The sequence below is a fragment of the Passer domesticus genome, chromosome 8 (assembly GCF_036417665.1).
Source record: "Passer domesticus isolate bPasDom1 chromosome 8, bPasDom1.hap1, whole genome shotgun sequence".
NCBI classification, from domain to species: domain Eukaryota; kingdom Metazoa; phylum Chordata; class Aves; order Passeriformes; family Passeridae; genus Passer; species Passer domesticus.
Window position 1 is genome coordinate 34399257 of NC_087481.1, and position 113482 is coordinate 34512738.

The 113482-nt window shown below is 42.0% G+C and overlaps 4 protein-coding genes and 1 long non-coding RNA gene across 7 annotated transcripts; 1 reads left to right on the plus strand and 4 right to left on the minus strand.

Moving 5' to 3' along the window:
* Nucleotides 1–22127: 22127 nt before the first annotated feature.
* Nucleotides 22128–44382, minus strand: BMS1 (BMS1 ribosome biogenesis factor). Of its 3 annotated transcripts, none has more exons than XM_064430311.1 (23): nt 44258–44382; nt 43662–43899; nt 43089–43279; nt 42630–42709; nt 41020–41208; nt 40386–40528; nt 39049–39170; nt 38243–38439; nt 37402–37538; nt 36078–36916; nt 35197–35298; nt 34121–34278; nt 33548–33629; nt 32540–32616; nt 31320–31505; nt 29734–29922; nt 28951–29131; nt 28400–28458; nt 26245–26367; nt 25085–25232; nt 24020–24195; nt 23361–23522; nt 22128–22652 (listed from the first exon to the last, which is right to left on the minus strand). In XM_064430311.1, exons 2-23 carry the CDS (start codon nt 43835–43837, stop codon nt 22416–22418), a joined length of 3954 nt encoding a protein of 1317 aa, XP_064286381.1. In that variant the 5' UTR covers nt 43838–43899; nt 44258–44382; the 3' UTR covers nt 22128–22415. The 3 variants fall into 3 exon arrangements, with proteins under 3 accessions (XP_064286381.1, XP_064286382.1, XP_064286380.1); XM_064430312.1 differs by having other exon boundaries at nt 44262–44364; XM_064430310.1 differs by lacking the exon at nt 44258–44382 and adding an exon at nt 44128–44243.
* A 2248-nt stretch (nt 44383–46630) lies between these two features.
* LOC135305596 (SKI family transcriptional corepressor 1-like) lies at nt 46631–53064 on the minus strand. The gene is made up of 3 exons (XM_064429333.1): nt 53019–53064; nt 48102–48625; nt 46631–48011 (listed from the first exon to the last, which is right to left on the minus strand). Exons 1-3 carry the CDS (start codon nt 53062–53064, stop codon nt 47073–47075), a joined length of 1509 nt encoding a protein of 502 aa, XP_064285403.1. The 3' UTR covers nt 46631–47072.
* Nucleotides 53065–58175: 5111 nt separating this feature from the next.
* Nucleotides 58176–59846, minus strand: LOC135306420 (uncharacterized). The gene is made up of 2 exons (XR_010367226.1): nt 59592–59846; nt 58176–59170 (listed from the first exon to the last, which is right to left on the minus strand). It is a non-coding gene; the product is annotated as an uncharacterized LOC135306420 (long non-coding RNA).
* Nucleotides 59131–66505, plus strand: TMEM254 (transmembrane protein 254). Its single transcript, XM_064430314.1, has 4 exons — nt 59131–60095; nt 61573–61676; nt 62845–62904; nt 64977–66505. The coding sequence occupies exons 1-4, from the start codon at nt 59316–59318 to the stop codon at nt 65095–65097; spliced, it is 1065 nt and encodes a 354-aa protein (XP_064286384.1). The 5' UTR covers nt 59131–59315; the 3' UTR covers nt 65098–66505.
* Nucleotides 66506–73502: 6997 nt separating this feature from the next.
* LOC135305597 (L-threonine ammonia-lyase-like) lies at nt 73503–103740 on the minus strand. Its single transcript, XM_064429334.1, has 13 exons — nt 103718–103740; nt 102870–102992; nt 98263–98289; nt 94736–95078; nt 90583–90699; nt 89446–89687; nt 85259–85424; nt 84712–84808; nt 83763–83838; nt 82997–83122; nt 81640–81807; nt 81268–81325; nt 73503–73774 (listed from the first exon to the last, which is right to left on the minus strand). Exons 1-13 carry the CDS (start codon nt 103738–103740, stop codon nt 73676–73678), a joined length of 1665 nt encoding a protein of 554 aa, XP_064285404.1. The 3' UTR covers nt 73503–73675.
* Nucleotides 103741–113482: the final 9742 nt, after the last annotated feature.

Below are 113482 nucleotides of genomic sequence, written 5' to 3' on the forward strand. Positions count from 1 at the left end.
GCCCTCTGAGGTAGGCGAGACAAAGGTTAAGAGACAGAGCACACCAATGAAGAGACAACCGAGACTGCCAAATTTCCTGTTCCAGCAAACACTGGCAGTGCTCCTGGAACAGAGGGAATAGCAGCCTGTTAAAGTACTGTTGTATCCCATAGCTCAAACATCTGCAGAAATGGAGGGATTTACTCTTCTTTCCCCGCTCCTTTCTCCCAGCTTCTTGGACATTTACACTTGCAATGCCTTGTGGACTCCATACCAGAACACTGACTTAAATCTCACAGCACAGAGACACACTGTAATTTTATTTAGCTCACAACACTAAGCTTCTGTAACAGCTTTTCAGAGCATTATATGGAGAACTCTTAAAAAAAATGAAACATTTTTTGATCCCAAGGAGCAAGGAAAAGCATCCACATGATATTTTATTACGTGTGACTTTTTTTCAGTATTGAAATTAAAGCTTTGGAGAAGGTTACAGAATACAAAATCAAAGTCCCAAGAATCAAGCTGAATATATCTAACACTGATTTCTATTGAAAGTTTCATTATATGTAATTGAGTACACTAAGAGTCTTTTCTATATTTGCATAACTAATACATTAAACTGGAAAAAGATTTATTTTTAAGCTTTAAAAATACTGTTTTAAAAACATGAGTAAGACTTCATCCAGAAACATACAGGATTTATCTTTTGTGAACAACAACATATGCTGAAACAACTTCTCAACTCTCTCCAGAATGATTTCTTGAAGAATTGGAAGCATGGAAGTAAATTCAGATAATGAAACTCTGAATAGTTCTAAACCAGTGCAGTATCTGAAGAGAGACATAAGGGTAATCTTGCTTGTTACCAAATAGCATCTAGCCCATGTTCTGAGCACCCTTATTGTAGTGAGATGTTTACTCTCTTCTGAGAGCACATACACCTCCCTTTCTTAGCCATTAGGACTAAAATTAGTATTTGAGTTGGAACAACATGGCATGTGAAAAGGTTAGTCCTCATATGGCATTAATTTAATTAGATCAAGAATGAATATCTGCCTAAAAATATACATTGAGCCACATATGATATGCTCAATGAAGAAAACACAGGATGAAGTTCTGCATCAGGGACCATAACAGTCCCTGCTGTCCTCCAAATCTATTCCTCAAAAATTAAAAATAAACAACAAAAAGATCCCCCAAAAAAACACCACCCCAGAAAAATAAGAAACACACAAACAAAAATATCACCAAACCTTCACACACTCCCCACACCTGACTCATTTTCCTATTCTGTAGTTCCATTAGAAGAGTTGGTGGGCTTAGGAGGTGATGTGAATATCATCTTGGTTATAATAAAATGAGTTTTCATCTTGGAGAACTTTTAAAGCACATTATCTACAGCATTCAGACATTAAAACTGTCTAGCACACATGCCCTGACTGTATTAGATGTGCTTTCCAAGCTTAGATAGAAGAGTTTAGTCCCCTCCTTGTTTCTCAGGTCAGAAAGGGCTAACAGTACTTCAAAAGGCAGCACATACTCTCAGCTGGGTAAGTTTTCCACTGTGGGGGGAATTACAGTCCCAAAGGAAGCTCCTTTCTTCTATTAAAAGGAGAAATTTTGGCTGCTGAGGGAGGCAGAGCTGTGGGAGAAGGTTTTTAATGAACTCAAGTAGAAATCGTGTGAATTAACAGCTGCGTCACTGGATCAGGAGTCAGGAAATATGTGCTCTATTTCTGGCTTTGTGACCTCAGGCAGATCAGTTTTACTTAATAATTACTGCACTACAAGTAATTGGCAGCCCAAAAAACCATTGAATGCAATACTCAGAGTACTGTTAGCCATTTTATGTTGCATTCAGTTTAGCAACAAATGAAACAGGAGGTGTCTCAGCCCTTCTGAAGAGATAAAGTCCAAATGCAGGACCTGGCTTGCTGAGTGCCATATACTTGTGCAGTGGGGAGCAAAGACTGAATGGGTAGACAACAAGTGAGAAAGACATCCAAAAAGTATGATTGCCCTAGATGTACTGGCCAAGCACAGAGTAACATCCAGGCAGCAATCACCATTCCCTCTGACTTGGTCTTTTTGAAAACAGTCATCAGTACTACATTAAAAAATGAAAGAGTTACATATCCTTAAAAAAAACCCAAAAACTTTGACATCATCAAGCATTTTAACACACAAGCCCGATAAAGTTACAGGATTGTCTAAGACTTTGCTGGTCACAATGTCAAGCATATTTAAGGAAACCAGTGAAATGGAAGAGATTATACAACAGGTCACATCACAGTTTCTGAAAGCAACGTAGATGGCTTAAAGTTTGGAAGGGTGGGAGGATTATTAATCTCTAAACACTCTTTTATTACAAGACCATCGATCACTTAGCTATGTATTATAAAATAAGGACTATATCCCAAAGCCTAATACAATTTAGAAAGGCATTATGCATCCTTTTCCCTTGTGGTTTTGCAGAGTCTTTCCCCATTTGATATTAACCCAGACAACCTGTCTCTTCACATTAGCTTCAAGCTGCCTCTAAACTTTCAGTGCACCCTGGGTATGAGATTTCTGTTCTCAATCTGCACCTTAACCAGTAAAATTTCTAGTTATACTGTCAATATTTTCCCTGGGTCAGGTCAATATTTGATCTCTTGGCTTTTTTCATAAATGAAATTAATACTGCAGCAAGAAAAAAGCCCTCTGAGTTTTATCAGTTTTGAAACATAAGCTCAAAAAGGAAACCTCAGGTGTCTTTTGAAAATGGAAGGAAAATATCCCAGCTATGAACTTTAGACAATGACTGTAGTTTTTTATTATCTACTTGTACTTTCAAATAAAAAAAAATTGTATCTATTATTCTTCAGAAAGCCCTCCTAAATATTAGGATACATTAATCTAATCTGCTGCAAATTAAAAAAATTATGCTACATGTTTATGCTTTCCTTCCTCTTTCTACAAAAATCTGTGCGGCTATAGAGCTCAATAACCCAAAAGTTTGTTACAGCATAAATTCATCAGAAGAACTACCCCAAAGCAGCATTCCCTGGTGCAGCTGAACTCCAGCTGCATTAACAGGTGTTTACTGCAGTGCTCATGTACAGTGTCCAGTTTGCCATAGCAAAAATAAAAATGTACAACAAAAAGTCCACACAGCATTTTTCACCTCTTTGATATGCAGAAAAAGGTGACATGTCCTGCTGTGGGGTAAGAGAGCCATGCAGCTCGTCCTCAGAGGGCAGGAATGGCCTCAGACATGCTGGGCTGTGACTCGGCAAGCACAGCTCAAAGCTGAGTGTCTCAGCACTGTGACAGCACAGTCGTCACAGCGGGCCCTGGCCGGGGCATAATTAGCACTGACTCCATGATTCACAGCGGGCTGATCAACCTCTATCTGTATTAAAAAACCTATTGCTCTCATAGACAGTTAGGATACAGGTTGACCTAATTGGTCCTTTAATTAAAACACCATCACCATTGGCTAATTAAGAAACCACCCTTTGGTAAACAAATCTCCATAACACATTCCACATGTTCACAATACCAGGTGCAGTAAGTTAAGAATTGTTTCTCATTCTTTCTCTGATCTTCTCACAGCCTTTCCCCAGCACGATGCCTGGGAAAGTTGCCTGTTGCTCTCTGTGGCCAGAGAGCTGCTGCCACAGCACACAAACACAGAACAGCTTGGCTCCGTACATCCCAGGATAAAAGGCAAAAGCCTCACAGACTGAAGCCCTCTTCTCTAAAAACACATAATCAGCTTCAGCACCTATGAAATATTAGCTTAAATCCAGCAGCACGAGGAGAATACCTTTGTATTCTGTTATGAACTGCTTCCAGTCCACTAAAATGAGATTGCTCAGCTAAATTAAAAGCTGGATTTTGTTATGCCATTCAGGAACAATTACACTTACATTATACTCAAACTGTGAATTTGAAACCTCATATTTGGTTGCTAGTGTAAGCACATTTTTTTTCCATTCCTTTTGTAATATTTATCACCAACACACAACCATATGCCATACAAAATTATTGAAAAATTGTGAGAGCCAAGATTATGTTTAGAAGAGATACATTTTATTTCTGCAATCAAGTAACATTATAATGGACTTTCTAAAGACTGAAATATTTCCATTATTATTTGGTGGCAATGAATGTAAAGTGTTTTGCACTTGTCCTATATTTCCTGCCTATATTTGCATTAATTTTGTTGAAAGAAACCAGTCTTGTCTTTTCTAACAAGCTAGAAAGGTTAAATTCCTATCCCAATATGAAAATAAACATATTAAGGAAATGCTAGAACTGAGAGATCATTTGTGCTTTCTACTATCTAGAGTAACACCAGCAGGTTTCAGAAAACAGAAATTCTCCAATCCCATATTACTCCAGCAATATCTGCAAGAATTACGTAAATCTCTACCACTTCTCCAGTAACATGGTCAAATGAACAATACATAACCAGTAAAACACAGCAGCCTGGTACAGTGACAGCAAACATCACCACCAGGTGGATGCCAGGTACAGCCAGGAAAGTTCCACACCAAAGGGTTTGCCTGTGGCATAAGCCAGGCTCAGCTGCCTCTGACCATTCTTCACACCCACCATATGTCATTTCATGAGTTTCCTTCCCAGAGCACAGAATAAAAAGATTACCCCTGTTGGCCCCTTCTGCACTTAAATCCCACAGACCAGGGACACACTGGCAGGAAGATATTCTGAGTTTATTATTGCTGCTCTTTGTTTTGTGTGCTTGTGAAACATGAAACCAATGTTCAGTTACACATCATGGAATAAAAACACCTGGCTCAAGTGCTGCTCAAATATTATTCAAAATGTAAATTACTAGTATAGAACCTCTGCAAAGAGTATCAGAGTACTTCTAGATCTAATTCCTAGTGCCCAGCAGGCAACAAGACACTTTCCACAGAAAGAAGTCAGCCTAACTTCTCTTGTTCCTTTGAGGAAGTCAAAGGAACTGGATCACAGGACAAGGCAAGAGCAGCCACAGAAAGACCCATAACAGTCTGCCTGCTGCAGGCAAGGGCTGCAGTCTTGCTGAGGACTGAGCAGCAGAAGCCAGCCTCTCTAGACAGCACCCCATGTACAGTGGTGGCTGAGGAGCCTCTGGGCATCCTGGGCTGCCAGCAGCTCCTGCTGCAGGATGGGCAGCCTGGACTGTGCCTCCTCGGGCACCAGAGAAGGAAAGTTCCCATTACAGCAGGATCTAGGGCAAGAAATAGTCTGCTTAAGTGTGTGCAAACCCAATTTCCTTCCTGATGTCCTGTCCTTCCCTCCCTTCAATAAGGCACTGCTTTATTATGTTACTTGGCAAAGAGCAGTTTGTTCAGTACAAGGGCAATTAGTTTAAATTTTCTGTGTAGGAGCTTAAACCAGTATTTGTAAGTGACCTCTAAAGGGTCCTTGTTGCTGTCAACAGCACCTGACAGCAAGTTAGATGTTCAGTGCAGTAATAAGCAAACCAATACTGTGTGCTTACTTACTGTATACATGTCTAGTAACCAGATAGTGACTGCTCCCAGTTGCAGGGTAGCAGGGGAAAAACTTGGATTTTCAGCTGCCAATTCAAGAAAAACAACTGAAATGTATCAACAAAATTCCTTCCCCCCCCCTTTCTTAACACAGAAGGGAGAAAAGGGGCACTCTTCCCTGTCACAGCACTCCTCCTCTCTGTCCTCAGATCAAGAAAACAGTCTGGGATTACAGTGAGACTAGCAATTACTGAACTACTGCTCTGGAAAATGCAGGCCCTTTGCCTCTAGGGGCCCTGTTCTTGCACTTGCAACAGAAGACTTCCTACAAGAGAAGTTCTGACATCTTCATTTCTTTCCATTAATTAAATACTGCTAGGGGTAAACACCTTTTAACAGAAGTTATCTGTTATCACCAGCATGAGTGAGTATCATTAAAAAAGCCTAATATTGTATTATGTAACAAGCCATGGGCTTTAGCTCTATCACATGTATTTGTGCTAACTTGTAATGGAGATAATTTAGGAAGAGAGAGGATTTAAAACAATTTGCACTGAAATCTAGCAAAGTGACAATCTGTAATAACCCAGCTCTCAAGATTTTTCAAGGCAATGTGTAAAACCAGTTGAGGCTTTCAGTCTATTACACAGAAAAAGACTCTCCAGGCAAGGCCAGATGCTTAACCAGAGCTTTTCTCAAAAGCCAGAGAACAAAACAGGAGGTCACTGAAGATGGGAGCACATAGAAGCAAACTGCTTCCATGCAGCTGCATGGGGAAAAAAAACCACAACAGAGACAATGGTGTTGAACTAAAAAAAAAATGGTTTACAACAGTCATCAATTGAAAAAAAAACATTTTAGCAAACCTTTACTGCCCCATCTAAATACAAGTAACTTGTTAAACAGAGACAGCTCATAGCATGGTGGGGCTCAACAATGTGAACCTGCTCAGCCAAAACCAATCACTGAAGTCAGAGTTATTTCTGCAAGTATTTGACAAAACCACTTCTCTTCCGCTCACCTGGGCAGCTGGCTGACTCTGGAGGCCCTGACTTGGCTCTGCTGTCACACTTCTTAACCCATTCAGGGACTGAGTCTCCAGGCCAGCCACGGCTCTGCAAACACCATTTCCCAAGAGACAACAAATAAGCATAAGCTGGCCTGTTTCCACCTCAGATTTATTGCACTCTAGGGAGAATAAATCTTAATATCTAAGGGAAAACAATCAATGTAAACTTATTACAAACGCACAGTTTATTAACTTATTTTTAAAAGTTATTCAAAGTAGCATGGTTTTTTCTTCATTAAGTTTTCCTTCCTTTTTTTTTTTACCCCTATTACTTGACTAACAGGAAGTCAGAGAAGACAGTTAAAGTTAGTTTCAAAAGTACCTCCTTCTTCCTGTCTTAAAAGCAAAGTATTCCCTGGATATTGAAAAAAAACCCCAGTATTATTTTATACCAAGACAAAAGAGTTATATTTGCCTGCTATTTATTACTAATAACATTTACTCCAAATACTCAGGAACTTGGACACACAGATGAAATTGCAATATGGGTACTGAGGGAAGAACAAAAATAAGCCATGTCTTTTCCTTTATAGTATAAAGGAAAAGTATAGTACAGTATATCCTTTACATACCACATCAGGCATCATTCCTGCCTCAACACCCAGGCAAGAAGAACAGCCACCCCATGCTGCTGCTCAGGCACCACCAGAGTTTTAGTGGGGGAAAAGGGACCTCAACCAGATAAAGAAGAGAGCAGAAAGCCACAGATATTTGAGGTCTGTCTGCCCTTACCTCTCTGGGACGGCCAGGTCACCTCACATTTCACAACTCTGACAACAGTTACTGCTCCTGGCCCCACCATTCTAGATTTTCTTCCTAATAAGCATCCCTTTGCCATCCATTTACCTAAAACAAGTGCGGCAAATTCTGCACCACAAGTTGCTTCAGAGCTGCATCGTATATTGTAAATGTCAAGGATGAGTATTTATTTTTTCTCTGTTTTACAAATATCTCAACATTGTATTATACCAAAACAAGAGGCTTGGAGAGGTGCCAATGTGTATCTTTCTGTTGGTAGAATTTATTTTATTCAGTGCTCAGCATTTTCTACAGCTGCAGCACCATATTCTGCAGGAAGAAATGCAATAAAAGTATTCTTAACCTCCAAGGAAGCTGAGGTTAAAGAGCCCTCTACTGAAAGTTGTGTTTTCTCATGAGTTTGCTGCACTTCACAACCTCTTTTTCTCCTCCACATGGCTCAGAACACTTGCACTGATCACTCAAGCAATAACAGCATAACCTCCCTCCACAGCCAATACTTTCAAACAGTCAAATCCTGGAGATATCCACCAAGTTTATTAAAAATGCTTTCTCATTCCACTGATAGCAATAGTGCTCACTAAGCCTGAACTTTTAGTTGCCCAATATAACTAGAGAACAGTCTTCAAGGCCTACATTTAGCTAACTAAAGTTTACAAATTTGCATGTACCCAGGTGTTCTGCAGGCAACGAAGAAGAATATGCAGTTCTTCCTCCCAAACGTGTACAGCATAACTTTTTAATCACTTTATTTGGGGGGGAAAAAAAACTATGGAGTAAACAGAAGAGTGTTGATGGTTTCAAGTTTTAAAGAATATTAATTAAATTCCTTTTCAGTACAAAACTCAATGTAGAAAGAAAAAAATATGAGAGATTGTAAATAAATTACAGCAAACTTTCCGCAGATGGCAACTGGGGGATAAAACACACAGTTATCTGACAGAGAGAAGGTTAAGAGGACAAAAGAATGAATTTGGTGGACATGAAAAATTGAAGGAAAGACAAATTCGGAACTGATGTCAGGCACACATTTTAATTGCGGAACTGAATGCCAGACATTAACACAGAGCTGGGGTCATCCAGAGAACGATCAAAGGGCACTCGGGGGACATTGGGCACTGGGGTGCAGAAACTTTCTACAGAAAATCTTACTGGTCTTTACTTCTGCTGTAGCTGTGTTACATGAAATAGTTAACATAAACTGGGGTGCTCCTTCAATACAAAGGAAAAAACCACAGAAAGAAAGAAAGAAAGTAGCCATACCACTGAAATTGTCAATCATCAGCAAAAGAAAACTACAGCCATTCAAAATAAACTGCCCCTTCGGAGCTGAGGTCACCTTGTCAATATCAATCTTCTCATTTTGATGCACATTAAGAGCTATTGGAGTGTCCCCTTTCATCCTATGACTGTGAATTGACCTTACTGACACTACTGAATACAATATGGTCATTTAGGGATGTGGTAATTATTGGTAACTGCACTAACAAAGTTAGTAGCATACAGGACATCATTGCTCTGGCTTGTATTGCCACCTGGCCTTTATTTTAAGAGATTTATTCTCATTTCTTATGCCTTGACACAAATTGCATACACATCAGTCCCCTATTTACAGTTATTTTTCATGGGATTTCCATGACAGTTTCTACTAAAAAAAGAGTATTTTCACCTGGAAAAAAAAAAAGGTAAAACAAAGCTGTTACTTAAAAAGTCTGAATTAAGCCTATAAAAAGTCACACAACACAAATAGTCCTACCATCTTGTCATAGTTCCACCCTGTATTCCCTATCTTCTCTAAAAATACAACACAGCCGGGTCAAGAGTGGGACCACCTGCCAGGTGTTGCAGCCTGTCACTGCAGAGGTGACAACACACAGCCCCAACACCTCTGATAAGCACCAGCCCATCAGAAGCAAACCCCAGCAAACTGCACCTCCCTCTCACCGAGATTATACTCTGCTTCCAAAATGAATCAAAAGGTACAACTGTCTCCAAGACTCGAGATGGGAAGAGCAGGTGCCTCAGTCCTGCACCCATGCTCCTTTCTGCACAGCTCCTGAGCAGCTGCAGCCTTGTGAGCCCCAGAGGTGGCCGTGCTGGGGCAGCAGTGGCCAGCCCGGGCACACAGCCCAGCTGCTGCACTGCTGCCAGAGATAAGCCACAGGGCTTCTTCCTCAGGCAGCAGCTTCCTTCGGCCTGAAATTGCCTTTACTGATTTACTGACGAAGATATATAATGTGATCACTGCAGAGATGACTTTTTGTTAAAAGGAAAGAGAAATAATCAATAGTAGCTTGGGCTGGAAAGGAACCTTGGAATTGATTTGGAGATGACATGCTGGGCTTAGGCCCAAAGCAGAGATCCTGGCCAAGAAGAGTCTAATGCTTTTAGACTTCATTTAAAGATGACCCGAAATTAAATTTCCAATTGTAGGGGTCTAATTCACTCCAGATTGTTTAGAAACACTGCTAAGAAGAAAGAAAAATCCCAACACAAATACCCTTCAGAGGTTTTGGAGTTCAACTTCATAAATCTTTAAGCAGACCTTGTATTTTATCCCCTATTTGTTCACTTTTGTTGCTATAGGTTGTCACATTCTGCCAACCCGGAAGACCAATCAGAGGCAAGTTTCTCCGACAGCTTGCAAACATGACTGTTTTCTTCACACTGTTTCAATTCAGTGCTACTTCTGCCATAGACAGACCTACATTTTTAAATCTATTTATTTTCCCCTGAAATAGTATAAAAATGTAGTAGCAAGAAGGCACAATACTCCACCTATTTAGCACTCGAAAATATTTCACCTCATTTTGCCATATCACAAGCAAGACTTCAGAAGTTACCTGGCTTTAGAGATTGCCACATATTCATCCCTCCAGACTGCAGCAGTCCCATCACATCAGATACATCTGCAGTGCAGTCTTACCTGCCAACTGTGCCAGCAGCATTTGCTTCACAACTGAGAGAAAAGCGAGAATAAACCCCATGGTGATGACCCAGCAAAAGGTCACTGAATCTCACTCTGCTGTGAAATGCCACTGAAGACATCCAGAAAAAGATCCAGAGCACCAGAAATGCAGCAGTGACAGAAAATCTGTCATCTGTTACTCAGAGTATTTCAGTAGCTCCAGCAGCCTGAGCAGTACCTTTGCAGTGCTCTCTATGCCAAAGCCCCAGTGCTTTCCCCTAAAGAAAGCATCACCCTGTAAAGACAAGGGAGATAGGGATGAACGTGGCAGAAAGAAGAGGGGAAATAGAGGTGAAAAGCACTTCTTTCAAGTGAGTCATAACTCACTTTGACTGTTTCTTCAGCTGTGTCTTGACAAACAATTAATGGTAGATTTTCACACTACCACTCATTTGGCAGGAGATATTTAAGTCAATACAAAACACAGATCGGATTTCAAATTAGCAAGATCACCAATGAATTATATGACGAGAACGATAGCAAGCCTGTGCTGGCATCAGGCTTCAGCTTGCCACCTGGTATTCCAGATTGCACTGATCCCAGTCTGTGCTGGTCCCCACCACCTGGTGCATTGCAAAATGCCTCTTCTGCAGTACTGCAAGGCTTTCTGAGCAGCCCTCTTGGAAGGAGGGCCCTTCTGTTTCCAAGGTCACCCATACTTCCAAGAAACAGCCTTGCAGAAAGGCTGCTCGGCTCCACCACATCTTTATGTGCACCTCAGCACCATAACAATCATAAACCACTTCAGCCTGCTGACTGACCAGTGATCCTATCACTGCACTCCCTCTCATGACCAGGACTACTTTCTCATGCCCATTTTGCTCATTGAAGGCAGCTGTACTCCTCCCTGACACGATCCACAGCGAGCACCCCCACTCCAAAAGGGAGTGTATGCTTCCACCCAAATCAGCTTCCCCTTGCTGCCAGAACTTTATGGACCAGCTCTTTTTCTCTCCCTTTGAGCCAGTTTGATAACAGCTCATACCCATGGTCACAGCTGGGGCCAGACCATGAAGTGAAGCAGGCCCAGGTGTGCCCAGAGCAGCCCTCAGAAAGCCCTGCTGTTTCTGGGTAGGGGACATAGTGTGCTGTATCATTTGACCAGGCAGAAGAACTTCCTAAATGTAAGCAGACAAATTCCCTATTCCATAAACTATATGGGGAAAGAGCTGCTGCTCTTTGCTATCTATTTGCAACTTTTGCTATCTGTTGCTATCTATTTAGCAACAGATAATTTTGTGAGTCCAAGCAATAGTGAAATAATCAACCATAGAGCAGGAGAGGTCACGTGCCTAATCTACATTGATGAGCAGAGAGAAGTCATGCCAGGGTCCAGACCAGGTTCCCCCGTGAAACCTCACTTCTGCCAGGAGTAAGCCACCACTAGTGCTGCACACAGACAGCTCTGCATTGCTATTTATCTTCTTTAAAACTAACAGCAAAAAACTCCAGGGGTGAGGCCTGAAGAAAAATTGGCAGAGACTGCAAGCCTTGGCCAGGGCCTCTCTAGGAGTGCTCACAAGGACACAGAATGCAGTACCTGGTGCTCTGTCCATTGCCACCCCCAGGGACACAGCAGCTCGAGCCCATGCCAGAACACAATGATCAGAAAGCAGCACAATCCAAAAAACATCAGCCCAGCCAGCCCCTTGCCCTACATGTAGGAAGTAACAGGACTGACAGAAAATTCAGAAAAAACAGCAGCACACTTGGCTTAGAAAGACATTTTCTTACATTAGTCAGGGGCTTCCAAGGAGATTTCCAGCAATGCCAAGGAATCAGTAGTGCAGCAGATCCTTCCTTCTTACCTGGTTCCACCTTCTTCTAAGCACAGCAGCCTTTACATGGCCCAACTTCAGCCACCTGGCACTGCAGATTTAATGCTGAAACACCTGCAAAGCAAGGTGCAGCAGATCAGTTGCCACCCACCTTAATCAGAAAAGCCTGTGTCTTATCTGCTACATCACAGAACCCTAGCAAATTTTCTGAGATCCAGCTAGCAGACCAGCGGGGAGGGAAGCCAAGGGATTGACATACAGAGCCTGCCTGGGGGAGGTGCAGTGCTGGGGCTACACCTGAGTTCCTGGGGGAAAACAAGTACAGGAGAGCTAGGGATGGACTTCACAGAATATTCTGAGTTGGAAGGGACCCTCAAGGATCACCAAGTCCAACTCTCTTAAGTAAATGGCCCACACAGGGATTAAACCCGTCACCTTGGCACTGTTAGCATCATGTTCTGACATTGAGCCAATAAAAGTTTGGTGGAAGATCTGGCTGCATATTGAGGGGAAGGAAAAGATACATGACCTAGAATAAAACCTGTCAAAATTAAGTAAAATCATTATTATTTTTTTTTAATATCCCCTATTTTTACTTCCAGGATAAAGATATATGAAACTACTGCTTTGTGACTCACAGCTGCAATGCTCTAAATCCAGCACCAGGAACACTAAAGGACATCTGCCATGCCATTGCTCTGTTTCCCACATTGGCAAAAGCAGATAATTTATGATCTCTCTGCTATGAGAGTAGCTTAGAGGCTTGAGTACAGAGTTTTTCCATGAGTAAAAACCGCTGAGACTATTACAGTGGATGTAAAATAAAAATGCAAAATATATCTACTATATAACTCTCCATATTAGCTATAGCTGGAAGGAAAATAGGAGGCTCAGCAGATTAACTGCTTTACTCATTCTGGCAAATTATCCATTCCAAAAGGCAACTTGTGGCATGAAAATAATATGTGTATGTTAAAGGACATTAGCAGAGGGGTAAGATTTCCACTAACAGTGCTACTTTATGCTTTTATCTTTACAACAAGTTAGCCATACATTACAAAAGCTTCTCAACAGCTCTCTCAGTAGAAATTAAACCTTGAGCTCACAAATACTGACATCTCTGTCTTTTCATAATAGCATCCCTTAAATGAGATAAATTGATATTTTTCTGCAGTGATTAGGGAAAAATCCACTGATTCAAACCTTGCAAGAGTAGCCTCAAAGGCAAAAGTCCACTTATCCTTTCCTCCCCTAATATATGCTAATTTGTGCCAGTGAGGACATTAACATTTAAGAGCAGGCAGGTCTGCTTCACCCGCTCCAGTGCAGCAGAGGCTGCTTTGGAGTGACAGCTGAAAGCCTGGTGGCACAGGCTGCCTTCAGGGGGACACGCTGTGGGCACACCCCAGCCCCCAGCACGGGTGCAGGACCAGGGCCCCGGTCCTGCCAGCAAGGGGAGAGAAGGGGAGGCCCTCAGAGAATGTCTTATGGGCAGGCTGGAATGCAGTAAGGCACTGGGACCGTGGAAATAAAGAGAAATCTCTTCCAGGCTGGGAGAGCAAGAGCCTAGGTTGGGTTCTGCTTTACATCATTAAGCACAGTTGAATGAAAGGAACATTTCCCTACTGAGCCCTTTTACCCCAACAACAACAGGATAAATTATGTCCACTATATATATCCATTCTTCATTTCTTGAGAAGACAAAATCTTTTAGTTTTCCAGAAGTGAAAGGCTGGATCTCTATCTTTCCCGCTTGCAAGCCTCAGGGACTAAAAGGCATCACTCCATCTGGGAGACAAAAATCTGCCCTTCCAGCTGAGACCATAGCCCAAGAGTATTGATCAAACGTCCACCTCCCTTCCACATAATAGAATTTCCCAGTGAGCTAATTGTTCTTTTCTTCTTTCATCTCCATAAATGAGGTCAATGGCAAGGGCAAAGAGAGAGAATTAGCTCTAAGTGTTCTTGGCTTCAAAGCAAGAGGAGACAGAGCTTCCAGATTTTGGAGAGTGCTCTACAGGATTTATAAAGTACCATGGGACCTTACAAATATCTGAATTTAGAATTGCTTCAGCTTAGGAGAAGGCTTGCTGCACTGCCCAAAGATTTATGTTTTTCTACACTTACTGTTACAGTTTGGCAATGCCACTTGTAGGTCACCAATGGTCTTCATGCTGTCTCTGCAACAGTGAGTGACCAGCTCCCATCTACAGCTCCTAAAGCATTTTACAAAAATGCATAAAGCTTCCCAACAGATGTGGGAGCCGGCACATAGCACAGTGCATCTCTGTGCCTTGTTCTCATTCCCTTCTGCCTGCAGTGGCACAGCTGAGCAGCACCTCCTGCCCTGCAGCCCCGTGTTGGGAGTGCAAGTGGGGCAAAGCAGAGTCATGACAATGCAGGTTTAGATATACACCCACATCATGCTTACAGAAAGGAAAACTCAACCACCAGCAAAGGGGCCAGGGACAGAATTAAAACCCAATGCTTGTGAGAAAAGCAGGTACTTGGGCTTTATCTTCCAAAACAGCAATGATTCTCTGAGGTCTGGCCATCAGCCCTTCTCTCTTTCCCCCCCCCCCCCCCCCAAAACATGGGCATTCCCTTGTGCAGTATAAAAGCCCTACAGGACTCATTAGTATCTCAGGCAGAATTAATAACAAGAGTCATGAATGATGGTCAGGGACAGGCAGCTGCAGACTACTGCTTCTATGGGTAGGGAAGCAATTAATTTGCTGCTGAACTCTTCACAAAATGTTTTCCCATATTTTGAGGGCAGTTAGTAGTTAAAAGTTACACTGATAATATAAACAGCAAGTTCTCCACCAGAAAGATTTAAAAAAATTCAACCCACCTCCACAAGTCCATTCTGTACTTTTTCATGTCTGAGTCCCAGCACTATCAGACTAACAGCCTCAATGCTGGTTGTGTGTGGTGAAGCTTTGTGCACACTCGGGGCTATTGCAGCACCTGCTTTACAACCCTCAGGCTTCCACAGAGTCAAAACTGTCCAAGTGCAAGACAAGAGGGCACAGCCAGAGCAGGGATGAGGCTGTACAGGGTGACAGGACAGCTATGGCCTCACCAGACCTTGCTCCTCACAGCCACCCCATTTGCAGCACAGGTGGTGATGCCTTAAGTTCTACCTTTCATATTTTCCAGATTCTGTACTGCAATAGTGTGTAACTCTGAACTTCATATAAAGTGTTAGCAAGATCTCCTCACAGTTTAGTTGGACAAAACAATCCTTTTCCACCCTCAGAACCAGAGACACCATTGCAGCTTCAGGCCCAAAAAGTTCAAACAACACTGAATTGAGGAGAGCAATCTGGAGGATGGGACTGCATAACCTGAAGCTGTAATTGGACAATTAACCCAAATATGTGAATGGAAAAAACTTACCAAAGTGTGAAAATGTGTGACCCCTCATCCGTCTTGGCTGGAGCCACTGCTGGGGTCTTGTGCTGCCCAAGGTGCATCCTTTGAAGGCCTTTTAATAAATCCCCGCTTTATTCCTTTAACACTGTCTAGCTCCTAACACTACCTCTGTTCCAGGTAGCCTCCCCAGGGATGAGTGGGAGGAGGGCTCTCATCTGCTGGGCAGCCAACCAAAGAGTTCCCAGCCAGGTGGGAACAGTTTTATGCTCCCCCAATCAAGGCAAAGCACACCTCAGTGGTGAGATTCCCAGGTGTTTGCTGTTCCCTCGTTAACACTGGGGCTGAAGCTGTAGAAAACAGTTTTGCATTTTGGAAAGATACCTTTAAACCAAGCTCTGAGTTTTGTGGGGTTTGCAGAGACCACCTCTCAAGAGGCAGAACAAACCAAGCAGATGTTACTGGTCTCAAAGCAGACGAGGTACCCTGTCCTGAGGGACCAGCTCTCATTAACCAAAAGCTACAACACAAGTAAGGTCAACAGTAACACCATGTCCAACATTTGTAAATGGAATTCTGCAAAGCAAAATGTTTATTGGAACATTCCTGACACATTTACATATGCTTTCACCACACTTTTGCCAGAAAGGACACCTTATAGAAGAGAAAACCTGCCAAAAACATACGCAGCTCAACTCTGGGAATAATTTTTGAAAGTCTGTTCCTTCCTGGATGTGAGCAAAGGTTATTATGTGTCTAGAATAGATCCAGTCCAGACAGATGGAGCATCATGGGGGGAGGAGGACTGAACTCATGGTCTGTTTGTTTCCTGAAGTGCCTTTAGTAATGAACTTTGTAAAAAGACTTTTTGTAAATCCAAGTGAATTAGATTGCTTTATACAGCACTGGAATAAACAACCTATTGACAATTAGATTTTTTTTTTAATTGCTTAAGCAATGAATCTTCGAAACAGAAGAACAAGGAGGAAAAACGGGATAAAATAATTTTAAAATGCACACTTACAGTCAATAGGCTGGAAATTAAACCTCTTCCAAAAAAGAGTTTCTCATTTAAATCATACAAGCAATCCCATCAAAAGTCAGGAGTTTGTTATTTTCAGGAATAAAGATCTCTATCGTTCTTTTCAAGCTCTGACCAGTCTCAGATCACAGAATCATCTATCAAGATCCTCAATAATAAATCCTGTTCCCTGTGTTGTTACTATCTGTAATGAACAATGTGCCCTAGAAACTATAACATGATCTGAAGACCTCTGAATCTTTAACAGTATGCAGTCTTGTAAGATTTGCAGCCTCTCCTGATAATTTTTGAAAGGGCAAAAAACACTGCAAACACATGCTGAAAATTTGAGCATAAAAGAGAAATTTTATAACATAGTGGTGGTTTTCTTTAGCATCAGATATATATTACCCAAAAAACCCAAGAAACACAAAAAAGCAGAACCAAAACAAGGAAATTATGATCTTAAGCCAAAACTGAGAAAGAGACCTGAGACAATCTTAGCAGGCCTCATGAGACTGAAGTGATTTTCAGCTACAGCTAATGTAATTTTAACCTATTTTTGCTTGTGACATTTAACCCTGTTGTGGTCCAAATCTTGCTCTTACTGAGGTCCTGAAATGCCAGGTTTGGTGCAAATCCCAGAGGGAAGACATGAGCACATTTCAGTTCAGTCCCAACTATGATCCACCCCCTTCCCAGCTTCAACTCCAGCACAGTGCTTTTACTCCTTTTCCCATTCCTGCAGAAGGGGCAATACAGAGTAAAGGGTTCCTGATTATTCTTAATCTCTTTACCACAACATGGTGGTGGGCACTTCTGTCTCCAGGTCCTACTGACTGCTCCTCTCATGGGAAAACAAGACAAATATTTGTTCAGGCAATTCAAAGTAAAAACCTACTGCAAATATACAATTTGTGTTTAAGTGAACTTGTGAGTAAGCCAGTCTTTACCTGGTTTTGCTCACATTCAGGCTACGGTCTTCTACTACTAAAAAAAAACCCTTGAGAACTTCTTCACAGATATTATCCACAGATAATTTAAAATGAGGCTTAAATGGCAACCTGTTTATACCACAAAAGATGAAATTAGTAAATGGATGATACTGTAAAAATCCAACTAGCTTTTAATATTGAATTTCTATGGATCATAGGTTTTTTTCATAGCTCGATGAAACTTGCCCTTAAGAGTAAATGAAAAATAATTACAATAGCATTTTTCAAACATGTTTCAAGCATGTTTCAATCATGACTGCTAGTGCAAGAGGGGCTACAGCAGAAAAGGTGGGAAAAGCAAAAACTGGCTCAAGACTTTTCCCCCTCTTCTGCCCCCACATGAGATTTTGCCAAAGCAGATGACGCACCAAACTGTCTACATGGCAAACTGGAGCAGAGAATTCATCTGAGTCAAAAGTACCTCCTCTCTTTTCTTTCTTTAGACACCACTGATAAGGGAAATTGGCAACATTCACTTAGGATCACTATCCAAATGCCCACATCCTTAGGCCATAATCTGAAACCCTGATTTTTCACTCATGAAACCTGGCATTTAGCAACAGAATTTCAAAGCCAAAGAGCCAGTTGCTCCAGACTGCATCATCACAGATGACCTACCTCAGGTTCACTGCTAAGTTATTTTGGTGCCAAATAACTTTTCAACACAACAATCTTCCAGCACAGGAATTTAAGAACCTCCAAAAGAGGGAAATATAAGCCAGAAGGAAAATTTAAAATTAAAAAAAAAAGTGAAGACAAATTCAAGTATACCCAGCAATGTCCTGGGAAAAAGAAATTAATGAAGGAAAAAGTTGTGGATAGCTCTTTATCTGATTTTATACAGTCAGCATAAAATGCTTTATCATCATTTACAATATAAGCAACACAACATTTTTAGTACTGTATAGAAGCACATATCTTTTTTGTACTAAAGAGAGTTAATTTTCATCTATTTCCTCTACTTCCTCCATTCAGGCAACTACTTAATACATTGATCTTTGTTGCATTTCCATTTTCTCCACCAATACACTTCTTATAATTGGAATGAGCTGCTCTATTAAGCTTCTTAATAGATTCTATGTTCTCAAAACCCAATAACTTCAGGACAATACATTAAAATAGACAACAAATTAAGCTTGGTGTTTGCAAATTTGAGACCCCATCAACAGTGACCTTTAAAGTTACTACAAGGACACTGTTTAGAATTGGTTGCAGAGAAACCAGTATCTGATACGTGTAATTGCATTAGTTTGTGCCAATGCTAAACACCCTGAGACTCTTCTGATGGCCAGGAACAAATTACAGCTGTGATGTGAAGCAGCAGTGCACACATGTGCAGATGTCAATGAATTCACTTAGAGCTGTAGGTGCACAGTGCTTGTGGAATGAACAGGACCTCTGCATCACCCAGCACAGACATAGCCTGGTTTGAGTGATGGAGTCTGGGCTTAGGTTTGGATATGCAAGCAGTGTTGAGCGTTACACACAGCACAGAAGTATTTTGACAGTCTAACATATTTATTTTAATTATACCAATTTTATCCAATAGCTATGCCACAATATCACATTAACTTAGTTTGAAATACCATGTGAACAGATTTTTTATTTGCAAACCATTACAAAGATGTAATTCCATTTAAAAATAGCAAGCAGTGTAAAATAATTCTCTCAAAGCTGGTTAGTCCTGGTATGATTTCTACCTCTACTAATAGCTACCTTCACATGCATTTAACCCAATAGTCAGAGGGGTTTTCTGCCACAGCTGAAGAACAGGGTGACCTGACAATGTGGAGGGTGAACACCTGAAACACACCGAGCAGCTGGAGCCAGGGGAGGGCATGCCTGCCAGACACGCTGCAAAATGCTGGTGTGGGTATGTGCCAGGTACCCGTGCCACAGCCCAGCCTCTGGCACAGGGCAGGAGATCACATTTGCTCCAGCAGGTGTATCAACAACTCCAGCCTGAGATCAGACTGGAACAACACTTAGAGTTAGGAGGAAGGAGGCCTGGTAAAGTGAATCTGGGTAGAAGATTGTCTTCATCGAGCTTTATGCTTCCCGGGAAATGTTTTATGTAGAAGTGAGCCCCCAGCTGCCCTTCACCCGGCATTAGCCTTTGCTAGCCACTTCCACAAACAGCTCCATGGGTAACATCAGCAGCACAGCTGCCCTCCTGGCTGCCAATCGACCCCTCACACCTCTATTTCTTTTTGATTCCCATGCCTGTTTCCTTGCAATTTCAGTTTGCAGCCTCGCAGGGTGAACTGTTGCTGTTGAAATCCCCCTGCTCACAGGCAATTAGTGAGGATACACTTCCATGTGAAATACTTTGGCATGCAGTTCATCTTGTATTACCCCGCCTGGATGACCTGTATGGCACCTTCTACCAGCACATTACTTTTTTTTTTAGCACGGAAATCATTGTACAAACGACTTTGCTTTTGTTACAGTTTTTCACATTTGCCTCAGGCTTAATCACGAGCACAACTGCTAATTATTTGCGCCTCCCACAGCGCTGGCCGGGCTTATCCGAGATAAGAACAGCTCAGCCCCTCCTTCCCCACCTGCCAGCCCAGGCCTGCTGCCAGCGATCCCTCCGATAACCCAGCAGCTGAGGGGGAGCAGTCAACATTGTTTATTTTCCTAGGGCAGTTTTCCTTGGAGGCTGTGGCGAGGGATGTGCGGATGGGCGGGGGCACTGCTGAAACAATCCCTGCTAAAAGCGGGCCAAAAGCACTGGGAGAGATTGCTGCTACCACTAAAACCAAGATGTATTTCGTGTTTGGGGACAAAACCCAAGTGCCTTTGGAGCTGGCATGTGGCAGTATTGCCATCTCTCCGGCCACGCAGGGGCTGTAGCTCTTTCCAGGCTAGCAGAAAAGCCGGGGCAGGGCTCCCTGGAGCCTTCCTCAGGGCTGGAAGTCGGGAGCAGCCGCAGCCGGCGGGGAAGGCCCGGCCCGGGCCCTGTGCCAGCGCCTTTCTCGCGGCAGGGCCCACCACACACACCAGCTCCACCTGCTAAACTTGTCTGCATTTCAAACAAATCTGGTCAATTTCCAGCGTCTTCTCTCCCACTGAAGAAGGCTGCCTGAAGAAAACAAGTGTAATCCAAACCAAGTAGCATACTGTCTTCCCAGGTGTAACCTCTTCACGCTCACTTGGCTCTCCGGGTGCTTCTCTCCACAATGAAAAGAAGACTGAAGCCCACCGTTTTTGTCTCTGGCAGAGCTATTATGGATAAACCAGATCTAAGTCATTTTTCATGACATGCAAATAGCAAATGTGAAAACCTCAAGTCAAATGTTGTGGCGCTGACTTCCCAGGCAAGTGCTTGTCACGTGTGAACGCATGGAAGATGCAAACAACAGCACCCAAGATGGAACTTTGCTCACATCAGCACAAAAACAGGGTCGATAGGAAACACTTCCTTGATGGCTTGATTAGAGCTAGCCTAGCACAGCTGGACAGAAGCAGAAAGAACCCAGCAGAAAAAAAGCCATGGCCAACCATCCTGTACTACTGCGTGGGGCAAAATGCCAACAATTTCCTTGTAAGTCTCTGAAGGCAGCAGTTGTCTATTCAGCAGAGACTCTTCAATTATTCAAACATAAACCATGTTTTCATATTCACGTGACCTCATCTGAATCTCACAAGGGAAAAAAAAAATTACTGACAAATTAATTTGAGTCAGGTGTCAGCCAAGTATCATATAGACAAAAGACGGATGCATTAGCATTTCAATATCAGTAAACAGAACATTATGAGATTAATTAAGAAATTCCCAAAATACTAAATGTTAAAAAAAAAATCTACAGACCCATTCAACCAAAGGTTTTTGTGTGAGGCAGCCTGATCCCACATGGGATCTCACATCTGAGATAGCAAATATTACTACAGTGCAATAATAATGAATTTCAGCTTGACGACAAAGAGTAAACTTTTTCAGAAATGAGACCAAGAAATTACTGATATTATCTGCCCCACTGCCTGTTTGAGGATGAAGTATTAAAAATAGGTATATCATAGTAACTACTTTTTTATGCCATAAATGGCATAAAAAATAAATTCTGCTGCTCTTCCAACAAAATTATTGTTCAAAGTCTTCTGTCATACAGAGAAAGGCTTCAACTGTCAGTTAATTCAACGGGATTGAAACCATCTACAACCTCTTCTCTCCATTCATCATAAGCCTAACAGTGTACCATGAAACCAAGCTGGCTGGACACAGGAAGATCTACCCAAAGGAAGCAAGTTACCCTGTCAGTGCTTACCCCACAGAAAATCACAGAGTAGCTACACACATTTGGGAAAGGTCTGATACTGTTTGCCCAGAAAGCTGCAGTGAGGGAGGGACCTACTGACAGCCTCAGGGTGCCCAAACTGGCCAAGTAATACAAGATCTAGATGCAACACTATTTTGAAGATCTGCTTAATAACCTAGTGAGAGATGGAAAAAACTGAGATGCTTCCATGCAGGGGGAAATGCTCTAAGTACAGGAGTGAGCTACTCTGATCAAAGATAAAGAATTTCCCAAACTCCTACCCACAAACTGTTGATCTTCACACCTTTTAATAAGAGATTTGCCAAGGGCAAAATTTAGGTAATAGCTCAAAGCAAGGGACATATTTGGAGACATTATGGGGAGTTTTCTTCCACAGAAGTCACTAGGACAAAACACAAAGAAGCAATATTCTGTAATTGATTAAAATACTTTATTGGCTAGACAGAAATATGCAGTATGCATAGAAATATACTGAAATACAAAGTCCTCCAGAATATTCCTGTATAAAAACCACAATTCATACTTCTACATCTTATTTATATACAATACCAAATGTTTTCAAGAGTGTGAGGTCATATTTGCATTTTTCTTCTTCTCTTGAAAGTACATCTGTGTAGTCCAAGGCCTTTTTGTTTCTTCAAGAGATAATTGCACAGCTACCCTATTTCCTCATTTGGCCTGAAATCTGATGAAATTTCACATACTCTTCTCTCCCTTACTAGATCCTTTCAAGCTTGACTTCTGCCTCTTTTTCTCCCTTTGTCCCAGGATGCGATAGACTTTTTTCTTAGCCTCCTTTTGCCTCTTGAATTTCTGTTCATCCTCCTTCTGCTTAACTTTGAGATACTCTTTAAGCTGTTCCCGATGCTTTACTTTGGCTTTATTTATCTTGTAATTATTCACTGTACTCAAAGCACTGAGCAGAGCTGATATCTAGAACAGAAAATAGACAATCAATATACATGCAGCTCAGTTTTGGTGAGCAAGAAACAGTGTAACCAGCAGACACACATAATGAATCACAGATTCAAGGCAAGTTTCTAATTATCTCTGCACCTGTTACCCAATTTCTAAAATGGTTTAATTATTTATCCTGTTAGGAAGTTAATCAAAGCTTTAATTTTTGTGAACTCTGATTTTGGTTAGATAGCTTTTAAAAGGCTATGCCTAATTGCTACTATAGAACACTTAAACTGCAGTTTGGATCTTCTTGCCTCTGCAAGCACTCTAATTCTCAATTTTGGAAGCAGAGTATTTGCTTCAAATCCTGTCTGTGTTAATAATGCATGGCAATGACAAGTCAAATAAAAAACTGCAGCTGCCAATTTAAGTCACCCATAATATGAGAGCACTAAATCCAAGTGAAATACCTTGCAAGTGCTGTGACAAGGACAAAAGTCGTATTTAGGCTTCAGGTGCCCTACTAGTCTAAAAAATAGACACCATCCACTCAGTGACAGTTCCATATACATACTGTGTGCCAAACAGGAACAAAACAAATTGCAAGTGGTCGTTTTCCACTAGGAACATATATATCTTCAGCATTAGCAGTAGATTCAAATGCCAAAACAATAGTTAGAAAAGCTTTAAACAACACATTTACCCTTCAGGAGTCCTTGTTTCAGAGTAAGTGATAATTACCTTCTTTTCATGAGGCTCCCTGATAACAGCTGGTCTCCACTGGTCTTTTGGAGTTTTGCCTTTCTTCTCAAGATTCTTAGGCTTGTTCTTAAAAGGCAGTGCCTTCTGCAGTGCTTTAGGAATGTGGAGCTTATTGAAGTGCCTCTTCTCCCTCACAATAGGCTAAAAGAATAAATACAGAACATATGTATAACACCCATGATCTTAAAAAGCTTTTATTTAATTTTTCATCTTTCAGCAGGGAAAATACCCCACAAAGCACCACAAACCAAAATACAAATGCATACCCCTCAAAAAACCCCAAACCAAACAAACCACAAAAAACACAAACCAAAAGTTAAAAAATTAACATCTTCTGACATCCTTGGACTGAAATGTAAATTATATGTTCAGCCCAATTACTACAGCAGAAGTCTCTGTAAGCTTCTGGAGAAGACTTCTACCCTGCAGATTACTTTATAAACTTAAATTGACCCATAACAATCTACTCTCAACTGTTTTATTTCCATCTCATGCCAGGACTGTGCCTTGTAGATAAAAATTTGAAGTCACACATGCATGTGTATGAACATGTATTTATACTGCTCTCAGTTTGCACAGGTATGAGACACACTGCAAATTTGACTGGTTTTAAAAAACAAAACAAAACAGAAACATACCTTATAGAGAGAATCCTTGTTTTGTTTCAGTTTGATGCCTCGCTCATACCTCAGCTGGCCTGTTGTCTTCATTCCACTCCAGCTATCTTTCTCACCTGCTGGTTTCAGCAGGGATGTTACGGGGTTATAAAACGTTGGGATAGAAACAGGATACCAAGTCCTCACAAAAACAATATCTGAAAGAAAAGGGAACGTTACTTGGCTCTAGAAATATGAAATGTAGAGTTCATCACATCCACACTAAGCAAAGATTGCCTGAACAGAACAGATACTACACCACATGCTAGCATTGTGTTTGGTATATAGACCACATGTCTTCTGAGCTGAATTGTGGTAAAAGCAATGCAAAATTCCCTAAAGGCATGAACAGCAGACATTCCTGAAAAGTAGGCAGCTAAATACCATCCTGTTCATCATTCATATTCAAGAACAAGCAAGAGAATTCATATATGTAGATGTACCTGCATAATTACTGACAAAGCCAATTTTCTTTTCCTTTGCCTATATTTATAAAAGAACTAACTTGCTTTTATTTTGTACTAGCTGTGATTTTGGTGTGTTTAGGAAACTAGGTCATATAAACCCAAGTAAGTATAAACTCATATTCTCAATATCACAGTGACACTCAGCAAACACAGGAGATCCTCTGCACAGTTTCCCCAAAAGGTTACAGAAAAAAAGTTTACTGGAGTTACAATACCAGTCCTTGGACTTCTCAGAAAAGTGTCCTTCTAGCACTTGTACCACTAAATTCAACTCATCATGTTCAAGGAGAAAGGCTGTGTAAAACACTAAAACCATGCTGTGAAAGCATTAAAACACTTGAAGATGCATGTCGTCAACTCAAGCCTTTTCATCTGCATTCTGTATGACTTCTGAGTATAAGTGAAAGAAATCCAACATAAAATATACATCTTTTGAATTTCACTCTGCATCTCACAAGGTATTTCTTACTCTAAGAATTCACATCTCAATTATCAGATCTCGGAATTCTGAGACACAGCTTTACAATCTGTGAAGAAGGATGAAAGTTGTGTGATAACTTACATGCAGTGTGCAACTTACCACTCATCAGCAGCTTGTCTTCAAATGTTGCCCTGAAAGCACCCACGGGAGCTCGGAGGGCCTTTTTGATCTGTCCTCGGATGCCGCTCACGCTACGGATCGCTGCACCCTCAAATTTAGCCACTTCCAACTGAGAGTTAAACATTCCCTGAAAATGTGAATTACCCACCGTCATTCAAGACGCCAAGTCTCTCTCCGTGACCCAGGCCACAAAACCAGAATTCCCACAAGCATATCTTATAAAGAAACAGGAGCATAGCACTGTCTTTAGACTAAGAGTGCTGATCATGCCAAAAACCCACTGAGCTGACTTAGGTGAGCTACTGAAAGCAATCTACTTAGTCACCTATCACAGGCAAGTTGCTAACCATTAAATATATATATTTAAAATTTCAAAACAGAACATATTTACAGAAGCTTTACAGTTCTCCTTTAAAGTAATTTGCTGGAACACAGAATACCTAAAAAGCAAGCAAACTGCCCTAAGTTGCTAGTTCTGAGATTCTAATATGATACTGTTCTTGAAGGTTTGTGCTTCTTGCATGTATCACAAGAAAAACACGAAAAAAAAAAATCTATCTAAGCCTAGTGCAAATACTTGAGTGCTTAATTGCTGGGATCACTGCTTAGCTGCTTGGTGCTCAAATGCAGAACAACCTAAGCTCTCCCTGAGCCTGAAAGGCCAGCTAAGCACAGTGGGAAGGTCAGTGAACATTCACTTCTGCAGCACTTCCTACCCCAAACATTTTTTAACTGTAACTGAGAAGCCTTAAGCACTGGTAGAAGTCTCCTTTGTGTCCAGAGCTGAAATTTAGTGGGATCAGACTTGTACCAAGCACAGGTTTACATCCTCCAAAGGTGTCTGCCACTGCTAATCAGTGGGTTTTAGGAAAAAAGCAGGGGGTGGGATCACACTGAATGTGAATCAGGAGACTGTTCCAGAATTTTTTGTCTGGTTAACAATTATTCGTATTTTTGGTAATAACCAGTACCTTTAGATCACATGCAACGGAGCTCAAAAAACCACAGGCAGCTCCTGAGATCCAGAACAGCATTCAACAATAACTGAGAACTTATGCCTCAGGAAAAACAAGCCCAGGTTGTATTCCTTCCTAACATCAGTACATCTGGTTTTACAGTATACATACCTATGAACTTACCTTAATAAAACAAGTGTTCTTGAAAATTTTGAATGGAAAACCGGTTAGCTTTAATTTCTTTACAATAGTTATGGATTTATCTAAATCAAGCACAACTCCTGTGGCAGCAATCCGGAAGTCAGGCTGAAACATCAGACATGAAAGACACTACTGAATGTGTATTTCTCAGTGAAGACACCATTTAGAAGCATACAATCATAAAATAGTTGGATTGGAAGGTCATCTAGATGACTTCTAAAGGTTATTTAGTCCCACCCCCCTGAAGTGAGCAGGGACACCTTTCCAATAGATCAGGTTGCTCAGAGCCCCATCCAGTCTGACTTTGAATATTTCTAGGGATAGGGCATCCACAACCTCTCTCATCAAGCTGTTAAGTGTTTGACCACCCTTGTTGTAAAAAACTTTCTTCTCATATCTGGTCTAAATCAACTCTTTTAATTTAAAATCATGCCCCCTTATCCTGTCACGGCAGGCCCTGCTAAGTTTATCCCCATATTTAAGCCCCCCTTATGTACTGAAAGGCTGCAATGAGGTCTCCCCAGAGCTCTCTCTTCTCCATGATGAACCCCAACTCTCTCACAGCCTTTCCTCCTGGGAGAGGTGCTCCATCCCTCCAATAATCTTTGTGACTGTCCTCTGGACCTGCTCCCACAGGTCCCTGTGTTTCCTGTGCTGAGGGCCCCAAGGCTGGCCGTGGTACTGCAGCTGGGTCTCACCAGGGCAGAGCAAAGGGGCAGAATCCCCTCCCTTGCTCTGCTGCTGGCACTGCTCTTGCTGCAGCCCAGGATGTGATTTGCTCTCTGGGCTGCAAGTCCACATGACCACAGCACGTCCAGCCTCTCGCCCACCAGAATCCCCACGTCCCTCCCAGCAGGGGCTGCTCTCAATCCCTTCACTGCACAATCTGCACTGCACTGCGGGTTGCCCCAGGTCTGGTGCAGGACCTTGCACTTGGCCTTGTTGAACGTTATGGGCCTCCCTCAGGACCACTTCTCAAGGTTCTTCTGGACTGCATTCCATTCCTCAGGCACGCCAACCACTCAGCTTGGTGGTGCCTGCAAACTCCTGTGCCACTGATGGTCAGTGCTGATCAAACAGTGCTGGTCCCAGTACAGACTGCTGAGGGACACCACCTGTCACCACTGCACATCAGGACACTGCGCTGTTTACCACCACCCTCCAGATTTGGCCATTCAACCTCCTCCACTGAACAGTCCACCCATTGAAGGAATATCTTTCCAATTTAGAGAGAAGGATGTTGTGGGGCACCTGCACTCCACATTTCACTTTTAAGATTCAGAATTTCTAACCTTTACAGAAGTAATGCAGCATGAAAAATGCAGATTGACTAGTACAGACTAGTTGAGGTGCTGCTGACATAACATTCCTACCATTCACTAATGAGATTTCCAGAACTGCCATTTTAATTACCTTGGAAACCATCTGAAAGTCCTTGTGATCTACCTCACCGTGTTCTCTTTATGAAACGGAATCTTACTCAGACAGAAAGTCTCAAAGGAGAAATGCTTTGTGCACTGCTCTAAGACACTGTACTATGCGAGGGACACATGATGAAAACAGACTTTTAAAACATGTAAAAAGACAACTGTGCAATAGTACTTGGAGGCATATTTTAGGAAGGAGATAATCACCACTCTGATTACTGACAAGCTCATCACAATGCCATGCAAAGCTTTTGTTACCAATTGTCTGCAAACATGAACCTACCTTTGATTAATATATATCTAATAAAGATATCTGATAAATACTGCTTTAACACTATTTAAATTGGAATTGCTTGGTTTTGAAGGGACCTCAAAGATCATCTCATTCCAACACCTCTGCCATGGGCACCTTCCAGTAGACCAGGCTGCTCATGGCCCCATGCAACCTGTGCCAGAGCCTCATCACCCTCACAATACACAATTTCTTCCTGAAATTTGTTAAAAAAACCCAAACAAACCAACAAAAAAAATCTTCTCCATACAGTTTCCCACCTCAACATAACACACCTTTCAAAAACTTGAGTCCAGCTACTTTCATAGTTCCTACAACTGCTGTTTTATCATAATGTAAACCTTCTTCCCAAAAAACATATATTTTGCCCAAATATCCATAGAAAGCATTAATAAACATTCTGTAGTAACAAACCTACCGTCGTGCCACTGACAGACTGCACTGCCAAAAATCCTGTCCCCTGAGGAGTGATGGGCCCTAAAAGAAAATTACATGTAAAAATTTCTGAGAAGTTTTACTACACAATATCTAGCCCCTATTTAAATTCCAAAAGCTTAAAAATACATGACAAATATACTCAATTGAGAAAACCAAAGTTTAAAGAACTCAAACTATTGCTCACATTTAAAGCCCCATAAAGGAATGGTAACCAAGAAGTTACTCATGCAAGGGCTGGACCCATAAGGTGTGCAAAGTCTGTCTGAACACAAATCAGGCTCCTCGTCAATATGCTACAACTCAGCAGAATGCTGAGAATTTGTTTAAAAGCCAAGCAATTGACAGATCATTTAAATAATGCACAAATATTAGTGAACTGCCTATTTTCCCACACTACTTGGTGTTATTTTTTGTTCCACGGGGAAGTTTCAAGAGCTGCACTCCTCATTGCAGGAGCTGCATTCCCTGGTACAGCCCGCAAAGCCCGAGAGCTGCAGGTGCAGAAGTGAGGGGCACAGGAGCTCAGCTCACCCCAGAAGGCTGCCCCGCAGTGCATGTGCTGCGGGGTGTACTTCAGCAGCCGGTGCCGCCCGTTGTGGTCCTCGATGTAGAACATGGGGATGGTCTGGAAGCGCCTCCAGCCCAGAGACAGGATCAGGGGATCGCGCGTCTTCAGGATCTTCTTGTACCACCGGTGCTTCTTCAGGCGCAGCTGATGAGGAGAGAGGGTGAGAGTGCTACTACAGGGTGGCAGCAGTGATTCTGACATTCAAGCCTTAGTTTTTCAGGAATGATTGAAAACAATTTCTATCTACACTAGAATTTTTTATACATTAGGTTTTATCTTTGTTTATCTTCAATAACATTAGGTTGACTGGGAAGATCAATCAGTATTTCACTCACTCTGAAGCCATGTGTGTATGCATACAAGCAAGTATTATATTAAAAATACATTTATATATGTGCTAGTAGCTTTTCTGTAGTAACTTGTATATAGATCATGAAGGTCAGAGTACAATTAATGTTTGCAATTTAGCAATCACAGTATCAGACCTTAGTCCTGAAACACTTCTGCAGCTGAACATCAAACAACAGTAACCTTTTCCAGTTATCCAATTAAGCCTGTAAAGATCCAGAATCTGCTGCTGTAGAATTACACTGTGTGTCTAAAGCAAATCCCCTATTCAGGAGACAAGGATGGAAGTTTCTCTGTGTTTACTGTATTTTAAGTACACAGAAAGCAGTAACTGCTTTCAGACACCCTGAAGCACACCTGCACTGAGATAAAACACACTCAGCCCTTTGGCTCCGTACCTGCACATAGCCGACATTTCCCTCGCTGTTGCCGAGACCACCCAGGATGATGGGATAATGAGGATCAAAGTTCAGGACAAATTCACACGGCACATTCTCAATCTCTATTCGAACATACATGCCAGGCCTGAATCCCTCATACTGCACTCTGGTCTCATCATCCTGGTCTTCAAATTCTGCTCGATTAAGCTATGTGACAAAGACATAATTCACAAAATTCAAGTATTACCAACTTGTTCAGGAAGGGATGGTTCTATTTAAAACATTCTAACATTTATATAAATCTTTTTGAGAGAGATCTAACAGGTTTTGTGACTTTCTCTTCAGAGGAAGATCTCTACCACCACAAAGCCCTTCCAATTTAGGATCCCAGGTGGGCCTGCTAGTCTGCTTGAAAGACAGTACCCAAGAGAAGCAAATGGCCAAGTGACTTCTGATACACTTTTCACTATGGTGGCCTTGGATTTTAAAGATACAACTGTCCAAAGTACATTTTTTGATTTAGGAGCCCAAGTATTACCTTTTAAAGTTAATGTCCTGATCTTTAAGGTGTCACTTCATGACATCATGTTGCAACTCAGCAACTTCAAATTATTTTTGTGCATCCTCACATTGTACATCATCAAAAGCTCTTCTGTACCATGGGACAAGAAAGCAGATACTGTACAAATATTTAAAAAGATCTCCTCATGAATAACAGGAGCCTCACTCTCCTGTTCTAGCTCCTGATGTTCAGCTACCCATAAGACACTGATTCTTTTACTGGAATGTCCTTCTTAACCCTTTAAGTGCTCTCAGTGCATCAGCATACCAGAGTTCATATTATCCTTTGTGACAGAGGGTAATACAAGCAGGTAAGGATTAACTTAACAACTACTCAGGGCAAAATTTTGTCAGAAGACAAGACAGTGAAGTTATTAACATTATTGAAGTTATTAATGTAAGGCAGTGTTCTCCCAAGTCAGTCAAAGAAGGAAGCTACTTTTAAGCTTACAAGTTCTCATGTAAATAAACAAAGGCCTGGAACAAAACCAACACCTCACATTCTGGATACAGTTACACTGAAGACTTCTACCACATGTACAGAGCAATAGTCATTAATTATTTTTTCCTCAAAATAACTTCACAGTTGGATGAAAAAGAGTATGTACTTATCCATTAATAACAGTGCAAAAAATCACACTAAAAATACTACCAGGAAAATATATGGCAGAAATTAATATGAGGAGAATTTTCACCTTCCTACACATAAAAGGATGCCTTTTTATTTAGAAACTTTTTACGCAGTTGAAGTTTAGATGATACATCCTGGCTTATTCAGTGATTTAAAGTATGGTTAAATACTGCACTCAGTTTAAAGTAAGTTTTCATTTGTTTGGCTTGTTTGCTTGTTTTCCTTTCCAGATAACAGAATCAAAACGTTCAAGCATAAAAAAAAGCACAAGCATGTATTTCTTTGTGTGCACTTTCTGAAATACCTCCTGAGCATCACCTGTGTCTCCAGGAAAAAACCTCTGGGAGACAAACTCTGTGGAGCATTTTGGAAGACAAGTAGCTAGATAAATTGTCAAACTAGCAGATTGTACCTGTGCTTGTTTATGCATTTCTTCTTTAAGATCATCAAAGTATGTGGCATCCCCTTCATCATATTCTGCATCAAACATTTCTTTAAGTTTCCTTTTCTTATCCATGCGCTCCTTTTTCTTTTCTTCCTCCTCAGGTTCTGGTTTGGACATTTTTTCATCTTCCTCCTCCTCTTCTTCACTTCCAGACTAATCAACAATAAGTTGTCAAACATGTAAAATGGTTCACTGAAAATGACCTATTCTGATCAACAGTTTGATAAATATTATTAAACAAAACTTTTATAGATATGATTAAACAGTAATTTCTTATAGTGACAATTATTAGACATTTGAAAAACATTTCCATTTTAGACAGAAATTAGTAAGCTATTCATACGAGGAGACAACTTCAGCAAGGACCAAAAGATCTCATGATCTAATCATATCCCTTTTCACTGACAAAACTTTTTTGACTAAAGATCACTTTAATGTAAGGGAACAGACCCTAGAACTGACCTACCTCTTATTCTAGAGCTAATATAAGCATTTATAATACAGGAGGAAAAGAAAGTAATTGTTGACAGCATTGAGCAAGCTGGAAGCACTCTGGAGACCAGGGAGAAGGAAGTTTGTTCACAGACCATTTAAAAACTGCCAAAATTATGCCATTACCCTCAATTTTGTAATGAATGCAAAACCATCAAGTTGCTCAGTCCAAAAAGAAATTGATTTTTCAGTTTGTACTGTCACAGACAACTACAGTTCTGTTACTGGAAGATATCCAAGCCGCAGTATAAAATTGCTTCCACCAACCTCCTTTATGCAGATAAGAGGAATGAACTAGGAAACTGTGTCAAGTTCCCATTATTTGTTGTGTTTAAACAGAGTGCTATAATCTTCTGCATCAGATGAGATGACATAGTACAAACAGTTATGATTACATTTGGTTTTAAAATACTTCTGTCCTGCCTCCAGATCCTCCAGCTCTTGATTAAGCCTGACACCTACTGTTAAATAAGTGAGATGACTTCTATATAATTAACTATAAACAAAAATTCAGGCTCAGGCTAAAAACATGCCACTCTAGATAAAGTCAGTAATAAACATAAATTTTCTTTCCTGCTTCCACTGATTTCCTTCCTATTGATTCTATGAACACCAAATTTATTAAATAGGATGCCTATCACTTGATAAGAAACACACACTTATGTTGCTAAAGAACATAAAAATGCAGATCAGACCTGCTCTCCTCCAGTAGCAGCCTTTCCTTTGTGCACAACCCCAGTTTCCAGATCTTCAAAATCTCCATACAGCTCTTCTGCAACAGTGAGCACCCAAGACAAGTGAGCATTAGTAAACCATTCTGCTGTATTGCTCCACACCATCTCCCATGTGTTCAGCACTATGCATTTCTCTGTGCTGCTGTGGAGATTAGTCTCAGCCCAAATATTTTTGATTCCCATCAAGTTTTATATGTTTCTTCTGACCCCTGTAGAGCTTCAGCTGGAAATTCCCAGCTAATCTCAACGTGGCTCCTCCTTTACCCTTTCAACACTTACGATTTAAAAAATGTAAATGGAAGTTTAGATCACCCCCAAATGACTCCCAATACATTAGTTTGACACAAGACACCAGCAGAGCAATTGAGCTCCTATGTTTAATTAAAAAAAAAATATAGCTGATAGTCTTTAGGTTAAAAACATAGAAGCCTGTTAAAGCACAATCATGATGCATGTAAGATACAGCCACATTATCAATTTTTTTAAGTATTTCCTAATTTAAAAAAAAAAGCCAAACAAACAAAAACAGCACCTCCAAAACATCTGACAATAGATCTCACTTTTCAGCCAAATGTGAAAGGCAAATTTGTCTTCCCAATAAAGAATAGTTTCTGTTTATTTCTAACATGGCTATCCAAAAGATAAACCATATATGACAAATAGATGAACTCAGACACATAATTCAAAGCTGGCATGTCCAAGTGTTGAGACTAAGGACTCAATTTTGTAATTTAAATTACATACTCTATTTTTTGGAAAGCAAATTTCCAGAATGTGGTATGTGCCTACGGTTTCTACAGAGATTGAAAGCAATTATGTTAATATCTATATAATAATTTATATAATAATTTGAAAAAAAAACCCTGCAAGTGTTGCACTAAGATACAATATTCTACACACATAACTAAAAAGTCATACTTTTCTTAAAAACCCTGTATACAGGAATAATTTTAGAAGTGTTACACATACCATCTTCCTCCAACAGCTTTGCTGCATCTTTATCATCCTCCCACTTTCCAGTAACAAAGCAGTCTCGAATACTGCTCATAACCTGCAAAATAAATGTCATTGCCTTGCACAGGTGCACTTATCATCAACAGAAACGTCCCCCAAGACATTCCCCACTCCCCCATCAGACACATCACCTCAGAGACAATTCTCACATGCAGCTCCACATCAAGACAGGATTGTGAACACAGTTTAATTCTTGCCCAAAGGTTTTTGTACTACCAAAATCTCTACGCTACATTGTATTTTCACTTGGGTCTCCCCTGCTTTTTACTTTTTGGTAAATAAAGAAGAAACTATCATCCACCAAATTTCAAGTGAGACAAGCATTAAATTGATTTAATGTAACTTGCCATTCTTGTAAGAACAAACTTTGGAATCTGTTACTCACAGTGACAGCAAGTGGCAGAATCTGAGACACTGTGGCCATAGCTCACACAGGTCTGTTTCAATGACAACTCAGTCATGCTTTATGAGACACAGCCAGGACAGAACCAGGCAGGACATGCAGAAGCAATTATCCAATGGCATTACCTCTTCTAAATCCCAATCTTGCAGCTTTTCTACCAGAAATTTGGAGCAGTCAAGAGCATTAGCCTTCTGTTTGGACGCTTTGTCTGGACGGCTGACACGAAACAAACCTCCAAGTTCATCATCTGCATCCTCGCTCTCCTGGTCCTCATCTTCCACAGCTAAACCAAACACAGAGGCTGTGATGATTTCCCCCACAGTAAAAGCATGAAATTCATTAACCACCTCCCTCCTTATGTTTCCCAACAGCTACAGCAGTTTGAGGAAATAAAAGAACCAAATTGGAACCATTTTAAATGTAAAAGCCTGAAGAAAAGGTACACTGATCCAGTTGTTTTCATAACTGGAATTATATTAAAAAAACATTGCCCAATAAGTAAACAGAGGATGCCTGTTCAATATCACAATCAGAACAATAGCAAAATTATCTGTGAAAAGGAAGGAACAGGAATTAAGCTTGCATGTAAATCAAGAATACCAGACTGGACAATCTGTCAGAAAGTCTCCCCACACCTGCACTGTAGAAGGTTTACAAAGGCCAAATTCTCATCATGTTCTACAAAGGTCCTGCACAGTGAGATTGGCACACTCAGACAACCACTGTAAAAGTTGTGAATTAAAACAGGACAAGTTACATAAATAGCAATTTTCTATTCCTTTTAAGCCAGCTATTTTTCCCTTGGCAAATACCTGATATTAAGTCATGTCACTGTGAGACAGAAATTTCTGAAACCAGCCAACAGACAACATCCCTTTATGAAACACAATTACCACAATGGGTTTGCATAATATGTATCAGATCATTACAAACCTTAAACGTTTGGAAGAAATAACTGTATCAGAAAACATGAGTAACAACTGAGTAGTCTGGAAAATGAACTCAAAATGCTTTTAATGGGAAAAGTAAAAACTGTCTTCTCATTACAATTATTAGTGAAAATGAGCATCAGCAATTAAAAAGTCAATTAACTCTCCTCAAGCCTCTCACCAGAAGACCATGCTCAAATATTCAGACTTGAAAGCTTGGTAACAGCTAAAAGCCAGCATACATTGAGACAAGTTTCCAAAGAGATCTGTACCTGTTCCATACACGAGTTTACGAAGATTGGGAGTTGATCGCTGCTGTCTTAGAAAGGCCTCAGCTGCCTTCTGTGTGAGGTCCTCTTTCCATTTAAGTGCACCTGAAAAGGGGAAAAAATTGCAAAAAAGAACAAGAATCAGCAACTACAAAAATAAATAAGGACATGACAAGAGGCTTAAGAAGTGCAGACACAACCCACAGTTCCTTTTTCTCACACTCCATATATACACAGAAACAAACTGTGGATAACAAATTATACCACTGGTTTGTTTTTTTTAGGATAAAATCTTAAAAATTTATTAACAACAGGAACAGATTTGATCATGTTCAGGATGATACGTGTCTTCTTCACAGACTCTCAAAATGGCTGAGGTTAGGAGAGACTTCTCAAGTCTCTGTGTCCAGCCCCACTGCTCAAGCAGCTGCACCTAAGACAAGCTGCTCAGCACCATGTCAGGTTGGCTTTTGAACATTTCCAAAGATGGAGATTCCTGTTCCAATGCTCAGTGAGCAGCTAATGCATTTTTGTAACATTCCTCCAAACATGTTTTAGTCTTTCTAGATGTAATAGAGCATCATAATTTGTTTTACACACACAGCTATAAAGATTAAAGAGAAGTATATGCAAAATCAATGAAGTTTTGTTTACAAAATGAATCACCTCTGTTTTAGAGGAAGGAAACCTGACACAGCATACTACAATGTAAATGAAAGGCTTAATAGCAAGTATTTCAAGCTTTCCTAATTTGAAGTTTTGCTACTTAAGAATTATATATAAATACACATTTATATATATATGACAGGCAACGTTATGGATTATATCCTTTAACAATTAATAGAATTCAAGTAGACAGTAAAAATTAAAAAGATATAGTCTACCTGTTGTGTCAGCAGAAAGATCTATTTTTTCTTCATACTCCTCTTCCTCTCTCAGCAGGTTCTCCACATCATCATCCTCAGTATCTACACTTTTAACTTTGGTGTGTCTACCACTATCAGCGTTCTTTGCTTTACTGTGCTGAAATTCATTCCTATTTGACTCTTCAGCTTCTAATTCCTCATTTGATGCTCCTTCATCATCACCCTCTTCAAGGGAAGAGTTCTCATCCTCAGACTCTGATGCCTCTTCCGCAGTGCAGTTTCCTGAATCTGTAGTGAGCACTGCTTTTCTTTTGGGACTGTGCTCTGAGATTTGTGGTTTTGTTTCTGTACGTTCACTGTCCATATCATACTGCTTAGATTCAGCTCTTTTACCTGAAGTCTCAAATTCACCACCTGAGCTTTCATCTTCGCAAGTCCTTTGTACATCCCCCTCCTCCTCCTCCTCCTCCTCCTCCTCCTCTTCCTCCATCTCACTGTCTTCAGGGGCAGTTTCTCCTTCTTCTTCAGAGCTCATCTCCAGATCATCATCGCTGTCAGCAAATGCTGGTAGCTCATTCACAGCTTCTTCCTGAGCCACCTCTGTTTTGAGACGCTTGGCTCTCCTAACAGCCATCCCTTCCCGCAAGAGCACTCTCTCACTTTCTTCCTCAGCATCATTTTCATCATCACCATCACTTCCATCTTCAGACACTGCTTCTTCATCTTCTTCTTCTTGGTCGTCTTCCTCATCACTTGCTACATCATCATTTTCCTTCTCATCATCTTCAAACACAGTCTTCCGACGAACTCTTCCAGTCTTCAAATCCACCTGCCTCTCTTCTTTCGGCATCACAAACCTGTTTTCCCAAAGACCACATTTGGGGTAAGATGGGAAAGTACAAGAAAATTTTAATGAAAGAATGAAGCCTCATGTTAATATTGTTAAACAGTTCTACAAATTTCTTTCAAAGAAAGTGAAATTATGTAGACCATTAGAAAGGCACTGGCATCCTTTAATGTTTCTTTACTCTAGACTATTGAATGTTATAGCCAAAAATAATTCCAACAAATTTCTTCATTTTCCATGGCCTGTATTAAAACAGAAATATTATTTGTATCAGCAAGAAATTCCTGGAAGGCAGGACTACACTGCTTGCAAAACTTTCTAGCACCAATTACTTCTATCCTAAAATACAGTGTGGCATATGAGTAATCTCAGAAGAGGAAGAAACACACAATATGTCATTTTACTAGCTGTACTCTATTCAGAATTTTTCCTAAATCAGAGCCTGAAATTAGCGATTCATTCATGCTCAAACACTGCTCAGCATTCAAAACTTACTCTTGTCCTACATCTTCTGAACCCAAGGGTGCAGAGTCCATGAAGAGAGAGACCTTGCTTGATGCCATCTTAACATCAATGGCTGAGTGTGTGGAGATGAGGCTCTGAACAAGTTCCTGATTTGGCCTCACTTCCTCCTGGAAAGACAAGAGTTTTTACTTTTCAATTAAGTTGAATAAACAAATGTCTAAAGACAGCTATCAATCTAAACCAGCAGAAATATGCATATGCAAGAAAAAAACTGCAGAGCATTTTAAAGAAATATTTTCTCAGAATAGAATAGCAAGGTCTCCCCTCCCCTCTTCATATTTCAAGAGTATCTACAATATCAACCCAAAAAAAATTGAAAAGGGACTCCTTCACAATATGCAACCACTACAGTAAATAGCAGCAAACACACCATCACAGACCCAAAGGTATTTAACATTTAGCACAGTACAGAGAAAAAAAAAAGGTAATTAAATTTGTTTGTAGATAATTTTTTTTCTCCCTTTGACCAGTCAAATCCTTGAATTTTTCTCCCAACAATCACCATGTCCTGCAAAATAAAAATAGTAATGGTCCAGCACCAGGAGATTTCATAAATCTTAGGTCAGTATTTGGAAAGTTATTACACAAACTTTAGGTATTTAATATTAAGTGATCTTCCAATGTTTTGTACAATAACAGATAATAGAAATATCCCTTCTCTGAAATCCCTGAAAGAGAAAAGAACTAATTACCCACTATGAATAGATAAGGATTGATTATTTTAAAGTTTATTTTTAAACACTTATTTTGGCTTTAAGGATAAAAACTCTATTTTCCAAGAGAATTCAAACCACCAGCAGCATTCTTTTACCTCCTCTTTTTCATGAGCATGGCTTCCACCAAGGTCAATGTAAACAGCATCTTTATCATACACAATACCCCCCACTCCTGAGAGAGGGGCATAGACAAGCTTCTCCTTCTCATTCAAGGAACGCTTCTTCTGCTGCTCAGGGAGAGCACAGGGGTCTGGCAGGAAACTCACATCACTTACAGTGAAGTCTCCAACACCTGAGGGGACAGACAGTGATTCATCAACAGGAAGCTCTGTACCACACATCCAATTCCTCCTCCTTACCACTGAACTCAAGAAATATACATGAATTCACCAGAATCCTGCAAAGCTTTGTTTGTGTTTTGGCTTGTTTTCAAATGACAAAAACAGCAACTCACTTTTCTGAGCAGGTTTGTAAATTTATTATTACAGTATTTCTTAATTTAAACTTTTTAATCATTCACTTAAAATAGTAAATTATTCAATTCTGACCTTAATAAATATATTACATATTAAATGATTCACATCATTTAAATTAAATTTTCATTATTAGGACTGATATGTTTTACATTTTAAGCACTTTCTAAAGTGATACACTTTTAAAAAATTTTAAATACTGTCAATGACGTGTTTATCAGTGCAACAAAATTGCACAATTAAAAGCAAAACTATTTACAAGATTTATTTTCACAAAAATGTGCATTACGAAAAAAATTTCAAAAACATAACAGGTATTTAGAAAACTGGAAAATCTGTTGTATAACATACTTTAAAGATACAAATAATTTCAGCTATGCTGTTTTTCACAGATCAATAAAGAAAGAATTCTAAGACTGATAAATTACCTGGCATATGAATTTGACTTTTGTTTTTTAGGTGTGCTCCTCTCAGGTATCCATACAGTGATATCTTCCTGTCACATTTGGGATTGATTCTAACATCTTCTGGGTTTGTCAGCTCTTCCATTCTACTCAACATTTAAAATAACAGTTAAAAATATCCAGAGTCTCAATGGTAACTTTTGAGAAAAGGTAATTTATGAGAAGAGAACATCACTGCTCCCACTGCATGATCTACTGACTCTAATAATCAAAACTGAATTATCATAAGAAAGAAAAAATATTTTAAAAACATTTTAGAATTGTATTTTAAAATGTGTATAATTATGTTCAACAAATGTCCAGAAGGTTTACTGACACTTCACTGAACAGGTATTGCTTTCTTAGCACATTTTAACTACTCTTTATCGGCTTTGCACACACAACCCTCCTCTAATCAATGTCACCCTTAGAGGGCAAACAGCAGCATGTCACATTCCCTGCAGCCACACAACACCTTCTTCTCCCTAAGAATGGGGGAGAGCAACACAAAAGCTGCCAGGGAAAAGAGCGGCTCTCTGCAGACAGGAGGGGGAAACTCCTTTCCACTCTGCACAGGGGAGGCAGCACACAGAGCCCGGGAGGAGAATGGGGGACACAACCCAGCTGCAAAGCTCACCCAACAACCATGACACTGCAACACTTACAGCAACCTAAAACAATGTTACTGAAAAGTTACAGAATGTGGGGTTTGCATTTTCCCTCTCTCTGCTTTATGTGTTTTGCAGGACTTTGCACAGTGCTTATCTACTTCTCTGACAATTTTTGCTGAAGAATTAGAGCTAAAGAAGGGGCTCATTCAAGGCACCTTGGATTATTGTGGGAATTTAGTCATAACTGTAAGCACTCTGGTAATAAAATATGAAAGATGAGGTAATTTCTTAAGCAGGCACAGCTGCCATCAAGATTACTTTCATGTTCCAAAGACACTGTGAATCAAATGCTATACTGGGAGAAGAGCAGAAGGGATATTCCAGGGAACTCAGAGGACTAATTCACCAGCTGTTGTTTAATCACTAGAATGCTGTTTCTCTTCTACACAAATTCAGTATACTCATCAACCAAGCAGGATTATTTCAACTATCCTGTCTTTCAAAAGTATTTACATATACCAGAGGCATGTACATGATCTGACACAAGTGAAAACTGAACAGCACAAACCTGGAGAGGCACCTTCCCTTCCCAAAGCCACTCAGGGAGCACCAAACACCCATTCACACACAGAGCTGAGGGCTAACAGCACAGCTTTTCAAACAACAAGGTGCTGTCTAGGCTGAGAATAAGAAAGAGAGAAAAACACACACCTGTCTGCAAGAACATACGGGTGAGACGTTTGCCAAGTGAGAGGCCGGAATTTCATAACCGAGATAAAACGCCCCAAATTGTGAATTTCCTGCTTTTGATATTCTCCATGAACCATCCCAGACAAATAGAACAACTTGGCACCCTAAACACATTAAAAAACATATTAAAAAGACATAAAAACATTAAAAATTATGATTAATACCCATAAAACTAACAAAAAAAGATAACAGAATTATAATTTGCAAATCTTAACTGAAAATTACATTACAACTGGTTCTGAAAGGCCAAACTAACCAGTTTACTTCAACATGAAAATTGTCCCTTAAATCTTAATGGGAAACTCTTCACATCCTCAAGACCTCAAACAGACCTACAAGCAGATCCTCCTAGCACAGCACCTGCATAACAGACCTAGTAACAAATTAAGCAGCTTATCACACTGGGATAGAGAATAACCACACACAAGTATTTTAGCAAACAGAAGAAAGATTAACCAATCTGACACAGTATCAACATTGTTCACTTACCTATTTAAAATATGCAAGAATATAATAAACACTTAAGTATTGACTCACTTTTAATTTAGCTTCCATAAAGCAAAATAAATTAAAAAATTAATGTTAAATGTCATACCGGATACACTTCAGTCCAGAATCTGTGCTTTAACTTCTTTTTAGTCTTCTTCAATTGTTTGTTGTTCTTGAATGTGTCCAAGTGGGTTAGAACTCCCATAATTTTGGGAAAGCCATGTACCTGGCAAATGTTCAGGAACTCAAATGTCTCCATCTCAAATCCAAAGCTGGCATCAATGAGCATGAGAACCTGTAAACAGAATATCCACATTTCACTACAGCAATACCAAAGTGCCCACATGAGCTTATTTCAAAGATCACAGGTTAAACTCTTAAGCTTCTCAGGGACCAAAATTTTGCAAAAGATTCTGTACTTTATTTTCATATACCCTGAAAAACAACTTTGGCTTTTTATTTGAAGTATGGGACTTGGCTGATAAAGATGTTCTAGACACTAGGAATGCAGTAACATTCAGTATTATTATAAGATCTGAACAAGTGTTTACCTGGTGAATTTAAAACATGTAAAATTGATTATCTTCCAAGATTTTCAGGAACATCTTAGAAAATTAATAAAATTTATTAAATTAAATTAATAAAATTTTTACTTATATCTGTGTCTTGGATTCAGTAATGCTGCTAAGGCCAAGTCCTTCTGTAAAATGAAACCAACCTTTTTCCCTTGTTGCAATTGCTGTTACACATCACTAAAATGCACTGACATAGCAGCCAACGGTCACATGAAAATGGAAGCAAAGTTGGTTTAGAGTTTTAACAACAAAGAACTTAAAGCATACAGGAACTGATGACAGATCTTCAAGCACTGATGTAATCTCAACCCCCTAACAACAAATCCAAACAGATTCTCAGCACCATGTGCACACAGAATCTGAAACATCCACCAAATATACCAGCAGAAGTATTTGTACTGTTTGGTACATCTCAGTAGAAAACATAAAAGTAGAAGAATATCTAGATAAGTGAATACATGTATTTAGATTTTATATAGTTAATACTTAGACAAGGATCCCAATACTTAATCACCTGTGAATATTATCAACATGTAAAGTAAAACTCTAAACAAAGGATCAGGCACTGGATCCCCAGGATCAGCTGGTGTAATCTCTTGATCCAAAAGTTGCAAGTAAATTACAACAGTGATCACACTCCACTGAAATCAGCTGTATTACCACAAAACAGACGGAGACAGATACAGTCCTCAGGGTGCACAAAAAACCCCAACCAGTACACTAATACATACTTCCACTTTGAACATTAGTTGAAAACTTCTTGACTAAAACTCATTTTCAGATTTTATATGGTTTAACCATATAAAATTAATGAGAAGCCAGTGTGTCACCTCGGCCTGTGGTAAGATCTCCCACTAGAAGTTTACCAGTTGCATGAAGCCCAGCAGCACTTCCCTTCTTTCACATCCTCCCCATCACACACACACACACTTTACTTTCCCCCACACTCAGGATGAGCAAAGTCCTGGGGTTGTTCCAGAAGGTCTGTCAAAGAGCTCAGGTCTTGTTCTCTTTGAAACCAAAGACAGTTTTGCCTTTGATAGCAAAAAGTGTGTAGAGAAACCAGACATTGGTGCAGTCCAATCAAAAGTAGTGTTTTCAACATAAATTATAGTAGAACTCACATTCCATGCTAACTTACCAAATCAGCAACTTTGGCCAGGTCAATCATTGTGTTAATGTCACATCCACATTCAATAATGGTCAGCCGGCGTTTTTTACCTGAAAACAGAATTAAACATCAAAAACCGCAACAGAGGGAGAAAACCAATTCAGGGAGCAAACAGTTTTCTTTTCAGGTCCCATTCCTGGAGTTCCTCCAGGGTATCTGGGACTCAGATTCTTGTCTAGCATGTAAATCATCCAAAATGCATCACTGCTGAAGTGTCTGTTTCTACCTGCTTATAACTGTACTAATATATAATTTTTTAGCTTAAAATTATCCAATCTTCTTTTACTGTACATATGCCAGATCACACATCCAAATGATATCTTCAAAATTACCAGAAATCATGAGAACATGAACACATCCCAGCTCTCAAAGCAAGACAAGCAAGGAGCACAAAAGAAGCGTTTCCATTTCTCCTATCTTTGTTCTCACCTGAAACGATTGTAACAGGACCCCGGATTTCAACCAGCTTTTGCCTTGTGAAGTTCTTAATGAGACACTTTATTACAGTGCTCTTCCCAACCTTGGGAGGGCCAACCACAACCACCACCACGGGAGGGGGCTCCAGAGGAGTCCGGTCAACCACGGGAATGTGATGCTTTTTAGTCTTCAGATCCTGAGTCCTGAGGAGAAATTTGTAACAAATAAATAAATACAGGAATGTCATGGAGAGTGGCATTTACTGCTTGAAAGACTTCAGTGTTTGCAAAGGCTTGAACACAAAATGGAGCACAAGCAGAGACACCAGGTACAGCTCCTTAAACTCCCACTGGGTCTGAGGAGCTATACTGCTTTCCTGTCGATTAACACAGTGCACAACGCAACAGAGGCACAGAGCACCCCGCTCCTGACACACACACAAACACAGCGGGACTGGGTGAGTGATAACCTGGGCAGACACCCCAGCGGAAATCACACTCTGTGTACGTCTACACAAAGTAACAAGGAGAGCCCAGGCAACTCCCACCGCTCCAGCCGCCTCTGGAGCCGCTCCCCACTGCTCACCGATGGAAAGTCCTGGCCATCCGCACAGCGGACTGCACTGTGAACGCTTTGGGGTTTCTCTTCCGTGCGTTCTCCTCATCGCCTATCCCCAGGTCATTGAGATAACGTTTCCTTTTCTTCTCTGCCTTTGGCCCGCTGTGCTTTGCACGATGCTTCTTCTTCTCTTTTTCCTCCATCTCCCTCGTTCAACAGCTGTTTACAACCGGCAGGATGCCGAGTTCTTCCTCCGTGTGAGCAGCTGGCACAGGCAGAGAGCACAGAGAGCACAGAGAGCACAGTGAGCACAGTGAGCACGTGTGCGCAGCGCACCAGCCGGAGAACACCGTGCAAGCACCGACACACCCGACTCCCGGGGCCCACGCACGGCCTGCCCGGGCCCCGCACTCCCGGGGCAGGGCCGCGGGCCCCGGCCAGGCCGGCAGCGCCCCGGCGGAGCGGCCGAGAGCGGGGAGCAGCCACCACTCACCTGGGCCGTGCGTGCCCGCTCCGGCGCTGTCCCCCCGGCCCGGTGTTATCCCCCCGGCTCGGTGTTATCCCCCAGGCTCGGTGTTATCCCCCCGGCCCGGCGCTGTCCCCCGGCCCACGTGTGCCCGCACCGACCGCTCCGTTGCGGGGCCTCCCTCCCGGAAACAGCGGCTGCGCGCGGAGTTCCGGGCGCGCCGGAGCGCTATTGCGGGCGCACACGGTGTCCCACAGCCCGCACCGGGACGGGAAGCAGGACGGGAAGCGGGAGCCGGCCCCTATGCCGGGAGTAAATGACTCTCCTGCAAGCTCGGTGAAAGCCCGCGGTAGCTGCCCGGCAGGGCCAGCCCACAGCACCCGGAGCGGAGGAGGTGTAGGGAGCCTCAGCTGCCGCGGGCTCGGGGCAGCCCTCTACGAAGTGGCGGCTGCAGCGGTTACTGCGAGGATAAAAAAAAAAAAATAAATCCTTGCCAAGGACTATGGGAGAAGGAACAAGTCAGAGGGCAAAAGCTATGAAGGGCTTTTGCGTGCAGTGCATTGTGAGGGAATGAAGGGATGACGGAAGCAGCGGGGTCTCGGCGCTGAGCCCGGCCTCACGGAGCCCGTCCCGGGACCGAGCCCCGCCCGGGCACCCAGGGCCGCGCTCCCTGAGCCCCGGGAGCGGCGGCTGCACCGCCCCCCGGGCAGCCCGTTCCCGTGACTCATCACCTTCTCCCTGAAGAAACTCTTCCCGATTTCCAACCCAAGCCTCCCCTGCTGCAGGGAACACTATGTCCCCTCCTCCTGTGGCTAACACAGCTGAGGTGGGGCGTTTTGCAGGTACCCAGCCCTGCACCCCCAGGGACATGACCAGGCATGCAGGGGGCACGGCACCCAGGTGAGAAGTGAGCCATTGCTTTATCTCGGGCCTGGGCCCCGCCTGAAGGCCAGTCCCGAGGTGCGCTGGTGGTGCATGCCCTGCGCAATGCAAAACCCTCTTGTCACGGGTGATTCTCCTGATGGCATGAGCCGGCCGTGAGGCGCAGGGCTGCTAACGAGGTGTCCGGCCGTGAGCTGCTCCCTCGTGCTGCTGGCCCCATCCTGCCGCCCAGGCTGCCAGGCGGACTTGCAGGGGCCGTGCCTGGGGCACCAGCCCCGCTGCTGTGAAGAAAGGAATGGGATTTCAGGTTCCCACATAAGGAGCAGCTCGGGCCACCCTGCAGTGCATCCCAGCCTGACTAAAAGTGACACTGGTGAATTTGGGTCCTTGCTGTCTCTTTGACAAGTTATGTAGAAGAAAATACATTTTTCAATATTTAGCATGTAAAATCCTCCCATCTTTTATAAACAGGAGTATTTTACAGGCAGTAGAAGAGTGGTTCAACTGCTGAGCACATTTGGTTCCTGCCCCAGCATCACCTATCATATGACAGCAGAGATGCTGTTGGCATGCAAGTCCAGGGGAGGCCACTGCACCAACGCTGTGGAAGTACCTCCTACGTGTTGAAGGAGCATTCTCATTAGGAAGGTATTATGAGGGAGAGGGTATGTGTAAATAAATAAGTCTTAATGCGTTTTTTTTCCAAAATTTACTAGAAGAGTCATATATACAATCATAAATACAGTCTTTGTCCTTCATTCTCAAATACAACTTGTGTTCAAAGTGCCTTGCAGCTATTGTCTGAAGCCATACAGCTCTTCTGTAGTACATGAGCTTGTTCCAATCCTTTGGGTTAAGGCAGAAAAGTTACAACCACAGATATAAATTACTGACAAAAATCAGGACAAATTTTCTGGATTTCTTGTGTACACACTTCCATAGACATTTTGTTCAGGGATATCAATTTTATTAATAACATAATGGTCTGTGATTGAGTTTTATTTTCATTGTTTCTCTTGTTCTAGAAACAAAATAATTGAGTTAATAGCAAATTATTACAATCTAGAGCATACTTTAAAATTATTCCAGAGCCACATTTAAAACACAAAAATAGATCTGCATGTAGAGTTTTCAGCACCCTAGGCCTAATACTGCTTTAACACACATCCATGGCAGTTCTCCAGAGGTACACATGAAGAACCTTTCCATGATTACTGTGGTTTTCTGGATAACCATGGATCTAGAGAATTCTAAAAATAGGCTCCATGTGCAAATGCAAAGATGAAACACATTCCTCTCTCCTCTGAGTGCAGTTTCACAACTCCATGAAGGTAAAAAACCTTAATTTGGCAACTAGACAATCACAATTTAAAAAAAAAAAAAAAAGACAATTTGCAAACAAATTACACAAAATAAAATCACAAAAATATTGCCTTTTAAAAGACTGTGGTCATTTTTAAATGAAAACACTATATATTAAGTACCCAGGAAAAGACCATTAGTGTTCTTTATGAGGAACATACCTAAAATGCAAACACACCCAGTGAGATGTCCCCTGCCACCACCAAGGCTGCTTTCCCCATGCTTGTACCCCTCTTGTGTTAATGCTTGCTCAACTAAAAGCTATAAATAAGTCTGTCATCTAGGATTCCTTAAGTTAAAATAAGTGAATAAAGACCGGAATAGAAACAAAACTCAGTAGAGTAATGCCACAAAAACACCACCCTAGTGCTAGGGCTCCTGGCAGAATTAACCCAGCACAGTCTGAACACACAGCACTCTCCAGTGCTGGCACACTTGTGAAGATCAGCCGATGCACACAGGTTAATGTTAGGCTGCCCACAACCATGCAGGAATGCTGCAAGGGGCTGGTGCAGGGTGGCTTGGGCTGGGGAGGCAGCTCAGATGCAGCAGGTAGCCCTTCCTAACATGGCTTATCTTTGGTTCCCTTCCATACAGGGCACGAAACTCAGAGCAAGCACTCTGCACCTAGACCTGCAAAACCTCTAGCCACTTCAGACAACACTGGCAACTGAGAAAAAAAAAAATCACATTCATTTTCCACCAGGCAAGTGGACCCACTGCCAGTTTCATGTCTGACCCAAATGACAGACTGAATTCTGGCCACCAAAAGCAGAAAGGTAACTTTTTGTCTGACCTTGCTCCACATTTTGCTCATTCTCAAACAGCAAATCTAACCCTATTCCCAAAATTTCATTTCTCATGCCCAGCCAGTGAGAGTCATAGTCATTTACTGACTCCAGCAGCTGCTGCTCATACAATGGGGCTGGAGTGGCAAGTGCACTTTGATACCCCCCTTCATGCTTTGGAAGTACCAAAGGAGGACTGCCATTACTAGCTGCAAGCAGAGGTGAACTGTGCCTCATCTGCTCGGGCTCAGGCTTAGGTTCCCCCCCATCAAAACTAAAAGTGGAGCCCTTCCCAAAGGGAGAAGTGCTTGACTTGGCATACAAACAGTTCTCAACACCCAGGCCCTGGTTAGCACTGCAGTAGTTTAACACAGGCTTCCTGTACGTGTTCTCCTTAGCCGCTGGGTACTGGTGATCTGTACAAGGCTGGAAAACATCTGCATCTGAGTAGCAGCCTTCAGGGAAGGATTTCTTCAGGTGCGGATACTCCTGTGCCTGCTGCACAGGGAGCGAGAAGGGAGGGGCACTCCCCACGCTTCCCGCACCTGGTGGGAGGCCTCTTCCCGAACAGTCCAAACCGAAGTCAGCTGGGCCCTGACCCAGCGCTCCAAAAGTGTTATCCAAGCTCCTGAAATGCATGTCGAGCCTTGAGTACAGCTGCCCCGAGTAGAACGGCGGCTGACCACCGAAGCTCTGGCTCCCTCCGGGCAGGCCGGGCTGCGGGCAGAGGAGGCTCCGCTCTGTCCCCGGGCCCTGCTGCGCCCGGGGGAGCTCCTGGCCAGCGCACCGGGGCGGCTTCGGCTTGCTCGGCCTGGCGTAGGCGGCGGCCTCGCACTTCTTGTGGTTTAGCTGCCGGGCTCTCCGGTTCTGGAACCACACCTGCGGGACCGGCAGAGACTGAGCACCCGAGCCGCCGGGGAAGCCGCTCGGCCACCCGCCCGTCCTCCCCGCCCGGACCGCCCCTCTCACCTGGATGCGGGACTCGGGGATGTTGGTGAGGCTGGAGAGCTGCTCCCGCAGGGCGATGCCGGGGTACGGCTCCTTCTCGAAGGCGCGGACCAGCAGCTCCAGCTGCCCCTTGCTGAAGGTGGTTCTCTTGCGCCGGCCGCCCTCCCGCCCCGAGCTGGGGCCGGCGGGGCGCGCCCGGGGCTCGCCTGCGGAGAGAGAACGGGCAGCGGCGGTCAGCGGGGCCCGGCAGCGTGCTCCTGCCCCAAGGCCGCCACCAACACCGCCGCCACCAACACCGCCACCACCACGGCCACCAAGACCCCCGGCGCCTGCCCGCCCGGCGCGGCTCACCGGCGGGTCCGGGGCTGGGGGCCAGGCTGGCCGAGGGGAGGCTGGCGAGCTCCATGCGGGCCGAGGTCTGCGGGCGGTGTAACGGCACGGGCAGTTCCGTGCCTTAAAAGCCTCCACCCGGCCTTTAGCGACCCCCACCCACCCGGCCCGGCCCCTCAGCGGCTCCGAGGGTGACTCAGAGCCGTCTCCCACACCTCCATTGTCATCCCATCACCAAAATACACATAATGAGGGCTCGCCCCATCTAAGGAGCCAAAGTGTCTCCCAGAGAAGTCCCCGCTGCTGCCACCAACCCATCCACCGTTCTTTAATTCAAATGGGGAGCAAATAATTTAATGAAGAAATCCCTCCGAGAGAGCTCCCCTTCTCTCTGCACCGCAGGCCTGGAGCTCTGCTGGAAACCCGGTGCTCCCCCAATGCAAGGAGGCCTCCGTAAGGGTGGTAACCCTTCTCCTAAAGGCAAGCCATTCTAGAGCTTACTGCACCCAAGTGACAAGTCCTTGTAGTCCCCATTTGGTTACCCTGCTCCTATTCCCATCCACGGGACATTTTGCATCAGCTTTACTGCAGTTAATAAACTGCTGGTGGCTTTACTAGACGTTGCATCAACACCCCATATTCACAGCAAAGGACAAAGCTTCCCTCAGCACACTCAGGTCACCCAGGTCAGGCGGAGCAGTCTCCCTCCGGAGTGCATGCTGAAGAGCTCAGCAAAGGTTTCCCTTTCCTGGGGCAGCTTTCTTTCCCTCCAGACAGCTCTGCTCATCCAAGTCAGGTACAGAACAAGCAAGGTCTGTGCTATCAGCCCAAGGTGAAATCATGAACAGCATATTAATTCAAAAGAGTGGCCAGAAATATCATTTAAGAGAGCCAAGAGTGACATAAGGGACTTACAGGGAGCAACAGTTGCAACACTGAAAAGGATTAGATGTTAGAAGAGAAGCAAATCAATTAGTCAGTGTAATAATTTGTCAAATGAGGCCACTAATCGCTGTCACTGAAGGTGTTCAAGAACAGCAGCATCATTACATCATTTGTTTTTCATCTCAACTTGTCCCCGTTCATTTTTCAGATTTGGGACCTACTCCAGCTTGCTGTGAATCTGAAGGGTACAGGGACAAAGTGTGTGTGAGCTGGTACACACTGTTTGCATTCTGCAGGGACCAGTGCACCCATCATCCATGCTGCCACTTCTGGGTTGAGCTGCACAAGGGTTTTAACATTACACACACCACCACAGTGCTTCACAACAAAAAATTAATGTCCTTCCACACAGAGATGACAGTCAGGGATGACTCCTGTGAGTCTGGTACTCCGGAGACTGGATTGCTTCAGCAGCTCAGTCCATAAGACAAGGTACATGCCCTCACTAAGCCTAAATAATATATTCAAGCAGAAGTACATATGTATCTGAGTGCTCAGATACAATAAGCAGACTTATAAAGCTTGGGCATAGTTTTATTGACAGTGTTCACGACAGCAAATTCAGTTTCAGCTATTTAATTCTTGTTTTAAACATGCAGGCTTCACCTCTAGCTGCCATGAAGTCCTCATGGGGCTTTGCACCCAGTCGTGCACAAGCCATGTCCAGTGCACTCTGAGCCAGCAAAGTTTGTGCAGCTGCTCCTTCAAAAAAAGCTGATTACCTTTTTTTTTGGCCAGTTCAGTTTTTGGTGAACTTAATACAAGCATCAGCATGGGACAGGGATACACAGGAGCAAAGGGTAAGAGAGAATCAGGAAGTCTCAATTTGAACTAGCACAATAAAGTATGGAATTGCATGTGACCTTTCCATCTCTCTGCAATTCCAATACAATTGTCCATGGGGTGCATGCTACACTGGATCAAGGATACCGAGGATGCTTGCAAGGGTACAAAGAGAGATTACTTATTCAGTCTGGACAGAGGGAATGCTGAAACAAATGCTCAAAATTTTCTTTCTGGATTTCCAGTTTTCATGGCAGAAAAGATCATCTCATGGGACTGACTATAGCACAAAGCTGCCCCGTAGGCATCCTGCAATATTGAGCTCAAAGGAAGAGGGAAACCACCTCTTCCAACACACACATACACACCTTATAGACACAGCCAGTGCAGAAGAGATAAGAAGGAGCCAGCAGAGGCTTGCACAGACTTGCACTGCTTGCTAACAGTGACGTCCATCACTACTAGCTCGGCTCAAATAGAACAGCTTTTGTTAACATCCCCTAGCATAGAGAGAGCAGTTCACACTTCCCGGAGTTATTGTTTGAGGAGCTCTGCCAGGCAGCCCCTTTACACCCTTCATTTTCAGAGATTTTCTTTGCAATGCTAATCGATAGAGATTGCGAGTTTTGTTTTTAAGTCAGATTCCAGGAAAGAAGATGACAATCGTTGCCTCCCCCTCCTTTTCCTCCTTTTCTGCTGAGCATATGGACTTGGCCTGACATAAGAGTTAATTTCTGCCACAGCTGCAGTTTGACCATACACTAATCAAGAACAGTGACCAGCCCTTGCTGCCCATGTTCCCTTGGCATCCTCATGCTGTTGCATGCCAGTAATAATCAAAAGAACTGTTTGTCAGCTCCAGCATCTCCTCTCTGAATTCCATCAGGAAAATCGTATTCTGACCCCTACTTTTGATTCATTACACAAATAGAGAAATGGGAGAAGCATGGGAAAAGAAGCAGGAATACCCAAAGCAGCATGCTTAACAAAACCAGCATATATTTGGTTCATAGATTGTCTTCAGACTTCCACAAAGTTCCACGGAATTTTGCTACAAATTTAGGTAGAGTCCAAATGTGAAAACCCATTCTGTCGGGGTTCCTTTATGCCCTTTGTGATACAAGTGCAGCTATAGAGGAATCCAAATCACAGGTGGGATATGCTGAGAAGAGAACAGAAATGAAGGATACGTAAGTGAAGTGTATTTAGGAGCAACAACGTAATTATTAGATACGGACTAGCCTCGGCACTCTTTAAAATGGCTCTTGAAAAAGGGTTTGCACCAATCCTATACAGGGCGCTGGAAGCAGCTCTGTTCTCTCCCTCCAGAGCAGCCCTCATGTCGGGAGCTTTGGTGGCCCCAAAGTCATGGTAGCACGAACGGTATGCTGAATCACCCAGGGCAGCAGGGCTCTGTCACCAGGCGCCTGCCTGGGGAGTCTTAGGAAAAGCGCCCTTCAGAAATCCCTACATCAAACATTTTCTAGGGCAGTACAAAGCTATTGATGTTTGAGCAGAACTTTCAGCTCGAAGGAGGCAAGCTCAATTTCACTAGTTGGTCTTCAGACATTAACACCTCATAAAAAGGATGCTCATGCCCTGCTTATCTGGAATGTGTCTTTAATTATCTTTTGGTACGCCTTTTGCAGCCCATTACTTACCAGTCAACACTGCTTTAATTATGGGCTTGGCAGTAACAGGCAGCTCTTACATCGTTGAAATAAAAATGCCAGAAAGCAACTCAGGAGAACTGCAAAGAGATTTCATGTTCAAATGGAAAACGGTGGAATTCAGCAAAGGGACATGGATTCTCATTCACAAAGACTTCGTAGCATGAGCAGTACTCTCATGGCCAGGGGCACCCAGGAACCCTCCAAAGAACATGAGCAGACAAGTGATGGCTGTGCTGTCCTCTGTTCCTCAGGGAAAGGAGCACTCCCAGCAGCCCCACTTGCTTTGAAAAGTAGCTCAGTGTCCGGACATGTCCAATTGCCTGGGGTGCCAGCAGGATGAGCAGCATGGAGGCACATTTTGCACCGTGAGCAAAAAGAAGGCAAAATTTATGACAATCCTTGCTTTTCAAGAGTATTCATTCCTCAGTCCAGAACCGGCTCTTGAGAGAGCTGTCACCTACACTGAGCTTTTCCTAACAGTAAACACCTTTTTTATGCCAAAGCATTGCTCTAGACTTTTCTCCTACCAAAAATAAATGTTGCTTCTAATGCTGGAAGGTGGGGGAAAAAATATCGCTGAGAACACCGTGTACTTTTGGGACATACCAGTCTTGCTCTAGTTCACACTAAAATCTACAGATTTCAAGATGAAAACTGCATTAGGCCCATTTCAGATAACTTGGAATAATATTACATTTCAGTATTTCTTATATTTAAATAAATATAAGAAATAATTTAAATAGTTTTTGTCACTGATTGTAATGCTCTGAAATCCAGGGTGGTGATAAAAAAAGCTCCTACCTACAAGACTGAATGTCTGTTTCACCTGATATTTAACTCTTCACCAGTGACAAAAATTAGATACCTGCCACAGGAGGGTAGGAGTCTATAACCAGCTCAGTAAATGACATACTGGTACTTTTACTTAGAAATTATGATGAAAACTCGGTCATTTTCAGCCCAGAGTTTCTATTTTGTGAATTTATTCAGTCTTTCTCTGAATGTATGTAAATTTTTAGCTTCTAGAGCATCCTCTCACTAGGACATGCCACATGAAACACTTAGTTTTCTGTGTACTGAACATGTAACTTGCTAAAATCATTTGGTGCTTGCTGCTGCCCACCCAAGAACGTGTAGTGACTTTCACCTGGTTTCAGCAGTTCACACTGCTGGAGTAATTTTTTCATAAGACCCCTTCACTCTCTACCTTCAACCACCTCCCTTTCCAGTCCGAAGAATCCCATCTTATTCATGCTAGCTGCTCCATGCCTTTGTCATTCACATTGTCTTTTCCAGAGCTTTTTCTGGTTATGCTGCGTCCTTCATGAAAAAAGAAGATAGAGTGACTCGCAGAATTTAAGATGTAGAGGAATAATGATGTTTTAACTATTATGAAGGTAACGTGCAGGTTTTTTTCCAGTGCTTTCCTAACAGCTAACATTTCTGTTGTCTCTTTGACCCTCACTGAACTTGCATTCTCATAGAATTATCTATCAAACTCCAAAATCTCATTTCTGTGTTGTAATGGTAATCTGCTGTGAGACCTGAAAACAGTTCCTTACTTGTACTGTCACTATGCTGCCTACTGGTGAATTTTTGAGTCCTGTGGCAGTCTTGAAAGAAATTGTCATCCCTGTCAAAGAGAAGGCTGCCTTAAATTTTATAGGAAGTAAGACCCTAGATCATACCAAAGCTGAAGTATTTGTAAAAATTGTGTATTTTATTAAGTGGTAGCCCAGCAGCGCCCAACACTGTTCATTTTTTTCTGGGCAGTGGAAAAAAGTCTTGGAAGATGGATATAGGATAGCTAGGAAAGTGGTGATCACTGCCCCCAGCCTCATGCAATACAATGTCTCCTGCTCTGGTGGAGGAAAAATCTGTGTTCTGTGGGACAGACCTGCCTCCCACAGCCACACAGAACACTGATCTGCAATTTGGACAGGCTGAGCCTGAGTCTGTAAAGGGTTAGGATGACCACAGGGAAGGACAAATCTGCAGAACAGAATCCGCACCAGTGCAGGAATGGGCTGGAGTAGGATTTCCCTGTTCAATCAGCCTAAAGAATAGATTATCATTGTTCTTGACCCCGTTGAACACACAGCAGAAAAGCCACACAGCCATGCAGTAGGAAACCTGTGGTCAGTAAAACCCTGCCTCAGGAAACATTAAAAAATTGTGGATGAAATATCCTCCAGAAATCCAGCCTGGGCCTCCAGAGGGTTACTGAGCACAATTCAGTCTGGCCAGCCCTCGCTTGCTGCAGCAACACTGAGGTAAATAAGATTTCCTTTAAATGTCATGGTATTTCATGCCCAGTACAGTCAGGCTCACAGGCTACCTTATTTTATGGTAATCCTTTTCTCTGTACTCTGTGCCATCTCCTTCCCTGTCTCCTTTCCTTTCTGGGAAAGCATCTGTCATCATCCTCATCCATGCTGTTCATGTAACTGCAGATATATCCTGTGACTGATCAGCTCCAGAAGCATTACTGGACTCTTAGACCTGAGAGGATCAGACCTCTGAACTGCAGATGTTTTAGGAAAATGACTATCTTTTTCTTGTGCTGACAGAATATAAGGACAGCCCACGGGCTATCACGATACCACAGAAATACAACAGACCTCAACATGGTAGTCTGCCAAACTTGATTATGATAACTAGTCACCTAAAGACGAGTGAATTTGGCCTTAAGGCTAGTCTGCTGGGACTGGAGACAAGTTGTCTGGAGTCTTCTCCTCCCTGTTTAAAGAACTATTGCTCTAACCTTCCTTGTCAATCCTATTCCTCCTCATCTCCCAAATAACATCCCCACCCATGTGGCTGTAGTAAAACATGCTTCCCACCTATCTCACCCATCTGCTAGTGAGTGACCCCATTTCTTTGCTAGATCTGTGCTGGCTTTTTTCTACTGCATTTGATTTTTCCATCACAATATTCCTATTTCAGACACATAGGAAACAATATTCAGGACTATAAAACTGTGTCAATTGATATGACTTGTTCATTAACTGAGAAGCACAGAAAAGATCCATTAGTTGGTCCCAGTGGACCCTCAAGAACAGTAAACTAAATGGAAGCCTTTCCTTTTCTCAACACTGCACTCTGTTTACTGCCACACCACTTGGCAACATGAGGCAGTGTCTTTCCCAGTAGGAAGCAGTAATAAAGAGTTAGGAATTCCTTCAGAGAGAAGGAAGAAATAGTGTCAGATTCCAAACACTGTCATGAAGTGGTTCAAGGCCACAACAAGACATCAAAATGCTGAGGGTTTGCTGGAGATGGACTCCTTCCTCCTGTTATGACCAGTGTATGTGCTGTAGGACGCTGGTGTGCAGAGTCAGGGCACTGGACCTGTTTGAAATATGGTTTTGAATAGTCTGAGCTGCTCAGGGTTTTCCAACATGACCAATATGAATAAGGCTGTCTGTCACAATCTATCCTTGCAAATTACATTCAATTTTATTAAATACCCTCCCCAAATGACATAAAATCTTTCTTTGCTCCCATACCTTCAAAAAGATCTTGTAAAATGCTTACAGTTCATATCCAATTTTTACAATTCCACCCGATCCATGTAGCATAAATCCAACATTTATAAACTGAGAATTCAAATGGATGTTACTTGTTAATATTTCATTTTTAAAGCTACCTCACATAATCAAAAAAGACATCAGAGATGTCCACAAAATATTTTTAGTTTGACTCAAGTTACTGACTTCCAGCAGATTTGGGTAAAAACAAGTAGAGAACTGTAAACTGCAGAGCTGTGGTAAAAAATGAAGCTCTCTGTGCAACCTGGACTTCAAACTGGTGAGTTTTGGCTGTCTCTACAAAGGCTTATTAAGGTAATGTTGGTTGAAACACATCATGATAAAGGTGGCTGTTTCACCTTCCTCTTCCTCTTTAATAAGAGAAAAAAACTCCACAGTGATATTGTTAGGATGAACATATGGAACTCTGACATAAATTCACCTCTAAATGAACAAACTGAATTTGTAGTAAAATCAACGAGAATTTCATATGTTTATAACTTACAGCTGTAACCTAGTTATTAATATTTGCAAAGAATAATGTATTTAGCTGGAACCTTTGTAGCTCACAATCTCCAAGACTTGAATTATGTTCATAATTGTGTTTAAAATGTGACAGAAGAGAAGTAGTTTTATCAAACATCCAATGAATCCAATGAGAAATGAGAAGGATGCAGCAGACATATGCAAAGGTTAACTCACTCCAAGCTGCAAAGGCTATTCACCACAGTATCAAACAGAATTGCTATAGCACATTGTTTCCTATTATGCACATCTCATTACACTCAACATTTCCTGTAAGTATTGGACTCTGTTGAAAATCTTGTCCATTAACCTCAAGAATTTAATACTTGTCAAACTGCAACACAAAATATTTTAAAAGACCATACTTTTCCTTAGCTTCTCTAGTCTTAGAACTAAACGACTAAGGTGATACTGTTCTGAGTCCCCACTAAAAATTTAAAATGCCAGGTTAATTAGTTACATTAGGAACCAGACATTGCTTGTAGTGGTTTCACTGTAGCACTGTGCCATTTAGCTCTGATTTAAAAAATAAGTCCTGTTGATAATTCTATTTCCTTAGGTGACTTTCCCTGAATGCATCCCATCTCTTTTTATACCAGCTTCAAATGCAGTTTAAAATAGGCTCCAGTTTATTTCCAAGTAACTTCCTAAGAAAAGCCCAATCCCTAAATCCTGATTTATAAAGAAAGTTGCTGTTTAAAGAAGTCACCTCACTGACTCTAGCATGATGACTCATGCCACAAAATTCGTTCTGAATTTGACTAATCCTCCCTCCTCCCCCTCTTTTTTAAAGGAATTTTAAAAGACAGAGAAGAGCTAACGTGTCTCTATCTATTCTCTGGCATCCACCAAGAACACCAAACAAAAGAGGCCGACTACCTGGCAAATACCCTTTGTACTTCCCGATGGAAGTGAGATAGCCAATATCTCTAAGTTAGAGATAGCAAATGTTTCTAAACTGAAAAGGCAACAGTTTTCAAAGTTGAAATCTTAGAAGTTATGGTAAAATAGCTTTATTTTCTGTAAACTCAGCAAAGTGAATTTGTTCTGCATTTTTTCAATAATTCACATAACAGTGTTTGGGATTTGTTGTTTCCAGTTTAGATTATAGCTGTCAATAAATGCAATTCATTGACAAATAACTTTTCCAATGCTGAAGCCGCAAAGATAACTAATCTGTCAAAAAATATGAGGGCACAATTGCAAAACTTCACAAAATATGATAGAGCAAGCTTTTCAGCTACTCTGGGGAATTACTCCCTCAAAATTAGCCATCAGATATATCTAACACCTAAGAAACACAAGAAAGATTAATCACTGGAAGCTGTGGACTTTCTGTTTTATGACACCTTCAAGGTAAGACAAAATGCCCCTTGAAACTTATCCTGTAAGTCACTGACCTCTATTCAGAGAAACAAGGTAATATTTATTGGCGTGTGCTGGCCAGACTAGATGATGCTACAGGTCTTCTGGCTTTAAATTATTAAAACTGGAATTCTATTCAGCTTCTTAAATACTCTAAAGACTCCTCTCTTTGTCAAGAGAAATAGTCTGTTTTAACAAGTCAGGCCAAAGACACTGTCCCATATCAGAAATGGAATCTCTGAATGTCCCCAAGAAAGGCCTGAGCGCGGAGTTGGCTCCATGAACTATTTCACATTCAGGTCCAAGGCTGCTGAGATGCCAGGGCTGGTAGAGCTGCCCATGACAGACAACAGGGCCGGCAGCGAGTGGGGCTGCTGCCCCATGGGAAGAGTGTCACCTAATAAAATATATATATCAATTATTTTTTGCAACAGAGAAACAAAAGTAAGGCAGCTCCCTGTCCTCTGCCCACGGGGCGGGCAGTCCTCACAGTACGGGTGACACGACACGGTCTGACCATCACCAAGGCCAGTCTAAAGAGGCAGCCCGTGCCTCTGCTGTGCATGCACCGCCCTCTGCAGTCACCGCAGCGCAGCAGCCGTGCACTGCAGCCGTGCAGTGCAGCCGTGCAGTGCAGCCCTGCAGTGCGGCCCCGCAGTGCGGCCCCGCAGCCTGAGCCGCTTTTTGACTGCGTTCCCGAGCACGGCCTTGCTGTGACCGCGGGGATGGCCCTGGTGTGGGACGAGGTGGGCTCTCCTTGTGCGGGCCAGTCCCGGGCTCTCCTACCATAAAGCTCGGCCCGGATCAGGATCTCAGCTCCACCTCTGGGCACGGCATTATGTGTACATGGCAGAAGCAATTGTGTACAATGTTCCAAGGAGGAAGAAATTAACAAATGGGCTACTAAAAAACAAACCAAAGCAAAGCAAACCAAACAAACGCGGGAGAAAAAAACACAATAAATTTAATTTCAGAAATTTCTTCCAGATACCAAGACGTAAGTGGGGGCCACACAATCTTCTCTCCTGCATCAGCAAAGCAACACAGTGACATTTATTAATCAGGCGTAAGTCCACAACCTCAGTGGGTTTTGTAGATGGGATTCCCAGCAGTTTTACCACAGCAGGATTTTTTACCAAACTCTCTGGTAATCTCCAAAGAACACCCCAGAAAAAGGAGGAAAAAAAGAAAAGGGCGGGGGAAAGCATAGGCATGTCATTAACAGATAATTATCAGAGCAGCCTATTTAGCCTTCCTGCAAGGAGAAACAAGAGCACAGCCAACATTTCACAGTGTGTATGCACTCTCAGTCATGCCGAGCAAACAGGTCGCAAAGCTCAAAGGAAAGCATAAACCTGCCCAACCCACCCAACATTTCTAGCCCTGAGCACCTTTCCCAAGGCCGCGGTGACTCATCACCGAGACCACATTCCCAAAAGGGCACAGAATAGAAAACGCTGGACTTAATACGCTTTGAATGGCCACTTTTGAAAAGGGAAGGTACTCTGTATTGTTCTAGGTAACGACTGCTCAGCGGCAGGAAGGTCAATAGCTGTTTATTTTACCCCAGGAGCGAGCGCCAGTGCAGGCTGCGAGCCGGGCCGTGCTGCGGCAGGGACACCCGTGTCCCCGGGGCGGCCCCAGGCCCTGCGGGGGCCCGGGCACAGCACAGCCCTCAGCCGCCTCCGCCCGCGGCCCCGCGCCGTGCCGCGAGAGGGCGCTCGCTGCTCGCGGCGCGGGCCGGGGCCGGGGCCGGGCCGGGGCTGCCCGGGGGCGGATCGCGGGCCGCGGCTGTCCCGCGTCCTGCATGTCCTCACCCCCGAGCAAACGCTGCAGTCAAGCAGCAAGGAGTCCAGTTGAAAAGCTCACTCCAGCTTCTGTGCTGCTCCACGCTACGCTCGGTACAGAAACGCAGAATCCATTAGGCTGGAAAAGCAACCTGTGACCGAACACCAGACGGTGGCACTGAGTGACACGTTCAGTCTTTTCTTAAACACCTCCAGGGACGGTGACACCACCACCTCCCTGGGCAGCCCGTTTCGGCGTCTAGTCACCCCAAACTGCCCCTAGTGTAGTTCTGGACTATGTCCTCTTGTCCTGCCACTGGCTGCCTGGGACAAGGGACCAATTCCCATCCCCTACCCCCTCCTTTCGGGCAGTTGTACAGAGTGACAAGGTCACTGAGGACCCTTTTCCCCAGGCTAAACAACCCCAGCTCCCTCAGCTGCTCCTCACAGTGCTTGTGTTCCAGACCCCTCACCAGCCTTGCTGCCCTTCTCTGGACACATTCCAGCAGCTCAAAATCCTTCCTAAACTGGGGGGGCCCCGAACTGGACACAACACTCGAGGTGTGGCCTCACCGGTGCCAAGTACAGGGGGATGACCCCTTGCCTGGTCCTGCTGAACACACGGCTGCTGATCCAGGCCAGGATGGCATTGGCCTCCCCGGCCAAGCGGGCACCCTGCTGCCTCACGTTCAGCCAGTGTGGAGCAGCACCCCGGGTCTCTCTGCCCTGGGCCACTCCCAGCCTGGGCTTGCAGAGGCCCGGTGCAGGAGGCGACCCTCGGTCACACCGGGGCTCCCTCCAGCCCCGGGCGGGCAGGCGGTGCCGCGCCGCTCCCCGCCCCGGCCCGGGGGCAGTGCCCTCCCGGGGCTGGGCTCCGCCGCCCCCGCCGCCCGCCGGGCCCCGCCCCGGCCCGCCCCCCTCAGCCCGGCCTTAGCGGCGGCGGCGCGGCCTCCGCTCACTGCGCGGCACGGCGGCATGGCGGCGGCGGCGGAGCGCGGCCGCGATGGCAGCTGCCACTTCCAGCGCTCCCGGCTCATCTGGATGGTCGCCATCATCTTCGGCATGATCCTCCTCGGCGTAAGGAGCGGCGCGGGGAGGGAGGGAGATGGGTCAGAAAGCGCGGGGTGCGTGGAACAGGTTCCCTGCACCGTCCCCGTGTCCGCGGAAACGCCGCTCCCTGAAATAAACGGGAGGAAAAGGAAACTAGAGGTGCTGCTTTGGCCAGGCAGGGAGGAGGCTGGACGGAGCCTGCAGGAAGGCCGGAGTGAGGGAGAACCCAGCTGGTCTGGAAGGGAAGCGAGGCCGTGGCGCTGGAGCGTCCCGGGCCCGGTCGGAGCATCCCGGGGCACGGCACCGAGCGGTTTGCGGGGCAGTGCCCTGGGAGAGGGCCGCGGCATCCCAGCGCTGCGAGTCGAGGCACTGAGCATCAGCACAGCCTGTACGACCTGGTGGCGTTGGAAAACACACGAGTTCAGTCACCGCGTTATCTTAATTTCTAAAAGCAGACTTCAGCTAAGTTAGGTTCGATTACTGGAGCCAAGATATTAATGGCTTTTTGATGTATCTGACCAGTTTATGAAAGTCGTCTCTTGACTTTCACGTGTTGTGATTTTCTTTCTGTTTGCACAGATTTTTCTGAACTTAAGAATCACCACTGTAAAAATGACAGTCGAGGCACGTCAAGTCACTCACAAAACAGTTTTTGGGCTGTTTCAAGAAACAGAGCGAGCTTTAAGCAGATTCCCTGTTTAAACCCATCACCTTGCATTTTTGGCAAAGCTAAATTTACATCTAGTGAGAAGCTGCAGTGTTGATAGCAGAACCAAGATAAGGCAGGGTGAACTTTGGCCTAGCGCTCACCTTGGTCCCCAGTGGCCTCTGAAGTGCACAGCTCATCGCTCACTGCCTGCTTCTCCGGTTTGTGAAAATCAGGGTGCACAGTGCTAAACATTCCAGACAGCTCTGTGACAGGAAGGAAACCGGGAAAGAAATTCTGCATCTCTGGTCTAGGGATTCGTGCTCGGTTTTCTTCTGCGCCCTGTTAAAAATAAACAAAAATCTGACATTTCCTTTTTTAGGGGATGAAAGAAGAAAGACTAATCCCCTAGTTTTAGATAGCTATTCCTCCTAAACACTGTATTCATTGTTTGGTCTCCTCAGGTCACTTGCCTCAGATTAATTTCTTCAGGACAAAGACAATGTAGGTTTTGCAGCTTCCATGTCTAATAGGTAATGAGCTTACAACTTAAATACCACTTAACGTGCAGATGCACTCTTGGTCCCCAGACAGCAACCTTAAACTTATTCCCTTGGCATCTGGTATGTCAAGGAATAAAAATTTCCTAGTTGGAATCTTTCAAAGGCTACTGGAAGAATATGGTCCTTGGACAAGGTTAATGGAATGAAAGAATTTAAGTACTATGAATAAATGTGCTCTGAACTCATGGGGGCTAACTCAAAAATAAAGCTATTTTGAAGGTTAAATTGATAGTACCTCTACCTTGAAGTAAGATAACTTTGTTTTTTTGTTGTTTTGGTTTTTTTTTTTTTTCAGTGGGTAACGCTTTGGCCTTCAACTATACCTTATAGTTACTTGGGATTATTTGGTACCTTCCTTAATTATTTGGTGGAACACCACCACAAATGGGTATGCTACGGGTAAGTTATATTTGACTGTGTAATTATTTTGCCTCTCTCTGACTCTTAGTCTGTGTTAACAAGCTTTCCTGTAACCCAGTTGTTAATTAGATTTAAAGAGCTCTCCTTTCAAGCTCATTACAATTAAGGGTGTGGGGTAATAAGTATGTAGAGGACTAGACAGGCTAAGACCAGTTTGATAGTTCAAAAATTCAACTTTGAATTTGGCATACTGATGGTTTAACAAGAAAGGGAAGAATGTTAAGATACTACTTTTGATGACAGTTATTAGTCCAAAGTTATGCTTGTACCATCTACTGCAAGTGTTTTTCTTCTCTAGTTGTTACTCAAGTAGTCCAGTTCTTTCTTTAAGAATCTTTTTTTATCCAGCTTGAATTCAAGAACATTTTCTTCCCTGGTACTCACTTCTGATCTACATGAGAAATAACCTGCTGAACAAACTGCATAGTGCTAAGTTTTGCCGGGTTACAAAATTTAGTTTTTGCTACTGTAATTACCAAAAGAGCCGAAAATATTTCCTTGAGCTCACTGACTTCCTGTAAAGACAGAAATCAGTAGGGCTTTCTTGTTTATTTTACCATCATGCAGAACCTTCATATTGTCTTAGAGCATCTTCTGCTTTAGCAAGGTATTGAATTGATTCTAACTGAATATCCTGTCTTTTTTTTCCTACAAAAGCTTCAATATAAAAATGTGTAGGCCAAGCGTGCCTACACATTTTATATTCTGAATGTATACACACAGTTGTTTTCATAGAACTAAATCTGTAAAAACTTAAGTAGCTCTTTAGGACCACTAAAAATACTTGTGTAAGTAAAAGGATAGATTTTGCATGCTTAACTAAGATTAACTTGTACTGCTTTCACTAAGCATTTGGCTTTTGGCTTAATCTAAGTGCTGAAAATTTTGGAAGCCTAGTGGATGCTCCAAATAGCAGGTCAAGGCTTATTGCACAAGTTACAGTTGCTCTGATTTTCTCAGTGGCCTTCAGTTACTTTTAAGTTACACTTGTGGGGTTTTTCCAAGATGAAAAACACCCCTTCCTTTCTAGGTTAAAATCAGTTGTCACTTCAATGCTTCCAGATTTGTATTCTCTGCATAATGCATCTTGGATACAACAGTTTCTCCCTAATTTTCAGCAAAATAAACCATGTTTTCTTTCCACCAGGTTCTGGGTATCCTGGTTGATTCACATAGTGGAAGCCCTCTACGGTATTAAGTTATGCCAGTAAGTTGTTTCCTCCTCTCACTCCAACATCGGTTTTCTGCAAAGGATTTCTGACTCAAGTAACATAAGCAACAGACTGATTGTGGTGGCTCTCAGCAGCAGTGAATTCAGAGGATGCTGGTGAAATTCTTGCTGCAGTGGTAGTGTGCTGTTGGTTTCTGGCAATTCTCCCAGTGGTTACTGTTGTGCAGGGCAGCAAAACCAAGGGCTGGCAACTTGCACAAGTGGCAGCAGCAAGGTTTGCCAGAGATTGTCTGGCAGCCCCTGAACTCCCTGCTCACTGGGTACCACTGCTGCTCAGGAGGCAGAGGGAGCAACAGACAGTGTAGAAATAGTCTGATAACTTCAGGTGTTAGAATTTTATCAGATCTTTCCTCATCAGGATTGCAATACTGCTAATCACACGCTTAAACAATCACACTTGTATTGTGGGAACACAACTGGGCACTTTCATCTGGGGACTCTTGCAGATCTACTTGCATCTGCAGGTCCCTGGGATAAAATACTTGAAGTAGTCATACAAGCAAGGCCATCTAAGTCCTAGGTTAGGATATCAATGTACCTGGAAAGGAGTGCTGTCCAAACACATCATCCTTCTCTAGGTTGTCATTAGGTTCTCATGCTCTGCAGTCAGGCCAGTCTGGCCACAGTCAGGCCAGTCTGTTTGCCATGATGGGTTTCCACTTCATTTGGGTCTTCACTGCTGTCTGTCCCAGGCTTCTCAGGTAACAGCTCTTGGAAACAACAGGATTTCGTTTCATGGAACGCTGCATAAGTTGGTTTGTTTTTTTTTTAAAGATAGTAGAATGTGGATTATTAATTTCTGCCTTCAGAATGAGAGTTAGTAAAAATTTAGTGTTTAGCAGACTCTCATTTTGAGTCTGAGTGTGCAAATAAATGGGTATCGGGGCCTAAGGCAATTCTTTCAAGTATGAGGAAACTTGACTACCAGTAAGCATACCAAATGAGTATATTGTAATTAATTTTACTAATGAAGTTTTACAGAGTAGTGTTAAAACCCACTAAAAAAAAAAAAGGCAGAGGTGGCCTACCCATGATCATCTCATCAGGAGTGCTGCTTAGATTACCTAACAGCTGTACTTCTGTGAGCACCAAACACCATTTATTTTTACTTATGTAAAAGTTATGTCTACTTGGCAACATTGCAGAGGAGGCACAAAGAACACTGTGAGGATGCAGATACAAATTTGTTAATCAGCAGTAGTATTGTCATTGGCTCTTGGCCTGTATTGCTGCACATGGTCTGTTCATTAAGCTTGTCTTGTAGCAACAGGTAAATTTCTTAAGCCCTTGTTCTCCAGGTTTTGCACTAATTTGAAAACACTGCAGCTGGGATTATAAACAAAAAAAACCCACAGCTATATAATTGTTTACAGGAAATGTGAAACCCCTTGGGTTTGCTGTTGTGTTTATACTTGTTCCTTTCAGTAGGAGTACTTCTCAAGAACAGTGGAGGAGAAAATGACATTTTCTGTAACATACAGAAAAAGTCATATATGTTATATTGAAACTAACTAACATAGGAAGGTCTCTTCTTCATAAATTAAGTGAAGTGCCTTCAGCCCTACTACCTGTCTTTGTCTAGCCACAAACTCAGGTACCAGTGTTTCTCCATGCCCCATCACACAGTCATTGTCAGGTCTCTGCCCTGCCAGCATAAAGTCTTCCTTGACTAACACAGCAAGAAGTTATATTCAGACTTGTGTATTAAGTATTAAGCTACTCCAGTTTCTTGCTTCTTTGCACACAAACTTCTGGGATAAGTAATTTCAAATAGGACAGATGGAGATTGCAATTTATATATTGTTGAGGAAATTTTATTCATAGAATGTCTTTTCTTCAATAAATAGCTCAAAATCCTAAACCCAGAAGAAATGGTATGTTTAGTTAGCACAAGGAATGTCTCAGTATGGAAACTAATGTGCTGAACTGAAATGTTCTAATCCTGTCTGAATCTCAAGGAAAGCTAGAGATAGCTTACCTTACTTTATAAGTAGCAGTACAGCCTGCAGGAGCCGAGTCTTGTGACACATTTTGTGTTTTTGTTACAGAGCTAAAGGAATCACCGACCCGGCTGTTCAGTTTCAGTGGTTTGTTCAGACCCTGTTATTTGGATATGCTTCCTTCGGTCTCCTGGTGTCTTACAAGCCTGCAGACAAGAAGCAGTACTAGAAGACAATGAAAGAAGTCACTTCTCACATACTTGATCTCATTTTTCTGAAAAGACCCCCACATATGTATCTAGGTGCTGAAATTAGCTAAATTACATTCCTGCTGCATGATGCAGTGCCCTTCTACCCAAGCAACTCTCCTCTTACTAAGCAACACAACTAAAATTCACAGGGCCCTGTGGATAGTTCAGTAGAAAATCATAACTTCAGTCTTGGCACTGACAAATTTTAATCCTGTTTGTTAGGCAAGAAGCCAAAAGTTGCTCCTCTGCAGATTTTGACATGTATACTCTGTCACTGAGAGCTGGTAGCAGTGGTTGATAAATTACCTTTTCATGAGGAGAATTGTTCTTCTGCAACAGGGAGGGTTATTTACATCCACAAGGCAGCTTGCATCTGTTTTGTAATAGGATTGAAATTTACCTATATTTTCTCTATGGGACTGACATTGTTGTGAAAGCCTGCTCTTTGCACTTTGTTTTGTCTGCTTACTTTGTTCCCCAGAGGACAGACCACTGTACTGCTGCAGGCACATTGAAAAGACCAGGTCTCAGCTCAGGCTGAGGTACAGTGAGCTTGGATACATGAAGCACTTTAACTTGGTTTAATACAAGTGCCTTAAAATTCATGCAGCATGACCTCATCTTTGTAATGAAGATTTTAAGTTATGAGTTATTATAGTATAAAGTAGTTTTGAAGGCAGCTTTTTTGAGGAGTGATTTATTATCCAAAGGAAAAAAAATCATTCAAAAATCTAGCTGAGAAATTGATATTTGGGAATGAAATTAGATGTAATGAATAAATATACTACTGATTCCCAGCTGCTGGTCTTCTGAAACCTAAGGTTGAGAGACCACCATAAGCACACCTCAAGAGTATTTCCTGTATGTGTAGTGAGTCTTCCATCAGACTGTCTTTTAAATATTTGAACAAGAATTTAGCCTGTGTAGTTTTAGCACTTTTAAAAGGAATAACTATTTAAAGTACTAACTCTGGTGTGGGGAGAAGTTTTATCATGCCATTTGCCATGGTACTGTTCTGGAAGAAAGGGTAAGAAAAGGTTGTTCTTTAAGGGCTCCACAAGGTGGTAACAAATAACTTCGTGCCTTGTGCAGTACCTGCAGGCTGTAACACTTTGATGTGGGAAGCCTTATTCAAGCACAGATACATAAAGTTTTTGCTTTCGGTGGGTACTAAAAGCATGAAGAACTGAAGGGTTTTGAAATGGTCTGTTTGTAGTTTGGGTTTTGTTGTTTAATGGCAAACTGTTAAACATTTTATAGAGAAGTAGAAACTCATTTAGCGGCTAGAAATCCAACAGGAATGTCAAGAGCCTGAGCTACATTTTACTGTGTAACCTTTTGTCTTAGTCTGTGACCCTGGAATAAAGATTTTTAAAAAGTGAAGAAGTTGTTTTTAATACATCCTGTTATTTATTAGAAATAAAATCCCATATAAAATACATAGACACCTTCTTGACACCAGCATCCGTGTTCACACTTAGAACATGCAGGACCAGCTTTCCAAAGTCCCACTGCTGGGACTACACTGCCTTCCCCTCCCACGGCCAGGCTGCACTGGGCAGGCTCACCCTCAGCCCTTTCCACTGGGCTCTGCAGTGGCTGCAGGTAAATCGCAGCTCTGAGAAGTTAACCACGTCCTGTCAGACTCCCCTAATTAGACAGGCTTCCTTTTAGGTGGGCAGTGGCAAAGCGTCCTCAGTTCAGCCCATTGAAGCTGGAGCAGAAAAAATACATACTGCCTTAGTTTAAAAAAAATGACCAAGTTAGAACAAGGCACTGGCATGAGCCCCATTTTTGAAGCCTCTCTGGGATTTTTGTTTAGCACGACAGAGTTCAGCAGCTTTCTCTGTGGAGTTTGCTGGGCATTGCTTACCAAAGCGTCTAGAAATGCAACTCACAGGTATTCATTCATTCACCTTCAGACACTTGCTCTCCCCAGCCTTTGCTTCACAGTAGTTCAGTTTTAACACTTGTTTAAAAAAAAACGCAAAACACCCCCAAAAATAAAAGCCCAGACAGAAACCAAGCAGTGTTTGCTGTCAGCCTCTGTCCCAGAACTGTGAACGGCACCAATGCCTGTTTGCTGAAGCTGTGGAGGCTTCACAATGCAATCCCAACTGCAAACCTGAGGAGCATGGGACAGGTAATGCTGACTGGCCTTGAGGAAAAGGAGCAAACCCACAGCGTGACAAGACTGAAAATAATATTGAGATATCATTTGTCAGTAGGTGTTTGTAGTGCCCTTAGCAGCACAGTGAGATAAACAGACCCTTAATATGTTACAAAATTATTTTTAAAAGCCAGCAGGAGCACAAATACAGGTCAGCACCTCAGCTCACAAAGACACATTCCTGGCTTCCACAGGCTCAGCGGAAACGCTGCAGGTTCCACCAGGCAGAAGCATTTCTCCAGGCTAGTCCTAGTAATAAAGGATTATTCTTAATCACTTAGAGCAACTCTTTCCACTGCAATCAAAATGTCCTTTCCACAACAGAAGGGCAGAGCAACAGAAGTGCACCCTGTGTTCCCAAAGGCTGGGCTGGGTGTCAAACCACCCCCATCAGCACCCAACCCGCCCTGCTTGTCAAAGGAAAATACTTCCAAATGGAGTAATTCACTGTAACAAAATGTTTCAAAATACCACTTCCCATTGAAATGAAATCCTAATGAAACATACAGGAAGAGCTTTTACTAAGCCTCTTCTAAAAAGGTAAATCACCAAGAAAGCTAAGATGACATTAAGAAAGGTTTTTCAGGATGGATATTTCTGCCAACTTGGCTGGTGAGAGCACTGAAAAATAAATACTGTTTAAACATCCATTTCAAATTGGAAATAAAAAAAAAACCAACCCTTGCTATGAAAGCTAAGTGCAGGACTGGGTATGCATTATATTAACAATGTAAAGTAGATGCCAAGAAAATTTAAAAAGCAGCCGTGCCTGTTTTTTCTAGACATATTAAAAAACACCCCCGTTCATTTACGTTTTTGGCCTGCATTGGTGATCAAAAGAAATAATTTCATACAAGTCAGAACCACCTCACTTAAAACAGTACTTTTATGCTGTGATTGCTTGGTAGCTTTGTTGCAGAAGAAAACAAAGAAACCACCCAGATCCATTTTCACCCTTAAATCACAATATGTGTAAATGAGTGTACCCCTTAAAGTCAGGTTACCCAGGTCGTCATGTCTGGCAAATCACTGCTCACATCAAGCTCTGTTGGGGAGTTCTGGATGTGCAGATCAGGACATGCAGCATCAGCTCAGAAACACTGCAGAGCCTGGACAGAAGCAGTGAGAGGTCTCCCACCCATTTTCAAAAGCTACTTCTAAAGCTTTCAGGGCTGTAGCTCATTTTGTGAGGGAGTGATGAAAACTTTTCTCAGAATCTCAATATGCTGTCTTGCTTTGCCTCTTTTTCATGCTGACCTAGATTTTTCTAAACACAACAGGAGTCAGCTGAGCCAGACTTTGGAAATACCCAAGTGCCGGTTAATTAGGGCCATTTAATTTGCTCTGGGGCCGGGCAGCTGGTGCCCTGCAGAGCAGGAGAGCCCTGGTGAAGCTGGGGGAATGGGCTCCTGGGTCACTGCCATGGAGTCTGCAGGGAATTTGACCACTATAGGCAAGTCCCACAGTCTGATGGTTGTGGGCATTCTGGTACAGTCTCTTTATGCAAGAGCCACATGAACAGCTCAAGAAATTACCATAGCTTGTTGAAAGCAAAATAAACAACATCCCTCAGTACTTCCTTTACTCCTGCTTCTGAGAAGAGTGGTAATAATATGGCACAATTCACTTACTGTGCTGGACCTCACACAGCCCCTGCAACTCCAAACATACCTACAGCACATGCATAAGGGGAAAGGAGGAAAGAGAGATGTAAGGAACATTATTGTACCATTTATCAGCATTCTTTGAGACCACTTTCACAAATGAAAACCACTCAGGTGCCCCTTGTGGAAATACACAGGGTGACCAGTCTACTAAGTTTAGCAATTACACAATTTAAAATGTCTTTTTAAAGACACTCTAGGCCTCTTATCAAAAGGAAAACCACGTCCTTCTCCAAAATTTCAAAAGTGTGAAGGATAGGGATTTTCACAGCTGCAATCTGCCCCTGCAACCCCCAACACCAGGCAGGTAAACCAGAAGTCAATCATAGTGCCTGCACTTAGAGGAGCTTTCAGACATCAGCAGCACAGGACAAGCCCCTGTATCCTTTGTGTGGATGCACTCAGATGTGATTGATCTGGCTCTCTCCTTAAGGACTCTTGGTTTCTTTAGACGGTCAGGCTGTATGGGCTTAGCTGTATGGGATGTTGATCATTATTGACATACTTCACAACAGTCATATTTGATTAGAATGTTTTCCAAATAATGCCACCAGTTATTGCTGCAGCTTAAAAAAAAAAATAAATGCTTTTGGACAACAGGAAATTCATCAGCTCAGGTGGGCACAATGTAGTGAAGGATCCTCCTCCTCTGAGATGTAGCAAATGTTTGGGAGCACATGAAAGCAAAGATTTGTAATAGAAGAAAACTCTAAAAACTTCAACACCCTATACATGGCAGACTGCTTAGAGTTAAACAAACTGCAGAGAAAGTGGTAGGAGAACCAAAGCCATCCAATAAATGACTGGCAGGAATTACAGCCAAACCCTAGATTGTTGCAGTTTAGTTTGCCATTCAGTAAACTACATGCCTATGTTTGGGTCTAGCAAAAGTTAAACAATAACATGTCAAATGCACTTACTGTGTTGTAGGATCGGGAGTTTGTGAATCTCCCAAAAGCTGTAGGCCAGAAGGCAAGGTGCTGCCTGTGAGGACATGCCACCTGCATGGGAAGATAAACTGCTCCTGATGGTGCAAAAACACGTACTGCCAGAGATTTAGATGTTAATCCCCAGCTAAAAGGACCTGGTTGAAAAAATTAAGGAATTAGTGTGGGAAGAGATTTTGTTTCAATTTAAGATGCACCTTGTTTGCAACAGTCCTGGGAAGAAGTGTGCTGTGCCCCTGACAAGCAGCGTGTGGCTAGGACAGCTCCCAAAGTGGCCTAGCTCCAGTGACCTACCTGGGTCAAGGCATCTTGTGCCTCTGGAGACAGGGCTGTGCATTTAGCCAGTGGCACGCTGGAAGTGAAGGACAAGTTCCCCAAAGTTGGTGATGATTGCAGTGAGAGAGCTGACTCAGCTGGTCCCATGGACTTCACTGACCCACCTGAGCCCAGCCCAGGACACACTGCACCCACAGCCTGCCCGCTGCCCAGGAGCACAGCCAGGCCCAGGGCAAGGAGCAGCACCTCCTTCTGTGCCACTGAGCAGGGTCCATGGAATGAACAGAGTCCATGCTGGCATGAGGATAGTCCAGGCTGCACTGAGGAGGGTCCAGGCTGCACTGAGCAGGGTCCATGCTGGAATGAGGAGGGTCCAGGCTGGAATGAGGAGGGTCCAGGCTGGAATGAGGAGGGTCCAGGCTGCACTGAGGACAGCCCATGCTGACTCCCACCACGCTGGGGAGCAGCCAGGAGCCTCCCCTGCTGCCACTCAGGGCCAGAGCAGCCATCCTGCCCAGCTGCTTTCTCCTCCCTGGCAGCTCAGAGCTCCCCCCTCGCATGAATGATGTGGATTTTGAGGCAATGTCAATGACAGCTAAAGGAAAAATATTAACTCTGACTTTTTAAAGTGAGGCTGCTGTCACTATCACACGAGAGAATGACAAATCTTTGCTGAGGTGGCATAGCAGAATTTTAATTATTTTTCAAATAAATACATGCTTAGATTTATGTTTTGCTGATTTAACCATTAGTGAAATTTTAAAATAATCATTAAAGGTTTTTTTCAAGGTACACAAGAACAATCTATATAAAAATATTTCTTTAAATAAAACATTCAAAACCACATTATTAGATCTTTGAAATGCCATAGATCTTATTATATTTCATAATTCAAAAAGGAAAAGGTTAGCAGCACAGGTATTTAATTATTCTTTCCAAGCATACATTCATTTAAATGTCTCATTTGTTTTTTTCCCCTTGGAAGATCTTAATTTTTTCTTTTAAGCCAATGAGACTTCAATAAAGGCAATATAGAATGTAAAACACCTCTGGTATTATTCTATTCACATAGAAAGTGTTTATTGCTGCAGAGTGATTTACACTTTAAACTATGTTTATACTTAAAACAATAAAAAAACCCCAAACTGCAAATATCATGTTTGACATTTTAAGCACCTTCTGGACATCACCTTCCTTCCCCCCACCCCAAACACATTTCTAAAATCATATAGTGATTTCAAGTGCATTGATTTTTGGTTGCTCTATCTGCTAAATCTTCTTGCCCCAGATTTGTGAAGACTTGCTAAATGCAGTTCCCACTGACAAGGAAAGAAGTTTTTAACGTTCTGAGTTAAAACAACAAAGTCCAGGATAATACAAAATTTTAAACCAAATACCCAGACAGCAGGACCTGTTGGCCACTACTGAGAGCTTTGGTTATAAAGCTCCATTTTCTTCTCATGCAGGTACCTGAGACATCCTCAAAATTTCCCGAGACTTTTGCCAGAAAACATGAGAGGGTAGTTAGACCCTTACCAGTAGTGGGTTTTCATCCCCAAAGCTGCTCTTCAATGATGTGGTTCATTTCTCATTCCAGTGGAAGTAGCAAGTATGTAATATGGACTCTGTCATCTATTTCCATGCAGATTTTTAAACTCTCCTGACAGTGGAGAGAAGAATGGTGTCTGAAAAGACACAGCTGTGATTTACAGGACCAAGGCCTATACCCATCATTCTGGCTGGCAAGAAGGGAACAAAACTAACCATTGGGACATCAATAATTTTTAGTTCCATGTGCAAACCAATATGGTCCTTCCAGAAACAGACCAAATCTGTAAACTATTTTTTTGTCCACCATTTGTCAGACTCTGTACTCCCACTCCCTTGCGAACTACAACAAGAAGGAGCAACTGATTATTTCTTAGAAAAATTCTACTGCAGACAGCCACAGTGCTGCCCTTCTCATCCCATCTTGCCTGTATAAGCTACAGAGAGAGATGGATCATGGAACCACAGAATGGTTTGGGTTGGAAGGCACCTCAAAGACCATTTAGTTCCAACCTCCCTGTCATGGAGTTCTGTTCACTAGACCCGATGCCCAAAGCCCCAGCCAACATGGCCTTGAATCCTTCCAGGGATGGGACATCCATCATTTTCTTGGGCAATCTGTGCCAGAGCCTCACCACCCTCACAGTAAAGCATTTCTTCCTAATGCCTAGCATAAATCTGCTCCCTTTCACTTTAAAGCCTTTGCCCCTTGTCCCGTGCAGCTTTCCTCTTTAGGGGACTGGACTTTTCCTCTTCAATGGGCCCTCTTTAGGTATTGGAAGGTGCTGTAAGGTCTTCCAGAGCTGAAGTTAAATTCTGCCCAAATTAAAAGGCACAACTCTGTGGTGTGCACATTCAGAAGAGGGCCTGAACTTCTCTTATATTTCTTGCCATGCCACTCTGTTATATTATTAGTTGGTCTCTGCCTCTAGTGATAAAAATGGTATTTAGGTCAATGTGTTCTTTGTTAATTGCATTAGCCATGTGCCTAAGACTTAGGCTTCCTCTTCTCCCAGCACTGCCTTTGCCTATTAACATGTGGTCTTTAAATATATGTCACTATTAACAGTGTACTCAATCTGTCAGGTGAGATGGATAGAGCCTGTTTTAGACAGACTAAGATAATCAGTGGAATGCTATTTACAAAATTCACATGGATAGCGAGACCCCTTTTTATATAGAAACACAAGCCAGTTGCTACTTTTTATACTGAGTCTCCAAAAGCAGAGGGAAGAAATATATTTGTGTTCCATTTATGAGCTCTAATCATACTCAATACTTTTTTCAATTTCTGCAAAATATTTTGGAATTTGATTTTGCAAATAGGATCATTTTCCCTTGGGAAAAAAAAAATTATATTGGCTTTTATCTTCCAAGGGTTTTTCTGCCTGTGTTTAAATCACCTTCTATTAGCATAATATTTCCTCACATGGTAGCAAAGACCAGAACATAGTCGTGTTCAACCCTACACACCTCCTGAAGCAGATTTAGCAAACAGAAAACTGCTTCTGGCTTGGAAACAGAAAATTTCTCTACTTGTAATGTGGCTAAGTCCATCAGAAGGAGCTGCATTACTTCAACAATGGGCATCAAAATCAGAAGACCTTTGAGAGGTCTATATTCAGATGTAAAGAGAAATGCCTTCTCCCTGTTTATGGAATATCATTGGGTTCTACAAACTAGCCAAAATCCAGGCAGCCAGCTGATAATGAATTGAGGAATTCCAACACCAGCAGAGACTAAGAGATTCCTTCAGCTAAACTAAAGTTCTGAGTTGAGCTTTTTTTTTTTCCCCCCAAAGACATTTACTACATTTTGAGCAGGAAATAAATATCCTGAAACTATTTGCTAACTGTTCAGCTTTGAAAGACAATATTTGTTGTGAAAGCCTCAAGGCTGGGGCTCTGCAGAGTGCTTGTCAGAGGCCCTCGTGCCCCCCGTGCTGTGCCCATCACCGCTCAGTCCAGGCTGCTGTGGGGTAGCGTTCCAGGAGCGCGTTCCTCAGCTGGGCTGTGTGGATCTTGTCTCTGGTCTCCACAGTGCAGATCACCTGGAAAAAGAATTAGGATCATTTCTGATGGCATGGCAGCAATCTCAGACAAAGCCATTTCCAACTTAAACCTAAAATACACTCATAAAAACAATCAGTTCAAAATAAAAACTCTGGCTCTCACATCCGCTGTCTATGCAGGTAAGAGAACTGACATTGCAGATATCTGGGGCTCTTCCAGCCCATCTGCATGACCACAAAACATGCCAAAACCCTACTTTATTGCCTTCAAAGTTTAAAGAAGACAGGCTGATCCTCTGCTGGCTTTTGGGCAAGGTACCTCTCTGCTCTTGGCCTCCCTGGAGACATCTGTTAGCAGCTCCTCTTTTCCTTTCCCTGTGTGTGACATTGCTGCCACCTCACCCACCTCTATTACATTTCTGTATTTCTGGCAAGGGATTGTTCCAGTACCTCCATCCTTCAAGATTTTTGTATTCTCCTTCTCTTGTCTGTTATGGAGCTATCCCCCACTTCTTTATAATCTCTGCAGTACTTTGGCTGGTTTCACTTTTCACATACCTTGCTTCATTTTGTTTTTTGTTTGCTTATTGCATCACGTTTAGTTTTCTTTTATGGTTGTTGTACTTCTAAATAAAACAACTTGGGCAAAACCAATCTTGATAGTTTTTTTTTTTTAAATTCTTCACTTGCCTCCACAGGTGCTACTGAAATTCTGTCATGCAGCCACTAAAGAAAATAACTTCAATGGCATTTTTTCAATTTTTTTATAATCTCTCTTTTTTGCATACTCACATTTCTGCCCCATCACTTGAAAGCCTGGGCACTAGCAAAGATGAGGCACCAAAGTAAAGGCACAGAAGGAAAAGCAGACTTCATAATTTTCATATACTTCAAACTCCTAACTTCCGTTACTGCTAGTCCTGCTGGAATAATCACTGATGTTGAAAGTGCCACATGGGGAAAAGACCTCACAGAAACATGGAAATCTAGCAAGGAAAGGACCCAAGATGAGTCACAGTGCAGCTACAGAGAGTTCATTGTAGCAGGCAAATCTACAGAGAGCAGAGAAACAACAAGCCATGATAACCTGATGGTGGGCTGCTCCAGACATGCCCTGTCAAAATGTTCCTATCAGAGCTGCATCCCTTTTAGAAAGCAACTAGGCAAAAAATACTCTAATTCATTTACAAGGACATTTCTAAATAAGAACTTAAAAATAATGCTTTCTGGAACTGTCTTAAAATAACAATAAACCTCTAGCAAAACTGTTGAATGAAAATATAAAACACTAACACTCCAAGTTAATCTAAATAGTCATAGCTCACTTAATTAGAAAACCGGCTACAGCTTCCCAAATACCCATCATGAAATAAGCCACAATTCTGATCTGGTCTTGTAATTCTTCGCCTCTTGCACTGCACATAGTTCTATTCGTTTGGTTCTTTGGAATACAAATTAGATGTTAATTTCTTTCTTCTTCAAAAAAGTGGCATTTAATCTCAAGAGAAGGACAGTCATAGAGGACAAGTAATAATGAGGAAAGGAGAGAGAACACAATGATTGGGAAAAGTATCTGAGAGCACCATTCCCTGGTTCATGTAAAATCCCTAAAGCTTTGCAATCATATCTTCAGGGGACACACACATGGAGTCAGTAAATAAAAACCAAAATTTTTCCTCTTCCATAGTAATCATGCCTGTTTTGTCCTGAGTAAATAAATTGCTGCTCCTGGAACCAGTCTGGATGTGACAGATTCAGCCTTGAATGTCTGGCAGCAAGCTGTTGCTCTGCCCTGGGAGCAAGCATGGGGAAGCATTTTGATTTATGGCTAATTATCCTCTCTGCCCTTTCCTTTCTGCTCATGATGGAAACCAGGCAGATCTCACTAGACTGGAGCCAGAGTTGTGAGCAGGTTGGATAAACACTGTCATTTTGTCCTAAGCATGCACAACAACCAGCAGCTGATAAGGGAGATACTATGCTGCAGTGTATCATGAAGTACTAACAGCAGCAGAAGTGATAAAAAACAACCCCAGCAATTCACCTGATTTTTCACAGTTGTCAAAGAAAGGAACAGAGAACATTTGGTCCCAGCAGGAGTGAAGAGAGACTCACACAACACCTCAGGGCAGCTGCAGATCTCAGCAGCAAGGAAGGCAAGAATTTACTTTCTTGCTTAGAATAAGCCCATTTACACCGCAGGTATACTTTTATAAACTTTCTCTCTTGCTTGCTTCACCTGCGACACAAAATTTACACATGTCCAACAGGGTAACCCTCACATTCACAGGGAGTTTATGAGGTTAAATTTCATGTGGGATGCAGAAGCATCCCAGTACCACTCGCTATAGGAGGTTGCACAGCTATCAATGAGCTAAGAGTAAGTGCCCCAAAATCACATTTAAGAATAAATAACAGAACCTATTTCCTGATCTTTCTTGTACAGACAAGGTAGAAGAAATTTTACGTTAAACTTATTTCATACTGATAAGCCCTCAGAACTATACATGGGATTTTTAAACCTACAAAGCTCTTACTGGCTGTGGGGCCATCTGTGCACAGCACACCTTTCTTTTCTGTGTATCAAAAACCCCACAGACCCACAAATAATAGAATGCATTTTATTAATTTCTCTCCTGCATATAATATCTTTGCTGAATTAATTAATTAAATAACAGTCTGGCCCAGTAAGACCATTAAAATAACCAGATGGACTGATCTTTTATTGTATTTAAAGTTCCATTCCCTGTGACAGGTAATCTAAAGATACATTTCAGCCAAAGGGTTTAGTCAGCCTGTAAGTTTTTCTCAGAGCAGGCCTACAAGTTAAAATTAAAGACAGAAGAGATTTTACTAAATATTGATGGCTTATGGGGCTTATTTAATGACTGGAATTATTGAGGAAACAGGACAAAGGCTAAAAAAGTATTGAAGGAAAAAATTGATTACAAGTTATTGCTGTGCAACACCAAAACCCAGATGCATAAATCTAAATATTCTTAGGAATTAAACTGACTTTAAAGAGAGGAAATTTCATAACTTCACAAAAGGAAGAAATTTGGAAAGTTCTGTTCTGAATAGGGTGGGCACCTCTAATTGCAAGATCTCATAGTGAAAGCATTTTGCCTTTTAGATCATATTTTTCTAGATTTTAAAAATGAATTTGACATGCCTCACTGCTCCCTGATGCCTACTATCTGTAGGCTGTGTGTGCAAATAAAAATAGTGGAGGGACATGCTGAGCCAATGTTAGAGAGCAGAGGAAATTTGAGTAGTACTGCTGAATCAAGAGATTTCAGTCTTTTGTCCTTTTCCAGGCTCCGTGTAAAGCTAATCCTAAATAACTAGTGCAGTTCTTTATGTCTGTGATTCGTCCATTGAATCTTTGTATCCTGCTTTTTTAATTCTAGAAACCATATTAATCATCTTAAGCTTTTTGCATAACTTAGTATTCATGAAACACCACATTTAACAACATTATAGGTTTGTTTGCTTGAAAGTCATTGGAGTTAAGAGTGAAAACTTGATTTATATACACTGGTTTCTGTTCTGTATTTAGAAAAAAGGGCTTCTTAAAAAAAAAATCAGCAACTGGGCAATTGTCTGAATTATTTGGTAAACACCCAGTGTAGATTACTTCACGTTACCGATTATTTGGTAACAGCAGCTCAGTTGATGGTTTGGGGATTAGCTGCCAGATTGTCCCCATGGTCAGAGCAAAGGCATGCTTGAGAAAGAGTGCAGCAGCTCTCAGTTGTTGTGCAACCCAAGCCCTTATCTTTTGGCAACTGGGGCATTCAGGTGGGTGAGCACGAGCAGGAACAAGCTGCAGCCACATTACGTAAGGCAGGTAATAACCCAACAGGAACACTCAGAGCCTCCCCAGGGCCAGCCTCTCGTTCTCCAGCTGGGCCAGGCTGCCCTGTGCCACAGTCTGCTGTGGAATGCCATCAAAGAACATGACCAAATACTTCTGGAGGGCCTCAGAAAAAAATGGAGTGATGAACTTCCCACTCCCAGTGTCTCCACTTTGCAGTTGGGGAATGGAACATGCAGTGGGCAATGCAAACAGAGCCTTGCCCAGGGTCATGCAGGAAATGCTTCTGCACACCTTAGCTGTACAGCTGCCTGCTCCTATGTATTTTCTTCACAGGGCACTAACAGGCAATATGTTGGCAACTGGGGACTCTAACCCAAAATATTCCCTTCCATCCTTTACTGAATGCAAGTTGGCACAAATGAATTTATTCAAATTGACCAGAGCAGATACAATAATGTATTGAGTTCTGGCCTGAGGTGAATGAACTGTATGAGAAAAACAGGCACTATACCACACAAAGCCAGGAGTTTCAGCACCACTGGGAGAATGTGTAATGTTACTGAAAGGAAAAGGAAATATTTGATTTATGATTTAGCATTTTTGTGCACAGACAGGGGGGAAAAGTAGTGTTGTGGATGTTCTTTTTACAGCCACTCTCTTCCAAGTTCTTCAAAACCACAGCACAGTGAAGCTCCCAAGAGGTCTGAAGTGAACAGACCAGACAACCCATAATGCCAGACAGGAGGGAGCTCAGAGGGAGCACTGCCACCCACTGAAAAGCTGCTGGGGCAATTCAAGACCTTGCAGAACCCTCCTGAACCTGCCAGTTTGATTATGCTGTAGTTTCAGTGGTGAGAAGACTTTTCTAGAAAATTGATGAGCTCAAGGAAATTTTTTTAAACTAGGTTGCCCGAGTCCAAAAATGATACATTTATTAAGCAGGCAAGATGCTGATCTACTTCATAGCAAAGAATGTCCCTACTTTATTAAGCTGCTTATTGATTTTGCTCATTGACTTCTCTCTGAGCCAATAGTAATATGAAATTAAAGGGACTTAAATGGTTTTGAGGAGGTTTACATATGGAAGCAATTTAAGCGATAAATTGTCGCGATTGAATCTGAGAAATATTACTGATGGAGAACAGAGAAAGTCCACAGAAGCAAGTTGTAGCTTCCTCCCATGAATTGGGTAGTCCTTCAGATATCTGTATCCAGTTAACTGGTGATATCAGATTATTTCATTAGCTCAGATCTTTTTTCTGCCTAGATATTCCCAGGCATCTAACTTCCATAGGTGTAAAATGTGAAGCCTACCAGACTGGTAATTTGTCTGATTTACTAAGTTATCTGTTTCAATATAGGGACTTTGGAAGTAGTCTCCTAACCAGTCAGGTAAGACTGAATTAGGGTGTAGTCCTCTGTGAGAAAGAAATCCAGAATGAGTCAGAAGGGAAGAGAATCTAAACTGGAGGTATGGGCAGGCAGAATCCTAAAGAAATTCCCATAACATTCCATGGAACACCAGCAGCTCATCTCTCTGCACCACTTCTTACTCTAATATAGATGTATTCTGTCTTTTTTTTTTTTTTTGGTAAAGAAAAACATCTGTTATTTTTGCCAGTAAAATGTTCCAATTTTTTTTTTTTTGGAAGTATAGTTTGAACATAAAATTTCATTTTAGAAAGTCCTTACTTTTTAATAAATCAGACTATCAGCAAGGATCTTCCCACAGAGTGTTCCAAGTGTGAGGACACACAGATGAACAAACACTAACCCAGGAAGGCATTTCACTATAATGGAAAAAAAACCCAACCAAAGCAGCTCTGTCATCCTGATAAGCAACCAGAAGCCAAACTTCTATCTTTTTATTTAGAAATAAAAGGGTACATCTAAAAGGATGATTAAATACTGAGGCAACAACCTTGACAGGACAGATTTGGTGTTTCAAATCAGCATCTATGCTCGTTGCTCCGTTCTGTCAAACACCTAATCTACATCCACAGTCAAAAGTCCACATTAAAGTCAGAATGAAATGGGTATAGCTGCAATACCTTTCTTGTAATTACTGCCAGTACAGCACAAGGTGGTAATTTTGGCTCTTGACCCAGGTTTAAATTCATGCTTTATTTTATGTGTTGTACTTTATATAACAAATGCATAAAACATTTTGATGACACAGGTCTTTGGCTTTTAGAACAACAAAGAAAAAACCAAAACTTCCCTCACAGGTATTAGATTTACTCTGAAAATAGGTATTTTTTCTTGTACCTGGATAGAGCAAATTCATTTTGATGCTTGCATATAAACCCTGTATTTTACCCTTTTTGATTACACATGCTTTAATTTTCAAAGAAAGCTTCACAATTCTCTAGATATCTAGATATTGAAAGCCATCATACAAATCCAATATCCAATTAAATTATTCAGGGATGCAAATTCCTCCCTTCAACCCTTTTGCACAACACTGTCAGATTCTTGATGTGAAATTACACTGTCTTTAAAGTGCAGAGAATAGTATATGGCATTGTTTTCATTCAGCCTGTATTTACTGAAAAAAAAGCAAAGCAAACCAAACAAACAAAAAGAAACACCTAAGACAATAGATGTCATTCAATTTGCTTAATAGCATTAGTAAAATCTACAAGCCTCACTCCATAAAAATGGCATTGAAAACTTTCTAAGATTTACAAGTTTTATTGACTCTAGCCTTCAGTGAAAAGCATTTCCAGAGCTAAGTTAGTCACTCAGAGGGATTTATCCACCTTATGCAGCGAGTGTCACACTATCTCCAAATCAGCCAAAGCAGTGAGCTGGATTGTCATTATGGCCCACTGCAGAACAATGTGGGTTAAGTCCTAGATGCTTGAGATATTGATGATATCATGTACCATAGTACCTCTGCCTCTTCTTTAAATCTGCAAGTCAAAATATTGAGCAGGTTTTGCATCCAGGTGGGAAATTAAATTTAAAGGCCAAAATCAATGAACTTGCTTACCCAGTAACATTTCTGCACCCCAATTATGAGCCTGTTTAGCAAAGATCTCTAATTTGACTTCCACCTGGGGTTTCACAAACTAAGTCAGGTTGGACCTGGGCAGCAATAGCATGAAATCAGTAGGACCACACCTTTGCCAAACCAGTTGAAATAAGAGATGCACCATGAGACAAATGGTTCTTTTAAGAGACACCATTAGCTGATAACACCTCTTCAATGCTTCTGTATCCAATACTCAAAGGAATAAATAAACATAGGCTTTCCTCTGTGCTCTTGGTGGCTAAGAAACAAAACTTGATCCCTAGTTTAAAATGAGGATTCCTTAAGAGTAAGGGTGTTCTCTACATTGCTTTGAGGCAAACATGTCAGACAATTACAGCCAGCCTACACAGCTGGCTCTTCAAGTTCTGGATGGATGCTGCAGCTTGCTCACCTCCTCCAGCTCCTGCCACACGTGTCAGGAGGGTTCATACCAGCAACAGGGCAATGCAACACCTGGAGTAGTTCACCAGGGTGTTGCAACAGCAAGTAAAACTGGTCCTGTGTTATTTATATGCCTGCTGAGTGTTTGGCAAGAAGCTGTATAACACAGAGGAAATAATCTCTGACACTGTGCACACCCTGTTGGACTTCTTCAACATAGACATAGAGAGGGAAACAGAATAAACCAGGGGAGGCCAGTACTATTAGAGAAACTGAAATTGCATCTCCTCTTACCTTGACAGTGAAGAGCTCAGATGTCACAAACGTGCGTTCTTGTTTGATATCCAAAACTCTAGATCAAATAAGGGACAAATTAGAGATCACAACAATCTCCTGTCACTGCAAAACAGTTTCTGAAAGTGTTTGGAGAGTAAATATCTTTCCTTCTTTCTGAATAAAATACAGTTCTACAATGCTACAAAGGTGTTTTCAGATTGGAAAAAAACCAAAGGAAATAAAAACTTTTCTGCATTATAACAAGAAAAATCCTTTGATTAATTAATTACTTACAGACTTGGCTTCAAAGATGTTTGGAAACACTTGCTAATCTTTAATAATCTTTGTGCTAGTCTCTGATTATATTTCCCAACAGTTAGTCTAATTTACCTTGCTTCCTCCCGAGCCAAAATCTCCAGTAGCTTTGACATGTCTCCTGGGCAGTCAGAAATCACAAGGGAAAATCTGCACACTCTGTTATCCAGGGTCAGGGCACGAGATATGCACTGTTGCAGCAAATGTAGTTCCAGGTTTCCACTGCATATAACAACTGCCACTCTGAAAACAGACAGGAAAATAAGAGTTTTGATTAGCACTTGCCTGTGCAAAGGAACTATAAATCATAAAGACTATGCCAATATCTGCCTGGTAGAACTTCCCCTCAATAAGTATTACAGATGAGAGGGCTCCTGCCTCAGCATCCATTGTGAGCAGGTAGGAGAGGCCTAGAATTAGTTGGTCTGAAATGTTGTTTTCATTTCTACATTTCCTGTAGATTTGAGTTTTGTTAGAGATAATTAGCTGGACCACTGTAGGTCTAGGTTTCAAGTTTTAAGAATTTGACATAATTCTCACCTGGAAGTCCTAAGTTTCAGCCTCTTACTGATACACAAAATTTATGTTCAAGGCTTTCTGTAACCATTGATTAAATTGATCACAACCCTGAAAAATGAGTGCAGAAATGTTTGAAGTGCAAATGAAGAGCCATGTGATTGATCTATGAAAATCTCTCTCTGCAGAGTCAAACCTAACCTCTTTGCATTTTTCCTTTTATTGTAGCTGTACTAAAATATCTTGCTGCTCTGTGTGTACTGTCAACCTCTTCTGAAGAATTGTCTCAGCAGTATTTTAGTGTACAATTCTGTGCACTAGAGATTTTATTTTGTCTTGAGGGCATTATGTTTAAATACATTCTGGACTATGAGCTGAGCCAAGGCTCAATCCACTTAAGTGCTGAGTCCTCAAGCTGAGGGGCAAGGCAGCACTTGGCCACATGTTGAAGCACAAGGATAATCCCTCTGACTTTGTGGACAGTTCTCAGGACGGGGAGGCAGGTGCCACTGGGTCACTGCAGCAGACAGCCCAGCTCCTGTCCCACCACAGACAGGGCTGGATTCCACAAGTGGGGCAAGAGGAGACAACAGGCTGACAAGAGCAGGACACTGTCCTGGCAGGTGCAATGATGACTCGTGGAGATGTAACTGCCTTTCCCCAAAATATCTGAATTGAGGAAAGGGACAAGATGTGTCAGGTCTCCAGGCTGGCATTTGTCTGATTCAGCACAATCTTACCACTTGTGACCAGTCCAGTCAGTCTGAAGTTTCTGCCACCGATGAGCCCCTTGGCAGTTCAGGGGCAGGAACTGCCTGGTCGCCCACAGAACAAGTAGATTTTCATCATTTCCTAGAACCAAGGTGCTCAGTCCTATGTTTTTGCCACAGTTCCCCATTTGCAATAGCTGCTGTACCTTTTACCCTTCAACTCAGGCAGCTTCCCTGCCACCAGTGCTGCAAGGCCAATGGCCCCTTCTGCATCAACCGTGGCTCGCTCGTACTCCAGCAGTCTCAGCATTGAAATGAGGATGTCCTCCTCCCTGAAAGCAAGAGACTTGGGTCAAAACAAATCAAAAGAGTTCCCAAAAGCAGAAGATAATGCATTTATGGGTAACTGGGTTCTTGCCATGCACCCAGATACATGTGATCCCAAGGTGGTGTTACAGAATGCTGTGCTGCTGGGGGTGAATGCACATCTCAGACTCATTATTAACTGAAAGACAGGATGGCTTGTTCACTAGAAATATTACCTAAATCCTAGTAGTAAGTATATTCCACAAATGTGGCCTTTTTGTGAAGATTTAGAAGAGGTTTGTCAAGGACTGTTGTTCTGGTGTTATAGAACACAAGGTGTTTTACGCCCTGAGCATGACCAGGTAGTGCTGGCAGGTGAAATTTTGGCCAAAGGATGAGTTTGGACAATACTTTTACTCATATCACTTCGTTTGAGGTAGTCCTGTGAGGAGCTGGGAGTTGGACTTGATAATCCTTCATGGATCTCTTCCACTTCGAGATATTCTATGATTTTTATGTTTTGTGGGTCTGGGTTCAAAGACTTCAGTGCCCCTCTTGGAAGGAAAGGTACCCCCATCCCCACAGTACCCCAGTCTGCACATTGCATTTTTCATATACAAAAACATGCATTCAGTATTATTCATGTCACTGTTTTTCTTCACCTACCTCACAGCAACAACTTTATCCACAAGCTTCCCAGTCAGCTGCAAAGAATTGCTGCCAAAGCAAACTCCACTCACATCTGCAGATTTCAAAAGACAAAAATATGAAGTTGGCTGCTTCAGACATATTCAACATTTTTTTAGAGTCCTGGCTGGTTTTTGCCCTTAATGAGTGCAGCACACTGCTGTTACATGACCTTAAGTTGCTTGATTTTTTTCATCTGACAGAAATGTGTTTGGCAATGAAAGACCAAACCTCACAAGAAGATTTTGCCATTTTGGACCCCTTCAAGAAACTTCTGATACTTCACTGGCATTGTTGCAGTGTGAGAGTGACCCTGCAGCCCAGTGCTTTTCACTGCTCAATGAGGATTGAAGGAGAGGAGACCCAAACATGGCACTGGGCTTGTTAGCTCCAGCAGGACAGCTGGCTAAGAGTGCAGACACAGGCAGAGCTAACCAAGAGAAATTAGAAGCTTCTTACAAAACTCCCATTTAATCCAAAACATCCACAGATTTGAACATCAGGCAAGCAGGATGTTCTTAAATTGTTTAATAGATGAGGTTTTTTGAGCAAATCAACTCTACCATTTATAAACACTTTTGTTCTGAGAACAGTTGTGTCTAAATATTCAAGCACTGCATCATTTTCCTGCCTTTTCCACATGAGCTTTCCCATTGACTTCACTGGTTTAGATGCTGTGTGTGAGCACAATGTTCAGACAAATACTCTCATATTTCTGAGTATTCACGTACACTGGAAATAATATTTTACCCCATCAAAGTGTGGGGGAAAATGTGACAGAAGTTGGTCTTACAGCTTGAACTAAGTTCTGACTTTTCAGAGAACTCCCTTAAAATATGTTTGAACTGAAATAATGAGAAAATAATATAGTTGGAAAAATCTGTTACAACCATTATTTTACCTCCAAAAGAATACTGCATTTTCTCACCTCCATAGAAGTGATGATTGTTGCAGGCTTGGTCATCATTTGGGTGGCCAGCTTTTAAGGACTGTTGCAATACTGGGAAACTTTCAGATTCAACTCCCTGAGGAGAGAGATGTTGTCACTTTTTTTATTGAAGCAGTTGTAACAGAAGTTGCCACCAAAGCAGATAGAAAAATCTATACAAAGTTCCTGTTCAAATTAACAATTAATTTCAGGTGGCAAAACAACTGTGCTACCACTAAACTTATTCCGTGGCTTACTTAGGACCAAATTTTTGCAGTAAGAACTTATTTCAAAACACAGAACTGGATTTTATTTGCTTAGGAAAAGTCTTCCCACACTTTTCTCTTAAATCCAGCCAAACAGCCAAAGGACAGGAACTTCCTTGGTTCTTACAGGGTCTTCTCTGAGGCAAAGCCCATGGGATCAGATAGTTCCTGTCCCCAGCACAGGCAGTCTCTGCAAGTGTCACTAGATACCAGCGTCTTTTGTAAACAGCTGTGGTGAAAACCACGCAAACACAAAGCTTAATAGGTGAAAGGCAACTTACAATTACAGAAATATGTGGGTTGAGGTGTTTGAGTGCAGCAGCTGACCCTGCCAGCAAGCCACAGTGGCCTCCTGCAGGGAAAATCACCGCGTCCAGCTTTGGCACCTGCTCGTACATCTCCAGCCCCACGGTTCCCAGGCCTGACAGGTACACAGCACTGTCCTCCCTGGGGGAAGGAGGGCAACATCAGCACAGGTCACAGTTCTCAGTGCTGTAATAATAATTCCATCTACTACTTTCAAGACATTGTTCAGCAGAAAAAGATAAATGTGAGAGTAAAGCAGCACATGAGGGGAGGAGGTGATGCAACAGGACGGTGCCATCAGGTGGATCACAGCATCCTGCTGCCTACTGAAAGAAAACTTGTGCTATAGACAAGATCCTCAGTCTTCAGATGAAGAGCACTTAACTCCCGTTGTTATCAGGGGTTTACAGAACTGGCAGGGAGAAGTCATATTTCCATTGCCATCACTACCTTCAGCTTCATAAATTTTAAATGCTGCAGTCTAAACTACAAGCAAAGTCTCAAAAAGAAATCCTCTCCTTACTTATCAGTGGATTTAGTGTTTGTGGTGAATGGAAATTTTCATGAGAAATGAGCAGTGTGTTCAGCCTCACAAATATCAAAGAGATTGCTAGAGTTGTCTTTCCACAGTCCAGGGCCAAGATCTGATACCTTTGCATTAAGCAAAGCATTTAGTCATGCCAAAATATTTACTGGTAAAATACTTTAAGGCAAATGTAGTATAAATAATATGGACAAGCAGCACCAAAAAATTGAAGAAAACTCCACTACACAGTCATGACTGACTTGGATCTATTTCTAAAAGCTGGTTTGCATTTTATTTACAAATTAGTAATGATGTAAATGTAGAACTACATGTAAGAAAATAAATATGAGCTCTCTGTACATTCTGCTTTTTCTGGCAAACAGAACTGTAGATCCAATGGCTGTACTTGATTTACTTAACCCAAGGATGTTTGGGTACTGGGAAACTGTTTTTATTACTGTACCTGTCAGACAAGCACAGAGAGGCTCAGTGTAGGAGCACAAAATTCCTGCAAGGAGGAGACCAAGGCTCTTGAGAAGTTACCTCACATATATATCAAGACACAGAAAATTCTTCAGGACAAAGGTCTATATAACTACACAAGAAAGGACACAATTAATGAACTTCCACTCCTGCAGCACAGCCAAAGACAAAGGCAAGAAATCATAGTAGAATGAGTAACTGAATGCCTGTATTTACTGTCTTTATCAAGATACTGAAGGAGCTCTCTCCTCCTCCTTATATGTGACAAAATATATCACTGGCCTCCTGAACAATTCTGTAGACTTATTCTCAAATAAGATTCAGATCCAAGTTTGCAGAGCTACCCCTGCCATAGTAACATGGGGTACAAGGGGACCTGCAAAAATGAGTGAAGGCTTGGGATATTCAGTGAAGGAATAAAGCCTCTCTAGCAACTGAAAACTGTCCAAATAAGACTGCTCTGAGCACAGACAGTTGTTAGCAATTTGAATCAATATTTCAGATCATCATGTTTTACATACTAACACCCTGTTGAAACATCAGTTCACTGATCAGCCATCATATTTTATAAGAAAATGTCTGATTTTCTTTGCATTGTGACTGCTAACTTTTGCCTTTTGAAAGTAAAAAATGTATCATATGCCATTGAGGCAAAAATGAAGGAAGAGGGCAGATAAATCTAAAGACTGTAGACTGAAACAAGTATTTTTGAGCCCAAGCTAGAAACTTGGACATTTGCCTTTTGAAATGTGTGATACATCAGCAGTCAAAGATGGGCTGTCAGGCTTTAGTTTTCCAATGCAGTTTTGGTGTGGCAGCTAGAAGACTCTGTTCCTATCTGTTCCTAGTAAAGAACTCAGAGTCTGTTGGCTAGAGCAACAGCCTAACCAGATCAGAAATAATCAGGTTTGATCAGCATTTAGATATGGAGTTACACAAGAAAAAAACTGGGATCTCAAGGATGGAAGGTGTGTAATTCCACCTGCAGCACTCTTTCCTCCCTGATTCACAAAGGAATGTTTCTCATATCCTCACAGAGGTACTGAGTTCGTTATTGGCAATAGTCACATTGAATTTATAATGAGGTGCTGAGCCCCTATAGTTAGTAAACAATTTCATGGCACCTAGGCAGCAATTAGGCAGACGAAATGATTGAATTCCAATCTGAAAAATCACATTTCCTTCCTGGGATTCCCCAGGAAGTTGCAACTGAGTAAAAAGTGTCCTTCCTTCATCTATTTGAATTCTTGCATGATCATTTTCATGACACAGTATTTTAATTGCACTCAAGCAATGGGAAGAGCTGACAGTGACACACCCAGCTGCAGGGCATCACTCCTGCAGGCACAGCCCAACCCAGTCACGTAGGGTCTGCTTCAGGAGAGACCAAATTGCTAGGGATTGTATCCAAGCTAGAATTAAACTGAAATACAGTGACATTTTGGAAGTTCCGTTCTAACACTTGGAAGCTCAGCTGGTATTTTACAAACAGCTGTGGCAAGTGACAAGAATGTGTGTCAGACCCACACTGGAGAAGACTGGCTATCCATAAAGGCATACATTACACTGGGAAATCTTTTCAGGTCTACACCTAACAAAGTATTTTTCATATATTTCCCATGATGAAAAGCCTTACAACTGAAGTGGGGGGTTTCTTCCTTTTTCAGTAAAAAATTGCATCTGTGGGGTTTTAATTAAACAGAGTCACAGATTAAACAACTTGTTTCTTGTAACCTGAAACAAATCAGAGTGCTTTAATATTATTAATGGTAGTGTGTACATTTACAGTTCCTCAGTGTTGGATGCTGAAGTTCTACATATGCATTGTCCCTGGAGCTTCATGAATCTGGAGAATATCTACCTTATGCAACTTAAATCATTATTTAGAGATGAGGGGAAGATTAAACATCAAATTACAATAAAATAGTTTAGTTCTTTTGTGTGAACGTGACAGTTGATGCAAGCTAGCTGGAGGTTAACACATCAATTGAAAGATGGCTGACAGAAATTTGGGAATCACCAAATTATGGAAAACTGTGGTTTAGAAGTGTTTAAAATTCACTGGGATTCGGGGCACCTCATTCCCCACTGAAAATCCCAGTCTGGCACAAGACTCTGCCCATGGTGGCAGACCAGGCCCAGGAACCAGCCCTGTGTGTCACTGGCTGCTGCAGAGCTAACAGAGGAGTTGAACAACACAGTTTGTAGTATTGCCTTCCCAATACACCAGCTGGGACAGAAGTGAGGACTTGCTCATTCTGGGATCTTCTACCCAGGCACCATGACTGTGTTTGAGGCAGCAGTGCCTGGGAGCTGGAGGGGAATGGGCACTCCCTGCAGGAGACACCATACAAACACCAGGAGTGGGATGAAACCTGCACAGAAGCAGCAATGGTAGGGGGACAATAACATTCCAGCTCAGGCTATCAGAGGGACCACTGTTAATGATTCACCCCTCTGTGCTTTTGGAAATCTTCCCTGAAGAAAGGTTAAAAAAGAAAAGGGGGTAGTGGGGGGAGGAGAATGCATAAGAGGCTACAGAGATTAAAGAGAAATGGGAAAATATATGAGTTCTAAGTGTTTTTGCCTGTCTTACCTATATTTTTGTTACATCTGCCTTGTCCAGTGACCTCAAATAGTTCAAATTTAGATTTATGCTCATCCTTAGCTACTTTAGGTGTATCCCTGAAGTAGTCTTATCTTTTTTTCAGGGCAGTATCAGTTTTGTTCCTCACACCAGATATGTGAAAACCTTAGAGCTTTAACCTTCTCTTGCTCCATGTTATCCCACTGAACCGTTTGCATTAAAGATTGACTGTTACCCTCCTAACTTCAGAGAGACCAGGAATGAACACTAGCCTAAATGCTTTCTGACAGAGTTACTAAAGAATTAAACTATAGCCACCATCATATCAGCCGATAGAAATCACAGAGTTTGTCTAATTTAGGGGCAGAGAAGAGTGTTTCATTTTGGTCTCCATCCCCAGCTGCTACAGAAAGAATGATTTGTGCCTGGGAACATGTAACTGTCCACATACCAGGTAAGAGGAGCGTTTGGATGAGCTGTGATAACATTTTAATGAAACTAATTGTTTTTGCAGAGCTGTGCAGGGGTCTAATCAGATCTCTCTCATGTGCCTGGCTTTCACTCACTCTTCCAGGTAGAGGTAGCCGTTCTCCTGGGCCAGCCTGCGGGCGTGCACCTGGGAATCCTTGGCAGTGGTGCCGTAGGAGATGACCATGGCACCGTAGTCGCGGCACATCCTGACCCTGGCCGGAGCCGTGCTGGTGGACAGGATGACAAACACGGGAACACGGAGCTCTGAGGCGTGGTAAGCAACAGCCATGGAAAAGTTACTGTCCGAAGCCACGATCACCCCTTTTCTTTGCTGCTCCTGAAAAACAGGGTTGTTATTGCACACTAGACAGTGTCACATAGCTGTCCCATATGATCCTGGATCATTCTGATGATCTGGCTTCCTTTACTCCCTTTACTAGCTGATTGAATTGTGATATTATGGCACACTATATGCATGGTTAGTGTGATCTCAGGATTTACACACAAAGCTAAAACAGCACAAGATCAATCCCTGTGCTCGCACTCCTCTGGGTTCGATTCTTGTTCCATGGGAAAGAGCTGAAAAACTCCAACTGATCACAGAAGAGCTGATATATTTCTGCTCTGCCTGTTTTAAATTATTTTATTTCAGGCTTCCTTTTAACAAAAGATTTCATTTATATTATTGCGAAAGGCAGGAATAACCACTGCTCTGGGCTGCTGTCTCATGCCTACTATAACAATTATTACTGCAGAGACTCCTATGACAAAGGTAATAACCTCCTATGACAAATGATAAACAAGCTATTCATGTAAGAAAACTGAAATTCGTTACAAAATCAATCGGTGATCTAGATCTTTGTCATCATACATTGTCATTGTTCAATTCAATTTCATCATCACTCATCAGTTTGGTGGTTTCAACATATCAGAACTACAGCACACAAAAAACCATTTGTATCTTAATGCCACAGAAAAATGCTGATGTTTCCATTTTGCAAGCTTTTGTTTCAAACATTAAGAATTTCACCAGCAGATTGGCCAATTGTAAATAAAGTAGTATTTTACATTCAGACCTATCTCTGTTCACATGCTGTGGTCAGTATGATGATTCCAAAGACAAGAAACACTGTGATTCCACAGAGATTAGAGGTAAATTTATCTTCAGCTCTGCTCCATTTTCATGAAGCAGAACTACTCTACTTCTTTTGAATGCTGACATTTTGGTATACCTGAGGCAATGACATCAGAAGGTAAAGCACACCTCGTTCCTTCACAGACCCTGTGTACTGCAGGAACTCCTTCTTCAGGTAGATGTCCATTCCATACAACTTGGATAGCCTAGAATACTGGAGTAGATAAATAATATTATGTCAGTATATCTACTATTAACAAAAATCTTCCATACCCCATCAGCTGCCTGCTGAGGCTTGAATTCTACTCCTATATATGAGCTCTAAAAAGCAAAATTCACCTTCTGCTTCTTCATTTACAACAGTGTGTTATTACCTACCAGGTCCTTGTGCTTTATGGAAGCGATTTTCAAACTCACAGCAGTGAAATATGGACCACATGCCATTAACAACTCTGAAAATAGCACTTGCTTTGGATCTTACTGCTCAAACACAGGCATAAAAATACATATTTTCAATTTTCTCAAAACCCATGCTTCCAGCATTTGCCAGAGCTGGATACCCCATTATGGTTTCTGCCACTGATTCTCTGCAATAGTGTTGTCTATTTTGCATCCTAAGGCCAGTAGAATACTAGTAAAGACATTTCTTACTCAAACAAAAATGGAAACAATAAAAAAACAATTTTCCAGGACTGCAAGTGTAAGCAGCAGCTGTTTGGAAAAGCTTAGTGTTTGGAACAGAAATTATGCCAGAACTGAGGGGAATTAGCAAGCACATTACATGTGATGCAGTGCCCAAGTGCATGATTTTTAAAAATTTTAAATGGCAAATATTTGTTAAGCTTTATAATAAGACACTCCCAGCATGTATCAACATATTAATTTCCTATTACCATATTCATTAAACCCAGAGTTTTACACAAGATCACTTGTGAAATAGAGCTGCAGTAAGCCTGTGGGTGCCAGCTCCCCAGGCTTACTGCAGCTCTATTTCAGAATTGGCTCCATCACCTCTATTGTCTGCCAAAGCAAATGAGGCCCTGGTGATTTAGGGGATCAAGTCCTCATTTAAGATAAATCATGAAGTGAGACAGATCCAAAACCAGCATGACAAAATATTTATCTTAAGCAATATCTGGCGGTGTCATACATACAATGTATAGTGTACACATTAATATGCACTGACATGGTTTTCAGCCTGCAGGACTTCCCAAGTGAATTTATATAAACTAAGCATATCTGAATCAGACACTTGCTTTAAAGTATGCAGTTAAACTACACGTTTCAGGTGAACGTTTCAAGGCTTTTTAGTGGATTTCTAAGCATATGTTTAAGTTCCTCACCCATAGATGGGGCCAGATTCTCTATTTTGCCTCTGAAAGTCCTGACATAGGAGCTACCACTTGCTGCTCCTTTGCAAATCTGGCTGCAGAAACTGAAACAATGGAAAGTGCTTAGCACACTAATAGGATAATAGTTTATATCCTAAACATCCTAATCTATGGAGAATGCCTATGCAAAATAGAACAAGAACACCAAAAAAGAAATGCTACTAGTACTCCACATATCATTCTTGTTTTTGTAGAGAATCTTGGATTCTAGAGTGAGCAATCAGAAAAAGGATTTAAGGAGATGTATCCTGTGCATAATAAAGTTGCTAAGTCTCCTACATTTAAAACTGTGTCCTTAAGTCACTCTTTCCCACAGGGGTGGTGTACTTTAGATTGATATTTATCTTTAATCTTGATCATCAGGATTCTAATTCTTTAGGTTATCCTTTCTGTCTTCCTTTAACTGAGGATTTTTTCACAGAGCCTAAATATAGCAACTACTTCTAGCAAAGCAGGCATCAGTGCTATTTGCAGTTGAACTGACCTGATGTGTGACCTCCTAAGACACATTGAACCAGCCTGTAAGATTTCCTTTTAGTCACTCTGATCTCATCTAAGGACTACAGATACCACATCTAAGGTACAGCACACAGCACAGCCTCCCTCTGGCATCCACAAAGGTAACACAACACAACCCTTACAGCTCCTTCATCAGTAGCCAAACCAGGTGCCCAGCTTGATGTCAGTTCCTAGTTTTCTTATGCTCACTACCTCTTGGACATGTTACAATTCACTCATGATGCCATATCTCAGCTCCAGGGCAAACTCCGGCCTAAGGAACCAGGATGCTCTGTCCATGGTTTTACCTGCAGATTAGGAATCACCCTATGCAAAATGTTTCTCCCTTCAATTAACTAAATGTATTATAGTCACACTCACTTTTTTTAGTCTAAACAAATATCCTTGAAAGGGGCTCTTGCCTCTATATGATGAGTTAAAATAAAGCTTTCCTGTGTTTTTCATGACACCACTCTGGGCTTTTGAAACAGTGCATGAAATGCACTAGTAACTTCTGCAGGAACATTACTTTGAATAACAACAGTCATGGGCTATTTTCACAGTAAAATATACAGGTTTTTATTTGGGTATAGGCTTTCCACTATTCTGAGAATTTTAAAAGCATAGTTCATTATAAAAAGACTAAAGAAAGTGAGACTGTTTAGTTTGAAACAGTAAATGCAGAAAGGGGATACAACTGGTTTGCATAAATCTGCCAGGGACAACTAGGAGAAAGGAGCTATTTAAGTAAAGGGGTGTCATGGTTTAACCTCAGCTGGCAACTAAATATCATCCTACCACTTGCTCATTTCCCTGCTCCTCTGTTCTGGGGGAGATGAGAATTGGAAGAGTAAAAGTGAGACATCTCATGGGTTGGGATAAGAACAATTAGTAAGAATAAAAAAAAAATAAATAACAACAATGTAATTAAAAGGAAAATAACAAAGATAAATAAGTAAGACCCAAGAAGGACAGCTTATGCAATTGAAAACAATTGCTCACCAACAACCAGCTGATGACCAGCCAGGCCCTGAGCCACAGGCCCCCAGTCAACTTTCCCCCTAATTTTATTGCTGAGCAAGGTGTCATATAGTACAGGATGTCTCTTTGGTCAGCTGGGGTCAGCAGCTCCAGCTGTCTCCCCTCCCAACTCCTTGTACATCCCCAGTCCTTTCACTGTGGGATGGAATGAGGAAGAGAAAACACCTTGACTCTGTGAAGAGCTGCTCAGTAGTAACAAAACCATCTCTCTCTTATCAACAATATTTTCATCACAAATCCAAAACACAGCCCCATACCAGCTACTGTGAAGAAATGTAACCTTAGCCAAAACTTCCCTGCAGTCCTTAGCCAAATCTTTTGTGCCACCTTACAGCCCCAAACTGTCTTGTTCCTTGTCCTTTGACACGACACACTTCTTCAGTAATGTGCTACAAAAAGCACAGCTGTCCTTATTTTGGGACTGCTAGGCTAAGAAACCCACACTAAAATTAGTTATGATGCCTCTGGATCAGCAGGCATCATATGGGAACAAGGACAACTTTGAGGACCCAACCACTTCACTCCAGGGACTGCTAACCCCAAGCAGATTGCAAGGTTCTTACCCTGTGCATGCCAGAAAAACAATCCACAAGGATTCACTGAGAGTTTGATTTGGGACTGCTGCTAGGAATTGCCAAAGGAATTTGGCAAAGACATTCTTTTCACCCACGGAAAGGAAAAGAGATTACCCAGAGAGCCCAGAGTAGCCTGCTTGAAGAGCTCCCAATGGTAGAAAAATGCTATGAAAAAGTACAGAAATACAGTACAGCTTGCCATTGTACTTCTCTCTCAGACCTTGTACATGGATGGGGGTATCTCATGGATGGGGGTTTGTGTGCATCCTTATTTTGCTGAAGACAGCTCTGGCAGAAATACCTGGTTACAGAACATATCCAGCCCTTCCTGGTTGGCCTGACTCAGAAGGCAAATCTGTACCTTCAAACCCTCCAAATATGAGGGGGTTCCACACCAGACCCTCCCACAAGAGTGCTTACCCAAACACTCCTAGTCTGCCACCTCCAACTCAGGTTCCTTATAGCAGGAGTTTTTCACTGGGAGCATAATACCACATTAAGTCTATGCCTAATGTGGTTTATCCTTTGTTTACAGGTCACCGCAATCTTTGAGGATTTAGGTTAGTGTAAACAGATAAGAAGAAAATTATTATTGACAGTTAAATACAATTAATATGAACATGACTCTTCTCACACGGATCTATCTGCTGCAATTCACACATACTCTTTCTTCATTTCTGACCAACTTTCATAAGGAAAATGAAAACAAACATTGAGAGAATGCAAAACCATAAAGATTCCCTACCATGCAGGGGGTTTTCTGAACACCACACTGGATTTTGAAGGCTGCTGCACTAATGTCTTCAAATCGAATCAGCCTGTTACAGCTTGCCAGGCTGGTCCTACTGCTTGGCTGAGGGATGCAGGAAAGGGCATCCCTAAGTAACTCCTCATTTCGGCTCACTATCTTCATTTCCCAGGTCTTCACATCCCCGTTCAGGTAATCCTCCTCACCAAAATCCTTCAGTCTCTCGGGGTTGATAGAGGGTGGCTTCTGCCCAATAAGGCCATTTCTTACAGGGACATCCTTACAGCACTGAAGATCACAAACTGCTGGGATGTCTTGTTTCTTTATTTTATTGTCATCCCTGAAAACAAATAAAAGAAACATGTTAGAAAGGCTTGGATGATTAAAAGCTTGATATTTAGCATTTTAGAAGGATGCACATGTCAGTTGCTCTTTGCAAGCCTCAAACAGGCAGAGTGAGTTGCTGCTGACCCACCTGTAGGTGCACTGAAAGATACTGCAACCTTCCAGCTGTTAGAAAAGCCACAAATAATCCAACATATGGGCCAACTGTGCAACTGTCCTACACAAGAAAATAAGAAATATATAATCTGTGCTGTCTAGACAGCAAGACCTTCCTTAGTACTCAGTATTCAACCGGCAATGATCCTAGTTCAGTGCTTCCAAAAATTTCGGAATAAATGGAGTTGTATTTTCTGTACACAGTTCTATGTTTTTCAAAAAAGGGCAAGGAGCTGCTGCAGACCATTCCCATAAACTATTAATAGCAGTAACAAATGCCACTACATTGTACACAAGAGGTCTGCTCTCTGCCCTTGCATACTTGCAGAGTGCACTCTTGACAGCCATCAACTGCCTCATGAGGGGAAGAAATTATTTTGATTAGGTTTAGTAATTATATCTTCCTATACAACTAAAGAATTAGGTCTTCTGATCTGTAGGTTTACATTTCATGGGTAGATATCTGGGTAGATACAGCAGAAATGTGATAGCACAAAAATCTCCTTCCCCAAGAAATATAGGAGAGACAGCACTCCTAGAAAAAATTGCCAGATTTGCTACCTTTAACTGCCTGATTCTATGGTCCACAGTGTTCAGTCCACAAGGAGCACTGTACTGTAGTGCAGGATTTTGCAGTCCTACCAACAGATAAATGCAAAGCTTCTAGGAATTCTTGGAATTTGGAGATTATTGTGGGGAAAGGGAGCACTAAGCAGAAGACCAGTGATTTGGAAAAGAGCTGATAGCACCCCTGGTTTGTGGCTGTGATTAGACAGATGGTATGAGCTCCTCTACAGGACTCACTATTAATCTATTTGGTGGAAATGGTTTTCTAAAAACAAACATTAAATTATGTCAGAGATTCCAGCATTATCTCCAACAAAAAATATTTACCTTTTTCCTAAAATAATTTGGGTCTAAGTTTTGCAGCTATCCATCAAGAGGACTAACTATAGCACATTTAACAGCAGTGATCAACACCATAATATGCTTTGCAGTAACTTCCAAAAGAATTTTAAAATATTTAGAAACATCTGTTTTTTGAGCAATTGCCCACTTTGGGCAGTATCATCGAGTTCCTTAATGGCATCAATAATCTGTGCCAGTAGCTCTGGTTCCTATTACACTTCCAATTTTTCCACTGAGGAATTCACATAACAGTATGGGCAACATAAAATGTTTTATCATTAGAATCAAGTAATATACCATAGCATCAATCATTCTGTATATCATCACAGGAGAAAATTTTTGTAGCAAGATCTTCTCTCTCTAAAATTAATGAGAACATTAATTTTCTAAGAAATATATATACATTTGTAACCTCTTTATGTTGAAACTTGTGATCTAAAGTATTTTCCCAATACTGTATTTTAAAGCTGAATACAGTCTAACTACCAGGCATTCTGCTTCCAAATCAAGTAACTTATCAAGGAGCTCTGCTCTATCTCTGCTCCATTGGGGTTAGACAGCTGGAACACTTCATAAAGATGCTAAGCTTCCAGTGTTAGCTAGGGTGCACATTAGTCTGCTTAATGCAAAGCTGAGAACCAGTTCAGACTGCCTGCCTGTGAACTTGTTACAGCTCAGCCCCCAAAAAACAACAGCAGCAGCATCCAAGAGGCCACAGCACTGGTAGAGTTCATTCCATACCCCTCCCTTCCAAAAAAATATTTTCCTTATCACAGACTCCCATAACCACTCCAAAAGGAAGGACAGATATGTCTTGTTTCTGAACATACTGTCTAAAATGTTTAGCAAGCTTTAGCAATGAATTATGTTCTTACACTGGAAATGGTTTAAAGGGCTCTATGTCGGGTAAAAAAATAGGCAGATAAAAATTCTGTGAATTTATGGGTCAAATTTTTTAACTAACTGGCATTTGAGATGGAAGAACAATTCTCATTTTTCATTGCATCTGTTGCAATCAAAATGTCTACAAAAAGACCCAGCCAGAGATGACCACAAGAAGTTTATCAATGAAGCAGGATTCTTTGAAAAAGTACAAGTGCATGGCAATGCCTCATCACATTAGTGCTATCACATATTTGTATCTGCAAATAGACTAAAATGGTATATTGATTTTTTTGCCCTAGTCTTAGGTTTCTCTGTTTTTGGCAGAAGAAAAAGGAGGGAAGTAAATCAGATCAGTCCTTGATGTGCAGTACCACTCCCATGACCAGTGAGTATCTGCTCAGGACTCCAATGGAGACAACATCTTGTGCCATTGGAAAAGAGGAACAGAAATCAAGCAGCTGCAAAATAGGTATAGGCTTTTCAGGCTTGAGTTAGGTTTAGAGCACATCTGAATTATTACCATCTCAATATTTAATATGGAAACTATCATACATTTACATCTGAAAAGTCAGCAGCCTCTTCATCAAGGGGATATAATTCTATTGCATATACATGTATTGTGTGTATTTATTTCAGAAAAACTTTGATTCTTCTTCTACACCCACGTCTCACTTATATTAGAGAATGACATTTTCCCATATTGAGTCCACCTGGATGTGCCACAGACCCTCCTAGAGCTCTCAAACGCCCAAGGTAAACAGTGGGCTGAGGTTTGATCACATATCACAAATGGGCAACTAACGGCCCTGTTGGGTCAAAAATATTTCTTGCCTCAAAAGCATTCCACACGCTTGGCAGAGATCTAGATGGATTTCTTTTACAGGAACAGCCAAAGCAGGCAGCAAAACATGCAAGTGCTCACAAAAACACAGCACGTGTCTTCTCAAGCACAGTCACAAAATACAGCCCCCACTCCAGCAGCCATGTCCACCAGATGAAGATCTGAGCCAACATAAACCCAAACCCCAGCATTATAAAGCACTGCTCCTTTCAAATGGAGCTTTTCCTTTTTTGGAGCTTGTCACAAGTTTTCATTAAAAGGTCTGTTTATTTCCAGACATAAAACAAATACCCAGCTGGCAAACTTTGTTACATGGTTATAAATTACAACATTTTACCTTTAAAGTGATTAGTAAAAGCAAACAAGAAAATACAGTTTATAAACCTACTTTTTCAAGAACAGCTGCTCAGCATAACTGGAAAAAAAAGAGAAGATCCATATGCAGACTTTCCGTAAACAATTAAGGCACAGGAAAAAATATCATTTGTTTAAGTAGATAGTTTTACATATTTTAAAATCTCAAAGTCAATGCAAAAACTGTGTGTACCAAAATGTACTCCTACAATAATAAAAAGCAACAACTTGGAATGATTCATTTTTCTATTTCCAGTTTGGTTTTTTTAACATATGGATACTATTCATCAAGTTAAACAGCACTAGGGAAAAAACTTCAAAAATAGCAATATTAACAAACTATGAAAGTAATAAAACCAGCAAAAATAATTTTGCGAAGATGAAAGGCAATAATGCATACTATACCTAAAGACCACAGCTGTTGCCTTTGTTAGCCAGAGAAGTGTCCAAGTGTGCAATGGACAGTTTCATGTCCCCATGGGTGAAGCACATTCAGATTGTCTCCCTCAGGACCCACAAACAGATTAAACTGGTGCACTGGATCTCCTCAGCTTCTAAAACTGAAGGAGCAAAATCACACACATCCAGGGAATAACAAAGTGTGAAAGACTAGTCACCATTCTGCCCAGTGTAAATGTTAGGGGGAGATGGTATTAAAGCATTAGGCAGAAAATTTTTAATTTGCCTTTTTAGAGAAAATAATTAGCTCAGAGAACTCATGGCAAGAAGACTCTACAAAGAACAACAATGTAAATGGGTTCCAAAAAAATGCACAACTAAATGGAAGAAGTGACCAATACACACATTGTTCAAGAATTAATCTGTGATTCAGGAAGCCCCTGAGCGAACCCCATGAAAGCAAGTGAGAAAAAGGGTCTTAGGTGACTTTTATTTTTCCCCCAGTTGCATTACTGGCCACCTCTAGAGAGGGGACACAGGGGAGGACTGCTCTTTGGCCTGACCCAGTGCTGCCATTTTGAGTGCAGATGTGCCCAATGCCAGCAGCTGGCCCATTGGCAGCTTTTACACTTTCAAAAGGAGTCACAGCAGCATGTTTTGAGGCAGACATGAAGTTGAAATTATGGACATACATTCTCATGTACTGGTTCACAGATGGAAATTCAACTGTCACAAAGGAAACTAAGTGTAATATAAGACTGAAAACTCAGCCTTTCTTTGTAATTTCTACTGCAGCTTTTGTCATCTGCATTCACAGTGATACACATTCACTATAAAGAGGGACTGGCAGTGTTGCAAGATGTGCAGTTGAGCAGTCACAAAATATTAAGCTTGAATATCACTTCAAACTCATATGCACACGAGTTTGAAGTGATATTCAAACTTAACATTTTGTGACTGCTCTCTACATGTGGATTTTAATTTTGTCCTTTTTTAATGTTTTGGGTATCAGGGTTTCTTAAGGTCATACCCATATGCTGCCCAGCATCTCCAGGCTGCCTGAAGACTTTCCTGGAGAACACTAACCAAGAGACATTGGTAAAACACAGCTTTAAACATATCTGTCATCTGCTTTCAGGTAACTGGGCTCAGATCTTACACCTGCAAGTTCAGAATACTTATTAAGCCAAAAGGTAACCCCATTTGAAGTCACTTCTGCCTCATTCCTCAGTGTTGAGCAGAGATGGGGCATGTACAGGGGGCAAGGCAGGGTGAGCAGACTGCTGCAGGTAGCAGTCTGCCTGGCTTATGACTGCAATGTGGCTGGGGCTGGCATCTCCTCTTACAGGAGTGACAGAGGCAAACCCAGGATATGACAGAGAGGGCCCTTTCCCTCATCCAAATCCCTTTTACCCAGAACCTCTCCAGCTCCATTAATCCTTCTAATTCCGTGTCCCAGCACTGTCTCCTCTGACCCTTCTTGCTACCTGAGCCTCCCAGACCCCTCTGATACTTTCCTCGTTTGTTCTAATCCCCTTTTCCAGTAGCTCAGAAACATTCCATCTCAACTCCTCTTCTACCTTTTTACCCATTCCCAAATACATTTAAATACTGCAATAGCAGTAATTCTTTAAAGCATCTCAGGAACTTGTGCAAGTGTGACTTTACAAAAGACTAATGGTAGAAAAATAGAGGTTTGCTGAGATAAAAGTATCAAGAAGGATCATACCAAATATCATCTCCACTACCAGAAATTCCAGGTTATGCACTCAATAGTGTCTGAGTGCCCTGCACACCACTACAGGGTGACAAGTAAATTCCTGCAGGCATAGGGAAGGAACACAATAAATTTGACAATTCTCCCTCTTTGACAATAAATTCAAAACAGATCCAAGACAATGCTGCACTCTAAACATGACTGTCTTGAATTATCATTATTTTGATATTGGAATGAATTATCAGTATTTTGTGTAATACTAGTACTTAGGAACACCCATTCGAGACTGCATCACTCCAACTAGTGGCACACACAGGATGGAAATATAAATTTAATATCTGACCTTTATATATCTAAAGCCTATGCAAAGTGATTGTTCCTAAATCACATAGGAGTCACCTTCCCCTAAACAGAAGGACAAGTTCAGCAAACATTAGCTCAACTTTATTGATGGAAACTGGGACACAGATCCAGTGACTTCCTAAGACTTCCGCAGGGCTATTTATCAGAGTGTCTTAAAGACAAGGAGGTCGGGGCATAGTAACCATGCTGGGTGACAAAAGTAAGCACTGTGACCATCCAGCAGAGACAGCCACATAATAACCAAGCCTTGAGACTGAGCAGGCCTTTAGAACTCTACTCACCATATACAGGTCTAACAAACCCGTCTGATGCTGCACCAGCAACACACACAAAGAAAGCTCAAGCTCATGCTGCAAACCTGCAAATTATCACCTCTGATAAAATCTCCCCTTACTTTTAGCAAGTCAGATTTACCAGAACCTGAGCCTGGCACTATATATGCCTTCATCTGTAGTCATAATCTATTGCCATTCTTCTGCACACACTGTGCACGTGTCATTGCTTACTGCTGGCAATGGCAACTGGCTGTCAGCTGCTAAATAGAAAACACTAGGAAAAGCATGTAAGCAAGAAGAATTCACAAGAACACCCATGATGAAAATGTTACAGCAGAGGTAACCAACTGTCCCTCAAACAGACCCATCCCTCTCAAAAGTTCTTATAAGACATTGACAGCTGTGAATGTCAAATGATAGGTATCCAACACTGCACAGAGTTTGGCACCTAAAACTCATTAAGCAATTAAACTTTTTCCTAAGCTGAATGTATTCTGAGTCTAGAGGTTTTGTGGTGACTAACACACCTCCATAATTCACTTCCAATTAGGAATGAATAGCATAACTCAAAATAGAGCAAAGAGTGGTCCTGTGCTGAAAGGAGACCCACAGTGCACTGCAGAACAGGTCATATCATGGGTGACTTTGGGCAAGCCCTTTTTACAGTGCAGAAGACCTTGCCTTCTCCTTTATTAACAGCATCAGGCCCACTGAAACAATTTATATCTTAAATGTTAGCAACATCTGTGACAAGGAGATGCAGGAAATGAGTATTGTTCCTTGTTTGTACTACATCTGGAAAAACACAGCGTGATCTCAGTAGTGGTGTCCAGATAATAAAATGGAGGGAAAAACAAACGATGGAAAAGGTTAAGAATGAGGTTGCACAACACCACCATGCCATGTGTGTGCACAGCCTCAGCTCATGCTACACAAGGACACTAGATGACTTTTAAATTCCATCTGCACCATCCAAGTCTGAAAACAGGAATTTAAGATCACCATAAGCACCATAACAAAGGCAACCACAGAACTGTAATAACAGGATCTGACATGGGCTATCCCAAGATAAATTTTCAGCAGTCCACTGGCCTGTCCAGAGTTATTTCTGATACCATACTCATGAAGAAATACAAAAGCTGAACTCTGTGGGCTGAAAATATTAAAATCTCCACCACTTCCAGTGGATAACTCCAAGAGCAACCCATATCCACAGAACCCTGGGAGATTATGGAAAATTTTAATGTCCCAGATTTTTTGGTGTGGTTTGATTTTTTAAAGAAATTAAGGAAAGGAAAAAGAAAGCATTACCTATACAGCACAGCAACTAAATAAACAACGAGGCGAAGCAAAACTCCAACTACGACACCATAAGGAGGCAGGAGGGATCCAGGGGTTGTCATGTCCGTGGGCCTGGCCCTGGGGGCACCCCGAGGGCTGACCATGACCCCTGAGGGGGATAAAGGAGCACTCTAGCTCTAAGTCAGACAGCAATATTCTCCAACCTTTGCCAGAAAGGATCGTAGTCTTCATCTTCCCTGTAGCGGTCCCTGGGACTTCTGTTTTTTAAGACCTTGAAGTAGATAAACTGTGCTGCAAAATTCATTGTAACTCCTGGTGCAAAGCAAAGCTGGGAGACTGCTGGCAGAGAACACACTTTCCTGTCAGAAGTGTCAGCCCTGCACTGCCTTGGTGGGAAATAGCAGGCAATGTGCTGTAAGCAGCTCTCAGGGCTGGCTGGGGGGGAAGTGCCTTTCAAAGAGATGGCTGCTGCTATTTAAAGAGATTATTTCAGAGCCCAACCTGTCCTTGTCAATTTGAGTCAGGACCTGGATTATGCTTGGCTGACACTCTGTTAGCAGGACACTTGAAGCTTTAGTTACTTACTGCTTAGCTGTGGAGCATGATCCCCACCAGTTGCAGGGCCCATGACTGAGCAGCAGGGCTCTGGTGGGCAGAGCAGCAGGAAAGGAATGCCAGATTTCGGGTGGTTGAGTCTCTGAAGGGATCCTTTAAGGCAGCACCAGGGGACATGGCTCCTCATGACTGAGGCACAGAGGAGACAGCTCAGTTTGTGTGGGTCTTCTCTTGGCACAAGTCCCTGCAGCAGAAAAATACAGGTATCTAGATCATAAAGAACAGAAAACACCATCTAGGGGAAGGACTGCAGCAACAGTTAGCTATATCTATATAGACATCTGTTATATCTATTTATATATATGTTTATATATCTATATAGAAATATACATATGTGTATCTATATCTATATATAAACTCCATCTAAATCTTTCTTTGCCCTGAGAGACCACTAGCAAAAGCAGAGTTACAGTTCCAGATACAGAATGGCTGTGCAGCAGGGATGGAGCAGAGGTCCTTTTGTGGTACCTCTCCTCTCAAATATATTCCTGATGGAGTGCAGGCTCCAGACTGCCTGGAGATGAACCAGGTATCTATTTCCAGGTATGAGTGGGCCCTCAGTACCCTCTGCTTTCTACTGAGAGCATACAAAATCTTAATCTCCAAGACAGAGAACAGGCATGTCATGAAATCTAACCCAAGCTGTGACCTAACTCTCCCTACAGGATGAGAAATACTATAATCAGATGTATATGGGAGACTCAGAATAAATGCTCAAATAGTCTTCTGGGATCTCTGGAAAGTCTGAGCTGTGCTGGTGGAGCCTTCCCTACACTGGTGTGGCAGGCAGGCCCATGTTCTCTTGACTTCATCAGTACTGACGAAGCTCCCGATTCACCATTTTTTCCAGTTTCTCACACACAGACCCCTTTTATTCCTTCTTTTCCAGGTGGTGGATGTGCAGGTTGTGGTGGTGCCATGTGCTAGAAGTGGCCACACCCCAGCAGCACGCTGCTTCCAGGGGAGCTGAGGAAAAAATGCATTCAGCTGCTGCCAGCACTTGCAGCCCTGCAGCCAAGTTACATTCAGGCCAACTTCACTGGTGCCTTGAAGCACAGGGGGAAGGCAAGGGGAGTTACTCTGTTCACAACACAGCTGAGCTGCAGTGGTGGGCAGGAAATGGAACTTTATAGCAGTGAAAATGCTTCTCCTTTGCAATTCCTTTGCAATTCCTTTGGCTCTTGGGTATCTGGGGGTCCAGACCGATGCACTCAAGTGTTGGCATGAATTCAGTTCCTCACAAACAAGGCTCTGATCTGTGATTGACACCTGTACCACGCTGCATGGGTAAAAGGACTGCTGGGACCATTTTGTCAAGAAGCTGGAAAAAAATTCACCAAGCTGTTGCATGACAGAGGTACACAAAGCACTGAATTGCTAGCCCTGTAACACTCCCAAACAAGCAGCCAGTTATAGAAAAAGGATCTTTGGGAATTTCTGTTGCAGAACTCAGCCCATGTCAAACACTCTTTCAAAGCCCTTGCCACTTCCAAACCTGTTCACAGTGCTTTAAAACACACCACAATTACCACAGGAAGGAAAAACTATCTTTCAGCTTTGATTTTTTTTCTTTTATATGGGTGGAAGGAAGGGATAAGTAAGATACAATTGCAGTGCTGGTACAGTCAAGTGATATCTAACACAATTGAAGCTGTCAAGGACACTAAGTTACAGGTCACCCCAGCTGACACTTCTTTTCAAATCTAGAGTTTCTTCCCTCCTTCCTAGCTGCTCTTTGGTGGGTCCTAAGGGAAGGAAGCCAATGCCTCAGTGCTGTACAGCTTTCCAAAGGTTTCATTTACAACATCCATGCTGCCACCACTTACACTTTGTGTGTTTGTGCAAGAAAATCATTGTTCATATCTGCCCAGCTTAGGCTGAGACCTCAGTAAAACCAGACTTGGTCAGAGCCACTGTGTACATCTGAAATGGCAGTTATTGGGAAGGGGTTTTATCCACAATATAATAAAATATTATCTTGTACTTAGATAATTTTGAGTCCAAAGAAAAAAATAAACCACACAGTTAAATTAACAGAGAGAACTGAAATACAGTGTTTGTGTGCTGGCATGTAAGAAAAAGCAATGATTAGCACTGGAAAAATTGGAAAATCCAAGTTTCAGAATAACAATTTTACACTCACCAGGTCATATACAACTGCCAGCCTTCCTCCCTCAGTCCCTGGCGCAAAACCCATTAAGAAAAGCATAATGTGGAGAGTAACAGCTGCTTCTTTTGCTAGAAAACCTTTTAAGCAAGGTTATGCTGCACTTTTCCTGAACTAAAAAATAAAATAGAACCATTTTGCTGTCAGAATGGAAAACAATGCTTCTTTCTCTTGTAACCAGAGAGAACTCAGTTTGGACAGCACTGAGAAAAATAGCTATGGCCATTGTAAATAAGGACTTTATTGAATTACAGGACTTGAAAGATTGTTTTGAAGGGTTAGCCAAGGTTTTCCCTACACTAAATAAAATTAATAACATTTCCAACCTCAGTGAGAACAGCATGGGTGGGAAGCGATAGTCTATCCAAAGCAGAGAATTCTTTACAGAATTTGATCACTTGCAGAAGGAAAGAGGGTGGAGACAGTCTGCAGTTAAGCCAAGAAAAACAATAAAAGTTTCTCAGAGAATAGCAACTCAGAAAACCAAAATGATAATTGGGGATTATGCAAAATATTGATGCAAATGTGGTGGTAAACCACTTTGATAATCAGTATGGATAAAAAATATAGACAACTCAAAGAATTGCCTACTAAAAAAAAAAAACAAAAAAAAAAACCCAGAAAGAAAAAAAAACAAGAATAGGCACAAAAAAGATTCCCATTTCCTTATAATTAAAGATACTAATTTAACTCCCATGTCAGATTCTTCATAAATCAATATTCATAGAGCAGACCAAAGTTTCAGCCCCCAGTGTTTATATTTTTTTTTGTTTATATTTGTCAGCAGCTGACCTACAACAGCAAAATGTCACATTCCCATTTACTATCTTTAGGGAACTCAGAAAAAGCTGACAAGGTAGATTCAAATCAGTGGAAACAGAGGTAAGTTCCTCAAGCTGTATTTCATAGAGCCTGAAAGAAAGGGTAGGCATCAATTCAAAAAGCATATTTGCTGGAGCAAGAGGCAACAGGGAAGCCTGGATGTGCTTTATCTAAAGTTATGGGACAGAATGTATCTGTTAATGTGGGACAGACTGTGTCTGTTTTATGTAAACATTTTGCAGAAAGAATGAGATATTTCTCAAGGCAAAGAGCAAAAGCTCACACTAGAGTCCAAAAATTATCTCTTCAAAATAATATCTATATCCATAAGAGGTCTAATATTACAATGCTGAACCAATAGCATTCAATGAGGAAAAACTTGAGACACAAAGCTTGTGCCTTGCTGTAACAAAGAAAAAAAAAAGTACATTCTCTTCTACTGAGACTAAATAACTGATAAGAACCAGCAAAATATTTTGTGCTGCTATTTGGGATATTTAACTGTATCATCCTGCTTATCTCCGTTTCAAGTGGTAGGATAACACTTATAATACATGCAGGGGCAGCAGATTAACATTATAGATGCATCAAAGTACCCAGTAGTCCATTCTAAGGCATCTCACAAAATTATATTAATGAACCAAGACTGTATCCAATTATCATAGAATAACATGAGATCCCTTATGCTATCACTGGCTCCAGGGTTTTTGCCCATGTGGGTCTAAAGCACTGGCCATGCAGTTGTGTTCACACAGAGTGGAAGTGCCCTGGCTGAAGCCCACGCAGGGAATCAACATTTGATTCTCTGTGCAGAGAACAGCAACTGTGATCATCTGCTTCACTTCTGCTGTTCCAGACACATTAGACCATCAGAGTGGCACCACATAATTTCAAAGTAGCACTGCAATATTTTTTTCTCACTAACGGAGATCAGCAGGCATTCAAATGGCAAGTGAACGTGAGCTGAGACACAATTAGCACTGGGGCTTTTTAACAAACTTAACTCCCAAAGGGATTCTGATTTGCCACAGCCTGTACATGACCACTACACGATGGTTCAGAGGCTTAAATTGTCTCTGCAAGCGGAGAAGAGCGGATGGCGGTGCCCTGCAGGCGGGCCGGGTGCCGCACACAGCCCCGCACGGGCACGGACCGAGCTCTGCTTCGCCACCGGCCCCGCCGCGCTCAAGGCCAAGTCCGAGCAGGGCTGTGACCTTGTCCGAGACACTCACGGGTCCAAATCCCCTTCGCTGCCCTCCCGCTGTGCCTAATTAAACCACTGAACTCTCGGTAGCGGCTCACGCTGTGCCGGAGATCAGCTCACCTGGGCTCCGCCCAGCGCGGCCCCGGGAGGAGGAGAGAGAAGATGAGGAGCCAAAGATGGGGCAGGAGAGCAAGCGGCCCCGGGGTAGCTTGGTGGCCAGAAACAGGTCACCTCAGTGCCACCGGTGGGGCAGCTCCCCAGCTGCCAGGGGCCATTGACACGTGTTTGGCAGCCCGCTCCCCGCGGCCCTTCCCCTGCCCTTGTGCCGGGCTGTGCCCCCACCCCGCCTGCTCCCACGCTCTCCTTCAACAATCCCATCACAGCCGTGCAATCAAGTCCCTCCCAGCGGCCCCAGCAGAACACTTTGTGCACCCTGCACTGCTATAATTTCTTCTAAATTCAAGCCATGGGCTTTTGCCCCATCAGCTTCTTCTAATTCACTTTTTTAATGATAAAGAGATTACTTCCGAATTATTTATAGCATCCTGATGATTCAATTGGCTCCCGTCCTCACCTTTGATGCTTCTTATTCCACGAACATATGTAATGAGCCGTCCATTTCCCTTCGACTTTTTTATCCTTTAATCTTGTGTTTCTTCTTTTCTCAGTGTTAATGAGAAGAGACAGAGAGTCACCAAGGTGAAAGTCATACCTTCATTATTCTGTTAATAGCAAAAAGTAGTATTCAAAAAGATAAAACCAGAGAGCATTTACAAAAGTAAAAATCACAGAATGACACAGATTAATATCTGCATTAAGACATAATATTTCTGTTATTCTTAAAAAGAGTTCCAGTGGTGGGTATGAATTAAAGAGCATTTGGGACAGATAATCTAAACATATTACTGCATGTGGATGGAATACTGTAACACATCTTTTAACTTTGAGCCCACTGGTCTCTTAAGGCAAGGAAGGCTGTTCTAAAACCTGACATTGGAAACAGCATCCATGCTATCCCAAATTCCTACGTGGATGCTGCCTCAGGTGATAATTCTTGCTCCTACTTCTTTCATCCTTAACACTAAACTATTCATGCAGATACAGCAAACTAATAGCAAGTGTAGCAACCATCAGACTCCCTCCTAAATACACATGGAACCAATTGCACTTTAACGAACTCATTAGAAAAAAATTTAGAAAAGGGGTGGAGGACAATAGTCGAGTTCACATCTGTTTTCCAACAACTGCAGTTAATGCTCTGCCTCTAGAGTTTGTGGAGTGTGCTAATCTGTTCATTTATTCATATGCTCACAAGGTTTTTCATGCCTTGAATCAACTTTTATTAGAAATCTTTTCATGGGCCCTTCTCTTCCTTCTTACAGTTATACTATTACCCTCTGGCAACTACCACACATTCTCCTGTTAAGTAGAGGCATTATGAAAGTATTTAAGTTGTCTTTTACTGCAGTTTTTCAGCTGGAATTAAAGAGGTGAGAAGCCATCAGTACCATACAGTAATAACTAGCTGTACTGTTGGGGAATCTTGTTGGACAGGATCCATCATGTGATTAACTACACAGGCAGCAGGATGAAATAAAATTCATACACATTCTTGTTCACTCTCTGCCTGGAATCATGTATTGGAAGCATGTTTGAAAAAAAATTGCAGCTAAGACATAAGGGATCTGTAATAACAAAGGAACTATTATCATCCTGCTGCAGTATTGTATATTTACTCACACACGTATTTTGAAAGGAATTTTAACCAGGGATTTTTACTGCTTTGGCTTTAAAATTATACACATACTGTAAATTTTCAGAGAAATGGCAGTAGAATGATTAGCTTGGCGTCTCTCTCTGGCAGTCATTCTTCCCCTTGCAAGTCTCCATGATCTTGTGGCAATTAAGAGGAAAGGAGACCGTGCTGAGTGGCAAACAAAAATAGGATTTCTTTCCAGCTGTTTCTCTGTTTTGTTAGGTATCTCCGCTCACATGGCAAACATTACCTATATTCAAAGGCTTCACATACATGGCTGATGCCTTCCCTAATTGAGAAAGGTCCACAGCTGTTAAGTAACAGACCTTTGCTACTGTATGACTCGTGTTCAGCAAGGTGCTACTCAACACATGAATAGCTTCTCAGGTATTAGCAGGTCCTTCATGGAACTAAATTGTGGCTTCGGTTGCAAGTAATTATCTCATTTAATTGGTGTGGTTTGTAATACCCATCTGCTAAAGACACTAGCTGAGTAATTCTAATTTGGGAATAATCAAGTACTTCCCCTGTATTATTTTCCCTGAATATTATCCACCACAGACTCACAGATCTATTTCCCATTTTTATGTGACGCAAATGGGTGCACGTAAAGTTACAACAGCAAAGGGCCACAACCTTCTGCAACAGAAAACAGAACAAATATCAGACCACAATGTGTGCAATACAAGACTGGGAGTAAAGAGTCTATTCCTGAAGCAATAATTTTGCCGGGAATGTAGTTAATCCAACTTTCTAAGGTTTCTTTTAAGGAAAAGAAAGGTTTCTTTTCATTAAAATGGGTGGGTGCACTGCATATCATATTTCATAGGGTTCCTGAGGCATGACCAGTCTTCATAAAATGCCTGAAATCTGTCAAATCAAAGGACATAACTAGTTAAAATACAAAACAAACAACATAATTCACTAATATTCCATGTGACCCACCTTTTCCTTCAGCTTTCTGATTCAGTCTCCTTGTGGATCATTGCTCAGGAAGCTGAAGCCACAGACTGAAAACAGCCTGAAGCCATGGGATGCTTACCTAATGCTGGCAAACAGAATCCAGCCCAGTGTGCTGGCACCAAGATGACACCAGAGAGTCAATTCCCGCAGCTGACTCACTGCTGGCTCTAGGCGGAGCACAAAATGTATTGTTTTGAAGAAGGCTGGATCAGTTGTTTGCTCCATTACACACAGGCTTGTTAACTTCTCCAGGGAGGGCAGAGCTGATCTTCACAGTGCTTCACACTATGAACCACGTGATATGAGGTTTTTAAGTGCTTTAGATTATGCCTTTATGACAATAGCAGGAGAACTTGACATTTTTTTGATGTCCCCTGCAAGTGGAGATAATAACCACGAGTGCAATTGATATGCAACAGACCAGAGAGGGGCTTGCACTGGCATACTGAAGGTGAAAACTCACTCCAGGTGATCACTCATTCGAGGCTGCAGACCTGTAACTCCAACAGAGGCTGCCTGAGAATGACAGAGGCATGGAGGCTCTGTGGAGACTTCCAGGGATGTGTGCTAAAAATCACTACTATCCAAAACTTTCAATGTCAATGATGTCTATTTCATTCTAATGAAATCACCACTGCAAGAGGCCCTTCATCTGTTCAACAAATAGAAGTGCTGTTGCAGAGCAAACTTCTGCTTCCCTGAGAAGCAGCAAAAAAGCTGCATGCCTGCTCTGCACAAATCAGCCTCTCCAGGTAATAAAATTCTGCTTCTGCATCTGTTCAACAACTGCTCCAACACAGCAGTCAGAAACCAAATGAATTAAGAGAGTGAAAGTAAGTGACCCCTTTCAAATGGATCATGTAACAAGTCTCAATTTACATTAGGTATTCAACAGCCTCCAAGTAGCAAGAACTTCTGGTCATGAGCAGCTGACAGAAGTTAAGCCTGTGACAAGAGCCTAAGGTACCTCCACAGTCTCTAATGGAGACAAATCTTCTCTCAGGGGCAGGTAGGCAGACTATACAACCCTTGCACAGATTTCATCATCCACCAGTGTTAAACCCAGGGTGGTGATTATACTCTTTCATTTCCTTTTCTTCAGGGTTAGGCACTTTCCTCTCCCTATGAGGATTGCTTTCCTACCATATTTTTGTCTCCTGAAATAATCTCCACCTAATTTTCTCTGTGTTTCACATAAGGTCCTGTTTTTCCCAAGAGTTTGCTCAGCTATATCCTTTGTCAGCCCATGCTGCAGGATTTCATGCCCAACAGCAATGTGTTTTTTCCACATGGCACATATGTCCTCTGTCAACATATACTCTTTATTTAGTCCATTCCTTCTCCCTATGCACCCTGTGGGATCACTGTGCAGTTATTTATTGCTTTTGCCAAGCATTTAACTAGTCCAAGAAAGAGATACAGAAAGACTGTACCAAAAACAAACAAAAAAGCACCTCCCAAAATAGGCAGTCCTTATGTTTGCTCTGCCTTTCACCCAACTGCCTGCTGGCATAAATTCACATCCCTGTTCACTGGTATGCTTTTTTTGGCTGCCAGTATCTTGGGAACATCTCAACAGCTGGATTCTGTGCAAACCTACATTCATATGATCTCATTGTGTTCTCATATATGGCCATTTCGAAGATGAATGTGCTAAAGAATGCTTTCTCTGATGGCAATCAGTTACTGACTAACTTCTCAGAACACAAATATGTTTGCATCATATTCTTTCTTTTGCTCTCACATCTTCTGTCTTCTGAATAACCTGCTTCACAATTTAATGGGTATTGTCACATGCCCAGATTTTTTGTACTTTAGTTGCCAATTGTCTTACCCTGCAGCTTCCTTCTGAGTATTTATAAATTACAAAAGCAATCTGAGGTAATTACCCAAGATGACCAAAAATCTCGGGACAGGTAGTCCCACTGAAGAGCAGAATCCCAGTTGGCAGAAATATTCTTTCTGGCTGCATTTCCCTGCAGTGGAAAAAACTACTCTCTGATTACAGAAACAAGCCCTGGAGGATAATACTAGAGAAAACCCACACTATTTTGTTTAGTTCTCCATGGCTATCAGACCAGCACCTCACTATAGTCAAACATAACACAGTATGCAAAAATATGCAGCAAGTGCCTTAGAGGGACTGAACTGTTCCAGGAGTCTGAGAGCAATTCAGGAGGAACCTCAAGGAAATGTGCTCTAAAGGGGGTGAGTGGCCTCAGCAAAGGTGGCCTGGAATGGAAATTGCCATATTTTTTACAGTGTGTTGAAGGGAAAACTGTTTCAATGATGTTCATTGCTTTTTGGTGTGTGGCATAGGGGATGGCAGAGAGAGCTTGCAGAAATCCTCCATGAACAGGCTCCCTTTGCAATACAGAGAATGCATCGCGTGATTCTGCTTAAAAAAAGGACAGAGCCAAAGGACAAACACATTCAGAAAACAGCAGCCAACTATTCATAAATATTCTTCTTGTGCTCCCCAGTCCCCTCTCTTTAAAGCACAGACAACACACAGATAATGTCTCCCTTAAAAAAAAAAATCACAGCTTACCACATCAGTATCTCATATTGAAACACAGGGTACAACTGAGGCTAAACTCACTGTTACCTTTTGCAGTTCCCCTCTCAGGACCTGTTAATAGGAAATTAAGATTTATGTAAGTTTTCAGCAGGCATAATCAAATTTATTCTCAAAACAAGAATTTGTAAGAATTGAAGTACTCTACATAGTGATTTTCAAGCCAAAACACCCAGAAAAACACTGCTACTCCAATTTTCATAGCTAGTTTAATTTTTTATTTCATAAAAACATTAATGGATTCAAATCAACCCTGAGGGCTTAATAAACACTGAGGTTGTTCTATGACTCATCAAAGTTATCAGACAAATTCCAGTCACAGAATCTCTGTTACTGAGACTATTTAGCCTTACAACTGAGCTTCCAACCTACCTTGTTATGGAAGTCACTGAGGATGATTATACTTTGAACTCTAAGATAGCATCTCTACAGGATCATTTTCAGATATTCAAAGAACTTGATTTTTTGACTGCTGGGGGTGGGGGGGGGTGATAAACACCAAGTTTGCAGGGGTTTATTTTCAGTGGTTAAAACACTACTTATCCTGAACAATGGCCTTCAGGATTAAGTAGGATGCCTTACTGGACTCTCATTTTTTCTTGCACTAGTTTGAAAAAGGATGATTTGAATATGAGGAACAATACCAGGAAGGAGACACCTTAAGTGTTTTAATGCCAGCCTAGAGAGGTCCAAGATTGATGCTTATCTTATCCAGTCAACACCCAGGAACCTGCAAGATAATGTTCAACCAAGATCCTGCTAAAAACCACACACGTTTCTAGGCTACCATGAGTAGTGCTGTTTTTGCATGTGATGTTACCAAGCCCAACCAATTTTAAAACCCTGCCAAACTGAGAAGAGCTCAGATGGCTCCTCAGGAGATCCTGTGATAATGTCCAAACATAAAGCACCACAGACAGTTGCAACTTCCCAAAAGACTGCCACACATTGGTACTGCCCAAGGAAGATGTTTCTGCACTCTTCAAAAACAGCATATGATAAAAGCCCTACCAGCTCATGAGATCTAAAGATACTGTTTTCCAATGCTTTCCTGCCCCAGATGAAATTCTACAGGGAAAGAAACATCCAGCAC

What these genes read in the sequence shown, in the direction of transcription:
- BMS1 (XM_064430311.1), bottom strand. Translation starts at nt 43,837, where the DNA reads ATGGAGGAAAAAGAGAAGAAGAAGCATCGTGCAAAGCACAGCGGGCCA. An exon ending in TCTGGACTGAAGTGTATCCG is followed by an intron (nt 40,529 to 41,019) that starts GTATGACATTTA and finishes TAATGTGTTTAG; the next exon opens with GGTGCCAAGTTGTTCTATTT. An exon ending in AAATGCATAAACAAGCACAG is followed by an intron (nt 29,923 to 31,319) that starts GTACAATCTGCT and finishes TTTGTCACATAG; the next exon opens with CTTAATCGAGCAGAATTTGA.
- LOC135305596 (XM_064429333.1), bottom strand. Translation starts at nt 53,064, where the DNA reads ATGAATAAGATGGGATTCTTCGGACTGGAAAGGGAGGTGGTTGAAG. An exon ending in GGAAAGGGAGGTGGTTGAAG is followed by an intron (nt 48,626 to 53,018) that starts GTAGAGAGTGAA and finishes ATGACAATGGAG; the next exon opens with GTGTGGGAGACGGCTCTGAG. An exon ending in TCCCCGAGTCCCGCATCCAG is followed by an intron (nt 48,012 to 48,101) that starts GTGAGAGGGGCG and finishes CCGGTCCCGCAG; the next exon opens with GTGTGGTTCCAGAACCGGAG.
- TMEM254 (XM_064430314.1), top strand. Translation starts at nt 59,316, where the DNA reads ATGTCCTCTTGTCCTGCCACTGGCTGCCTGGGACAAGGGACCAATTCC. An exon ending in TCGGCATGATCCTCCTCGGC is followed by an intron (nt 60,096 to 61,572) that starts GTAAGGAGCGGC and finishes TTTTTTTTTCAG; the next exon opens with TGGGTAACGCTTTGGCCTTC. An exon ending in TACGGTATTAAGTTATGCCA is followed by an intron (nt 62,905 to 64,976) that starts GTAAGTTGTTTC and finishes TTTTTGTTACAG; the next exon opens with AGCTAAAGGAATCACCGACC.
- LOC135305597 (XM_064429334.1), bottom strand. Translation starts at nt 103,740, where the DNA reads ATGGTGAATCGGGAGCTTCGTCA. An exon ending in CAATCATCACTTCTATGGAG is followed by an intron (nt 83,839 to 84,711) that starts GTGAGAAAATGC and finishes TGAAATCTGCAG; the next exon opens with ATGTGAGTGGAGTTTGCTTT. An exon ending in CTGAGCTCTTCACTGTCAAG is followed by an intron (nt 73,775 to 81,267) that starts GTAAGAGGAGAT and finishes TTCTTTTTCCAG; the next exon opens with GTGATCTGCACTGTGGAGAC.